The following is a 144,179-nucleotide window of genomic DNA, read 5'->3' as shown; positions in this document are numbered from 1 at the left end:
TGCTTGCTTGAGGACAAGCAAGGTTCAAGTGTGGGGAGATTTGATATTCGCTAATTTACACATATTTTAGTCCCCCGTTTTACCCCCATTTTATGCGTTTTCGGCCGTAAAACCGTCATTCGGATACTTAATTATCTACATTTTGGTTTACAGGCCTAAAACAGCATACCAGACGAGATGATACCAAAAACGAGGACTTTCCGGACAAAACGATGAAGCTGCGAAGATTCTGTGGAAAAAGACTGACCTGGGCGTTTGGCACGGTCATGCGGCCATATGCACGACCGTGCATATCCGACAAACAAGAAAGTCCCGGCGATGAACCAGGCGTGCAACTCACCGTGCAAGGCAATGAAGGCAAACCCGAAAATGCACGGTCGTTCCTCATGGAGAACGGTCGTGCGGATCCGAGATCAAACAACATCTCGGAGTGGAACGACCACAAGTCAAGGCGTGCAAGCCAAATGCCGGAAAAGAACGGTCGTGCCAAGCCAAGAACGACCGTGCGTGACCGAAGACCAGTCAACGATCTGTGACGTCACGCAGTATGGTGGCCCACCACCAATAATGCTTAAAGTGCACGGTCGTGTGATCGGAAGAACGGCCGTGCGACTTCGGAAAAGCATTTAAACAGAACAGCACCATTTTAGACGGAACTCTGGACATTTTGGGAGCTCTGCAGGCGATTTTGAGGCTCCGAAGGCTGCTGCTTTCACTCGGATTCAAGCCACATTGCCCGGTTTTGCTCATTTACTATCCAGATTCTCATTCTTATGCTTGTTTATGGTTTGGTTTCTCAAATCTTTCCATACTTTTGTTACATTTCAAGCATTTAGACTGATTATTATTGTATTAATGTAAGCCTTTGGGCAAAAACACAACAATCCCTTGCTTGATTAGTATGTTAATCTATGTTTGTAATGACATTTTGAAGTATTTTCTATGATTATCTTTGATGATTAGTTTGCAACCTTGTTATTGATATTGATTTCTTGATTATAAGTAATTGTGTTGGATGATTGGTGCTTGGTTAGGTAAGATAGTTGCAAAATGAAGCTTATTTAATCATGTATTAGTAAACTTTTAATTTGGTTAACTAGTTTAACTTGGTTAAAATGTAGGCACCATGATACTCTAACGGGTTAGTGGTTTAATAAAATGCAATTATTATTAATCAAGAGAGCTTGCCCTCACGGAAGGACTCTAACGGGTTAGATGGTGTTGTTACGAATTCTTGCCATGATTTGTTAGCTTAGTTAGTAGTTTCGGCCAAAATTGCTATCTTGGTGAATTTATGTGCAAGATTTGTAAAATGAACTCGGTTGTGATTTAATCTAGTTTATGCTTGTCTCGGTGGTTGCATTGTGTTTATCGGTGTTGCTTTCCTTGATTAAGTGAGGTTAGAAAACTCCTAACGGATGACTAACTTATTTTTAGGAGATTTTCATAGACATTTATCAATTGCACGTTAAAGAACAATTTTAGGTGGTTAAAGTGTGTCTATCGTTTTAACTTTCCGAATGATTGTCATGTTAGGATTCCCGAAAGGGATACTAATTGTCTCAAAATGGAAAATTGACCGAATGCTTCTAGTGCCAAAACTGACTTAGTTGACATGCTGTGGTTGTGTATTAAGCAAGGCTATTAATATATAATTTACTATGTTTTATAAGTATTTATTTATGCTTACTTTAGTTTAATTAAAAACCAAAACAAAGTATGTTTTTACCGGTAATTTAGTGACAAAGGTCTAGTATTATTTCTCCGCCCATTTCCGTGGATCGATACTTGGTTCTTACCGATACTTTACTACATATATGACGGGGTACACTTGCCTCTTTCGTGTGTGTTTTGATGTAAAAGTAATAATCACTTTTATAAATTTAAAACCAATTCGTGTGTAATTTCATTGTAAAAATATGTATAGTCACGCACGTACCATCCGCTTACTGTACTTACGAGCTTGCAAAAATTACGATCTTTTTACGTAACGTTCCCCTCAGAGGGATTATCCTTGTGTTATATTTTTAGAGTCTAACTCTCTATGAAAAATTTATAAAAAATCATTTACTAAGCAGCAATCAGATTCATCACTTTCTGACTACAGCCCACAGAAAAATTCATTTAAAAATCCTCGATTATCCGATTGACATAATTCTAGTTAGAGATTTTCATAACCTCCTGAAGCTACCTACAATAAAATTTTGAGATCATGACTCAATCCTTAAATTGAGTTATGACATTCGTAATGGGCTGCAAATTCTGCCAGAAAACGCTGACTGAACCTTTGATACGGAAAAATTCATAAAACGTTCATTTTTCGTCGAAAAAATGAAATTCCAGTTGGGTTTGAAAGGTTTTTCCTGGAAATTCATCACACACTCAATAAACATCAGTTTCTTACATGACCTTGCCCGGTTACAACTGATTAAATTCAACTGTAACTTTCTAGACATATTTAGTTTTATCAAATCTTTTCAAATAATCTCATATTCTAACTTCACCTAGACATTTCATCAAACACTTGGAGTGCATACAACATATTTTTTTTTATCTTGAATATGAAAAAAAAGGTAAAAGGAATAAATAAACGATAAGTAGCATTCCATTGATAAAGATAACGAACTACATGGATAATAATAAGTTAGTGGGACCTTAACAATCACATAAGAGACCAAGCAAAAGATAGACTTGTACATATCTTTATTTAGATAGCAAAAGAGGGTGGGTTTCTAAAATTCCTTCTCCATGAGCCTGACTCGAAGTACAAAGTCCTCGAAATTCTTAAATGTGATGACATCAACAACCAGGTCGCTCTGACTCTTCATAACCTGGATCATATCCCAACTAGAGTAGTCGGCCTTTGCTTTCATGACCATATGAGCCTCTCCATATTCTCGGTGGATCATGCTAGTGGAAGATAGCACAAACTCTTTTGCGTTTTGAAAAGAGGGAGGGTAATAATAAATCACCCTATCAAAGACCCTTGGACGCTTCTTATCGTCACCTCTTATACGCTTGTCATCATGCATCTTTTCAGGCTTCACTTCGGCCAGTACTTGAACGTTCAGACTTTTGAGATTCTTCAGGTGAGTTATAATGTTGGTACTCTTAATGCTCTTGTCTCCTGCATTGCATGTAAGTTTAAGTTTTGATTAATGTACGTGTGTGTAATATAAATTATAATTATAAACCACAACAAAAGATATATATGAATAATACCTATCTTTTCAGGCCTGCTGCAGATCATCATTCCCTCGTCGGGCTTCAACACCTCGCCGAGCCCATTAGAGAACTCAAAGTTAGAATCACCGACCAACTGCAGAAACGGTTTGTTGGGGTTAACCGGCCCGGCGTAAGCGGCGGATCCTGGCCCGACTGGTCGGACCGGCCGGTCCGGTCCAGGTCTGAGAACATTGTCTGTGCCTATATAAGAAGCACCAATGAATCTGAGAATCAATAACAACAAACATGAATTCCAAAGTAATGAAAACCTTGGTTAGGTCTTTCGGAACCATGCCTATGCCTCGGAATATCGTGGAGAGGCTATACGCCAGTTGGCACAAGGTGTTGGTGGTCGGTGATTCTAACTTTGAGTTCTCTAATGGGCTCGCCGAGGTGTTGAAGCCCGAAGAGGGAATGATGATTTGCAGTAGGCCTGAAAAGATAGGTATTATTCATATATATCTTTTGTTGCTGTTTATAATTATAATTTATATTACACACACATACATTAATCAAAACTTAAACTTACATGCAATGCAGGAGACAAGAGCATTAAGAGTACCAACATTATAACTCACCTGAAGAATCTCAAAAGTCTGAACGTTCAAGTACTGGCCGAAGTGAAGCCCGAAAAGATGCATGATGACAAGCGTATAAGAGGTGACGATAAGAAGTGTCTGAGGGTCTTTGATAGGATGATTTATTATCATCCTCCCTCTTTTCAAAACGCAAAAGAGTTTGTGCTATCTTCCACGAGCATAATCCACCGAGAATATGGAGAGGCTCATATGGTCATGAAAGCAAAGGCCGACTACTCTGGTTGGGATATGATCCAGGTTATGAAGAGTTAGAGCGACCTGGTTGTTGATGCCATCACATTTAAGAATTTCGAGGACTTTGTACTTCAATTCAAGCTCATGGAGAAGGAATTTTAGAAACCCACCCTCTTTTGCTAGCTAAATAAAGATATGTACAAGTCTATCTTTTGCTTGGTCTCTTATGTGATTGTTAAGGTCCCACTAACTTATAATTATCCATGTAGTTTGTTATCTTTATCAATGGAATGCTACTTATCTTTTATTTATTCCTTTTACCTTTTTTTCATATTCAAGATAAAAAAAATTATGCTGTATGCACTCCAAGTGTTTGATGAAATGTCTAGGTGAAGTTAGAATGTGAGATTATTTGAAAAGATTTGATGAAACTAAATCTGTCCAAAAAGTTACAATCGAATTTAATCGGTTGTAACCGGGCTAAGTCTTGTAAAAAACTGATGTTTATTGAGTGTAAGGAACTACATTGTTTATCTTTCTTAAAATGTTTCTTTATACTTGAAAATCATTTAACAACACATGTAAGGAACTACATTGTTTATCTTTCATTAAATTATCGATAATAACATACTAATACAGATTACATGACCACCCATTCCGTACAATCCATGTCTCTATCACTCGATCTTCAATCACTAGCCTTCCATCATGTGATCCATGAATCTGTACCACCTGCACCCACCACATACATTCGTAACATTAGCATACATTATATATATAAACAAGATTCATAATCATGGAGTCTCGTTACGTGCTATCCTCATATACTTTCCATTCTGTTATCTTTCTAATTTAAGCATTTCTTCTGGGTGTCTAATCCTTGGTGAGACTTCAATAATGTACCTGCATTACATTTCACTCTCAAGGCACACTATTAGTAACGTAAATATCCAATGTATTGAAACCATGTATACATACATACATGCACCATTCTATATGGGCGATAATTCCTACTTCGTGCATTCGTACATTCATACGTGTATTCATACATACATACATACATACATACATACATACATACATACATACATACATACATACATACATACATACATACATACATACATACATACATACATACATACATACATACATACATACATACATACATACATACATACATACATACATACATACATACATACATACATACATACATACATACATACATACATACATACATACATACATACATACATACATACATACATACATACATACATACATACATACATACATACATACATACATACATACATACATACATACATACATACATACATACATACATACATACATACATACATACATACATACATACATACATACATACATACATACATACATACATACATACATACATACATACATACATACATACATACATACATACATACATACATACATACATACATACATACATACATACATACATACATACACACACACACACACACACACAGACATACATACATACATACATACATACATACATACATACATACATACATACATACATACATACATACATACATACATACATACATACATACATACATACATACATACATACATACATACATACATACATACATACATACATACATACATACATACATACATACATACATACATACATACATACATACATACATACATACATACATACATACATACATACATACATACATACATACATACATACATACATACATACATACATACATACATACATACATACATACATACATACATACATACATACATACATACATACATACATACATACATACATACATACATACATACATACATACATACATACATACATGCCTACATACAAACTCTTGCATACTATTTACAGTCTCATATGATTATACTAACTTATATCCCAATAAAAAACATTCATATAAATAAGTCTCATACGTATTGACCTACGTACGTATTCATTTCTATACATACTTACCTATGGATTCCATTTCTAACATGGAGGTAAATCCATACCCATACTTGTACGTGTGTTTAGAGTTACTTCATTCCCTCTTAAACTTACGTATGCACTCATCGTATCTCATAAACACTCTACAATGAGTTTGGAATACATTTCGGGACTCTTTAAAGGCCACGAGATAAGTTACGGAAGGCACAGAACTCATGATGGGTCAAAAATTACATTTTCAGCAAATTTGCACACCAAAGGGCGTCCTCAAAAAACCAACATCAGAACTCGGCATCGGCAATGCCCCTCTTGGCGTCGTCGACGCCCCCTCTGTCCCTTGTGTTTCTACGGTTTCGTTTCGTCATTCGTTAACGCTAACACTTGCGTAACTTTAAACCGTTTACCCGTTTAACCGCCCGTTTCTTCCCACATCTTCGTAATTTGATTTTCTATCATGTGAACTTGAAATCCAAAATCCAGATTAAGGAAATTCTTAACTTATGAGTTTCCGGCTTAATATTCATTTACGGATTATTCGACCCGTTCATATTTTCGTCAAACAACACATTTGTTTTAACCCAAGACCTACATGAACATTATAATTATAAAAGTTTTACATTATCCGGAGTTTTGTACTTGGGGTTTATGCACCCGATACCCGGTATGCGTTAAACTCATTCATCCCATTCAATTATACGTAATTGAACTTTGTAGTACAATTTCCATACGTGAAATTGTTTATCCGTTTAATCATAACTCACAACCGAGTCCTCTGACTATTAACCCGCGTCTCCGTTTCTCGATTAGCATGATTATACACAATGCTACCCATTACCCGATTATAATACCATAATCATTACTTATGCAACCATTCCGGTATAGTAATAAGACCTCATTTTGATCCGTTCGGTCTACTAGCGAAAATCATCGATTTCGTACAATCAAACCTTATTTGACTTCTATTATCATGCTTAAATTAAATAACTGGTACATAACTTTATTTAAACAAATTAAGAAGTGATTCCGGAAATCACTTACCTTATGCATCCGTGTTTCTATCTGCTTCCTTGCCTCCTCTCGACCCGTTAGCCTTCATGCTTGAGTCCATCGCGACATGATCCCTATACTTTCATGTCATCAAAATCACATTTTTGTTAGCATACACAATTGTACATGTTAACGATCATATCAAATTCATATTCATATTCCACATTTGACTTTCATTAGTCAATTCATTCACTAACATGCATAGCTCAATTCACTGAAAATAGGTTGTTTTGGGACGTCCGCTTACTGTACTTACGAGCTTGAAAAAATTACGATCTTTTTATGTGACGTACCCCTCGGAGGGATTATCCTTGTGTTATATTTTTAGAGTCTAACTCTCTATGAAAAATTTATAAAAAATCATTTACTAAGCAGCAATCAGATTCATCACTTTCTGACTGCAGCCCACGGAAAAATTCATTTAAAAATCCTCTATTATCCGATTGACATAATTCTAGTTAGAGATTTTCGTAACCTCCTGAAGCTACCTACAATAAAATTTTGAGATCATGACTCAATTCCTAAATTGAGTTATAACATTCGTAATAGGCCGTAAATTCTGCCAGAAAACGCAGCATGAACCTTCGATACGGAAAAATTCATAAAACGTTCATTTTTCGTCGAAAAAATGAAATTCAAGTTGGTTTTGAAAGGTTTTTCCTGGAAGTTCATCACACACTCAATAAACATCAGTTTCTTACATGACTTTGCCCGGTTACAACCGATTAAATTCGACTGTAACTTTCTGGACATATTTAGTTTCATCAAATCTTTTCAAATAATCTCACATTCTAACTTCACCTAGACATTTCATCAAACACTTGGAATGCATACAACATATTTTTTTTATCTTGAATATGAAAAAAAAAGGTAAAAGGAATAAATAAAAGATAAGTAGCATTCCATTGATAAAGATAACGAACTACATGGATAGTTATAAGTTAGTGGGACCTTAACAATCACATAAGAGACCAAGCAAAAGATAGACTTGTACATATCTTTATTTAGCTAGCAAAAGAGGGTGGGTTTCTAAAATTCCTTCTCCATGAGCCTGACTCGAAGTACAAAGTCCTCGAAATTCTTAAATGTGATGACATCAACAACTAGGTCGCTCTGACTCTTCATAACCTGAATCATATCCCAACCAGAGTAGTCGGCCTTTGCTTTCATGACCATATGAGCCTGTCCATATTCTCTGTGGATCATGCTAGTGGAAGATAGCACAAACTCTTTTGCGTTTTGAAAAGAAGGAGGGTGATAATAAATCACCCTATCAAAGACCCTTGGACGCTTCTTATCGTCACCTCTTATACGCTTGTCATCATGCATCTTTTCAGGCTTCACTTCGGCCAGTACTTGAACGTTCAGACTTTTGAGATTCTTCAGGTGAGTTATAATGTTGGTACTCTTAATGCTCTTGTCTCCTGCATTGCATGTAAGTTTAAGTTTGTATTAATGTACGTGTGTGTAATATATATTATAATTAAAAACAACAACAAAAGATATATATGAATAATACCTATCTTTTCAGGCCTGCTGCAGATCATCATTCCCTCGTCGGGCTTCAACACCTCACCGAGCCCATTAGAGAACTCAAAGTTAGAATCACCGACCAACTGCAGAAACGGTTTGTTGGGGTTAACCGGCCCGGCGTAAGCGGCGGATCCCGGCCCGACTGGTCGGACCGGCCGGTCCGGTCCAGGTCTGAGAACATTGTCTGTGCCTATATAAGAAGCACCAATGAATCTGAGAATCAATAACAACAAACATGAATTCCAAAGTAATGAAAACCTTGGTTAGGTCTTTCGGAACCATGCCTATGCCTCGGAATATCGTGGAGAGGCTATACGCCAGTTGGCACAAGGTGTTGGTGGTCGGTGATTCTAACTTTGTGTTCTCTAATGGGCTCGCCGAGGTGTTGAAGCCCGAAGAGGGAATGATGATCTGCAGTAGGCCTGAAAATATAGGTATTATTCATATATATCTTTTGTTGCTGTTTATAATTATAATTTATATTACACACACATACATTAATCAAAACTTAAACTTACATGCAATGCAGGAGACAAGAGCATTAAGAGTACCAACATTATAACTCACCTGAAGAATCTCAAATGTCTGAACGTTCAAGTACTGGCCGAAGTAAAGCCCGAAAAGATGCATGATGACAAGCGTATAAGAGGTGACGATAAGAAGTGTCTGAGGGTCTTTGATAGGGTGATTTATTATCACCCTCCCTCTTTTCAAAACGCAAAAGAGTTTGTGCTATCTTCCACGAGCATGATCCACCGAGAATATGGAGAGGCTCATATGGTCATGAAAGCAAAGGCCGACTACTCTGGTTGGGATATGATCCAGGTTATGAAGAGTCAGAGCGACCTGGTTGTTGATGCCATCACATTTAAGAATTTCGAGGACTTTGTACTTCAATTCAAGCTCATGGAGAAGGAATTTTAGAAACCCACCCTCTTTTGCTAGCTAAATAAAGATATGTACAAGTCTATCTTTTTCTTGGTCTCTTATGTGATTATTAAGGTCCCACTAACTTATAATTATCCATGTAGTTTGTTATCTTTATCAATGGAATGCTACTTATCTTTTATTTATTCCTTTTACCTTTTTTTCATATTCAAGATAAAAAAAATTATGTTGTATGCACTCCAAGTGTCTGATGAAATGTCTAGGTGAAGTTAGAATGTGAGATTATTTGAAAAGATTTGATGAAACTAAATCTGTCCAGAAAGTTACAATCGAATTTAATCGGTTGTAACCGGGCTAAGTCTTGTAAAAAACTGATGTTTATTGAGTGTAAGGAACTACATTGTTTATCTTTCTTAAAACGTTTCTTTATACTTGAAAATCATTTAACAACACATGTAAGGAACTACATTGTTTATCTTTCATTAAATTATCGATAATAACATACTAATACAGATTACATGACCACCCATTCCGTACAATCCATGTCTCTATCACTCGATCTTCAATCACTAGCCTTCCATCATGTTGATCCATGATTCTATACCACCTGCACCCACCACATACATTCGTAACATTAGCATACATTATATATATAAACAAGATTCATAATCATGGAGTCTCGTTACGTGCTATCCTCATATACTTTCCATTCCGTTATCTTTTTAATTTAAGCATTTCATCTGGGTGTCTAATCCTTGGTGAGACTTCAATAATGTACCTGCATTACATTTCACTCTCAAGGCACACTATTAGTAACGTAAATATCAAATGTATTGAAACCATGTATACATACATACATGCACCATTCTATATGGGCGATAATTCCTACTTCGTGCATTCGTACATTCATACGTATATTCATACCTACATACATATATATATACATACATGCCTACATACAAGCTCTTGCATACTATTTACAATCTCATATGATTATACTAACTTATATCCCAATAAAAAACATTCATATAAATAAGTCTCATACGTATTGACCTACGTACGTATTCATTTCTAAACATGCTTACCTATGGATTCCAATTCTAACATGGAGGTAAATCCATACCCATACTTGTACGTGCCTTTAGAGTTATTTCATTCCCTCTTAAACTTACGTATGCACTCATCGTATCTCATAAACACTCTACAATGAGTTTGGAATACATTTCGGGACTCTTTAAGTCACAGGATAAGTTACGGAAGGCAAAGAACTCATGATGGGTCAAAAATTACATTTTCAGCGAATTTGCACACCAAAGGGCGTCCACGAAAAACCAACATCAGAACACGGCGTCGGCGATGCCCCTCTTGGCGTCGTCGACGCCACCTCTGTCCCTTGTGTTTCTACGGTTTCGTTTCGTCGTCCGTTAACGCTAAAACTTGCATAACTTTAAACCGTTTACCCGTTTAGCCTCCCGTTTCTTCCCACATGTTCGTAATTTGATTTTCTATCATGTGAACTTGAAATCCAAAATCCAGATTAAGGAAATTCTTAACTTATGAGTTTCCGGCTTAATATTCATTTATGGATTATTCGACCCGTTCATATTTTCATCAAACAACACATTTGTTTTAACCCAAGACTTACATGAACATTATAATTATAAAAGTTTTACATTATTCGGAGTTTTGTACTTGGGTTTATGCACCCGATACCCGGTATGCGTTAAACTCATTCATCCCATTCAATTATACGTAATTGAACTTTGTAGTACAATTTCCATACGTGAAATTGTTTATCCATTTAATCATAACTCACAACCGAGTCCTCTGACTATTAACCCGCGTCTCTGTTTCTCGATTAGCACGATTATACACAATGCTACCCATTACCCGATTATAATACCATAATCATTACTTATGCAACCATTCCGGTATAGCAATAAGACCTCATTTTGATCCGTTCGGTCTACTAGCGAAAATCATCGATTTCGTACAACCAAACCTTATTTGACTTCGATTATCATGCTTAAATTAAATAACTGGTACATAACTTTACTTAAACAAATTAAGTAGTGATTCCGGAAATCACTTACCTTATGCATCCGTGTTCCTATCTGCTTCCTTGTCTCCTCTTGACCGGTTGGCCTTTCGTGCTTGAGTCCATCTCGACATGATCCCTATACTTTCATGTCATCAAAATCACATTTTTGTTAGCATACACATTTTTACATGTTAACGATCATATCAAATTCATATTCCACATTTGAATTTGATTAGTCAATTCATTCACTAACATGCATAGCTCAATTCACTGATAAAATAGGCTGTTTTGGGACGTCCGCTTACTGTACTTACGAGCTTGCAAAAATTACGATCTTTTTATGTGACGTACCCCTCGGAGGGATTATCCTTGTGTTATATTTTTAGAGTCTAATTCTCTACCAAAAATTTATAAAAAATCATTTACTAAGCAGCAATCAGATTCGTCACTTTCTGACTGCAGCCCACGGAAAAATTCATTTAAAAATCCTCGATTATCCGATTGACATAATTCCAGTTGGAGATTTTCATAACCTCCTGAAGCTACCTACAATAAAAATTGAGATCATTAATCAATTCCTAAATTGAGTTATGACATTCGTAATAGGCTGCAAATTCTGCCAGAAAACGCAGCCTGAACATTCGATACGGAAAAATTCATAAAATGTTCATTTTTCGTCGAAAAAATGCAATTCCAATAAAAATCAGTTTCTTTCAAGACTTGGGCCGGTTACAACCGATTAAATTCAGCTGTAACTTTCTGGACAGATTTAGTTTCATCAAATCTTTTCAAATAATCTCACATTCTAACTTCACCTAGACATTTCATCAAACACTTGGAGTGCATACAACATAATTTTTTTTTATTTTGAATATGAAAAAAAAGGTAAAAGGAATAAATAAAAGATAAGTAGCATTCCATTGATAAAGATAACGAACTACATGGATAATTATAAGTTAGTGGGACCTTAACAATCACATAAGAGACCATGCAAAAGATAGACTTGTACATATCTTTATTTAGCTAGCAAAAGAGGGTGGGTTTCTAAAATTCCTTCTCCATGAGCCTGAATCGAATACAAGGTCCTCGAAATTCTTAAATATGATGACATCAACAACCAGGTCGCTTTGAATCTTCATAACCTGGATCATATCCCAACCAGAGTAGTCGGCCTTTGCTTTCATGACCATATGAGCCTTTCCATATTCTCGGTGGATCATGCTAGTGGAAGATTGCACAAACTCTTTTGCGTTTTGAAAAGAGGGAGGGTGATAATAAATCACCCTATCAAAGACCCTCGGACACTTCTTATCGTCACCTCTTATACGCTTGTCATCATGATTCTTTTCGGGCTTCACTTAGGCTAGTACTTGAACGTTCAGACTTTTGAGATTCTTCAGGTGAGTTATAATATTGGTACATTTAATGCTCTTGTCGCCTGCATTGCATGTAAGTTTAAGTTTTGATTAATGTACGTGTGTGTAATATAAATTATAATTATAAACAGCAACAAAAGATATATATGAATAATACCTATCTTTTCAGGCCTGCTGCAGATCATCATTCTCTCATTGGGCTTCAACACCTCGGCGAGCCCATTAGAGAACTCAAAGTTAGAATCACCGACCACCAACACCTTGTGCCAACTGGCGTATAGCCTCTCCACGACATTAGAAGGCATATGCATGGTTCCGAAAGACCTAACCAAGGTTTTCATTACTTTGGAATTAATGTTTGCTGTTATTGATTCTCAGATTCATTGGTGCTTCTTATATAGGCACAGGTCTTCCTTCTTTCTTCTTGGTCAAAACAATTAGGTCAATTTTTTTCTCTTTTCTCCCTTAAAAGACTTTCCTCTGCAGTTTTACTTAAACTGGAAAACCTTTGACTTGGACAATGGAAATGTCAATAAAAAAAATTAATACAAAGACAAGACCTAGGTGAGTATCACTCTTTTTCACACACACACACAAGAAACAATTTAATATGAAATATATATGAAGACATTAAAAAGTCAATAGCATTTGCGATTTAAAAACTAGTTCTATAATAATTGAACCAATCATATCAAATTCATATTCCACATTTGATTTTCATTAGTCAATTCATTCACTAACATGCATAGCTCAATTCACTGAAAATAGGCTGTTTTGAGATGTCTGCTTACTGTACCTACGAGCTTGCAAAAATTACGATCTTTTTATGTGACGTACCCCTCGGAGGGATTATCCTTGTGTTATATTTTTAGAGTCTAACTCTCTACGAAAAATTTATAAAAAATCATTTACTAAGCAGCACTCAGATTCGTCACTTTCTGACTGCAGCCCATGGAAAAATTCATTTAAAAATCCTCGATTATCCGATTGACATAATTCCAATTGGAGATTTTCATAACCTCCTGAAGGTACCCATAATAAAAATTTGAGATCATGTCTCAATTCCTAAATTGAGTTATGACATTCGTAATGGGCTGCAAATTCTGCCAGAAAACGCAGCCTGAACCTTCGATACGGAAAAATTCATAAAACGGTAATTTGTCGTCGAAAAAATGCAATTCCAGTTGGGTTTGAAAGGTTTTTTCTGAAAGTTCATCACACACTCAATAAAAATCAGTTTTTTACAAGACTTGGCCCGGTTACAGCCGATTAAATTCAGCTGTTACTTTCTGGACGGATTTAGTTTCATCAAATCTTTTCAAATAATCTCACATTCTAACTTCACCTAGACATTTCATCAAACACTTGGAGTGCATACAACATAAATATTTTTTTGATTTTGAATATGAAAAAAAAAAGGTAAAAGGAAAAAATAAAAGATAAGTAGCATTCCATTGATAAAGATAACGAACTACATGGATAATTATAAGTTAGTGGGACCTTAACAATCACATAAGAAGAGACCAAGCAAAAGATAAACTTGTACATATCTTTATTTAGCTAGCAAAAGAGGGTGGGTTTCTAAAATTCATTCTCTATGAGCCTGAATTGAATAGAAGGTTCTCGAAATTCTTAAATGTGATGACATCAACAACCAGGTCGCTCTGACTCTTCATAATTGGATCATATCCCAACTAGAGTTGTCGGCCTTTGCTTTCATGACCATATGAGCCTCTCCATATTCTCGGTGGATCATGCTAGTGGAAGATAGCACAAACTCTTTTGCGTTTTGAAAAGAGGGAGGGTGATAATAAATCACCCTATCAAAGACCCTCGGACGCTTCTTATCATCACCTCTTATACGCTTGTCATCATGCATCTTTTCGTGCTTCACTTTGGCCAGTACTTGAACGTTCAGACTTTTGAAATTCTTCAGGTGAGTTATAATGTTGGTACTCTTAATGCTCTTGTCTCCTGCATTGCATGTAAGTTTAAGTTTTGATTAATATACCTGTGTGTAATATATATTATAATTATAAACAACAACAAAAGATATATATGAATAATGCCTATCTTTTTAGGCCTGCTGCAGATCATCATTCCCTCATCGGGCTTCAACACCTCGGCGAGCCCTTTTGAGAACTCAAAGTTAGAATCACCGACGACCAACACCTTATGCCAACTGGTGTATAGCCTCTCGACGACATTCCGAGGCATATGCATGGTTCCGAAAGACCTAACCAAGGTTTTCATTACTTTGGAATTCATGTTTGTTGTTACTGATTCTAAGATTCATTGGTGCTTCTTATATAGGCACATGTCTTCCTTCTTCTTTCTTCTTGGTCAAAACAATTAGGTCAATTTTTTTCTCTTTTCTCCCTTAACTGACTTTCCTTTGCAGTTTTAGTTAAACTGGAAAACCTTTGACTTGGACAATGGAAAAGTCAATAAAAAATCAATATAAAGACAAGACCCAGGTGAGTATCACTCTTTTTCACACACACACAAGAAACAACTTAATATGAAATATATATGAAGACTTTAGAAAGTCAATAGCATTTGCGATTTAAAAACTAGTTCTATAATAATTAAACCAATCATATGAAATTCAGATTCCACATTTGAGTTTCATTAGTCAATTCATTCACTAACATGCATAGCTCAATTCACTGAAAATAGGCTGTTTGGGGACGTCCGCTTACTGTACTTACGAGCTTGTAAAAATTACGATCTTTTTATGTGATGTACCCCTCTGAGAGATTATCCTTGTGTTATATTTTTAGAGTCTAACTCTCTACAAAAAAATTAAAAAAATCATTTACTAAGCAGCAATTAGATTCGTCACTTTCTGACTGCTGCCCACGAAAAAATTCATTTAAAAATCCTCGATTATCCGATTGACATAATTCCAGTTGGAGATTTTCATAACCTCCTGAAGCTACCCACAATAAAAATTTGAGATTATAACTCAATTCCTAAATTGAGTTATGACATTCGTAATGGGCTGCAAATTCTGCCAAAAAACGCAGCCTAACCTTCGATACGGAAAAATTCATAAAACGTTCATTTTTGTCGAAAAAATGCAATTCCAGTTGGGTTTGAAAGTTTTTTTCCTGGAAGTTCATTACACACTCAATAAAAAATCAGTTTCTTACAAGACTTGGCCCGGTTACAGCCGATTAAATTCAGCTGTAACTTTCCGGACAAATTTAGTTTCATCAAATCTTTTCAAATAATCTCACATTCTAACTTCACCTAGACATTTCATCAAACACTTGGAGTGCACACAACATAATTTTTTTTTTATTTTGAATATGAAAAAAAGGTAAAAGGAATAAATAAAAGATAAGTAGCATTCCATTGATAAAGATAACGAACTACATGGATAATTATATGTTAGTGGGACCTTAACAATCACATAAGAGACCATGCAAAAGATAGACTTGTACATATCTTTATTTAGCTAGCAAAAGAGGGTGGGTTTCTAAAATTCCTTCTCCATAAGCTTGAATCGAATACAAGGTCCTCGAAATTCTTAAATGTGATGACATCAACAACCAGGTCACTCTGACTCTTAATAACCTGGATCATATCCCAACCAGAGTAGTCGGCCTTTGCTTTCATGACCATATGAGCCTCTCCATATTCTCGGTGGATCATGCTAGTGGAAGATTGCACAAACTCTTTTGCGTTTTGAAAAGAGGAAGGGTGATAATAAATCACCCTATCAAAGACCCTCGGACGCTTCTTATCGTCACCTCTTATACGCTTGTCATCATGATTCTTTTCGGGCTTCACTTCGGCCAGTACTTGAACGTTCAGACTTTTGAGATTCTTCAGGTGAGTTATAATATTGGTACATTTAATGCTCTTGTCTCCTGCATTGCATGTAAGTTTAAGTTTTGATTATTGTACGTGTGTGTAATACAAATTATAATTATAAACAGCAACAAAAGATATATATGAATAATACCTATCTTTTCAGGCCTGCTGCAGATCACCATTCCCTCATCGGGCTTCAACACCTCGGTGAGCCCATTAGAGAACACAAAGTTAGAATCACCGTTGTACCAACTGGCGTATAGCCTCTCCACGACATTAGGAGGCAGAGGCATGGTTCCGAAAGACCTAACCAAGGTTTTCATTACTTTGGAATTAATCTTTGTTGTTATTGATTCTCAGATTCATTGGTGCTTCTTATATAAGCACAGGTCTTCCTTCTTTCTTCTTGGTCAAAATAATTAGGTCAGTTTTTTTCTCTTTTCTCCTTTAACAGACTTTCCTCTGCAGTTTTACTTAAACTGGAAAACCTTTGACTTGGACAATGGAAAAGTCAATAAAAAAAATCACTATAAAGACAACACGCAGGTGAGTATCACTCTTTTTCACACACACACAAGAAACAACTTAATATGAAATATACATGAAGACTTTAAAAAGTCAATAGCATTTGCGATTTAAAAACTAGTTCTATAATAATTGAACCAATCATATCAAATTCATATTCCACATTTGAGTTTCATTAGTCAATTCATTCACTAACATGCATAGCTTAATTCACTGAAAATAGTCTGTTTTGGGACGTCCGCTTACTCTACTTACGAGCTTGAAAAAATTACGATCTTTTTATGTGACGTACCCCTCGGAAAGATTATCCTTGTGTTATATTTTTAGAGTCTAAATCTCTACCAAAAATTTATAAAAAATCATTTACTAAGCAACAATCAGATTCATCACTTTCTGACTGCAGCCCACGGAAAAATTCATTCTAAAAATCCTCGATTATCCGATTGACATAATTCCAGTTGGAAATTTTCATAACCTCCTAAAGCTACCTACAATAAAAATATGAGATCATGACTCAATTCCTAAATTGAGTTATGACATTCGTAATGGGCTGCAAATTCTGCCAGAAAACGCAGCCTGAACCTTCGATACGGAAAAATTCATAAAACGTTCATTTTTCGTCCAAAAAATGTAATCCAGTTGGGTTTGAAAGGTTTTTCCTGGCATCAGACACTCAATAAAAATTAGTTTCTTACAAGACTTGGCCCGGTTACAGCCGATTAAATTCAGCTGTAACTTTCTGGACAGATTTAGTTTCATCAAATATTTTCAAATAATCTCATATTCTAACTTCACCTAGACATTTCATCAAACACTTCGAGTGCATATAACATATATTTTTTTTTTGATTTTGAATATGAAAAAAAAGGTAAAAGGAATAAATAAAAGATAAGTAGCATTCCAATGATAAAGATAACGAACTACATGGATAATTATAAGTTAGTGGGACCTTAACAATCACATAAGAGACCAAGCAAAAGATAGACTTGTACACATCTTTATTTAGCTAGCAAAAGAGGGTGGGTTTCTAAAATTCCTTCTCCATGAGCCTGAATCGAATACAAGGTCCTTGAAATTCTTAAATGTGATGACATCAACAACCTGGTCGCTCTGACTCTTCAAACCTGGATCATATCCCAACCAGAGTAGTCGGCCTTTGCTTTCATGACCATCTGAGTCTCTCCATATTCTCGGTGGATCATGCTAGTGGAAGATAGCACAAACTCTTTTGCATTTTGAAAAGAGGGAGGGTGATAATAAATCACCCTATAAAAGACCCTCGGACGCTTCTTATCGTCACCTCTTATACGTTTGTCATCATGCATCTTTTCGGGCTTCACTTCGGCCAGTACTTGAACGTTCAGACTTTTGAGATTCTTAAGGTGAGTTATAATGTTAGTACTCTTAATGCTCTTGTCTCCTGCATTCATTGTAAGTTTAAGTTTTGATTAATGTACGTGTGTGTAATATAAATTATAATTATAAACAACAACAAAAGATATATATGAATAATACCTATCTTTTCTGGCCTGCTGCAGATCATCATTCCCTCATCGGGCTTCAACACCTCGGCGAGCCCATTAGAGAACTCAAAGTTAGAATCACCGACCACCAACACCTTGTGCCAATTGGCGTATAGCCTCTCCACGACATTCCGAAGCATAGGCATGGTTCCGAAAGACCTAACCAAGGTTTTCATTACTTTGGAATTAATGTTTGTTGTTATTGATTCTCAGATTCATTGTTGCTTCTTATATAGGCACAGGTCTTCCTTCTTCTTTCTTCTTGGTCAAAACAATTAGGTCAATTTTATTCTCTTTTCTCTCTTAACAGACTATCCTCTGAAGTTTTACTTAAACTGAAAACCTTTGACTTGGACAATGGAAAAGTCAATAAAAATCAATACAAAGACAAGACCCGTGTGAGTATCACCTCTTTTTCACACACACACAAAAGAAACAACTTAATATGAAATATATATGAAGACTTTAAAAAGTCAATAGCATTTGCGATTTAAAAACTAATTCTATAACAATTGAACCAATCATATCAAATTCATATTCCACATTTGATTTTCATTAGTCAATTCATTCACTAACATGCATAGCTCAATTCACTGAAAATAGGCTGTTTTGGGATGTCCGCTTACTGTACTTACGAGCTTGCAAAAATTACGATCTTTTTATGTGACGTACCCCTCGGAGGGACTATCCTTGTGTTATTTTTTTAGAGTCTAACTCTCTACGAAAAATTTATAAAAAAACATTTACTAAGCAGCAATCAGATTCGTCACTTTCTTACTGCAGCCCACGGAAAAATTCATTTAAAAACCCTCGATTATCCGATTGACATATTTCTAGTTGGAGATTTTCATAACCTCCTGAAGCTACCTATAATAAAAATTTGAGATCATGACTCAATTCCTAAATTGAGTTATGACATTCGTAATGGGCTGCAAATTCTGCTAGAAAACGCAGCCTAAACCTTTGATACGGAAAAATTCATAAAACGTTCATTTTTCGTCGAAAAAATGCAATTCCAGTTGGGTTTGAAAGGTTTTAACTGGAAGTTCATCACACACTCAATAAAAATCAGTTTCTTACAAGACTTGGGCCGGTTACAGCCGATTAAATTCAGCTGTAACTTTCTGGACAGATTTAGTTTCATTAAATCTGTTCAAATAATCTCACATTCTAACTTCACCTAGACATTTCATCAAACACTTGGAGTGCATACAACATAATTTTTTTTTGATTTTGAATATGAAAAAAAGGTAAAAGGAATAAATAAAAGAAAAGTTGTATTCCATTGATAAAGATAATGAACTACATGGATAATTATAAGTTAGTGGGACCTTAACAATAACATAAGAGACCAAGCATAAGATAGACTTGTAAATACCTTAATTTAGCTAGCAAAAGAGGGTGGGTTTCTAAAATTCCTTCTTCATGAGCCTGAATCGAATACAAGGTCCTCGAAATTCTTAAATGTGATGACATCAACAACCAGGTCGCTCTGACTCTTCATAACCTGGATCATATCCCAACCAGAGTAGTCGGCCTTTGCTTTCATGACTATATGAGCCTCTCCATATTCTCGGTGGATCATGCTAATGGAAGATAGCATAAACTCTTTTGCATTTTGAAAAGATGGAGGGTGATAATAAATCACCCTATCAAAGACCCTCGGACGCTTCTTATCGTCACCTCTTATACGCTTGTCATCATGCATCTTTTCGTGCTTTATTTCGGCCAGTACTTGAACGTTCAGACTTTTGAGATTTTTCAGGTGAGTTATAATGTTAGTACTCTTAATGCTCTTGTCTCCTGCATTGCATGTAAGTTTAAGTTTTGATTAATGTACGTGCGTGTAATATAAATTATAATTATAAACAGCAACAAAAGATATATATGTATAATACCTATCTTTTCAGGCTTGTTGCAGATCATCTTTCCCTCATCGGGCTTCAACACCTCGGCGAGCCCATTAGAGAACTCAAAGTTAGAATCACCGACCACCAACACCTTGTACCAACTGGCGTATAGCCTCTCCACGACATTCCGAGGCATAGGCATGGTTCCGAAAGACCTAACCAAGGTTTTTATTACTTTGAAATTCATGTTTGTTGTTATTGATTCTCAGATTCATTGGTGCTTCTTATATAGGCACATGTCTTCCTTCTTCTTTCTTCTTGGTCAAAACAATTATGTCAATTTTTTTCTCTTTTCTCGCTTAACTGAATTTCCTCTGCAGTTCTAGTTAAACTGGAAAACCTTTGACTTAGACAATGGAAAAGTCATAAAAAAAAAATCAATATAAAGACAAGATACAGATGAGTATCACTCTTTTTCACACACATACAAGAAATAACTTAATATGAAATATATACAAATACTTTAAAAAGTCAATAGCATTTGCGATTTAAAAACTAGTTCTATAATAATTGAATCAATCATATCAAATTCATATTCCACATTTGATTTTCATTAGTCAATTCATTCACTAACATGCATAGTTCAATTAACTGAAAATAGGCTGTTTTGGGACGTCCGCTTACTGTACTTACGAGCTTGCAAAAATTACGATCTTTTTATGTGACGTACCCCACGGAGGGATTATCCTTGTGGTATATTTTTAGAGTCTAACTCTCTACGAAAAATTTATAAAAAATCATTTACTAAGCAGCAATCAGATTCGTCACTTTCTGACTGCAGGCCACGGAAAAATTCATTTAAAAATCCTCAATTATCCAATTAACATAATTCCAGTTGGGGATTTTCATAACCTCTTGAAGCTACCTACAATAAAATTTGAGATCATGACTCAATTCCTAAATTGAGTTATGACATTCATAATAGGCAGCAAATTCTGCCAGAAAACACAGCCTGAACCTTCGATACGGAGAAATTCATAAAACGTTCATTTTTCGTCAAAAAAATGCAATTCCAGTTGGGTTTGAAAGCGTTTTCCTGGAAGTTCATCACATACTCAATAAAAATCAGTTTGTTACAAGACTTGGCCCGGTTACAGCCGATTAAATTCAGTTGTAACTTTCTGGACAGATTTAGTTTCATCAAATCTTTTCAAATAATCTCACATTCTAACTTCACCTAGACATTTCATCAAACACTTGGAGTGCATACAACATAAATTTTTTTTGATTTTGAATATGAAAAAAAGGTAGAAGGAATAAATAAAAGATAAGTAGCATTCAATTGATAAAGATAACGAACTAAATGGATAATTATAAGTTAGTAGGACCTTAACAATCACATAAGAAACCAATCAAAAGATAGACTTGTACATATCTTTATTTAGCTAGCAAAAGAGGGTGGGTTTCTAAAATTCCTTCTCCATGAGCCTGAATCGAATACAAGGTCCTTGAAATTCTTAAATGTGATGACATCAACAACCAGGTCGCTCTGACTCTTCATAACCTGGATCATATCCCAACCAGAGTAGTCGGCCTTTGCTTTCATGACCATATGAGCCTCTCCATATTCTCGGTGGATCATGCTAGTGGAAGATAGCACAAACTCTTTTGCGTTATGAAAAGAGGGAGGGTGATAATAAATCACCCTATAAAAGACCCTCGGACGCTTCTTATCGTCACCTCTTATACGCTTGTCATCATGCGCCTTTTCGGGCTTCACTTCGGCCAGTACTTGAACGTTCAGACTTTTGAGATTCTTCAGGTGAGTTATAATGTTGGTACTCTTAATGCTCTTGTCTCCTGCACTGCATGTAAGCTTAAGTTTTGATTAATGTACGTGTGTGTAATATAAATTATAATTATAAACAGCAACAAAAGATATATATGAATAATACCTATCTTTTCAGGCCTACTACAGATCATCATTCCCTCATCGGGCTTCAACACCTCGGCGAGCCCATTAGAGAACTCAAAGTTAGAATCACCGACCACCAACACCTTGTGCCAACTGGCGTATAGCCTCTCCTAGACATTCCGAGGCATAGGCATGGTTCCGAAAGACCTAACCAAGGTTTTCATTGCTTTGAAATTCATGTTTGTTGTTATTGATTCTCAGATTCATTGGTGCTTCTCATATAGGCACATGCCTTTCTTCTTCTTTCTTCTTGGTCAAAACAATTAGGTCAATTTTTGTTCTCCTTTCTCACTTAACTGACTTTCCTCTGCAGTTTTACTTAAACTAGAAAAACTTTGACTTGGACAATGGAAAAGTCAATAAAAAAAATCAATATAAAGACAAGACCCAGGTGAGTATCACTCTTTTTTCACATACACAAGAAACAACTTAATATGAAATATATATGAAGACTTTAAAAAGTCAATAGCATTTGCGATTTAAAAACTAGTTCTATAATAATTGAACCAATCATATCAAATTCATATTCCACATTTGAGTTTCATTAGTCAATTCATTCACTAATATGCATAGCTCAATTCACTGAAAATAAGCTGTTTTGGGACGTCCGCTTAATGTACATACGAGCTTACAAAAATTACGATCTTTTTATGTGACGTACCCCTCGGAGGGATTATCCTTGTATTATATTTTTAGAGTCTAAATCTATACGAAAAATTTTTAAAAAATCATTTACTAAGCAGCAATCAGATTCGTCACTTTCTGACTACAGCCCACGGAAAAATTCATTTAAAAATCCTCGATTATCCGATTGACATAATTCCAGTTGGGGATTTTCATAACCTCCTGAAGCTACCTACAAAAAAAATTTGAGATCATGACTCAATTCCTAAATTGAGTTATGACATTCGTAATGGGCTGCAAATTCTGTCAGAAAACGCAGCCTGAACCTTCGATAAAGAAAAATTCATAAAACGTTTATTTTTCGTCGAAAAAATGCAATTCCAGTTGGGTTTGAAAGGTTTTTCTGGAAGTTCATCACACACTCAATAAAAATCAGTTTCTTACAAGACTTGGCCCGGTTACAGCCGATTAAATTCAGCTGTAACTTTCTGGACAGATTTAGTATCATCAAATCTTTTCAAATAATCTCACATTCTAACTTCACCTAGACATTTCATCAAACATTTGGAGTGCATACAACATAATTTTTTTTTTTGATTATGAATATGAAAAAAAAAGGTAAAAGGAATAAATAAAAGATAAGAAGCATTCCATTGATAAAGATAACGAACTACATGGATAATTAAAAGTTAGTGGGACCTTAACAATCACATAAGAGACCAAGCAAAAGGTAGACTTGTACATATCTTTATTTAGCTAGCAAAAGAGGGTGGATTTCTAAAATTCCATCTCCATGAGCCTGAATCGAATACAAGGTCCTCGAAATTCTTAAATGTGATGACATCAACAACCAGGTCGCTCTGACTCTTCATAACCTGGATCATATCCCAACCAGAGTAGTCGGCCTTTGCTTTCATGACCATATGAGCCTCTGCACATTCTCGGTGGATCATGCTAGTGGAAGATAGCACAAACTCTTTTGCGTTTTGAAAAGAGGGAGGGTGATAATAAATCACCCTTAATCACCCTATCAAAGACCCTCGGACGCTTCTTATTGTCACCTCTTATACGCTTGTCATCATGCATCTTTTCGGGCTTCACTTCGGCCAGTACTTGAACGTTCAGACTTTTGAGATTCTTCAGGTGAGTTATAATGTTGGTACTCTTAATGCTCTTGTCTCCTGCATTGCATGTAAGTTTAAGTTTTGATTAATGTACGTGTGTGTAATATAAATTATAATTATAAACAGCAACAAAAGATATATATGAATAATACCTATCTTTTTTGGCCTGCTGCAGATCATCATTCCCTCATCGGGCTTCAACACCTCGGCGAGCCCATTAGAGAACTCAAAGTTAGAATCACCGACCACCAACACCTTGTGCCAACTAGCGTATAGCCTCTCCACGACATTCCGAGGTATATGCATGGTTCCAAAAGACCTAACCAAGGTTTTCATTATTTTGGAATTCATGTTTGTTGTTATTGATTCTCAGATTCATTGGTACTTCTTATATAGCCACAGGTCTTCCTTCTTCTTTCTTCTTGGTCAAAACAATTAGGTCAATTTTTTTTCTCTTTTCTCCCTTAACTGACTTTCCTTTGCAGTTTTACTTAAACTGGAAAACCTTTGACTTGGACAATGAAAAAGTCAATAAAAAAATCAATATAAAGACAAGACCCAGGTGAGTATCACTCTTTTTCACACACACAAAAGAAACAACTTAATATGAAATATATATGAAGACTTTAAATAGTCAATAGCATTTGCGATTTAAAAACTAGTTCGATAATAATTGAACCAATCACATCAAATTCATATTCCACATTTGAGTTTCATTAGTCAATTCATTCACTAACATGCATAGCTCAATTCACTGAAAATAGACTGTTTTGGGACGTCCGCTTACTGTACTTACGAGCTTGCAAAAATTACGATCTTTTTATGTGATGTACCCCTTGGAGGGATTATCCTTGTGTTATATTTTTAGAGTCCTCTCTACGAAAAAATTTATAAAAATCATTTACTAAGCAACAATCAGATTCGTCACTTTCTGACTGCAGCCCACGAAAAAATTTATTTAAAAATCCTCGATTATCCGATTGACATAATTCCAGTTGGAGATTTTCATAACCTCCTGAAGCTACCTACAATAAAAATTTGAGATCATGACTCACTCCTAAATTGAGTTATGACATTCGTAATGGGCTGCAAATTCTGCCAGAAAACGCAGCCTGAACCTTCGATACGGAAAAATTCATAAAACGTTCATTTTTCGTCGAAAAAATGCAATTCCAGTTGGGTTTGAAAGGTTTTTCCTGGAAGTTCATGACACACTCAATAAAAATCAGTTTCTTACAAGACTTGGCCCAGTTACAGCCGATTAAATTCAGCTGTAACTTTCTGGACAGATTTAGTTCCATCAAATCTTTTCAAATAATCTCACATTCTAACTTCACCTAGACATTTCATCAAACACTTGGAGTGCAAACAACATAATTTTTTTTTGATTTTGAATACGAAAAAAAGGTAAAAGGAATAAATAAAAGATAAGTAGCATTCCATTGATAAAGATAACGAACTACATGGATAATTATAAGTTAGTGGGACCTTAACAATCACATAAGAGACCAAGCAAGAGATAGACTTGTACATATCTTTATTTAGCTAGCAAAAGAGGGTGGGTTTCTAAAATTCCTTCCCCATTAGAGAACTCAAAGTTAGAATCACCGACCTCCAACACCTTGTGCCAACTGGCGTATAGCCTCTCCACGACATTCCGAGGCATAGGCATGGTTCCGAAAGACCTAACCAAGGTTTTCATTACTTTGGAATTAATGTCTGTTGTTATTGATTCTCAGATTCATTGGTGCTTCTTATATAGGCACAGGTATTCCTTCTTCTTTCCTCAGGGTCAAAACAATTAGGTCAATTTTTTTCTCTTTTCTCCCTAACTGACTTTCCTCTGCAGTTTTACTTAAACTGGAAAACCTTTGACTTGGACAATGGAAAAGTCAATAAAAAAATCAATATAAAGACAAGACCCAAGTGAGTATCACTCTTTTTCACACACACACAAGAAACAACTTAATATGAAATATATATGAAGACTTTAAAAAGTCAATAGCATTTGCGATTTAAAAACTAGTTCTTTAATAATTGAACCAATCATCAGATTTAAAAACCCTTGGAGTACATTTCATTCCTTAAAGTCCCACTTCTTGCATTCATCTTATCAACACAACTATAATCAAATAAATTTCATATTATACTTTAAACTAACTAACATATATGCATCACACACCACATAATACGTCACACTTGCACTAGGATTAGGCATGGGTTACACATTCATGTCACCATCTTCATCATCTCAAATGGGTTTCACTTCAAAACATGAAATTACTCAAAATCATACACAACACAAGTTCTATTTGGTGATTCTAATACACAATCATGCTTAATTTCATATCAATTCACAAATTGATCATAACCCACTTTGTATAAAATCACCAAATTGAATTCTAAGACATACCTCATAATCCCCTTATGTAGGTGATCATTAATTCATGTTCCTTAATTGGTTTGAGCTTCGATTCACCCTTCAGTTTGATGGTTCTTGGATGAACTAGGGTTTGGCTCCATGTGTTTCTCCTGAACGTTCCACGCACACACACACTATGTGTGTGTTGTGTGTTAATCTTTTATTTATAAACATGAGTTTCCCTTTTCTACAACTTTGGTCCCTCAAGTTTGTTACTTGCTCACAATAGTCACCCAATTCATTCCCTTGCTTGTTTTACTAAGCATTTAACTAGGTTTAATAACCTAGTTATTACATTTCATTTTATTAAACATGGAGACATACTGGCAAATTTAATAATTCGAGTGTTGGGGCGTTACATATATATTATCTCACATGCATGATTTCACATAATTTTATTTACACTCCTTGTAACCACAAATGGAGACATGTCATCAAGATAGGAGTGATTTCCTTACCTTGATGACTAACTCCGTTTTCTTTCTCACCTTACGACGACCTCAACAATGAGTTAGGGGTGATTCCCTTACCTAGGTGATCGTTACCAAGACTTCCTTTTAATAAACTCTATTATGTAAACACTATCATGTTTATATCTAATCGTTTATCATTAGTCAAATTCCTAATTATTTCAAAATGCATTGTTTATATAAACGAATTTCTTATCCTACAACCTATTTTCACATAACTCACATACACGAAATCTTTATCATACCATAAACACTTGTTCCCCGATTCTTTAAAATTTTAGGAAATGCTACTCATCAACTTAGGCGGTCTAATAAAATCCATTGCCCACGAAAATCTCGTATTCAACGTAATTACTAAAACACACTCGTCTCATATCATTATACTAAAGACTTTTATTTTCAATGGGGAATCAAACCAACTTCTCGTACACACCTATAAAATATTACAAATATTTTTCAATCGTTTACTAAACTTCTTCCAAGATCAATAAAGCACTTTACTAAAGACGTTTTTTCAACAATCACCAAGTTCACATGCCAAGGTTCTTTTAAGAATCAACGTTTTCACAAGGAACCTCTAAACTTCGAAATCTGTCATTAATGCAAAGTTATCTAAGACAAAGCAATCTTATAAACTTCTAGAACCTTTTTAAACATTACTCAATACGTCAATTGAATTTAAAACATGTGGGCAAGGAAACTTCATAAGAACCAACAATTTTCAACTTATGAAAATTCTTCTTAAAACAAAAGTAGTATTTCCGTTCTTTTACAAAGTACCCTTTAGCATAATCCAAAGATGTTTTATATTCTCTTTACATTCACAAACTAGATTCTACGTACCACGCCAACTCAATCTATTTTGATTCAATAAACTTAACGTTTTTCTCAAACCATTATACATACATAACATTTTACACGTTTTAGTCAATATCTCACAACATTTTATTCATACTTAACCATTCATGTTTTACACTTATATTCACATTTATATCCATGCTCATGCATCTTATGTTTATACTCATACTTATACTCGTATTCATACTCGCAACAATACGTTTTATACTTATACTCATAGTTACGCTCATACTCGTACGTTTCATGGCTAAACTTATATTCATACTCGTACTCATCACAATACATTTTGTACTCGTATTTGTACACATGTTTATACTCACATTCATATGATTTATGTTATACTCGTACTCATATATATACTCTCATTTATACGATTTATGTTTATACTCACGTTCATTCGTTTATGCTCAAATTTGTACTCACATTTATACTCATTTTTCATACACGTTATGCTTATACTTGTAATCATACTCTTATTCATGCGTTTGTGTTATGCTCACATGCGTATTCATATTTAAACTTATACTATGCTCATGCTTTTATTCATACTCAAAATTTATACATTCACACCTGTACGCGAGCGAGACCCGATGGATTCGCTTACATTGGTCTTATACTATTTGGAACACAAACATGCTTATATGCTACATTCCTATACACACGCAATCTTATTTTCAAAACTTATGTATACCTTAATTCATATACAACTAGTACAAGCTATGCGGGTCATGCGACGATCGGTATAATCGCGGGTGCACACAGGATTATAGTGATAAGCGCATGAGAACCATAGAGTGTACTACTATGTATGGTAAGACACGGAACGTAACATTGCACCGAATGACGAAACGAACGTAACATGGTTAAAACATGGTGGATACGCCGCTGGTACGTCCTATATATAAGTGTTTTCGTCATATTACTAAACTTTCGTAAATCGTGCCATGAGAAATTCAGTGTTTTGCAAACCTTTTAGACTTACTGTTGGTGCAGTTGTCTGTCGACTACATCTTCGTTCGAGTCTTAGGGTAGGGAAGATTGTATAGTGATCGGAAAACGAGAAATCTTGTATTGAATAGGATCACTTATAGGGTATATAGTGTGGACCGCTTATTAGTCACTATATATATTGGATCGCTCATATGTCACATAGTTGGGTCGCTTTTATGACATGATGAGTGGATCGCTCATATGAACATGTCCATATAAGCGATCCAGAAGATCTATATATATGGGGTCATTTGAGCGGTTCAAGTAGCGTATGTGTGTGTTTTTCAAGGTGTAACGGCGAAGCTCTGCCCGTTTGTCTCCAAGAGCTTGTAATTTGACATTTAATCAATACAGGAGACGTTAAGTAGTGAAATCAAGCTTTACGAAGACTAATTCAATGAATTCCGCCTCTGAATTAGTCTAAGCACTCTTCTGAACGACTCGTCAGGTCAACAAACGATCCTACAAGTGGTATCAGAGCTCAGGAGGAAGAGTTCTTACTGTATAGCTCGATTTTCGCTCGAAATTCTCACTTCTACACCTTCTTTTACTGATTCAGGAAGTTTTCACGGTCGAAATTCACTCAAATTTTCACAGATTGTGCGTAATAGTACCAAGACAAATCCTGGAAAGTTTCGAGTCTAAATTCAAAGTTTAAGTGGGTCAAAATTGGAATTGAATGTGGTCCGCTCGATCGAACAGCTCTTGAACCGCTCATTCGGACATTGCTGGACCGCTTATTTGGACAATTCTTGGTTCGCTCATTCGAACATCCTCTGGTCCGCTCAAAAGATTCTCATTGGATCGCTTTTAGGACAGTTGTTAGTTCGCTCTTGTGGTTATTTGTCTGGGCCGCTTATCTGACCAATAGTTGGTTCGCTCATTTGGTCAGATTGTATTTGGATCGCTTATTTGATCAATCTAATCCGCTCATTTGGTCACCCAGTAGTCCGCCTTTTAGTCAACAAACACGTACTGTGGATTTGTGAAAAATGACGATGGTATTTGATGAACAATAAAACAATATGCTAGAGGATTTCAATAATTGGTATATGAGAAATTTGGATACCGATTATAGAAATGTGAGTACGGATACTTGGGTTAAAAGCTTTGAATTTTTCATATGTCAAAAGGATGAGACTTTGAATGAGTTGGAAGCACGGTTTAAAATTCTAACGGACAATATGAGGAGAATGGGTATTAAGATGTCGAATGATGAATATCTATCAAAATTGACAACTGCATTACCTGCTAAATGGGATGAGTTTATGGTTGAACTGAAACAGAAAGATTTCTTTCCAGAGCTTTTTCCATATCAGTTCTTTAATGAAGTTAGAGGAGAGTTTTATAAGGAAGAAAGGAAACGGAAAGAGTTTTTAGCCAAGATGGAAAAGAATTTACATAGACTGGAGCTGGATGTACTCATTGAAGTTGATAGAAGAGTTTGTGTATTTCTTGCAACAAAGAGTACTCTGAAATATGATATCAAAAGGAAATATTATATTGATGATAATATGAATCCTTTTGATTTTGTTAAACTCTTTCGTGCAGGAATCGACAAGATGGAAACAAAGGATACTCCAAAGATTGAAGAATCTGTAGAGTTTGGATCTTCAAGTTCTGCATCAGCATGCTCAAAATGTGACCGCTTCAAGACTGAAAATGACAAACTCTTAAAGGATGCGGAAAGTTTGACATCGGAAGTCAAGAAGTTAGAAGATGTGAAGCAAGCTGATGATAATCAGATTCTTTTTTTGAAGGAAAATTGTGAGAAGTTGAAAGCTGAAAATGACAAACTGTTAAGTAATTTGAATAGTTTGACATTTGAAAACAAAAAGTTGAAGGAAAAAGAAAAAGTTTTTGAAGAGAAAATTAAGGATTTTGAAATTGAAAAAACAAAAAGTGAAAAAGAATTTCAAAATCAACTGAAAATTCTTGAAGATGGGAGAAATGTTTTTAGCCAAAACAACATTGAGAAGCAAAAATTGATCAATTCACATCTTCAGAAAATTATAAATTTGGAGAAGGAATGTGAAAGTGCTCGAAAGAAAATCAAAGAGCTGGAAAAAGAGTTTGAAAGCAAAAAGAAATCTTCAGAAGATGAGGATTTCTGGATTAAGCTGGAAAACAAAAACCTGAAAGCAAATGAATCAAAATTTCAGGAACAGATAAAAGTTTTGATGAATGAAAAATCTGTTCTTGAAAATTTGAAGAATGATAATGAAAAAACAATCAAGTCTCATCTTGAAAGAATATCTCAGTTTGAAAAAGAAGCTGAGAATTCCAGAAGCAAGATTGATGAACTTGAGAAAAAATTGATAGGTTTTGTGACTTCATCAGACAATTTGAAGTTTCCCTGTCCAAAACCAATCAATTCTGTTCCAATGAGTGACAATGTCACAAACTTTGACAATGTCAAAGTTAAAGATTGTGGTGAAGAATCTGATGATAAAAAAGGAAAAATTTCAGAAAACTGTTCTGCAATCAACTGAAAAGGGTGAATGCTCGAAGCACCTTTGAAGAAGAAAGCAGAACAGAAACAAAAAATTAAAAATGAGAAAATTGTTCAAAAAGATTATAAAAGCTCATCAGATCGATCATCCAATCAAAAAGAAAAATTACAAAAAGTAAAAAATGAAAACTCAAAAATTGTTGGTAATAAGTGGTGCAGGTCGGATCACAGTGCTTCAAAGCAAAATCCAGCAAACTTGAGGAAAAAATATCACCAAGCCAAACAATGCTTTGATCTGAGCGTTTGGACTCAAAATGGTGATTGGTACGATAACAGAGTGTGTTACAGCTGCGGATATCATGGACACATTGCTGTTAACTGCCAGTATTGGAGTTATGAGACCAGGAGATGCTTTAATTGCAACATCAAAGGTCACATTGCCAGAGATTGCCCAAGGAGATCGAATGAAAGATTGAGGGCTAATTCTCAGAAATCGGCAAAGATTTCAGTCAAAGTCAAGCCCCAGGAACAGAAGGTTCTGAAACCTAAAGTTCAAGAACAGTCAATTCAGGAAAAGAAAGTTAAACTTTCACAGGGGCAGAAAGACAGACTGAGGAAAAAGAGAAAGAAGGCAAGAGAATATCTCGAGAAGATATTGTCCTCAGGTTCACGGGACAAACAGAATAACAGTTCTGATGAATCTACTCCCTCAGCTGCAAAGACAATCAAAAAGAATTCATCAGATACAAATCTGGGGACAAAAGAGGAGAAGAAGAAGGAAAAGGTTGGCGATGAATCTGACGTGCCAAAGTCAGACAAGCCACCTTCAGGCGATGAATCTGACTCATCAAAGTCAGATAAGCCATCTGCAGGCAGTGATTCGGGTTCGTCAAAGCCAGAGGAGCCATTGGTTGAGGTAAAATTGTCGAAAACACCCAAGGCTGGTCGGGCTTGGGTGGATCTTTTTAAATGAAAAACCTGACTTGCCGGAGATCCCAAGATGGTATTGTGGATCATGTATCGGCATCTTTCTAAATCTGTTTGAGAAGTTGCAGGACTTGCTGGAACTCCCAGGTTTGTAAGCGAGGAGTAGGAATCGGCACCTTGAGAATTCAATCAAAAGATGGTAATTGGTTGAAAAACAGGTTTGAAGAGCTTGAATTGCTAAACTTACAAGTGGTTATATGTTTGTGATTGTTATAATTGGTTCAGAATGAGAACCAGTTGATCTTACAAGTGATTAAATCAAGGTCATTGAGTTGGACTTGATTTAATTATCATTCAAAAAATTTGGTAAACAATGTGATGATTTGATCCCCAAAATTTTACAAGTGGTTAAATCAACAAACCTTATTTTCCGGAAAAACCATTCTGATTAAAACAAACTTAAGTGTTTTGAAATCATTATGGGAAAATAGTTTGTTGTGAGGGGGAGTTCTGATTGTTTAAGCCAAACGGATGGAGAATTGAGGTGTTTCGATATCAGTTGTCATGTTTTGTACAGTTTGTTTTCAATTTTCTTTAGATGTATTTGAATTTTAGGGGGAGTAAGAATTTTTAGAAAATTTAAAAAAAAAACAGAAAATTTGAAAATGTCAAAAACATGATAAAATTGAAAAATGAGTTTTGTTGCGTAAAAGAGGAAATGATAGTACATCAGTGGACTATCACAGCACGCTATAGAATTGTAAAGTCAAAATGTGATAAACAATCTTACTGCGGATGTGTCAGTAGATTTTCGCACATTTAGTAAATTGAAACGAGATATAAACCTAAATCAAACTTACTTGATTCGTGGATAACTATTCTTGGATATATGGGTAACCCCCGAAATCTTGTTTGAAAGGTCCCGTATTCTGAGATACTAGGTCTTTATACTCAGTGATATCCGGGGTATTATCCCGGGACTTCTGCTGTATGGAAATACTGACCTAGTCCCCGAATAATACTTTCTGCAAAAAGCTTTGAAACATAAGCGCCGCCCTCAGCAAACTGATTAAACAATAAAATTGGTAATCTTTGCTGTTGAAAAAAAAAAAGATCCTCTAAAGGGGACCCACCAAAAGTCGAGCCGTCATCTCTCTGCTGAACGGAAGTTCTGACCTGAGCTCTCACGGTTTCGCATCTACCCCTTTACAGATATCATCTGTGGTATACTCACCTGTAAGACTGAATATTTGGGATCTGGATACGGGAGTATATTCAAGTGGAGTGATACACAATTAAGTTTAAGTCTTTAAAACATTAATATCGTATCTCGAATCAATTGAAATTTGTGTGAAAATTTAAGTGGACAAACATACTGACAATCTAGGTAAATTGTTTATAACTTAAAACGATTAGAAGCTTAACGGTGTTCGTGATATGGTTCATAACTGATATGATCGTCTTGCACAAACTCACAAAAATATGTTTGTATATATTTCATTTCTGCATTTAATTTCTGTCTTTGCATTTACGTTTCATATTTTAAAAATCTAAAAAGATTTTCGACAACTGATGTTGGAGAGCTGATTTTCAAAATCTCAAAGGCTAAACTTGATGAACAGACAGGTTGGTTAAGTCATTTGAAATGTTTAAAATGATTCATTAGGGTGAATCAGAAATTGGAATGTTTCAAATTTGTAATCAGTGTTTAATTGTAAAAAGTATCAGATGATTAGTTGATTCATTAAGTTGAATCATAATTGTTTTTGTATTGTGATAGTGTGTCTGAGTCTTGCAGGTTTCTGATCCTGTTGCTACAGATAGCCAGGAGACACATCAGAACCAGAGAAGAGCTTAAACAGAGAAAGCCAGGAGTTGATTTCAATGGTAATAACGATTTCCAGACAGAGATCCTAGCATGATGATAGGGGGAGTCTGACGAAAGTTAAAACCAGAGAAAGATCCAGGCATATGGTTTCAGGAAGGAATTTCTGAAGAAGATTTGATTCCAGGCAGAGTTCCTGAAGAAGACCGAACAAGATTGAAGAGCTATGAATGATTGAAGACTCTCACTAAAGATTCCGTCAACATTCAAGGGGGAGTCTGTTGGTGCAGTTGTCTGTCGACTACATCTTCGTTCGAGTCTTAGGGTAGGGCAGATTGTATAGTGATCGGAAAACGAGAAATCTTGTATTGAATAGGATCGCTTATAGGGTATATAGTGTGGACCGCTTATTAGTCACTATATATATTGGATCGCTCATATGTCACATAGTTGGGTCGCTTTTATGACATGATGAGTGGATCACTCATATGGACATGTCCGTATAAGCGATCCAGAAGATCTATATATATGGGGTCATTTGAAACATAAGCTTTGAAACATAAGCGCCGCCCTCAGCAAACTGATTAAACAATAAAATTGGTAATCTTTGCTGTTGAAAAAAAAAAGATCCTTTAAAGGGGACCCACCAAAAGTCGAGCCGTCATCTCTCTGCTGAACGGAAGTTCTGACCTGAGCTCTCACGGTTTCGCATCTACCCCTTTACAGATTTCATCTGTGGTATACTCACCTGTAAGACTGAATATTTGGGATCTGGATACGGGAGTATATTCAAGTGGAGTGATACACAATTAAGTTTAAGTCTTTAAAACATTAATATCGTATCTCGAATCAATTGAAATTTGTGTGAAAATTTAAGTGGACAAACATACTGACAATCTAGGTAAATTGTTTAGAACTTAAAACGATTAGAAGCTTAACGGTGTTCGTGATATGGTTCATAACTGATATGATCCTCTTGCACAAACTCACAAAAATATTGTCTGTAAATATTTCATTTCTGCATTTACTTTTATTCGAAAATCCAAAAAGATTTTTAGTGTGTTTTAGCATAAATTTTGAAAAATCAAAAAGATTTTCGACAACTGGTGTTGAGATGCTGATTTTCGAAATTCAAAGTGCTAAACTTGAAGAACTGGTTTGGAAAGAGTTTGTGTAAGTAAAATTGTTTTGATAAGAACCAGTAATATTCTTGAATGCAAAATCATTATTGTTTTGTTTCAATATAGTTTCTAAATTGTTGAAAAGTTTTTATCTTTGTAGAAACTTATGGTTGGGTAGAGATTGTGCAGATGGAAAAGAGCCAGGTTTTGATCTAGAACCTGATGGGAGCCTGTTTGCGATCTCAGAACCAGTGAAAGTTTGAATTCCAGACTACGATCCCAGCTGTGTGAGAGGGGGAGTCTGAAGACACCGAGTCAACATTCAAGAGAGAAGAGTTTGATGATGATGAAGATAGAGAACGAGGATTCTTGGAATGACAGATATTTCAGAGGCAGATTGACGACTGACGAAGACAGTAGATTGACATGTGCAAAGTCAGTTTGGAAAGATCTATGAAGACTCCGTCAACATCCGAGGGGGAGTTTGTTAGTGCACCTACGTCTGCTGACTACGTCTTCCATCAAGTCTTGAAGATTGAACAGATCGGAAATGACACGGAATCCTAGATTAGATTGTTTGAACAGGGATCGCTTATATGTACATATCTAGGGTCGCGTTTGTGTCATAGTAGTGTATGGATCGCTTATTAGGACATGTTCTGGGTCGCTTATGTGTCACTGTGTAGGGTCGCTCATACGGACATGTCGTATGAGCGGTCCAGATTCTCTATATATAGGGGAGCGATCCACAACACATAGTTAAGGGTGTATTCTTCCGGTTGAGCCACAAAGTGCTGCCGAAGTGCTGTCAAACCTTGTAATAGTGTTCAAAATCAATACAACAGCAATATTAAAGTGAAAACAGCTTCAATAGCACCGAATTATTAGTTTCCGCCTCTTAATTCGGATACGAACTTCTCTGAACGACTCAAACAGGTCGACGAACGATCCTACACTTACTACAAACTTTAGACAACTCACAAACACATTATATCCGATTATCCACGACGAGACTTCATTCTTAACACACTACTTTCGTCTATCCAATACTTATGCCATTCTTATACTCACATCCGTTTATTAAAATCAAACGTTCACTTTTATACCCCATTATTCTTTATCTTTTGTACGAACCCCGTTCGCAATCAAGTCTGTTTAAACGTTCGAATCCTAATCTACCTCCTTACTTTTAAAACTACCTTTCTATCCTCTATTCATGTGCAAACACTCGTAGTTGATCGTTACCTCCAAAACCGTTTTATGTAAAACGTCAAACCTTCTCGTTCCTCTAAATAAAACAATTTTCTACAAATATGCGATTTGGTGCTATCCTTTAAACTTTCATGCAAACTACCTCACTTTTCGTCAAATACAAACCGTTTTATACCAAATTTTCCCTCTTAAATGCGACACATTTCTAATACATCTCCGATTTGAGTCATTCAAATCTGTTTAAGTCATTTTGCCTATGCCCGCACGTACACATTTTCACTGATGTTGATGCCTCAAATCATTTTTTTAGACAAACAAACTCTTTTACAAACCTATTATAACAACCCTCCTTAAAATATTTTGGACACCCCTAAATATCCTAAAAGATACCCCGTATACGAAAACCGGCCCCGAAATACCTTTATTTCATTAAATAACAAATAAAAACAAAAATAATAGTCTGTCGCGGGGCGCGACAGACTCTTCTTCATCTATCGTGGGGCGTGACCGAGCGATAAAAGGCGTAACGCATGTCAAGGCTCTGCCTGACTTAGTCGTTGGAGTTCTGTCTCGGGGAGAGTATATCTAATGTAAATTTGGGTTATTATACTAACGCGTGTGCATTATTTAATATAATAGATTATAACCAGGAAGTCATAAGGAAATACCTAAATTAGCAATATGAGTTAATCCTTCTTTTTGTAAACCTTTTGGTGAGTAATCTTCTTTTTGTGAAACCTTTTATAAACTGTTTTTACAAAACCTCAAATGTTTGAATTATATTTCACAGTGATTGAGTATTTGTGATTCTACAATTATCGTCGGTATGTTGGGGTTTTTTATACAAAATTTGTTATTACACTGTGAGTAGTAACATGACCACCAGTCAGGATTGACAGTACCGTGGGTGGTAATTAAAGTAGAGATATAAGCAAATGTAATTGCGAGATCGCCCTCAATACTGTAAAATGATAAAACTTGTTTTAATTAAACTGGGATTCACTCACCAGTATTTCTTGCTGATAAAATCTTTTAAACACGTGTTTCAGGTAACTTAGTGTGAAGCCAATAAAAGTCAGCTGGAGAGCACTGAAGGCTTAGAAAAGTGGCCATAAAAGTTACCTAATTAAAAAGGAGAATTGTTTTCAATAATTAGGGTTATTCCCTATAAATGTATTACCAATGAAAAATCGGGTTTTGTACCAGTTGTTTATTATAAATGTATTATCAGCAAAACTTGGGTTTTATCCCATTTATCTATTTTAAACGTTTTGGTGTTTAACTCTGATAAAAAATATTTCCTAACTACGGTCCTGATGAAAATTTCCGCTGCCAAATTAATAAACACTAATACCATCTGAATGGTTCGTGGCTCCCGCTCCTAGGGTGGGGTCGGGGGCTGTGACACCTATCCCTTCGTTCTTCAAAATTTCATACTTTTCAAAACGTCTCAAACTTTAAAGTCTCAATTTTAAACAATACTCTTCTGTTTGCCGAAACCCTTTCAAGTCTTCCTTTTGAATAAATTTCGGGACGAATTTTCCTAAAGGAAGGGAGACTGTAATGCTTTGCTTTTTCGTAACTTTCCTAATTTAGAAGATGCGTCTTGTAAATCTATTTTTGGAAACTCATCTCTTTCAAAAAAAATCATATTTCGTTTCATCATCATAAATCCAAGACTTTAATCGCACAAAAATCTATCTTTTATTTCGAAATTTTGCTTTCACTTATCCATCATACTTGTACGTTTATAATCCCTTAATCGATGTTTCCTCCATCGGTTGGGATGTGACACTTCCTTCTTGAGCCCAACCTCTTCTTTAATCAACAAGCCCAAGATTCCTTTCAAGACCAATGCAGCTCCAAGTCCAGTTAAGTCCAGTTATATGTAACACAACACACAAAAATAACTAATATCATATTGAACTGAAATATAAATATATATATATATATATATGTAGTTTTAACACCCGCTCAGTATAATATGCAAAAGGATCAAACATATTGATACCTGCACATAATCATTATGTGCCTGAATTAGTAACCCTTTAGTTAGAATATCTGCCAATTGTTTTTCCGAATCTATTCCTAGAGATATTATTACTCCTCTTGAAATTAGATCTCTTAAGAAAAATAAGTCGATTTCAAAATTTTTTGTCCTGTCATGAAAGATAGGATTTGCCGCAATTGACAACGCAACTGTACTATCACAGTACAAAGATATTGGCAGATTAACTTTTACTCCCAATTCTAACAGCATATTTTTAACCAAACCAATTCACAAGCAGCAGCACACATCGACCGATACTCAAATTTTGCTGAGGACCTGGAAACCGTGGCTTGCGTTTTACTTTTCCAGGAAACCAAACAGTTTCCTAAAATAAGCCAGTAATAGATTCTTGACTCTAAGCACTTTGCCCAATTTGAGTATGCAAATGCACTCAATTCTAGACCAGCCCCTTTACTAAATATAACACCTTTTCCATGTGCAAGTTTCAAATATCTCGGTAGTCTAAATGCAATCTTTAAGTGACCCTGAGTTGGAGAATGCATATATTGGCTTAAAAAATGAACAGTGTATGATATGTCAGGCTTGGTGTGAGCAAGACATATTAACTTGCCCACCAACTTCTAATATCCTGTGATATTGTTAAGCACATCACAATTTGATTTACACAAACGTTATTAATACATGGTTTTGCTCAATTGGATTACTAACTGGTTTGCATGCAGTCATGCCATACTCAGATAGTAGTTCTAAGCAATACTTCCTTTGTGTAAGACAAATTCCTTCTTTTACTTTTACAACTTCTATTCCTAGGAAGTATTTCAACTCTCCTAGGTCCTTTATTAAAAATTTAGACCTAAGATTACTTTTAACAACATTGATCTCAATTAAGTCATTACCAGTAATCACAATATCATCAATATACACAAGTAAATAGACTGTAACACCTTTATTCACCTTATAAAACAAAGAATAATCACATTTACTTTGACTAAATCCAAAGTCAAAAAACACATTCACCAATTTAGCATTCCACATTCTCGGGGCCTATTTTAGACCATACAACGACTTTTTTTAATTTACGAACTCTTGTTTCAGTTTTAGGGAAATATCCATCAGGAAAAGACATGTAAACATCTTCATTCAAATTACCATAAAGAAACGCATTATCACATCGAGTTGGTATAGATTCCAACCATACTCTATAGCAATAGCAATAATACATCTCACAGTAACTAACTTAACCACTGGTGAAAAAGTTTCATCATAATCCACACCATGTTTTTTACTGTAGCCTTTGGTAACAAGCCTGGCCTTAAACCGTTTGATCTCACCAGTGGACTTGTACTTTATCTTATAGACCCACTTACAGCCTACAACACTTCTACCAGAGGAAACTCAACAAGATCCCCAGGTATCATTTCTATGAAGAGCTTCAATTTCCTCATTCATCGCTGATATCCAATTTGGATCATCACATGCCTCACTAAATTGTTTTGGTTCATAACTTTTATTTAACCTAGTAGTAAAGCAAATATGTTCCATAGATAGATTTGAATAATTCACTATTCTTTCTATTTCATACTTTACTTTTCCCTCAACTATAAAATCACTAAGATTCCTAGGCAGTGTAGAATTCCTAGATGATCTCCTGAGTTGGCTTTCTTCACCTATTTCCTCACTTAAGTTTCCATCAGAATTTGGTTGTTCTTCATGATCAGGTATCGCATGTTCACTATTGTCAGTAATATTTTCACTAACGCTGGGTTGCTTATCACAATCCTTGCCTACAGAATTAGTGCAACTATCATCTGACATTTGTGACTCATGTGTCCCTGATCTTTCTTTTTCCTTTCCTTCATCATTGGGACCTTCAAACAGGTGTGGTTCAGTGTTTTCGTACATGTCAAAGAAATTTAAAGTAGTTACTTCACTAACTAAATTTCCATCAAACTGTTTTAAAATGTTTTTATTTTTTAAAGGAAACACAGCCTCGCAAAATTTTTACATCCCTTGAAAGAAACACAATTTCATTATCCAAATTGTACACCTTATAACCTTTTTTCTCATTAGAATATCCAATGAAAATACATTCTCAGCTCTACTGTTAAATTTATCAGTTTCGTTTAACACTGTACAAAAACACAAACACTCAAACATTTTCAAGTGATCTAGGAAAGGTTCAAATCCATACACCAACTCATAAGGAGTCCTACCACCAAGCACCAAAGAGGGAATCCTATTAATCAAGTAACCAGCAGTTAGAACACACTCAGACCAGAATCTAACAGGTAAACAACTCTGAAACAACAAGGCCCTAGCAACATTCAACAAATGCCTATGCTTCCTTTCTACTATTCCATTTTGCTGGGGTGTATTTGTACAAGAAGTTTGGTTAACTATACCTGTATCTTTACAAAACAAGTTCATTTGGTTATTAACAAACTCTGACCCATTATCACTTATAAAACACTTTACTTGTTAAATTATGTGTTGATTACATTTACAAACTCAACAACATTTTCAAAAACTTCATGTTTAGTTTTCATTAAACACACCCAAACAGCCCTTGAGTAATCATCTACAATACTTAAGAAAAACTTATGTCCTTCTCTACTTGGTACCTTATAAGGACCCCATACATCTAAATGTACAAGTTCCCCTAAGCTAGGAGATTTATGATTACTCAAGGGAAAAGGTTCCCTATGTTGTTTTGCTCTTTGACAAACCTCACAAGGAACATTAGGATCAGAAAACCCTAAATTCAATTTATTCTTAAAACCTTTAATAGCATGATTAGATGGGTGACCTAGCCTAGCATGCCAAAGATTAGTCATACTACTTGAACTAAAACAAACCTTATCAATCATGCAAGCACTGCCACAATAATACAACCCATCTACATGTCTACCAGTCACCAGGACTCTCCTGGTTGACAAGTCCTGAACATAACATTTACTCTCATCAAAACCAATAAACAAATTGTTATCTTTAGCTAACTTGTGAACAAAAATAAGGTTGATGTTGTAATCAGGAACTACAAAAACATTTTTAAGAATCACATTATTAACAAGCTTTACATTCCCAATCTTAGTTACCAATGCATTAGTTCCATTAGGATGTTTAACAGTTATTTTAAACTCAGAAACATCTAAAAACTCAGTTAAACAGTTTTCATCTTTTATCATATGTTGATTTGCCCCTGAATCAACAATCCATCCAATGTTCCGTTCACACTTAAAGTCACTATTAAAACAGAAAACAAGTTTACAGAAAACATTTGCACAAAACAAATCACTATCTGAAACATTACAACTTTGTAGACTTCCACTAGGTTTATCCCCTATAAGACTAAGCAACTTAGTTAATTGTTCACTAGTCAAAGAATTAACAGAAACATCAGATGACTCACTAGTAGAATTATTATTACTTGCAATTGTTTTCCTCCTTTGGTTATCTATTGGTGGTTTCATCCAAATAGGATACCCAATTATTTCAAAACGTTTTTCAATTGAGTGTCCAGTTTTATTACAATGAGAACACTTCAAATTTTGATTAGAAACTTTATTACTTTTTTTAAACTCAACAGATAGATTAACTTTTGAAACATAGTTTGATTCTTCTTTGAATGAATGCTAGAGTTTCTTTGAGATTCTTCCCTAGAAACCACAGCAAAGGCTACCTTAACAGTTGGCAAAGTTTCTTTCATTAAAAGATTTGTCCTAACACCCTGATAGATACCATCGAGACCCATTAAAAACTACTTAAGCTTAATCATATGATTAACGCTATTGAAGTCTTTAGTAGCCTTACAAGAACAGGAAGGCAGTTGCAAGATCTGGTCTAACTGTCTCCACACTACATTAAGCTTATGATAATATTCAGAGACAGTTAAACCACTTTGACTGAAACTGTTAATCTTCTGATACAAATCAAACACTACAGACCCATCTATTTTATTGTAAGTTTCCTTTAAGTCTGTCCAAACATCACAAGCAAGTTTAGAAAACACTTGTCCCATATATAATTCTTCACTAATAAAATTAAGAATCCAAGTAAGAACAATGGAATTACATCTATCCCATTGTCTGGACAACACAACATTACTTTCAAACTTAACACATGTTTTATCTATAAAACCCCATTTATTTTTAACTTGTAAAGCCAATTGCATTGCATTAAACCAAACAGTGTAGGTCTCTGCCCCTTTCAACTTAATAGAAACAATAGTCAGATTACTTGAATCAGAAGGATGCAAGTATAATGGATCACTTGCATCCAACTTACTCACAAGGGTCTCAGGTGGTGGATTTACTAGGACCAGTATCACCACCACTTGTGACCATAAGACCATCTACCATATTAGAACAATCCTAAATCAAACACTAAGAATCACAAAAGGAAAGAAAGAGAAACCACACAAGGCGAAGCCAAGACAGAGGGTCAGATCGGTGGTTCGTCACTCAAGGTGCCATCGCAAACCTTGTCAATGGAGCCAACCCTAGATTAACATATGAACAGAACAAACAAGACCTAACACAAATCAACAAACAAGGAATTACATAAACACAATAGTAGTAACCAGATCACACTTAATGCACAAATTCAACACAGAGAGTCGATCAAGATCGTCCCGACTAGTTCGGCAACAAGAATGCCTAGACTCAACAATGCAGTGTGACAAAAATAACAACAAGAAAGGAACAGTCTCACCCAGGCGTTTAACTCCTTCCAAACAGATCAGGTTTACAACCTTCACTTAGGGTTATAAACAGAAATCAGAAGTTCAGCAACAATAATCAAGTCGGTTTGGCTTGTAGCCTTCACTTAGGGCTACAGAGACCAACTAATATTATTCTTCTTCCACTAAGACAACAAACCCTAGAAAGAGCCTTCCACAGATTTGACGGCACAAACTCCAAGAAGTACCAAACACTTAGACCCAATGATCGACAACAACTATACTACCCAGATCTATCTGAATATACCAAGAACCAATAAATCTGATCACAAACTCGCAACGGATAACACCCTAGATCAGATCTATAACCCAAGAGCATCAATAGCTCTGATACCATGCGAACAACATGATACCAAGTTTATAATCAACAAGAATACTAAATCGAAGATTATTATTAACAATGAACTGAATATTTCAAACTCACAACGATTCAGACAACACAAAATCACCAAACTCTCAACTCTCACAACCAACAGATTATCAACACGATAATCTATAACAGATTCACAAGATCTTACAACTAAATCACTGATTCAAGGTGAATCAATGAAGACACCTGGAAAACCCTGATGAACTTTTAGAGAAAGAAACAAGAGAAACAAGTGAAGTAAAATATCTGAATAATGAGTCTAGTAGGTGGGGATTATGTATTTATGCTAGATCCATACCCGGGTTGTTAAACGGATATAACAACCCGGTCTTCTAGGCATCAACTAATAACAACTCAGTCTTGAGCCCAGCCTCTTCTTTAATCAACAAGCCCAAGATTCCTTTCAAGCTCAATGCAGCTCCAAGTCCAATTATGTGTAACACAACACATAAAAAATAATTAATATCATATTGAACTTAATTATAAACATATATATATATGTAATTTTAACACTAGTGATCTCCTCTGACCATAAAATGTCACCGTATTTGTCATGACTAAATATGTTAAACAATTTTGATTAATTATTCATATGTTAAGGGGTGTTAAAACTTCCTTTGGTTAAGATGTTAACTTAGAAAAAAATAAAACAATAATGTTATTTATTAATTATTATCAACGTATTTTTTAGCTAAGAAGTTAATGAAATGGTACTATTATTTGTTTTGTATAATATAAATATTTAATATCAAAATAATTAAAAGATGGTGGGTATGGTAGAATTAACAAGGTTAAATAACTTCCGTAGAATGATGTGAGTAAAAATAGAGAAAAAAAAACGGGTGATGTGACACTTATATGGAGTTAAGCAATGTTAAGGTATACCACATTGCCTAAGTGGTAACTTTAGTATCATTAAATTAAATACTAATTAATGACTTCTATAAAGCAAATTAACTTTAGTAAAAGTATAAATTTGGTTTACTAATACACAATATCAAAGAATTTGTCCGAGTCCTCACACTTCTAATTCTATTTAAACCTCTTTCTCTCTCTCTCACTCTCTCTCTCTCTCTCACTCTCTATCTCTCTCTCTCTCTCAAATAAACAAGCACGATGATTTATTGATTTGCTTCTGAGTTTTTCAAAGGTTTTATGGCGGAAATAAGTGGTGGTGAATGCGGTTCCGCTTTTCCGGCAGCCGTATCTCGGAAACTGGCTTACTTCTCCGGCATGCTTATGAAGAACCCCGGTGTACCAGCATTCCTTTCTGTGTTTTTAGTCACCCTTTTCATCACTGCAGACATATTCACTCGTTGGGTTGATGTTGTAAGTATTTATTTTATCATACTTTTGTTTTATAGATATTTATATACACATAAGCAATTCTAACAAATATAGGTTTAAGTTTATGCATTAGTTTGACTAAATTTTACGGGATCGATATTTTTTCAATATGTTTTAGGTGATGATACATGTTAATTTTAGTGCAAAAATGTATTCATATAATCATGAGAAGTCATTTTGATTTTTTTTAGTAACACCATGCTTGATACGTGCTTTAAATAAATCAAATCAAATCAAATAGAATCATAATATAAGGAAAATTGCAAGAAAAAAACCTTAATGATAATCAATTTCTATTAATTATAAGGAAAATTGCAAGAAAATACCTTAATGGTAATCTATTTCTATTAATAAAAACGAATGTGTCGTTGATTCCTTGGTTGGAAATTATAACGTAAAGTATATAATTACTTTAAATTGTGTAGAGAATTAATTTTTTTTTTTTTTTTATGAACGGTGGAATTTTATTAAAAAAAAAACAACATTAAAAATAAAGGTCGGTGGCTACGGTACCACCAACCCTAATCTCATATTCTTTTCTTTTACTTTTGAAGCCCAACTGAGCTTTTAACTACTTTTTTGTTTTTGTTTTTTTCCTAGAGATATGTGTGTTTGTGGTGATGGCATGTTTTTCTTTATTTATCTTTTTTTTGTTTTCATTCTTATTCAACATTATTTTATAATCTGATATATTCGAAAAGGTTTTTGTTAAATACGCTTTAATGTAATTTTTGTTTCAAAACAAGGTGAGTCAACGATATAAAGTTTTATTTTTATGTATGTTTTGAGTTGCACTTCGTTTTGTCATAAATTTTGTTTGGAAACAAATCAGATGAAATATAATACGATTTCATTCGACCATATAAATTTGAGTTACTATACCTTTCGACGTAAGTTTAGTTCAGAAACGAGCAGGGTCGATCAAAAATTTTGTTTATCACGCTGCGTACAACGCCGACACATGTGTATATTTTATGTGCTTTTTGAGTTGGTCTACGTTTCAACGTAAATTTTGTTTGGAAACAACTCGGGTCAAATACAATTCATTTTCATTCAACGGTATGAATTTGGATTACTCTACGCTTTAACATAAATTTAGTTCGAAAACGAGTCGCGTTGATTGTAATCTATAATTTATCGTGTCACGTATGGCGTCGCCGCCGCAACGCGCGGCGGATAAAAAACCTAGTTTTATTAAAAAACAACTAACAAGGAGCTAGCAACTATAAAAGCAAGCACAAAACGAAACAGCAGTACATCTAACAAAAAAAATGACTCCAATTATATTTGTCATGATTAACCGTCCTTGCTCGGTGCTTGATCCATAAAAAGCCTAACACTTTATATGAAAAAAAAAAACTGTATGACACTTCCATCTTTTTACTAAAATTTCTTGGTTTATATATTTTGTGAGTAAAAACCATTAATTATCTTTATTTAATTTTTTGATGCCAACCTTGCTAGTTTGAATGTAAAAGTATTTATGTTAGCCGTTAAACAAAAACCATTAAATATTAAATATTAATTAGATATTAAGAATCATATATATCATCTTTTATGCTTAAATCACACTAGAGACTAGTAAGGAAGAGAACTTAAAATCCGTGTTTTGGATTTTATAAATGATAGGTGTAACGGTTCAATTGTTGGAAAAGTTAGTTTGGGTGCAATATACTAATTAATAATATTAACAATATTATTAAAAGAATACCACGACCCATGTTTTATATGAGATTTAATAATAGAAACAATATAATTATATAATCTATAAAAACTTCACATAATTAACGTATTTTTATTATCATGTGACAGTTAATACAACTAACTTAAATTTATCATAAAAGCCGACCTAGGTAACACTGAAATATTATGATAGTCCGTGTATTACACATGTTTAGTACTGAAAAATAAGTAAATACGTAAATATATATATATAGAAACGGGATTGGGAGAAAACGATCAAAAGTGTGAGAACGGTGAGAACGCTTCCTGGCCCAACACGTGTCGCTTCCTGGCCCAACACGTGTCACGCCGCTTAGAAAAGGGCGAAGGGGCTTTTTTGTCCTTTCATCTTCTGCTTTTCTTGTTCCGCTTTTTCCCAATGTTGTTTTAATTTTTGGTTTTTGAGATTTTTGGCGTTAACGAAATTCAATAATTAATGGCGTTTTAATGGTTTCATTGTATCAACATTTTGGCGTTTATGGCGTTATTCACATCGTATGCCAATGGAACCCAAGGGGCAGGAAATCTATTTGAATGGCGTTTTCCAAGGCGTTTAAACAAGTTGGCCTATTGATCTGTTATTTTTAATAAACATTTTGGCATTTGTGGTATCTTGGCGTTTTACTATTGTTAAATTATATTTCAACCACAGGAAAAAAAATACAAGGGAAGGAAATAAATTAAAAATCCTAATCGGATCTCTTTTCCCAATCTTCAGTGTCATCAGTCTCTCTCTTCTTTAATAGTACAAGAACTGTCATCAAATATATGGCGTTTTATGTAAAACTTAACAAACCCATGGGTTTGATTTTTTTGCCTGCTCGTCTGTTGAACTGTCTTTTTGTGTGGATGTTTGGGGACATAGATCTATGGGTTGTAAGTGGGTTTTTCGCTTTTTTTATCTGGATCTTCATCTTTATAGTGAACCCACTCTTCAGTGTCATTGACCTCTTCTCCTCATCCAAACATTCTTCAAGAACAAAAAATACAAAATGTCATATGACTGGCATCAGTATCCTTTTTCTGAAATTTTGGCCATCTCATGCAGCAAAATCTTTTCTGAGGTACTTCCCTCTGATAACAATTCATTCAGTTTATTTGTTGGCGTTTTACAGTGGGCGGTATTTAGTAGTATTTGGCGTTTGTTTTTTTTTGTTTGATCAAATGGAAGTTGCTGAGATGTATCATTTTATAGGATGTCTTTTTGGCGCCTAAATTAGGCGGTGCATTATTATAATAAAGTATTTTGTCTTTTCAGTTACTGTTTTGTAATTAATGTTTTTGATAAGCTTTTATCTCTGAAGTCTGTAACACGTCCCATCTTTCAAGTTTGGCGTTTTAGATTCTTCAGTATTTAATGATTTTGTATTTACTGTTTCTAGTTACATTTTCAAGTTTGCTTTTTATTTTTTTTCTTATTTTTATTTTTTTTATTTGGGTTTTTTATAATAATTTTTCAAAGTAATTTTATTATAGTTTGACAGTTTTTTGGTGGCGTTTAACTGGATGATATCATTTTAAACAAGCATTTTGGTTGTTTTGGCGTTTTTATTATATATGACGTTTTTATTATATAACAATTAACTGAAAAGGAAAATAAAAAAAGAATACATAAACAATTGATCTTCCAAATCTTCTCTGTCTCCAGTCTCTTTCTTTCTCTTTTTTAAATCATGTTAACTGGCTGGTTCGACTTTCGTATGATTCATTTTGTTTTTTTGTTTTTCAAGTAGTTTTTTGTGTTGCTGTTTGGAAGCACACAGTCTGACATCAGCATCTTTTTCTTGAATATTTGTCCATCTCATGCAACAAAATGTTATTGAGTTTATATCCTTCAGCCAACAATCTTGAATTTTTACAATCAACGATGTTTGATTTTTTAACTTTTTTGGCGTTTTACCGATAAAAAGAACGCCACGAAATAAGATCACCTTAAACCTCAAATTTTGATCATGCTAAAATCAATAATGTTTTGTTGTATGAGATGGACAACATTGTTAATCCTCAGTTAAGAAAGATAACTGACAATGTTGTCCACCCCATACAGCTAAACTTTATTGACAACAAACCTCAATAATGTTTTTGTATGTTTTGACGTTATAAATTTGATGGAAGTTTAGGATAAGTCAATGAGATTTTACTAAATGAAATGGACTATATCCTCACTTTAGGATTTTGTCTATTTCATTGAGCGAAATCTTACTGACAGCCAAACTGAATTTCAAAAAAAAAAAAAAACCGTTTTTGGGGTTGAAGATATTTGATGTTTGGGTTTTTTGGCGTTTCTAAGGCGAATGGGTTATATGAAATATGGCGTTTGGGTTTTTGTGTGTGTTTTTAACTGAAGGTCTGCGATGTTATATATATAGGATTTTTTTGGCGGTTTTTTAAGGCGGGATTTTACTATAATTAAGTTTGGCGTTTTATATTTAATGGTGTTTTACTTAGAATAGTCTTTGATTTTTGTTTTTGGCGTTTTATGTGGAGTAGTCAAAAGACTCTTTTACCCTTAATGAAGCGCGTCCACGTAATAAAATTGATGTTATTTACGAAAACGCCACCGCGCCAATCTAGTCCATAGATTGTTTTGATCAGACGATCAATAAGCGTTCTCACCGTTCTCACACTTTTGAGCGTTTTCTCTAAATCCTGACCCTATATATATATATACATGATTGAAATTACATGTTACATATAATAATGTATCTAAATAATATTATTTTACAATTGTGTATCTTTTAAATATAACTTTTATTTAAAGTAAGTGAAAGTAATCTTAGTGGTATGTCATAGATTAGATTTGTTTTTTTTATTAATACAGATTTAATTAATGATTAGTTATTATAAAATTATTATCTAAGTTAACGATTTATATTTGACGAATAAAATATTTTCATAATTAATGGTGAATTTATTAAGTCACCAATAGGTAAAAAAATAACTTAATAATATTAAAATATGATTAAATAAATATTTCAATTTTATAAAACATTTCTTTATTTAGGGTTATGGAGGGATTTGAGTGGAAAAAAATAGGTAATGTGAAATACGGTGGTAACACGTATCCAACTTTGTATTTATTTATTAGGTAGAGTAGAAAGAAAAACAAAAGAATGGAGATAGAGATGGACAAGAGATAGGGATAGAAATAGAGATTATATATGGATTTAACAAATCCTGACCCTTAATTTTTTTTTTTTGAATGATGAATTTCTTTTAATCTCTGTTGTCTATGCGACTTGAACTCAAGACCTCTCTCTTCAAAACTCATGTGCTTAAAGACTTTGCCTTTAACTAAATAAGTTATGTTATTCATTTAGAAGATACATAACTAAAATAAAAATACAACAATACGAAAAACTTAGTATTATTATATTCGCATAAATATTTGAAGAAAGAAAAACTATATAACTAATATTTATAATGTTTAAATATATTATTATTTGCAATTGCAATAATATAATGAGAAAAGTGACACGTAAACTTAGATGTGAAATCTTCAAAACTACGTCGTTTGGATCGGAAACACCTAAAATATTTAACTAAAACTATCATTACTTCTTCCTTTTTCCATGTGATCATGAAATAATAATAATAATAATAATAATAATAATGATAATAATGATGATGATAATAATAATAATAATAATAATAATAATAATAATAATAATAATAATAATAATAATAATAATAATAATAATGTGATAACGATTAATCTCAGTTTTATTATATGACGTTAGAAAAATGAGGATAAAGATTGGGCCTGTGACCCTGTCGGCCCAAATGTTCACATAGTATCACTTGTGGGTTAATAAGTTAATCATTGCCTTTTCCCTTTTAAATTAAGAATAACATTATTTGTTTACACCTAAATTTCACATTTTATAGATAGATTTTCACTTGAGTATGTCAAATTTCACATGATTCTAATTCTTATACCTACAGGAGTTTAAACTCATATTATATTTCATTTAATCTTATTCTTATACTTACAAGAGTTTAAACTTAGTATTTTTGTAAACATATGTACCATACCACTAGATCACAAAGTCATAGTTCATAAGTTTTTTATTTAAAATACAATTTGATATTTTACTTAAATTATTGTCAGGATGTGCCTTTATTTATCTTATTCGATGCAATAAAAAAAACTTATGCGTATGATTGATACTGAACATGACTGGGTTTTTTTTTCTAAAAACTTACATCAAAATACAGATAAAATATACAAATCTTATAAAACAAAAAAATAAAAAAAAAGGTAAAAATTTTAATAATCACATCAGAAATATAACTTTAAGGTTACCAATTATTTTATGTTTATCATTGATTATAAATTTAAAAATAACGCTTTAGAAATTTACTAATACGTCCCTTATTGTTTCAAAGTCTTCAATGACCGCTCAATTTCGTCCTAAAGACATTCTCCTAGTCGGAGATGCTAAAGCCACCAACAACTCGACACCTCAATCATGTCCTGAATACTTCAGATGGATTCACGAAGATCTAAAGCCATGGAAACATACTGGAATCACTAACGAAATGGTGGAAAAAGCTAGAGAAAAGGCACATTTCAGGTTAATCATCGTTGATGGAAGACTTTACATGGAGAAATACAAATATGTGTTCCAAACTCGAGATGTATTCACCATTTGGGGAATCTTGCAACTTCTCAAACTCTATCCCGGAAAAGTGCCGGATCTTGACTTGATGTTCATGTGTCACGATCCGCCATTGGTTCAAAAATCTGATTATCCAGACAACACGAGTGTTATACCTCCGTTATTCCATTATTGTGGGGATGATTTGACTTACGATATCGTCTTCCCGGATTGGTCATTTTGGGGATGGTAATATACCACCTTTATTGTCATCATGCATTATAGAAACGTCAAACGTGTGGAAACTTTAATATAGCAAACTTGCACTGATGTGTGTGTATGTTTTTTTTTTTGTGTGTGTGTGTGTGTGTTTTATTGTTATTTGCAAGGACTTTTAAGTACCAAAATTAGGTTGAGTGACTTTTTCGTGAAAAATAAGAAAATATGTTGTTTTTTTTTAATATCAACCCACATATTTATGGGATGGAATTTGATTTTGTAGGCCGGAAGTGAATGTATCGCCATGGGTGAAATTGAGCAAGGAACTGGAACAAGGGAATCAGAAACAAAAATGGATGGAAAGGGAACCCTTTGCATATTGGAAAGGGAATACATACACAGGATGGGCCCGGAGAGACCTTGCAATGTGCAACTCTGATGACAAACAAGAATGGAATGCTAGAATCCACCATTTGGTAAATATTTAAGTACCATTTTCTTTTGTTTCATATCTCATTGGTTTAAACTTTAAACTCTCGTATAAAGCTTAAATTGTAAACCATGCTGGTCAGTGGCGGATCTAGGATTCGCGCCAAGCGGTAACATTTTATAAATAAGCGGTAACGAAATAGAAAAAACGTCAAATTTTTCCAAAATTTACACTAATTTTACACTACCGCCAGAGCGCCAAGGGGTAGCGGGCATTCCCCCTTGTTATATACTAGATCCGCCCCTACTGGTGACTTATTTGAGAATGTACTTTTACAGGCTCAAATTGAGCCGAGTTTGAATAAATTTGTGCACGTCTAATTGTCTAAGTCGAATCTCATTCAATAAACAAAACAAAGCTCGAGCTTGAACCCGAGCTTCATACTTCAAGCTTAAGCTTGATTGCATATATAATAAATTATGGAAACTTAAAGTACGAAAAAAGTTTAAATAGTTAATTAATTTCATTTTATTTTGTCAAAAAATACAGGATTGGAGAAAAGGGTTTAATGATACAGATTTAGCAAGCCAATGTACCTATAGGTCAGTCAACAACAAATTACTGTAGTTATCATTAAATTTTGTTTTTGCTACAAATTAAAAAATTAATGAATTTATTTTTTTGACTAGACATTTAATTTTATGCATACAGGTACAAGATATACATTGAAGGAAACGCATGGTCGGTTAGCGAGAAGTATATTTTGGCTTGTGACTCAATGAGTCTGGTCGTAACTCCACACTACTATGATTTTTTCTCCAGAGGTTTAATCCCCACCGTTCATTATTGGCCCATAAACGAGCATAATATGTGTAGTTCAATCAAGTTTGCTGTTGATTGGGGAAACAATAACACAAATAAGGTAATCATTTCCACAATTTGTTAGCTAATAACGTTGGTCAAAGTCATATTAGAGTATTAGCTAGACTTGTTGAGTTGAAGTCTTAATCCCGACACGGACACGAATTTATGATTAGAACCCAGTTAAAAGAAAATCATGTCAGACATATGAATCCAAACACAATCACAACTTATCTAACTTGATATTTTCAGTTTAAAATATATTTTCACAACTCATCAAACATGAGATTTTTAGTTTAATATATATTTTTGCGTATCAATAGTTCAATACTCTAAAACTTAAATTTACAAATTTTGTTTTAACTATAAAACGTGATTTTCATTTTCTCTTTTAAATCTTTTAAGGTTTGACATAAAATACCCAATACAACCCAAACACGGCCCATTTAGCTAAACGTGTTCAACATAAAACTAACAAAAACCTATTTAGACCAACTCAAACCTGCTAATTTACCCCTTCTTAACTACATTATTAAAAAACAGATGTTATAAATTTGCTTTTCCATGAACTGAAAACCTACTAGAGCTATCATTAATAAAAAAAAGTGTTTTATAATATTAAATTTTGATTTTGATCTGTACAGGCACAGGAAATTGGAAGAAGAGGAAGTGAATTTGTAAAAAAGGAATTACAAATGAATTTGGTGTATGATTACATGCTCCATCTTTTAACAGAATACTCGAAGCTTTTCAAATACAGACCAGTCATCACAGAAAATGCAGTTGAAGTTTGTTCCTGTTTGGGGAAAGATACGGTCAAAGAGTATAAAGAGTTATCAATGGTGAAGGGTCCATCAGAGGTGAGCCCGTGCATCATGGACCCGCCTTATGATGATCATCAACTTCAGGCTCTACAAAACAAGAAACGAAACTTGACCAAGCAAGTCGAATTTTGGGAAGCAGACGAACATCTTTCATAATGTACAAGAAGATGTTTATAAGGATTTTTGTTTATAGATTTGTTGTCACATGTTGTTTACTTGTTTGATTTGGTCGATGTCGTCGTTATGCTATGGGTTTGTCAAACAGGAGGCAAGAATTGAGTAACGGAAATGGTTCAAATTTCAGTCTAATCAATTCGACACTTTGTTATGTTTGATAGTATGCATGTAAAGTTCTGACCTGGTTCAATCGACGGTTCGCAGGAACCAGGGTCAATACCTAACTGCACAAACAGCACCAGATTTCACCCAGCTACCTCTAACCATATTTGGTTGCCCCACGGCTGATATGATGATATCGGCTTGTCTAGTGATCTCCTCTGGATTCTTCGTTCTTGAGTGGACAATACTCACTGTAAATGGTATTATTATAATATATTTTTACAGTTTAAATGGAATGTATGGTCTTACTTGAAGTAAGAGAGCCGCAGGCATTCCAACAATGTTGCTTCTGCCGATCACCACAACCGTTTTCCCTTTGATAGTTGACGACGGGCCAGTGGGATGGCCCACTTTACCCGCTCTGGGTTATCCTTACGAGGGCCCAATTACACGAAAGCCCAAGTAATAGAGTTATCTTGCCCATTAAGGCTTCTTTCCCTTTGTTAAAGGCGGGAAAACCATGAGCAAGGAGGACAGGCCTCATTTAATGTTTGACAAGAATGGGATCTTGGCTGAAAGGATGTACTTCTCCGGCTGGAGCATTAAATAAGATGGCCATCTTGCCGTTGGGGGTCAGACACGTGTCTGCACCCCCCGAGACCCCATGAAATCCGTTAGATCACATGTGTGAAATATCTAGTGCATAAGATAAGGACCGGCTGTTATATATAAGGGCAAGAGGGAGAAGGCAAAGAGGTATGTTCTCTAAAACAACCGTCTCATTTACTTCACCCTCATTTACTACTCCTACATTTATTCCGACCAACATTCTTATTTATTGCACACATGCATTCCGTTCATTTGATTCACACCTACGAGGAAATATTCCGGTGACATACTCATCGGAATAAGCTCCTTTATCTTTCCGGCAAATTTACTTACTCTCACGCCGGAGCTTGGTCACGGATCCCCCTTCCGGGGTCTCCCGTGGCGAGGCTAACGGTTTGTTCTTTTGTAGTAACGGAGATAAAGGCTCTTGACGTCAACGAAGATCCATCTAACGTCATCCGGGAGTTGGGTATTCGACATTGGCGCCATCCGTGGGACATCAGCCTGTCCGGTGTTCCCACATCAAGGTTATAGCCTACGCATCTCGTCAGCTCAAGATCCACGAGAAGAACTATACAACCCATGACCTCGAGCTAGGCGCGGTTGTCTTTGCATTGAAGATTTGGCGACACTACCTGTATGGCACTAGGTGTACAATCTACACTGATCACAGGAGTTTACAACACATCTTTGATCAGAGAGAGCTTAATATGTGTCAACGCCGATGGGTAGAACTTCTCAACGATTACGACTGTGAGATTCGTTATCACCCAGGCAAGGCGAATGTGGTTGCCGACGCGCTCAGCAGAAAGAGTTACGTGCTCAGTACCCGAAACATCCAAGCCCAGCACAACCTCGAAACCCTTATTCGTGAAGCTCAACATGCTTGCTTTAACGAGCGTACATTGAAGAAAGAGAGAATCTATCACGATGGAGCTCAGTTGGTAAGCAAATCCGATGGGATATTCTATTATCTGGATCGAATTTGGATCCCTAAGCGGACCGAATTGCGAAAGATTATCATGAATGAAGCCCACAAGTCCCGGTATTCTATTCATCCCGGCGCAGATAAGATGTACCAGGACCTACGCTACAAGTACCGGTGGCCGGGCATGAAACGGGATATCGCCCTATACGTTGGAAGTTGCCTAACTTGTGCAAGAGTCAAGGCTGAACATCAAAGACCTTCTGGCTTACTCGAACAACCGCCGATACCTATATGGAAGTGGGAGAGTATAGCTATGGATTTCATAACAAAACTCCCGCCCACGCTATCAGGTCACGACAGTATTTGGGTCATAGTCGATCGTCTAACGAAATCAGCCCACTTTTTGCCGATACGAGAAGACTACAAGGTGGAGCGACTAGCCCAAATCTACACCGACGAGATCATTTGTAATCATGGTATGCCTCGTGACATCATTTCAGATCGTGACGCTCGGTTCACTTCGCGATTGTGGGAAACGTTTCAAGCGGCCCTTGGTACGTCGCTTAATCTGAGTACTGCATTCCATCCTCAAACCAACGGAAAGACTGAAAGAACGATCCGTACTCTTGAAGACATGCTCCGAGCGTATGTCATAGATTTTGGTAGTAGTTGGAACAAACACCTGCCATTGGTGGAATTCTCGTACAATAACAGCTACCATGCCAACATTCAAATGGCACCTTTCGAGGCTTTGTATGGTAGAAGATGTCGATCGCCTATTGTATGGCACGAGATCGGTCACTCGCAACTAACCGGTCCCGAGATTCTACAAGAAACGACTGACAAAATCCACCAGATTCGAGACAACTTGGTGAAAGCTCGGAACAGACAGAAAAGTTACGCCGATAAAAGACGCAAGCCCCTTGAATTTGAAGTTGGTGACTATGTACTCCTAAAGGTATCACCTTGGAAGGGTGTAGTCCGATTCAGCAAGAAAGGGAAACTCGCGCCTCGATACGTTGGACCTTTTAGGATTCTGGAAAGGATCGGAAAAGTCGCCTACAGACTCGAACTACCGGAGGAACTCAGTAACGTCCACCCGACTTTCCACGTCTCTAACCTCCGAAAATGCCTTGCTGATCATGATCTAATCGTACCGCTCGACGATCTTCAGGTCAACGAAACGTTACACTTCGTGGAAAAGCCTGTAGAAATCATGGATCGCCAAACCAAGCAACTCAGGCGCTCTCGCATCCCGATCGTGAAAGTCCGATGGGAAGGCAAACGAGGCGCGGTGTTCACTTGGGAACTCGAAAGCGACATGAAGGCCAAGTACCCGCAATTGTTTAAATAAATAGATCTGAAGCATCAAATTGGTAAATCACGGCGTTGTGTAGCCTTCGACCTAATTTCAGGACGAAATTCCCTAAACAAGGGGAGGCTGTAACACCCCGTGTTTTCGAATGTCAAAGTCAAAGTCAAAGTCCAAGTCAACTTTGACTTCTTTGACTGTTAATGTTTCTCTTTACTTTTTGTATTATTTGGAGTAAGTGTTGTCTAAATGAAATGATCGAATGTTTAATCAATGCGACCGATTTACGACTGTGCATAGTAGGAAGTAACAATGCGATAAAGCTAATCGATCAATAATCAAGCTAATCGATTCATCAATCAAACTCGAGACTCGAATTATGTGAACTCTGGTAGTGTATTACGTGTGTGTGTGTGCCTTATGTGCTACTTAAGCGTGTTTATTTATATGTTTGGCATGGTATTCAAGCGAATCAATCGAAAATCGAATCGAAACTCGAAAGACAATCAAACTCAATTGAAACCGACATCGAAACGTGAAATGTAGATGCTTGTATGTAGATATAGTGATTGGGATTGAAAGTAATTTGACTAGGAACTCTATCGTATTCGAAACATCGAAAATCGTCGCGAAATACTCAAGGTGGGTCGCGGATCGAACAGGAGGCATCCTGATCGAACAGGCCAGCTGATCGGCTAGCATCTTCCTAGCCGATCGAGCAGCCCATTCGATTGGAGCTCCTGGCCGATCGGCTGCCACTTTCCTCTTTTGGAGCCTATAAATAGGGCTGTCATTGTCATACTTTCCATTTTTGGAAAGCTCTGACCGAACCAGCCTTCTTCCTCACTTTTCCTCAGATTTCTCTCAACTCCGGTAAGTTTTCACTCTAATTCTTGTACGATTTTGATCATTGCATGATTCTACACCTTTCTATCTTTCAAAACTTGATTTCTAACCCTGAAATCACCAAGATCTAAGTGTTCTTGGGTGATGTCATCATGGTGTTCTTGAAGAACACCAAACTTTGGCCTCATTCAACCATGAATAGCTTAGATCCGACCGGTTTCCACATAAACAAACTAAGATTTGTGAGAATCTTAACATTTTTATGAATCATTTCCAACTTTCTTCAACCTTTTACACTCGAAACCTTAAAATCAGTAGAAACGAAGCTTGAACCGGCTAGCTAATCATGCTAACAATTAAGAGGTTCAAGATTCGGATTCTATGTACAAGGTTCACCGACGATGGGTTAAACTCTAAACCGACATTCCGAACTGTTCACCGGCCGAACTTGGGTGATTCCTGTCCGAGCCGAAGAAACGAGTAGGGACGGAGGATATCATAGTTCAACTCGTTATCAAACTACCTCGATATGGCAACAAGTAATTAAACAGCCAAGAGTTAGACGAAAGGCCGACCAGGTCAGACTTGCTGGCCGAACGGCTAGGCTGTTCGGACAGCCCAGCCGATCGGACATACCAGCCGATCGACCGGGCCAGCCGATCGGCTAGCACATGGTCCCACTTTTCAAACTTCCTGAGGTATGGTATTGACGAAGTGATGTTCGATCGAGTAGGCTACTCGATTAGTAAACATTACTCTTCGGATCATGAGATACTATGCTTCAACACTTGATTGATTTTACAATTCGTTCGTAGTAGGGAATGCCAGCCGATCGAACAGTCCGTTCGATCGAGCGACATCCTGTTGAGAAGCCACTTCAAAAGTTCCCAACCGATCGGTTAAGCCGGCCGATCGAACGGACCGTTCGATCGATCGACCCGAAAGGTAAGAACATTTTAGTGTTCTCATATACTACAACGAAAACTTCAAAAGTTCAAATCCTCAAACACAAACACACCAGAGGAAGAAACAATCCACTAGAATGGCCCAGCCGATCGAGCCTACCGGCCGATCGAACAGGACTGTCCAAACGGACATACCAGCCGACCGAACAGCCCGTTCGATTGAACCTGCCATTCGATCGACCAGCCTATTCGATCCATTCACACTTGTCTATCTTTCCACGATTACTCATTGTTGTGCTATCAAACTATTCAGGCTAACCCTACTCTCAGCGCTCCCTTCAATCCATAATCAATCACTGTGAGTATACTCGATCCCTTTCTGCTTTTAGCACTTTTGGGTGTTACATACGTTACTTATATCAAAACACAAACGATCACACTACTCAACTATTTGAACGCTAACCAATATGCATGTATTACGTGACTTAATGAATGCTTGTTGATTGTGTTTACACGTGGAATGCTGTCTACCTGCCTTAACGACGTAGTACTATAGTTTGGACTCGGCACCCGTTCACACGGGGGTTGTTAAGGACAATTACTTGCATGGATTACGGTGGTAATCATGTATTGCGAACCGTCTCGGATGGTCAACCCGCAGTCATTGGTATCGATAGGTCCATGTCGATAATTAACATGCTTCGTTTTCCTCTGTGTACGTGCTGGTTATGCGTAAACTATTCGAACTCTATATGCTATTATCAAACTTGTATGCTCACCTTTACATTTTATGTATTGACTTTATTTTAACGTATGTGACAGGTAATTAGGATGCTTATTTGCTAGGAAAGCGAGGCTAGAATAAGTTTCTAGAAGCCCCCAACAAATAGTTGTCTGCCAAGAACAAGCGTCTGAGGCATAGTTGTCTGTAGATCTTGTCCTCTGGCATTACAGCCAGAATGTAATATTCGAAAATTAATAATAATAATTTAGTTACAAGTCCTGGTTTATTTTTTTCTTTTCCATGTTAAATAGATTACAAAATTTTGTATATATAAAAAAAATCTTACAACTTCTAAAGAGATAAACAATAAAGCTATTATATGAATGATGACTTCAACTGGATTTCGTACCTCCACATCTTCAGTGAAGAATTATCTCAAAAGTTTAAAATCAAAGTTTCAAAATCCATTCAAACGATTGTGCCGCACATTGGGAACTATCGCGGATTCTCGTTTAAAATTGAACCATCATTCGAACTCCTCTTATACGAGTCCGATCCTCTTTGTTGTGGTTGTATTGTCACCACACCTCCGTTCTACGCCACCGGTTCAATCGTTCCAGATCTCTATCTCTGGTTCGTTCCGGCCACAGATACACCGCCGCCTCCAGTGACCACCGCGATCGCCACCACCATTGGTTCGGGACCTAAATCGGGTTGCAGTCACGCTACTCCCTTCCGGTTGTAGCTTTAACTCGGTTCGTTTGATCACCTGAAGCTCTTGTCTTTCGTCTCCGGTTAGCGATTAAGGTACCAAGTTGAACCTTTGTCAGATTCGTATATAGAAGTTAAATAGATTCTGATTTGTTGTATTGATTAGTTCCGGCGATTAAAATATAATTTGATCCAAAAGTTATTTATGATGAAGTCGAACACATTGGTAATTTTGATATAATACTAAACGTGCGTTCAACTCCTCGCTGCTGTTCTAGGTTCCGGCCAGTTTAGATATCAAATTGTTTGAACCTTTTAATATATTAAATGGGATACATAAACTCGTTTGAATTGATTAGTTAATGATCCGTATATGAATGGATAAAGTTTACTCTGTCTCAAATTAGAGTTTTGTAATCTTAGTTTATTAGTACATATGAATTAACTATGTTGATTTCCCAAGTCAAAGTCATCTCTTATCATTAACACCTAAATTGTTGTAGGTGTTGTTAATTATAAAGTCAAATTTACAGTAGGGTGTCGAAGAGTTGAATGGTATTTCAAGGGCAAGGGTTTCAAAATTTGATAGAAATACGTTTTTTTTATTATAACAGTAGGGCCCATATTCTAGGTTGGTAGTAAACTATAAAGTACATTAATGTTCTTTTAAGCAAAAATTACTCATTGATCTTAAATTACTAAAATAGTTATTGTATGGGTTTAATAGTAAACTAGAGACTTTTATTATATATTTTTAGAACGTTAAGAATAGATATATGAATTTAGAAAAAGAAAAGGTCTAATTAATTGGGTTCAAGTTCTTGTCGCCGGAAACTATAACGAATCAAGTAATGTTCATAAAAATGATTTGGGTTATAATTGGACTATAGGTTTTCTTATTATCGTGGACGACTTGATTAATTGGTTTTGCTTTGCTTGCTAATAAGGTACGGATTCTGTTTTATTTTCATCGTAGTATACTTTTATATTTTCGTTACTCGTTGGTACGGATTCTTGTCCTTATCAGCATAGTATTTTATTCATATCCGTTACCTTGTGGTACAGGTGTTTTCGTTAGATGGTTCGGTTCGTATTGTTATATGATTGGTATTTGTTGTAGCATGCAATAGACCTTAGATTTTGTGCTCATTATTGCATGTTCCCTTTAGACTTATGTCAAGGTAATTTTATTTCTGATACGCTTTGTACTCTGTCACCCGAGCAATTATAAGTTACTTGTCGTTGGGGCGTCAACGGCATGGCACTCATCGTGACGGTGCGTAACTAAAGTTCACGGCGTTTCTAGTTTGTGCTTGTGTAGCACATGGCCCCTAGAGGCGAATAAATCGATCTTAGCTCTGACTCCTGACTCCTGACTCCTGTTGAGATGGAATAATGTGTGTGCGCCTACATGCACCATCTCGGCGCATGGACTATAACCATGCATGCCTCTGTTTAGGCTCGTGGGTGCTTCTATATTACGTGACTTGTTTTATTGTTATATGTTGTCACGTATGTCTTGTCTCTGTTATGATATGTTTGATATGATTATATGCATCTGATTATGTTCAGTATCTGTTATCTGTTCAGTATAAGTTTTGGGATTCAAGTTATAAAAGTATTTGTTCAGTGTCATCTTTTGTATTTGTTAGTGTCAGTACTGATCCGTTTTGCTTCTGTATGCTTGTCTTGCTTTTACTGTTGATTTCTCCGTTACTGAGCAACTTTTTGGCTCAGCCGTAGTTTCTTTCTTGTGTTTGTCTTATGTGTTTGACAGGTAATTGGGGAAACGTGGGGAATAAGTGAAGAGTGTATTGAAGATAAAGATTTATTTTTATTTCGGTAATGTAATGAAAATGTAATTACGATCTTTTGTTTTAAACTTTATGGATTGGTTTTAGTTTTGATATCTGTATGAGTGACACGTCAGCCTGTCTAGGTTGGGGTGTTACAATTATGGTATCAGAGCCAAGGCTCTTTCCTGTAGAAAATTTAAACCTTAAAAACTAAACCTGTGAGGTTGTGGGTAGACGTTGGGTTAGGATTTCAACTTCTGATCAATTTTCGTACTCGTTTGTTTGTTGTCTTTCAGCATTTGTTCTGGTGTTCGCTTTAGTATTTGTTTTTAGAACTATTGCTAAATTTGTTTATCGCCATACTAGCTTTCTTTACAATTTTAATAGGTAATTGAGATGCGTGATAAGAGGACCGTTAGGACACTTATGTAAGGTAATTGACAATTATGGTCGCGAACATAATCGTGAATTACAGGTACATATGTGTGCTTTTGGACTCCTATTGTGTAGATTAGTATGTACCCGAAATTGTTGTGTCTCAACATTCTAAATCTCACTCTACTTGTTTTGTTATTTTTTTGAATTTGAATTTATTTAGTATGCGTTTGACCGTCTCAGAACTCCACACTTTAGCATGTTTCATATAAAAGTATACGATGTTTAAAATTCATTTCGAAACTGTTATATCTAAATTTGCTCATCATCCATACTTTAACAATTTGAGGACAATTTTTTTTTGTAGTGGGTAAAATTGTAATATTCGAAAATCAAAGATATATATATTTTTATAATAAAACGAATAAAAAATTCTACATAGAATTTGATGATCAGTTCTTAGATTATTTGTCTAAACTTTTGATAATTAAGTGTGTATGTATGTTTTATCACTTTTATCTGCTAAGTATTTGAAGTCCTTGTCTACTGCTTTAGAGTATCCTCTAGTTATATATGCTCCTGTTAGAGATACTTATTTTGATTTGACTTAGTATCCGTTTATTTGTTGTCTCAGAAACTCAGTACCTTAGTATGTATGACGTCTAATGTTTGTTATGTGTAAAGTCCATTCCGTGTTCGTGATGATTGAGATTATTCGTACCCGTACTTAGCAATTTTGAGGACAAAATTTTTTTTAGAGGGGTAGAATTGTAATATTCGAAAATTAATAATAATAATTTAGTTACAAGTCCTGGTTTATTTTTTTCTTTTCCATGTTAAATAGATTACAAAATTTTGTATATATAAAAAAAATCTTACAACTTCTAAAGAGATAAACAATAAAGCTATTATATGAATGATGACTTCAACTGGATTTCGTACCTCCACATCTTCAGTGAAGAATTATCTCAAAAGTTTAAAATCAAAGTTTCAAAATCCATTCAAACGATTGTGCCGCACATTGGGAACTATCGCGGATTCTCGTTTAAAATTGAACCATCATTCGAACTCCTCTTATACGAGTCCGATCCTCTTTGTTGTGGTTGTATTGTCACCACACCTCCGTTCTACGCCACCGGTTCAATCGTTCCAGATCTCTATCTCTGGTTCGTTCCGGCCACAGATACACCGCCGCCTCCAGTGACCACCGCGATCGCCACCACCATTGGTTCGGGACCTAAATCGGGTTGCAGTCACGCTACTCCCTTCCGGTTGTAGCTTTAACTCGGTTCGTTTGATCACCTGAAGCTCTTGTCTTTCGTCTCCGGTTAGCGATTAAGGTACCAAGTTGAACCTTTGTCAGATTCGTATATAGAAGTTAAATAGATTCTGATTTGTTGTATTGATTAGTTCCGGCGATTAAAATATAATTTGATCCAAAAGTTATTTATGATGAAGTCGAACACATTGGTAATTTTGATATAATACTAAACGTGCGTTCAACTCCTCGCTGCTGTTCTAGGTTCCGGCCAGTTTAGATATCAAATTGTTTGAACCTTTTAATATATTAAATGGGATACATAAACTCGTTTGAATTGATTAGTTAATGATCCGTATATGAATGGATAAAGTTTACTCTGTCTCAAATTAGAGTTTTGTAATCTTAGTTTATTAGTACATATGAATTAACTATGTTGATTTCCCAAGTCAAAGTCATCTCTTATCATTAACACCTAAATTGTTGTAGGTGTTGTTAATTATAAAGTCAAATTTACAGTAGGGTGTCGAAGAGTTGAATGGTATTTCAAGGGCAAGGGTTTCAAAATTTGATAGAAATACGTTTTTTTTACTATAACAGTAGGGCCCATATTCTAGGTTGGTAGTAAACTATAAAGTACATTAATGTTCTTTTAAGCAAAAATTACTCATTGATCTTAAATTACTAAAATAGTTATTGTATGGGTTTAATAGTAAACTAGAGACTTTTATTATATATTTTTAGAACGTTAAGAATAGATATATGAATTTAGAAAAAGAAAAGGTCTAATTAATTGGGTTCAAGTTCTTGTCGCCGGAAACTATAACGAATCAAGTAATGTTCATAAAAATGATTTGGGTTATAATTGGACTATAGGTTTTCTTATTATCGTGGACGACTTGATTAATTGGTTTTGCTTTGCTTGCTAATAAGGTACGGATTCTGTTTTATTTTCATCGTAGTATACTTTTATATTTTCGTTACTCGTTGGTACGGATTCTTGTCCTTATCAGCATAGTATTTTATTCATATCCGTTACCTTGTGGTACAGGTGTTTTCGTTAGATGGTTCGGTTCGTATTGTTATATGATTGGTATTTGTTGTAGCATGCAATAGACCTTAGATTTTGTGCTCATTATTGCATGTTCCCTTTAGACTTATGTCAAGGTAATTTTATTTCTGATACGCTTTGTACTCTGTCACCCGAGCAATTATAAGTTACTTGTCGTTGGGGCGTCAACGGCATGGCACTCATCGTGACGGTGCGTAACTAAAGTTCACGGCGTTTCTAGTTTGTGCTTGTGTAGCACATGGCCCCTAGAGGCGAATAAATCGATCTTAGCTCTGACTCCTGACTCCTGACTCCTGACTCCTGTTGAGATGGAATAATGTGTGTGCGCCTACATGCACCATCTCGGCGCATGGACTATAACCATGCATGCCTCTGTTTAGGCTCGTGGGTGCTTCTATATTACGTGACTTGTTTTATTGTTATATGTTGTCACGTATGTCTTGTCTCTGTTATGATATGTTTGATATGATTATATGCATCTGATTATGTTCAGTATCTGTTATCTGTTCAGTATAAGTTTTGGGATTCAAGTTATAAAAGTATTTGTTCAGTGTCATCTTTTGTATTTGTTAGTGTCAGTACTGATCCGTTTTGCTTCTGTATGCTTGTCTTGCTTTTACTGTTGATTTCTCCGTTACTGAGCAACTTTTTGGCTCAGCCGTAGTTTCTTTCTTGTGTTTGTCTTATGTGTTTGACAGGTAATTGGGGAAACGTGGGGAATAAGTGAAGAGTGTATTGAAGATAAAGATTTATTTTTATTTCGGTAATGTAATGAAAATGTAATTACGATCTTTTGTTTTAAACTTTATGGATTGGTTTTAGTTTTGATATCTGTATGAGTGACACGTCAGCCTGTCTAGGTTGGGGTGTTACACAGAAAGTCAACAGAATAGGGGTCTAGAAGCAGATAAACAACTGCTGTAATAATATTTGAATCTGAGTTGTCGGAACGAAATTTCTTGTTTGGATAATTATCTGTAATGACATGTTTGTTTATTCGGGATACGGTATGGGACGTATCTTTAACTGGATTATATAAATAGTTGTTATGGAAACTTCTGAACAATCTGTTTCGCTCAGTGCCGCGCCCCGATGATTCCGCCATCGGTTGGGGTGTGACGGAAGCTCCCATCCTTATGCCACACCTGGAAGAAAATGAAGTGCAACGACTACCCCTAAACATCTCAGCCATAATAGCTGCCCACAAGGTATCTCTAATACATGTGGATGGAGGGTCCGGTGTCGAAGTAATATACGAACATTGTTTCCTTAGATTCGACAGAGATGTAAGGGATCGGCTTGAAGAAGACTCCATCCCCTTAGTGGGATTCAACAACAGTGTATCACACCCCCTGGGAAAAATCAGGCTCCCATTTACAGTTGGGGTAGGGGATCGGGTCCGAACGATAAACCCGATCTTCACAGTGGTCCGGGCACCCTCGAAGTACAACGCGATCTTAGGAAGACCTGGAATTGGGGACTTACAAGCACAGGCATCCACCCCCCACGGAGCTTTAGTGTTTCAAACACCGAAGGGTTTAGCCTGGGTAAAATCCGCTTATGAGGTAATTTCTTCCGTATCCAAAGAAGAAGCACCTGAGAAGCCACGGAAAGAGGGAGTAGAAGAGTGGGTCCTTTGCGATAGGTTCCCAGAACAAACGATCAAAGTGGGAAGTCACCTAAGTGACAAATGTAAGAGTGCACTGAAAGAGCTGCTTCTCCACAACATAGGCGTTTTTACATTTCAACATGGAGACATGACAGGAATCCCCAGGAGCTTAACTGAACACCGGCTCAACACTTACACATGGGCGAAGCCGGTAAGACAGAAAAAGCGAAGCATGGGACCCAACAAAAGAAGGGCTGCTTGTGAAGAAACCAGAAAACTGCTCAGGGCAGGAATAGTCAGAGAAGTGAAGTATCCGTCCTGGATCGCCAATCCGGTCATGGTTCAAAAGAAAGACGGGGGATGGAGGATGTGCATCGACTTCCAAGATCTGAACAAAGCGTGTCCTAAGGACTGTTATCCCCTCCCGGAAATAGACGTCCAGGTAGACTCTTTGTCTCAGTACCCCCTGAAGTGCTTCCTGGATGCCTACAAGGGATACCATCAAATCCAGATGTCAATAGAGGACGAAGAAAAAACTGCCTTCATCACAAACGAAGGGACATTCTGCTACACCAAGATGCCCTTCGGTCTCAAAAATATTGGGGCCACATATCAGAGATTGTTGAACGATCTGTTCAGGGAACAACGGGGAAGGAACCTAAAAGTGTACGTCGATGACATTGTTATCAAAAGCTTGACGGAGATGGCCATGATAGATGATATAGCTGAAACTCTCAGCACTATGCAAGATGTGAACATAAAGTTAAACCCTGGGAAGTGCTGTTTTGGAGTAGAGGAGAGGAGTTTCCTGGGAATAGTAGTCACTAAAGGAGGAATCAAAGCAAACCCGGAGAAAACCCAAGTTGTGGCTGAGATGCGATCTCCCAGGTCCTTGAAGGACATTCAACAACTAAACGGGAGGTTAATAGCATTAAACCGTTTCTTATCAAAGGTAGCCGACAGGACCCTCCCTTTCATGAAAGTGTTAAATGACTGCCTCCAAACGAACAAGTTCAAATGGACCCCAGAAGCTGAGGCTGTCTTCCGAGACATGAAAACTTACATCTGCAAGCTCCCAATGTTGGCCACCCTAGTGCCCGGGGAACTCCTACTCCTATACTTTTCAGCCTCGAAAACGACCTTAAGTGCAGTAATGATGGTAGAACGTGAAGGGAAGCAAATCCCCATTTATTTCATCAGCAGGACACTTAAAGGTCCCGAGGAACGTTACATGCCCCTGGAGAAGCTGGCATTAGCCCTTGTTTTCGCGTCCCGGAGACTCACGAGGTACTTCCAAGGACACAAGATTATCCTGATGACTGATCAACCTCTCCAAAAGGTACTCAGGAGGCCGGGGCTGTCAGGGCGGTTGGCTAAATGGGCTGTGGAGCTAGGAGAACACTCTTTGGAATTCAGGCCTCGGACAGCCATGAAGGGGCAGATACTTGCCGACTTTTTAGCAGAAATCCCTGAGGATGAAGAGAGGGAACTCTTAAAATGGGAAGCTTTGGAGAAAGAAGAAAAAGAAAAGGAAGACGAATCTGTGTGGAAGTTACTCACCGACGGGGCCTCTAGTGAAGAGGGGAGCGGGGCAGGCATCACACTGATAAGCCCCGAGGAGATTGAGCTGACATACGCCATAAGACTGGACTTCGAAAACACCAACAACACTGTAGAGTATGAGGCCCTCTTGGCAGGGATGAGGCTGGCACAAAAAATGAAAGCGAGGCATGTGGAAGCCAACACTGATTCACAACTGGTAGTAAAGCAGTACCAAGGAGAATATGAAGCCAAAGACAACATCATGGCTCAGTACGTAGCGAAAGTAAAGGAAACAGCCAAGACATTCAAGACTTTCAAATTATAATACATCCCCCGAGGAAGGAACAAAAAATCTGATGCCCTCAGTAAATTGGCCTCGGTGGCATTCGACCACCTGGCAAGAGAAGTCAAAGTAGAAGTCCTGACCGCCCCCTCCCTCAACATGAAGGAGGTAACCGCAATCGAGAACGTGCAGGAAACGTGGATGACACCGATCCTGAAGTTCCCCAGGGACGGGACGTTACCTGAGGGAGACTGGGCAGCCAGAAAGGTGAGGGTCAAGGCCCTGCAGTATGAGCTGATTGACGGAGAGTTGTATCGAAGGTCATATCTGGGCCCATCCCTGAAGTGTGTTGATATGGAAGAAGCTGAGTATGTGATAAAGGAGATGCATGAAGGGATTTGTGGAATGCATTCGGGGCCAAGAACGATAATAACAAGGGCAATGAATGCAGGATTTTATTGGCCACGAATGTATGAAACAACATCCGAGGAGATCAAGAAGTGTGATAACTGCCAGGTACATGCACCAACGACCCACCGACACAAACACCCCATGATACCAGTTTTGACATCCTGACCATTCCAAAAATGGGCTATCGACATAATTGGGCTATTCCCGGAAGGCCCAAGAGGGGTCAAGTATGTAGTAGTGGCCACCGATTATTTCACCAAGTGGATCGAAGCAAAGCCCTTAGCAAAAATCACTGGGGAACAGATGAGGCGGTTTGTATTAGACAACGTCATCTGCAGATATGGGGTCCCGAAAGAGCTGGTGAGCAACAATGGCGTCCAGTTTGCTGGAAGACCTTTCAAGCCATGGTGCGAGCAGATGCACATCCAACAAGTGTTCACCTCCGTCACCCACGCCCAAAGTAATGGATTGGTAGAAAGAGCTAACCAAAGCGTTATCAAAGGAATGAAGGGAAGACTAGGGAGAAAACAAAAAGGCTGGCTAGAGGAGCTACCATTCGTATTATGGGCATACAGGACCACTCCTAAAGGTTGCAATGGGGAGACTCCTTTCAGTCTAACCTACGGAACAGAAGCTGTCATCCCGGCTGAGATAGGATCCCCAACCGCCCGAATGAAGCTCCGGGAGGAGGAAAACGAGCAAGATCTCAGAGTGAACTTGAACCTCTTGGAAGAAAGAAGAGAGATAGCAGCAGTCAGGGAGGCCAGGTACAAGAGGCAGCTGGAAAGTTATTACAACGCCAGGATGAAGAAGCTCAACCTTGTCCCCGGGGACCTAGTCCTAAGGGCAAATGAAGCCAGCCTGCAGGAGAGCACCGAAAAGCTAGGTCCCAACTGGGAGGGACCATACCAAGTCATATGGGCAAACGGTAAAGGGAGTTGCAAATTGGAAACACTCGAAGGCAAGGAGGTCCCCAGGACCTGGAACCTCATGCAGCTTAGGAAATACTACGTGTGAGGGGCCTGCCCCCAAAGAAAATGGCCAAGAGCCGCTTTTGTAGCATTTAACTATTAATCTGGGGTTCCCCCAAAAACAGATCTTTTGTAACAATTTATGCTGGGAAGTACGAATCCCCAAGAAGTGAATGAAAAACGGACAGTCAACATGTCCTCTTTTGAGAAAATAATGGGCATTACACCTAGGCAGACGTGCCCAGGGACACCATAGAACCTAACTAACAGGCAAACACACGTGTATAGGGCATCCCAAACATGCCAAAAGCCCGGCCGTGGGGCTAATAAGGGTCTAGCTAACCCAAAGAAAACGAACAAAATAGCAGATAATAAACATAATCTTACATTATAAACTTGTCCAGTGATTGGCCTCGAACAGACAATCCATGTTTATTAAACAAACCACAAACACAATATATCTTTGTAAACTAAGCTACAAATAGAAACCGTGTTTCATTCATTTACAGAACAAATGTACAAAGAAAAGCCTCAATAAATCTGGCCAAAATACAAAACAACAAAACACAACAAGTTCAGCCAAAAGAACTAAAGCTCAGCCCCTGGGAAAATAGCCCAAAGGTCCTCAGGAAAGGCACCGTCTTGATCCCAAGCAAAAGCCCCTGCAAAGCAACAAACATGGCAAACAGCATACAAATAACAGGGCAACAACAACAAAAAGCATAAACTACATAATCAGCAACCGAAAGGGGGGGGGGCACACAAAGGCCCCGAACACCAAAAGTTTAAAAGTATCCTAGAACGAGTAGTTAAGTTACAACCATATCAAAAAGAAGTAATTGTTCAGAAATTACTGGGGTGCACCCCCAGACAAAGAGGGCGGAGAGGAAGGACCAGCAGAGGAAAACAGGGCTTTCAACTCATCAATCGATATTAAGGGATGCTCCAGGATCTTCTTCAGGATGGTGGGGGTCTTGCTGCCAAACTCCTCATCTAACTTAGACAATTTCTTCTTGGCCTTGGAGTTGTACAGCGGGGTCTCCTTCCTGCCTAGGCCCTGAGCGGAGTAGGCATAACCATCCTTCAAGCCGGCCTGGTAGCCAACATTCCGGTAAGCCCTATAGATCTCCTCTAAACCTCCCTTAAAATCCTCCGACTGAGCAACGGCGGCAAGGAAGGCCCCAAAACCCTCAGTAATTAGCCAATGCTTCTCCTTTGCCAATCGCTGGTTGTCATCAGAGGTTATCCCATAGTCCGCATACATGTTGTTGAGCTGCTCCTGAGAAACGGAGCCAACTTCCTTTAAATGCTTCAGCTCAGCAGCCAACTCTTCTTTCTCTCCAACCAGCACCGCCATCTCCTGCTTCCAAGCCCGCTCTTTTCTCTCCAGCATAGCTCCAGCCCCCTGGACAAAATATCAGTATATAAAAAAACAAGGGGGGGGGGTGATGTGCGTGAAGTGTGTTATATATTAGATATATATTTAAGCCCTTTTTACACTTTTAGCCAAGTTTTAAATTTATAAAACACGATATTTACTAACACTAAACACACATATGGGCAAGTGCACCCATCGTGGACGTAGTATAGTGTTGGTAAGATACCGAGGTCGTCCAAGGACACAAGAGCTTTTAGTACCGGTTTATCCTCAACGTCTAATCAAATCAAAATGTTAGAAAAGGTTTTTTTTAAACTAAGAAAATAAAAACTAACTAAATGCTGAAAAATAAATAAAAATAAAAACAGATAGACAAGATGAATCACTTGGATCCGACTCGTGTATTAGTATAACCTTTGATTATTTTTGCACTTTTGCACTTGTTTAAGAGATTATCTTAGTTATTGTAGTAGGCCCCTCTTTTGAAGGCGACGTTACCCTCAACCCAGTAGTTTGAGTCAGCAAGGATACAATCCTAAAGGGTTGGATTATTGGAAGATAATGAATTAAGTTATTAATGCAAATTATGGTAGGCCCCGCTTTTGGCGGTGACGTTACCCTCGGCTAAGTAGTCTAAGTCAGCAGGGATACAGTCCTAAATAGCCGGGTTATAGTATTAATAGTAGTTACCTTATGAGGGGGTCAAAGAGTTTGGATCCCCGCCATCCAATACCTATGGGCATTGAAGGAGATCCTACTAAATTTGACCCAGGTCCCTTGCAGGACCTCTAAACGCTGAACAAGGGCAAGACCCTTACCAAACCGTTCCCTTAACCCCCGACCAGGTAGCCAACATACCTCCATATAGACCGTAGAGATATCAATGGTGAAAGTCTTTTATTTTATATAGACAGTAAAATAATGCCAAGACACCACGGACAAACGATAAGGAAAGATCACCTTCAACATAAGCAACTAGTTATTAAAGTCATTAATACAAAACCAAATAAAAAGTGCAAAAGATTAAAAATAAAAAGTATTATACTAAACACTTGTCTTCACCAAGTGATGTAAGAGACTTAGGCAAACATGGCCTTGATTGTCAAGAACTCTTACGATCAATCTTGGATCCCGAGACGACTCACACACTCTATGATGGACAATGGATGATGGTGGTGGATGATGGTGTTGTGATGGTGGTGGGTGGTGGATGAAGTGTGAGAGAGGTGGTGTGCCAAGGGATGAGTTGCAATGAAGCCAAGCACTCCTATTTATAGGCTGAACAGAAGGCTGGGCATGGCCCCGTGTCCGCTGGACACGGCCCCGTGCCTGTCTGACACTCTCTCTCTTCATTAATTGTAATTCGCAATTACAATTAATGCGCCTGCTGTACTTTCGCCACGCCCCCGTGTCCGCTGGACACGGCCCCGTGGTGGGCAATAGAAGCTTCTACTGGTTTGTCTTTTCTGCTGCTTCTTGGGCACGGCCCCGTGTTGGCTGAGCACGGGGCGTGTTCAGTCTTCTGCCTTCTCTATTTTGTTTGGGAGGATGCTGTTGAGGGGTCGGGCAATCCACTTATGTTCCTTTTCTTGTATTTATGTTAGATTTAGCTGTCTTTTTGCTTCTTTTGTGAATTTGAGCTCATTTAATCCTGAAAATACAAAAGGAAGACAAAAACACTCTTTCTCCAACATTAGTACTAAAAAGGGCTAGTTTTATGCCTCATTTGATGTAATTTATATGTTGCATTTTACACACATCAGGGGGGGAGGAAGGACTGTGTACCTTCTCCTCCTGCAACTTCCTCTCAGCGTCAACCACTTGGCACCTAAGTCCAGCAGCAACAGACTGGGAAGCCTTAAGCTCAGCCTTAAGCCCTTCATTTGCCCTCCTCAGATCGTCAATCCTCTGCAACATACCGGCACCCCTAAAAAAGCTCTCACAAAGGGACATGCTGTATTGATCCTCGAAAAGGTCGTCCCTCAGAGCAAAATTCACGAATTTATGTGAGGGAGGAACAGCATGGTTCAAGAAGTCCCTAGCAGCTTCAGGAGTCCCTATCACCGAGGAGCTAGTCACCTTCCATTTGGGGACGTAGGTGAGGGGGATAGCATCAACAAACAGAGGAGCAAGAGGGGATCGATGAGTGGGACCCTCAAGGAGAGTAGGTTTACTAGTCCCAGTAGCATGAGAGGGCGAGAGCTCAAAAGCTGAGGAAAAACGGGCTATGCCCACCTCAGAGGCCTTATCCCGAACATGGGAAGAAGAGGGACCAGTAGGAATCTCTATGGGGTCTCGAGAACTCCCCTACAAAATAAGAAAGAGGATATCAGAGACAAGACAAGAATAGGAAGAATGGAACGAAAGAGAGACAAGACTCACCAGCAAAGGAGCACTCACTAGGCTCGAAGACCTCAGATGCTTGGATAGAGAACCTTTGATCCCAGCGGGGGGAAGATCGTAGATGGCTTTCGATGAAGGAGGAGGTTTTTGACCACTGGCACTCCGAAGTCTTTGACGGATATTGCGGGGAGCAGGGGCTGGCTGAGGACTGGCAGATCTCCTCTTACGAACTAACTGAATTTCCACATCTTCATCGTCACTCTGGCCAGAATGATGAACAGGAGGAAAGTCAGGGGAACTTTCCTCCTCATCAGCGGGGTTCTCCTCATCACCACCCACGGCAGTGGAACCCCCAGCCTGGGCGGATCCCCCAGCAACCTGCACCTCCGCATTCAATCCGGGATCGATCTCGTTGTCAACCACAAACTTGACATCTTTGGAATCACCCTGAAGTAGCCTCCACAAAGTTATCTCTGCATAAGGAAGAAACACTAAAGATGACTGCACAATCTTCAAAACATAAAAAAGGGCAACCACAAGTAACAGATCAAGAGTAAAGAAGTACCCTTTTTGCCAAAAAAGGCCCTGGGGCGGACCGGATAGGAGGGGCTCAATCCTCCCATGGCAAGCATCCCTTCAGAAAAAGTGAACGCCCTCATCAGATTCTCGCACATCCGCTTCCACTGAACGGTTTTGGTACTAGACAAGGTAGGAACAACATCTTCGATCGCAGCATCAAGATCCTTTGGCAATGAGGATTCCGGCAACATAGCAGCAGAGACAAAGATGAATCTGCTTTTCCAATCCTTCGGATAAGTAGAGGTGGGCATGAAACTGTAACAAGGCCTCGAAACACTGTTCTGCCGTTTTGCAAAGGTAAACCAATCTCCATCAGAGACTAGCTTGTAAAACATGCAGAACAGAGGAAAAGAAGGCTCCCCTGAAACGGCTGCACAGGATAACTTGAAGTGGACCACCCTCATAAATCCTAAAGGGTGAACCTGAGAAAAGTGAACACCAAAGTGACGAAGTAAAGCAACTTTGAAAGGAGAAAGAGGGTACCGAACCCCACAGGAGGAAAAAGCTAATGTGTAAATGGGGATCCTGTCGGGTGTGCACTCCGCCGGTTCATTAGGACCCGGTAAGGAGGGAGAAAACTGTTCAGGAATCTTATACGTTTCAACAAAGGACTTCAAATCCTTTGGCGTCAGAACTGATCTTATCGATGAACGGCCGGAATGGCTCATGACAGACGCAAGATGACTGCACAATCTTCAAAACATAAAAAAGGGCAACCACAAGTAACAGATCAAGAGTAAAGAAGTACCCTTTTTGCCAAAAAAGGCCCTGCGGCGGACCGGATAGGAGGGGCTCAATCCTCCCATGGCAAGCATCCCTTCAGAAAAAGTGAACGCCCTCATCAGATTCTCGCACATCCGCTTCCACTGAACGGTTTCGGTAGCAGACAAGGTAGGAACAACATCTTCGATCGCAGCATCAAGATCCTTTGGCAATGAGGATTCCGGCAACATAGCAGCAGAGACAGATGAATCTGCTTTTCCAATCCTTCGGATAAGTAGAGGTGGGCATGAAACTGTAACAAGGCCTCGAAACACTGTTCTGCCGTTTTGCAAAGATAAACCAATCTCCATCAGAGACTAGCTTGTAAAACATGCAGAACAGAGGAAAAGAAGGCTCCCCTGAAATGGCTGCACAGGATAACTCGAAGTGGACCAGCCTCATAAATCCTAAAGGGTGAACCTGAGAAAAGTGAACACCAAAATGACGAAGTAAAGCAACTTTGAAAGGAGAAAGAGGGTACCGAACCCCACAGGAGGAAAAAGCTAATGTGTAAATGGGGATCCTGTCGGGTGTGCACTCCGCCGGTTCATTAGGACCCGGTAAGGAGGGAGAAAACTGTTCAGGAATCTTATACGTTTCAACAAAGGACTTCAAATCCTTTGCCGTCAGAACTGATCTTATCGATGAACGGCCGGAACGGCTCATGACAGACGCAAGAGTGGCAATCGGAGAAATGGTAAGGAAAATAAGAAAGGGAAGACGATGATGAAAACAAAGTAAGAAATTAAAGAGGCGAAGGAGTGTATTTAAAGAGGTGACTAGAGGTGATAACCGTCACATCAGGGTCTTTTCGAAATTCAAATAAGGGAACACGTGTATCAAGGGGATTACACCCCGCCATTAATACTCGGCAGGTTAATAGGGGACTCATGATAACAACGTGGGGCCCGCATCCACATTTTCTAGGAAGAAAAACTACCCTTTAAAGAATACGGATATGGCTCAGCCCCGGATCATGAGCCTCGGGTCTCAGAACCAGGGACTAAAGATGACTTGACGACGGGCCAGTGGGAAGGCCCACTTTACCCGCTCTGGGTTATCCTTACGAGGGCCCAATTACACGAAAGCCCAAGTAATAGAGTTATCTTGCCTATTAAGGCTTCTTTCCATTTGTTAAAGGCGGGAAAACCATGAGCAAGGAGGACAGGCCTCATTTAATGTTTGACAAGAATGGGATCTCGGCTGAAAGGATGTACTTCTCCGGCTGGAGCATTAAATAAGATGGCCATCTTACCGTTGGGGGTCAGACACGTGTCTACACCCCCCGAGAACCCATGAAATCCATTAGATCACATGTGTGAAATATCTAGTGCATAAGATAAGGACCGGCTGTTATATATAAGGGCAAGAGGGAGAAGGCAAAGAGGTATGTTCTCTAAAACAACCGTCTCATTTACGTCACCCTCATTTACTACTCCTACATTTATTCCGACCAACATTCTTATTTATTGCACACATGCATTCCGTTCATTTGATTCACACCTACGAGGAAATATTCCGGTGACACACTCATCGGAATAAGCTCCTTTATCTTTCCGGCAAATTTACTTACTCTCACGCCGGAGCTTGGTCACGGATCCCCCCTCCGGGGTCCCCCGTGGCGAGGCTAACGGTTTGTTCTTTTGTAGTAACGGAGATAAAGGCTCTTGACGTCAACGAAGATCCATCTAACATCATCCGGGAGTTGGGTATTCGACAATAGTGATGTTGTATCTATGTAACAGCTCTATGCATCCTTTTGGCGTGCAGGGAAGGGAACAAACAACGGTTCTCTTCCTCGCATGGCTAAACGACCTATATTCAGAGGGTGGAACCCATCGACGTCTTTCTCAATGCAAACAGCGATTAAAATTTTCTGCTCATTCATATGCTTATCCATAATGTGTTGCAATAATTATGGTACAGTCCGAGTAATAGATTTTGAGAATATGCACTTTATTGTTCATTTAAATAATGTCACTTCATGTGATTCTAATAAAAATACACGTCTCAAGATGTTATTGGTCTAACTAATACATTCTTGATCCATAACAGCTTCTTGTAATGACGGTTGTGACTCCACTTTCGTGTGCATTTGGTTCATTTTGAACCCACAAAGACGAATGTTTTATAAACAACATATCATGGATCATCCGTGTTACCACGATCGCATTTGTTATATACTCAGTCATCTGAGATAATAATAATAATAATCTTAGGCTTTAAAACCACCCCGCATTGGCATCGAAAAGAATTAAACAAGCCAAGTATCTGCACTTATAATAGAAACTTGCTGGAAAAAAATATCCGATAATTGACTCATTTAAAGTTTGGGTTAGTAAGGTTTGAGTTAGTTCAGGTCGGATTGTATGATTTTGGGTTTAGATGTAAAATGGGGAAAAATGCTGCTTCATAAAATATCATCAAATTTCATGATTCTAGCGAAAAAGTACCATCAAAATCCAAATATTATTTGATCATATGATACGATAACGTTCAAAAGTCTAAAACTTAATGTTCCAAACACGGAAGACTCCAAAACACACCTCTATTTTCAATTTTCCTTACTACCAAACACCTCTATTTGCTTCACCTTCAACACCCTCATCTCATCAATCCTCACACACCATGGTCAACAACACACCCACTTGGCTTTCTCTCTCTACCATCATATTCTCAGTCTAAAATCAATCAAATCCAATTCTAACACTTAACCCATCTCTTTTTAAAGCGTGTGGGTCAAACTCAAACCCCATTTGGGTCAAACATACATGCTCATGTGTTCAAGCTTCTTGATCCCAGTGACTGTGGTCAGTTTGTTCAAGCTTCATTGATTAGTTTTTATTCAAAATATGGGCTCGAACCAAAGGTTGAGCATTACGGGTGTTTGGTTGACCTTCTGGGTCGAGCTGGGCGGATCAGTGAGGCTATGGAAGTACTTCACACAATGCCCATGAAGCCTAACGCGGTTATATGGAGGCCATTACTTGGCGCGACAAGAATCCATGGAAATTTGGATACTGCCGAGTTAGCACTTGACCATTTGGTCGAGTTAGAGCCCGAAACTAGTGACTAATGAAAAATCACTGCATTGATAAAGTACCAGGAACAAGCATTCTTGAGATCAATGGTGCGTTTCATGAGTTTCTAACAGCAGATAAAACACACCTGCTATCTCAAGAAGTTTATCTCAAGATTGATGAGATGAAAAGAAAGTTACACGAGTATGGGCATAAGCCAAGGACTATGGAGGTGTTGTTTGATTTAGAAGATGAAGATGGAGAAGATGCTTTTGCTCTTATAGCATCAGAATTGGGCTCACCGATTCGTATAGTTAAGAACCACAGGGTTTGTGTTGACTGTCATGGTTATACAAAGCTTGTTTCAATTATATATGTAAAAGAGAGATAATTGTTAGAGATCGGAATCGATTTCATTGTTTTCGAGATGGGAGTTGTTCTTGTTTGGATTATTGGTAGCAAATTGCAATGCTATTAGATGGTTAAAAAATGTTGATTGTGCAACAAGGCGCATCTGCACATTGTGCCCAATCCGTTTTATACATGTGGTCCTCTTTTTTTCTATTTGGTTTTTTATGGCTATGGTTTATATCGCGAGTGTCCCTTCACTGATTTGGTTATCTTCAGACGAAGAATCTGAAGAAGATTTAGGTTTTGACATAATCCGTGAGAAGCCGTAACCAAGAGAACTCCCGCTTATTTCCGACAACTGCATTATGCATCATCAAAGACATATGGTCAATTTTTGCTGTGGTAATTTCAACCCATTTACTTATGAATGGGTTGATTAGGGCTATGTTTTCTCGCTTAACGGGTCTACGGTTACAATATAAAAATACATATATCAAATGTGGTGTTGAACCTGTCAAAATGTATTATTAACGCATAAAACCTATTGTATTAATTTATTTAAAAAGGATTAATAGTGGACACACAAATTACTTTTTTTTAAGTTGAAAACTGTGAGAAAAAGCGTTTCTCGCCAACCCATGTACCCAATAAGTATTTATTCTGACCCGTTACCGCATCTCATCCACCCATTTTGCCAAATTAGAGGTACTAGATTCAAGACCTAACATAGTAAGATTCGATACCTCAGTAAGCTCTGACAGGTGGCGGGATCTGAACTCGTTGATAGCGGCTGCAATCTCTGACATCGGCAATTTAGCCTGTAAACAAATAAAAAATCAAAATATTCATCAATCAACCTGTACAAGCCAATAACGAATCATACTTCAAAATAACAACATTATATGGCAAAAACTAACAACATTAACAAATATGATCCAAATCTACTGCTAGATCCAACTAAATTTGCATGCAAACCGGTCATATTTAGCCAATCAACTAATAACTCACTTGTGCAAGAACGGCAGATGCTAACTGTAGACTTGGTTCTAAGGTCTCTGGCACAACCTGCAACGTTTTTTTACTCGACATTATATATAGTCGATGAAATATATACCATACACAGTGAAGATATCCTCATATACCAAAAGAGGTGATAGAAACCTTGCAACTTTTAACATTTTTTTTAAAATTTTTATATATAAAGTTAAGGTGGTAAAAGTAAAAGTACCGCCGTAGCCCCAGCCTTCTCCAAGTTAAGTCCATGATCAACATCATGAGCGCGCACGAACGTCTTGACATTAGGGAAATACTTACTGAGAGCCCAAACGGTTCTATAATTTGCACCAGGTGAATCTAAAGTTATTGCTGCAGCACAGGCTCTATGAGCACCAATTTTATGCAACACCTATAAGTTCAGATAAACAGAGAAACAGTTCAGAATTTGAGTTTTCAGGTTGAATGTTTTACTTAAAATTGAATATAACTTCACCTCTCGACTGCCAGCATCTCCAAAATATACAGGAAGGTCAAGCGCGCGTCCCATTGATACTCGATCACTTGCAGCATTAGAATATTCACATGTCAGCAGGCTTTTATACACCTAACTCATGTTAAAAAAATAATAAATAAAAAATAAAAAAAATAACTTTATACCTCCTCACATCAAGAGCAACGAATGGAATCAGTCTTTCAGAAAGAAGCTGCGCGATGATCTGAAAGAACAAAAAAATTAAACAAATTTAAATACCAAAGAACAAAAAAAAAAAAAAAAAAAAAAGCCTCGTTTGTGTTCATTTTCATAAGTTATTATAAAATGAATTTGATAACGGTGCTACACCTGTCCAACACGTCCGAACCCGCATATAATGATATGACCTTGTAAATCATCTGTCTGAAAGAAGTTCAATGATATATGAGAATTAAGAAAATGTTAAAGTTTCATTGTTATGAATTCCAAATAAATTACTGCTTAAGCGAATAAGAGCAGAATTTAGTGGTGCAACGACTTTTACCTCATTCTCATCAGGTAATAAACTACGAACATCTTGCAGCTCAAAACGAGATGCGATTAACTGGCCACCAGCAGCTAACCATGGTGTAAGGGCCATTGAAATCCCCACCACAAGAAACAACAAAGAAGATAACTGAGGAGTCATTATGCCCTAAACAAACACAAATTTAAAGTACCGATAAATGACAGTTACTATTAATGAATACATATGTTTACATGTATATATACATACAGCTTAGACTGATGAAGCTCACCTGATTGACCGCTTCACCAAATGCAACAAAGGCGAATTCTCCACCAGGTGCAAGTAAAAGACCAACTCTAATAGCGGATATTAACGAAACACCAAAAAGTCTGCCAACTACAGCTACCATTACGGTTTTCCCAGCAATTAGAAGCCCTAATGATCCCATAACAACAGGAAAGTTCGAGACAAAAAGTTTTGGATCGATTGACATTCCAACCTGAGAAACAGAATGTTGATATTGCTAAAAGTTTCAACATTTACAGATTACTAAGGAAACAAAGATATGAGGAATACCGTCATGAAGAAGAGCCCTAATAGAAGGCCACGATACGGAGCGATATCTGATTCGACTTGCAAAGAGAATTCAGTTTCTGCAAGTAGCAAACCAGCAAGAAAAGCTCCAAGAGCCATTGAAAGGCCAGCCTGTAGCATTTATCATTAAATAAAGGAATATTAACTTTAACGTTGTAGAGAACAGAAATGTAATGATCAAAACTGTAAGTCCACTTACACGGGCAGTAAGTAGACTAGTACCCAGAATAACCAGAAGCGTGTTTGCGGAAAATATTTCTGCATTTTGCATCTCGGCAATTTGCTTGTAAATTGGGCGAAGAAGCTGCAAACAGTACGGGAAAGAGCTGAGTGATTGACACCAATTGCACCGAAACCTCTATTCAAATACTTTATAAACCTTTCTAACATTAGTATCCTTATAGGGAACTTACCAACCGTCCCCCAGCAATAATGGCACTGATAGCAACAAGTGCCTTTACAGCAGCCAATCCAAGAGCTTCAGCAATTGCATAGAAACCAATCTGAACATGTAAAAAAAGGCACATTGAAAAATGGACGAATTTGGTGTGTATTAATGTACATATATACTTACCCCTCCTTTGGATGAATTTGGTGAAATAAGAGGTATGAGAATCAGCAAAACAACAACGGCTAAATCCTGACAGAAAACAATAACCGTGTTAAACGCAATGTTTTCTTGGAACGTTTTAAAAATTGCATATATCCACACTAACGCCCATAAAGTTGTTATATTACATACCTGGAAGAGTAAAACGGAAAATGTGGCTCGTCCATGACGTGATGTGCTCTCACCTCGCTCCTGCAATACCTGCAATACAGGTTCATCTTGTAAAGCTATATGATAAGATGGTAATATATAATATAAAATATAAAATATAAAATATAACAGCAGTACTCATTTTTGGATCGATGATTACCTGCAGGACAACTGCTGTAGAAGATAATGCCAAACCATTACCGATGACAATTGCAGCAGGTCCTGGCAGTCCGCATACAATATGAGCAACTAATCCCACCACAACAGCTGTCGCCAACACCTTATCAGTGTATCACCAACAAAAATTAAAATAAACAGTAGCACAACACAAAATGTATAGGCCAGATTATTTGTAGTTACCTGAGCAGAACCCAATCCAAAAACGTATTTCTTCATGGAACTCAGCCTTTCAACAGAAAGCTGTGAACAATAAACAATACACAGTTTCAAGTTTCAACTCATGTAATACAAAAGAAATATGAAATTAGACTTATTTTCAAACCTCAAGGCCGATATTAAAAAGCAGGAAAACAACCCCGAATTCTGCTATTGCTTTTGTCGCATGAACGTTACGTATAATTGAGAGACCATAAGGCCCAATCAAGATGCCAGCTGTCAGATACCCAAGAACAGGGCTTCCTAAAAATGCAACCAAAAAGGAAGACGATCATTAGTGATATGATACAGACTATATAATGTAATATTAATTGAAAACTCCAGTACCTCCAGGAAGTTTCTGAAATATCGGCACAAATATTACACTGCCAAGTAACAACCACAACACATCAAAAAGAGAAGCTTCTTCCTCATTAATCTGCAGAGATAAAATATTAAAATACACAATAAAATATAGTAGAAATATTAATCTAGAGACAAAAGCAGACAAATCATAAGGTTTTGGGGCTAGAAAACAATACCTCTTGGTGTGGAAGCATCTCAATTATCTTTTTAATTTTTTTAGGTAATTTTTTTATCTGTTTGACCAAAGGCCTAGCATTTGAAGAAACTTCATCGACATCGGTGGTGATAACATTTGGAGGCTGAAGTATTTTACCGATCCGTTCTTGTTTAGCATAGAAAGCAAAGCTGTAAATATACCACCAATATTCTACAAATTATTAGCCAATAATGTTTGATAAGTGAACGAGAAAAAGAATGTATACCTTGCACCAACAAGCAAAGACCCAACTAACAATTTGGGTAAATGCTGTCTTATAGATTCGCGAAGCTCCTGAAAAATTGCTGCTGGTGTAAACTCAGTACCGTCTCCCTCCAAGGAGAAAAACGATGCAGGAAAAAAACGAGACGATTTTTTCAATAATGCTTTTGGTGGCGGTGAGCTGTCCTTTGTGAAATCCTTCTGTGTTTCTTGTTTTTTTGTTTGAACCACGTTCTTTGTCTTTTCGGCATCATTTTCTGTGTCTTTGGTTATTTGTTCATTCTCTTTGTCACTATCGTCAGAAAATCTATAATCTTCCGACATTTGGTCTACGAAAGTTAACTCCGTATCTTGTATGGGGACACTCGTAGCATCTTCAACTGTTGCATCACTGTCATTGCTAGCAACGATTTCAACTGAATTCCCTGCAAGGGCGTTTTCGTCATCATGTGTCTCCGCATCTGAAATTGTACCTTCAGATGTATCCGCGAGAGAAACGGCAAGAACCTTTTCAGCTTTCTTTAATGCAACTTCAGCATCGTTAACACGTTTCGTAGCCTCAAGTTCCAGAGCAACGGCTTCTTCTGCTAAAAGCATTATATTAGCCACATCTTCTTCCGCTTTTAATGCATCTGTTTGTGCTTTCTCTGCAAGTTCATTCAGTATAACAACTTCTCGTTGTAACTCGTCTTTTCTTGTTTGTAACCGAATCAACGCTTTCTCACAATTTTCCAAATTCTCCCTGCACTCCTTCATATCCTTCTGAGCAGCTAAAAGCGTTTCCTCTTCTTTCATCAAATTCAAATTTTCATTTTCATTTTCATTTTCGTTTTTCTCTTTTGCAACTTCTAACGATTCAAGAGCCACCTGATGCGTAGCTTCAGCTAACGAAAGTGCCATTTTGGCTCTCTGAATAGCTTCTTTCGTGGGGTCTTCTTCTTTCACGATATCTTCAATAGCAATTAACGCCAAGTTGACATCATCCCATGCGTTCAACGCTTCGTCTTTTAGTGCTATTGCTGCTTCTGATATCTTCTGAGCTTTATCCTCAAACATTGTACTATTAAGTTGCGCTATCTCCAACTCTTTACGCGCTTTTCGTAACAACTCCTTTAATTCATCCAAAGTGGGACCCATCACTTCTGCTTCTTCTCCCTTATCTCTTGAATCACTCTTACTTTCTTCTTTTGAATCGTCGACATTTATACTCTCAATAGATTCTACATCCTTTCCGTTCTCATTTATTAAAGTGATTGACTCATTTCCCTGACAATTTGTTTTAAGATTCCCCCTTGATGTCTTAAGTGTATGAATTCTAGTAAAAATTTTATTGGTTCTACTTGAATTATAACCATGATTACTAGAAGCAATTAATTTCTTTTTCGAGCCAACATTTGACACAAACCTTTGATTGCCCGCGAAATTATAACCAAAAGTTGACTGCAAGTTCTGCTGGTCAAATATTCCGCAACTAGTACCTGGAAAACCACGAATCTGGAAACTACATGAAAACTTCATATTTCCTCTCGCTTTCTCGGTTTTGTTTGCTAAGTGATCGTAAAATTAAATCTCAATAGGCTGTAATATCAAACACCTGCAAGATAAGTCCAAAGCTAAATTTAAATCAAATTACATCAACTTAGTCTTAAACCTCCCTTGCGCTACTGCGTTATGGCTCCAAATGAAAAAGTAAAACAAAGAGATGCATATGAACATATTATACCCTCAATGTCTCTGGTTCTTGTGAGTAATTAGTTTCTGAAACCTATGTAATCCTACATGCATATCATTACACATTATTCTGCCAGTATTGGTGTTTCTTTTTGGGTGGCTGTAAATTACACTGTAAACAAACTCTTTAATTAGAAGATGCCAAACAGGGTCTAAGACATCTTAAACTAGCTGAAAGTCCTAATGGTAAAAGTTCAATCATCCAAAGTATGACTTCAGCATTGACTAAATCTAATCGCAACTTAAATTTAACACGCTAACTAAATCCTAAAAGTTGAGTATCCATCATACATGCTAATTCAAATTAGCCAGAAAGACATGAATAGCTTTGATATTTGTTAGGTTCTACAATCAAATTCCAAACATCTAAAATCACTTTTCGGATCACTGGACTTAAGTGTCGATCAGCGTTCTCCCTCAGTCCCTCTAAAACATTACAACAGTCAATTAGACTAACTTAAGTGTGCGGATGCCCTTAACATACTTTCAATCATCTAAAAGTTGGTGCTAAATTTACAAATCAAATTCACTCAATTAAAGTTTACCATCTAACAACAATTACTAAAATGTAAAAAAGTATCCAGCATCCATTATGCTGTTAAATTAAACACACATGAATCTGCAGATCTAAAATCAAATTTCAATTAACAAAAATCATGTTTCTGATCAGCGACTTTGATGTCGTGCCAAATGCATCGGAGATACATCACAACAACTAATTAACGAAACTTGACCTTTTTTCTCATAGTTAGGCTTCAGCATCTACTAAATGCAGCCCTGAATAAAATAGAGTTTACTATAAGAAACCAATTTTCAAAACCTGCAAAATAGCAATCACAGATACAGACATACTATTCCCGAAAGCCCATATACTTTTCCAAGTTTCGCTCCAGCAATCTGAATTTCTATTTCTAATTAGTCTACTTCAATGTTGGTCAAAATACCTACAACATCACCACAATCAATTACACAAGTTCAACCATACCTATACCTATACATATACATATCCATATCCTAACAATATAATAAGGCCATGTGTAGTCATAAAGCCCCTTGTGGGGCGTTATGCGACAAGTGGCGGATTGTGTAAGAGAGGGGCTTTATATAACTTGAGTGTGTAGTGGGGTTATATATGTATGGGCTTTATATATATATCAGGGGCGGACCCAAGCCCAGCCCAAGGTGGGCGGGCGCACCCCCGGGGAAAAAAACATTTAGTGCTAAGTTCCGTCGAAAATCCCGTCCGCACCCCTTGGAATTTTTCGTCCGCACCCCGTGAAATTTTTCGACCGCACCCTTGAAATTTTTCGTCTGCACCCCTTAGGTAAAAAGTGTTATCAATTTATATTTTAATTTTTTTTAGTAAACTTTTATTTTTTTTTAAAAATACTACCTAAATTATATAACTTCTAATACCTAACTAACTAAACCCAAATACCCACTTATAATTCCTAACTAGCTAGCCCACTAAGTCTTAGCCCATTAACCAAACCCAACAATATTTCAAACTATAATAAAATAATTAGAGCCCAAAATCTTTAGAAATTCTCTCCCGCTCTCTCTCTCTCTCCCCCTCCCCCTCTCCCTCTCCCTCTCCCTCTTCCTCTCTCTCTCCGGCCAACGAACAACATCACCCAGCGACAACAGTCCAGCAGCCGGCGACCACCGTAATCAGCCACCATACCACCGTCGTTTGACACCAAATCTCTCTCTCTCTCTCTCTCTCTCTCTCTCTCTCTCTTGCGGACAGGCCAACGAACAACATCACCCAGCGACAACAGTCCAGCAGCCGGCGACCACCGTAATCAGCCACCATACCACCATCATTTGACACCAAATCTAACCAGAGTCCGAACACGGGTAAGTTTCTTTGTTATTTTGATGATTTTGGTTGATATTATAGGAGAAAAAAGGGTAATAAAGTTGTTAAATAGGTTTGACATTTTGTGTGTTTTGACGTTGTTTATGGTTCTTTAGATGATTTTTAGGGTGATTATGTTGTTTATATATTTTTAGGGTGATTACAACTTACGTTATGATTTTTAGGGCTTGAATAGTTGAAAATTAAAATTAAAATTGAAACATTACGTTGTGGAGCGATGAACTTATGTTAAATAGAGAAAGAATTGCTTAAGAAATTAGTTTTAGATGATGTTTTGGATAGATTTCAAAAAATGAAACCCGTAGCACGTCGACGTTTTAATTATGTTTGTAACAAGGTTTGACATGTTTTTGATGATTATATAAATTTAGTTTGATGTTCGGTTGTTTACCATGACCTGACCCGATACGAACCGATTTTTTTACTTATATACCTAGGGGCCTAAAATTTTTTAAAATGTTCCGCACCCCTATGGAAAAATGTAAGTTTTCTAATAATTTGATAATCATCATTGATCACAAAAGGGGTATAAATACAAAGATACAATCGGAAAAATAGGAAACAATATCTCCTATAACTGGATAGATATTTACAGAATATACAAAATAATGCACATAAATTATTGCTTAATTTATTCCGCTAATAGACCCCCGCAGTCGAAGCAGTAGCCGGCCGAATGCAGAGACTGGACTTGAAGCGGTTAAATAGAATACGCGGTAAGCCTTTAGTGAATATGTCTGCATACTGGTACTCTGTAGGAACGTGTAGAACACGAACTGCACCAAGAAGAACTTTTTCGCGCACAAAATGAATGTCAATTTCCACATGCTTGGTGCGTTGGTGCTGAACCGGATTGTGAGACAAGTAAATAGCAGAAATGTTGTCACAATAAATGATGGAGGCCTGTCTGACCGGTAAATGCAGTTCGAGGAGAAGATTACGAATCCAGGAGAGCTCAGCTGTGGTGTTGGCGGCGCCGCGATATTCCGCTTCAGCACTAGAGCGTGAAATAGTAGATTGACGCTTGGAAGACTAAGAGATTAAGTTGTCCCCAAGAAACACGCAATAACCAGATGTTGATCGTCTCGTATCTGGACAACCCCCCCAATCAGCATCAGAGTACGCGGTCATTTGAACTGACTTGGAGGGGAGTAAATGTAACCCGTGATCAGCTGTGCCTTTAAGGTAGCGTAGAATACGTTTAAGGAATGCGAAGTGAGGCTCCCTTGGGGCATGCATAAACAAGCAAATTTGCTGAACTGCATACGAAATGTCCGGGCGGGTGAAAGTAAGGTATTGCAAAGCACCCGCAAGACTACGGTACAAGGTGCCATCAGGAAGGAGGTTGCCAGCTGAAGCACTAAGTTTTGAATTAATGTCAGTTGGCGTATGACAAGGTTTGCAGTTTTCCATCTTTGCCCTACTTAAGATGTCCTGTATATAAGAGCGCTGGGAAAGGAAGAGACCTCCATTCTGGTGTTGAACTTCAATACCCAAGAAGTGGTGTAACCTGCCAAGATCAGTCATGGAAAATTCTTGTGACATAGCCTTGATAAAATGGTGTAAGAGACGATCACTAGAGGCAGTGAGGATGATATCATCCACATATAACAAGAGGTAGGCCATGTCGTTTCCCTGTTTATAAATAAATAGTGAACTGTCGGATGTAGATGTGCGAAACCCACAACGGAGAATATAAGTGGCAAACCGATGGTACCACGCCCTGGGCGCCTGTTTGAGCCCATATAAGGACTTCTTCAGCCTACACACATGCTTAGGGTTACGTGCATCAACAAACCCGGGTGGTTGAAACATATATACTGTCTCGTTTAGATCCCCATGCAAAAAAGCATTTTTGACATCCAACTGATGAATTGGCCAAGACCGAGAGACAGCCAGACTTAGAACGGTGCGGATGGTAGTAGGCTTGACAACGGGACTGAAAGTTTCGTCACAGTCTACACCAACCTGCTGTGACTTACCGTTAACCACGAGCCGAGCCTTGTAGCGTTCCAAGGTACCGTTAGCATGAAACTTATGGCGAAATAACCACATGCATCTAATAATGTGGGCGTCGGGAGGCCGAGGCACAAGATCCCACGTGTGATTTTCTATTAAAGCAGTGAATTCAGTTTTCATGGCATCGGACCAGTGTGGTTCGGACTGGGCATCAATGTGGGACTTAGGTAAAGGTGATATGGTTTCAACATTTAAATTAAAGGGTGCCTTTGGTTTAGAGGTACCGTCACGAGACCTGGTAATCATGGGGTGTGATGAGTGGGTGGCTCCGGATGTGGCCGAAGTAGCCGGAGGTGTAGGTGTGGGTATGGTAGGTGGGGGTTGAGTCGTGTTTGTGGCTTGGGTGTTGGGTCGTGGTGGGCGTCTAGAGTATGTGAGGGTTCTTAGCAGATATTCTTAGCAGATATATTATTGTGTATAATTATCTAGTTTCCATATTTATAGGATAGGCTGTCATATTTCTGTCATGTAATTTACCCTATATAATGGGTCCCTATTCTTGAATGTACGACAGAGAAATACACAAACCTTTATGGTATCAGAGCTACGGTTCTGCAAACCCTAGCTCTCTTCGATTTTCTTCTTTTCTTCTTCTCAACCCTAGCTCAGTCGCCGACCACCATGACTAAGACAACAGAATCATCTTCTGAACCACCCAAACCAACTTCCCTACACCCAGCCTACTCTGTTACAAATATTCATACCAAAATCAGAACCCTAGATGGCACAACCGTAACCTATTCATCCTGGACCAAACTGTTCAATCTTCACGTCGTAGCCTATAAAGTTGCGAACCACATTGATGAGACACCAGCCCCCGATAAAACCAATCCTGATTACCCGCTGTGGAAAGAGTTGGATGCTCTCGTGCTCCAATGGATATACAGTACTGTTTCAGATGATCTCTTGGACCGGATCTTGGAGACTAATTCAACGGCTCGTGATGCATGGGTCAAGTTAGAAAAAATATTTTTAAGCAACAAGAAGGCGAGGGCTGCAGCCCTCGAAACCCGTTTCTGCAACCTAACCCTTACAGCATGTTCTTCACTGGATGACTATTGTAAACAGTTGAAAAGCCTGGCCAATCAGCTTGCTGATGTAGATCATTCAGTCTCCGATTCCAGACTTGTTCTCCAACTAGTTCGCGGGTTACCCGCTGAATACAGTACCACGGCCTCCTTCATCAACAACCGTGATGCTGACTGGGATCTGGCCATCAGCCTGTTACACGATGAAGCTATTCGGATTGACGCTCAGAAGGGGTCATCAACCTCTGTCCTTCTCGCACCAGCTACCGCAGCCCCAGCCCAACATTCTGCTCAACCTTCGGGTCATTCAGCCGTCGCCGACCAGTCCCAAGACCCGGGCCAGTCTTCATACCGAGGTCGGGGCCGGGGTCGTGGAAGAAACAACAGAGGTGGTCGATCGCGTGGTGGCCGGTCCTACTACTCTGGGAACGGGTATTCTCCTGCACCACCATCTTACCCAAATTGGGCCTGGTGGACTCCACCGCCCTGTCCTTACCCGACCCAGAATACATGGAGGCCCCATACTACTTTCTCACCACAGCAGCCTGCTACTCAGCAACCACAGGCTCACTTTACAGGGTCTCCACAACAGTATCAGTCACCGGGTCTCACTTATGATGCCCTCAGTCCATCAGACCTAAGTGCAGCCTTTGCTCAGATGCAGCTTCAGCAACAAAATACTTCTTGGAACCAAGATATCATGGACACTGGGGCTGGATCACACGTCACCCGTGATCAAGGTAAAATCATTCTCCCTGATTCATCTACTGTACGCAGTTCAATTTTAGTAGGCAATGGCAATTGTGTACCAATCCAAGGATCCGGTACGGGCTTTCATACACTACCTAACCGTACCTATATCTTACCCAACGTCCTTTACAGCCCTCATATCATTAGAAACCTTATTTCTGTTCGTCGTTTTACAAGAGACAATAATGTTTCCATTGAATTTGACCCGTTTGGTTTTTCTTTGAAGGACCTCATCACTAAACGGACTCTCTCTCGCCATAACAGCACCGGGGATCTCTACCCATTCACACCACCTCAACTGCCTCCTCAAGCTTGTTTTATTGCATCACCTGCTCTTCCTTGGCACGATAGGCTTGGTCATCCAGGGGCTCAAGTCTTAGACATTTTAAGTCGTACTTTTCATTTTTCTTGTAATAAAGACAATATGTCTAATCTTTGCAATTCTTGTCAATTGGCGAATAGTAAACGTTTACCTTTTCATGCATCTAATTCATTTACTTTTGCTCCTTTTGACATCATACACTGTGATTTATGGACCTCACCTATCCCAAGCAAATCCGGTTATAAGTATTACATGGTGCTTATTGATAATTTTTCACATTTTGTGTGGGTGTACCCGTTGAAATTTAAATCTGAAGCTTTTCCAACCTTTACTAAATTTCACCGACTAATTCTTACCCAATTTAATCGACACATTAAAACTTTTCAGTGTGACCTTGGGGGTGAATTTGACAATCACGCCTTCAAGAGTTTTGCATCTCATCATGGCCTTTTGTTTCGTTTCTCTTGCCCACAAACATCCTCCCAAAACGGACGTGCCGAGCGGATGATTCGTCGCCTAAACGACATCGTCCGAGCCTTGTTAATACATGCCAATCTCCCACCAAGCTTTTGGGTCGAAGCCTTACACACCGCCACATACCTTCACAATATTCTCCCGACCAAACGATTAAACTTTTATACGCCCACCTTTGCTCTTTACCTCCGCCATCCAGACTACGAGCACTTACGTGTGTTCGGGTGTGCGTGCTACCCTAACACCTCCGCCACTCAGCCTCATAAACTTCACTCACGGGCTATTCGGTGCATCTTCCTCGGTTATCCTCCCGATTTTCGAGGCTACCGGTGCTTTGATCCCACAACCGGTAAAGTCCACATTTCTAGACATGTCACCTTTGATGAACATGTCTTCCCCTACTCCATGCCTCACACCCCTGCTACCTATAAGTTCCTTGATGACCAACTACCCCTCGGTTTCACTTTCCAACAACCCATCAAACCACCATCACTGGTTACCCCATTCCCATTCCACTACTCCCGTAGACCCAGGCCCAACCCACCACCTCAGCCCGCTTCTACCCAGCCCAATCCACTATCTCAGCCTAACCAACCTATGGCCAGCCCCGCCTCCGGCCCTCAGCCATCACAACCCGCTGCACCGGGTAACCCACCACCTCATCCAAATCAACACCCAATGACTACACGTTCCAAATCCCGTTATCCTTATCCACCACCTCACCACATCCTTACAACCGATACCATCTCACCCGTGCCAAAGACCTATACCAAAGCCCTTGCCGATCCTAACTGGTTACATGCCATGCAGACTGAATTTTCTGCATTACAGGAAAATGAAACATGGGAGCTTGTTCTCCGACCCACAGATCGACCCATTATCCGTTGTATGTGGTTGTTCAGACATAAGTTTCGCTCTGATGGGTCGTTAGAACGATATAAGGCCCGATTGGTAGTTAATGGCAACTCTCAGACAGTTGGTGTTGATTGTGAGGAGACGTTTAGCCCGGTTGTTAAACCGGCAACTATCAGGACAGTGTTATCATTGGCAGTTTCTAAGTCGTGGCCTATTCATCAGTTAGACGTCAAAAACGCTTTTTTACATGGGACTTTGAATGAGACTGTCTTTATGCATCAGCCTCCGGGGTTTGTTGATCGTCGGTGCCCCGATTTTGTTTGTCGGCTTAAGAAATCTTTATACGGCCTCAAACAAGCTCCTAGAGCGTGGTATACACGGTTTGCTACATTTATTACCTCTCATGGCTTCAAAAGTAGTGCTTGTGATCACTCTCTTTTTATTTATCAGCAGGATCCCTCTAATATCGCTTACCTGTTACTATATGTTGATGATATTGTGTTAACCGCATCTAATGAGAAATTGTTGCAGTCTATCATTGGCACCCTCTCACGAGAGTTTGCCATGACTGACCTTGGGCGCCTCCATCACTTTCTAGGCATCAAGGTTGATCAGCTGAAGAACGGAATCTTCTTGTCTCAGCAACAATATGCAAAGGATATTATCTCCCGTGCTTCTATGACTGCTTGCAAACCGTGTACTACTCCTGTTGATCTATCCTCCAAGTTGAGTGCTTCGGATGGTCCTCGATTCTCTGATCCGACTTTATACAGGAGCCTTGCAGGTGCTTTACAGTACCTTACGTTTACTCGCCCGGATATTTCTTATACTGTGCAACAGATTTGTTTGTTCATGCATGACCCTCGGGATGCTCATTATTCGTTTATGAAGCGCATCATCCGGTACATTCAGGGTACCATTGACTATGGTATTCGCATGGTTAAGTCAAGAACCAATGAGTTGGTTGGATACTCTGATGCGGATTGGGCTGGCTGCCCTGATTCAAGAAGGTCAACTAGTGGGTATTGTGTTTTCTTGGGTGACAATCTTATTTCTTGGTCGTCTAAACGGCAGCCTACGGTTTCCCGTTCAAGTGCAGAGGCAGAATATCGGGGGGTTGCTAATGTCGTGGCTGAGGCCACGTGGATACGGAATCTACTGCTAGAATTACATACTCCGCTTCGTCAGGCATCCATTATCTATTGTGATAATGTCTCCGCTGTTTACTTGTCTGATAATCCGGTGCAACATCAGCGCACGAAGCATATAGAGATCGACATTCATTTTGTTCGTGATAAGGTCCGCGTGGGTGACATTCGAGTTCTTCATGTTCCTTCTTCATTGCAATATGCGGACATATTTACGAAGGGTCTCTCTAAACAGCTATTCCAATCATTCCGGACCAGTTTGAGCGTTTGTCCTCCTCCCGTTCAAACTGCGGGGGAGTCTTAGCAGATATTCTTAGCAGATATATTATTGTGTATAATTATCTAGTTTCCATATTTATAGGATAGGCTGTCATATTTCTGTCATGTAATTTACCCTATATAATGGGTCCCTATTCTTGAATGTACGACAGAGAAATACACAAACCTTTAAGGGTGGGTTGGGACCGGTTGGTAATGGTGGGTTGTTGGGCTGGAGAGGGGTGTGACATCGGTTGGGGAGTCGGGGCCGCAGGTGGTATAGGGCTGTTTGGTTCAGTAGAAAGGGGTGTAGCTAGTGGTATAGGGCTGGAGAGTGGTGCGGAAGTAGGTGGGTTTTGAGTTGAGGCCATAGGTTGGTCAAATAGAATGGGAGACGGGTCCGACTCCAAGAAAATATATGAGGTGGGTTGTGGTTTGAAGGTTTGGGAAAAAGGGAATGCAAGTTCATTGAAGGTAACGTGACGGGAAAGAATGATTTTACCAGTGTACATGTCAAGGCACCGGTGCCCTCGGTGATCAACGGGGTACCCGAGGAAGACACAAGGTGAGGATCTGGGAGCAAGCTTGTGAGGGCGTGTGTCGGATTGGTTAGGGTAACAAGCACAACCAAACACGCGAAGGTGTGCATAATCTGGATTTTTGAGGTAAAGGGCGGCGGTCGGGGTTCGAAAACCAATAGGTTTGCATGGGAGGATATTGTGGAGGTAAACAGAGGTGTGAAGAGCTTCCACCCAATAGTGAGGTGGTAAGGAGGCATGTGTGAGAAGGGATAGCATGATTTCGTTTAGACGACGAATCATGCGTTCGGCTGTCCCATTTTGTTGGGATGTGTGTGGGCAGGAGAAACGAAATTGTAGCCCATGGTTATTAGCAAAGGTTTTGAATTGTGTGTTGTCAAACTCCCCACCCATGTCACACTGAAAAGTTTTAATTTGGTGATGAAACTGGGTGGAGATGAATTTATAAAATTGAGTGAATTTAGAATATGTCTCGGATTTAAATTTCAATGGGAATACCCACGTGAAGTGAGTAAAGTCGTCTATTATAATTAAATAATATGTGTAACCATGTTTGCTAAGTATAGGAGAAGTCCACAGATCACAGTGAACAATATCAAAAGGACGCACGGTGCAAGAAGTAGATAAATTAAAAGGTAAACGCTTGTGTTTAGCAATCTGACAGGAATCACAAAAAACAGAACGACTTTGTTTATTACATGAAATAAACTTATTGGAATTTAAAAAATCTAGAACATGTAAACCAGGATGTCCTAGACGGTCGTGCCAAGAGCCTTGAGAACTGGTGGAAACAAAAGCGGTTGCATCAGGTGGTTGAACGCCGGTAAGTGGATAAAGATTACTGGTACTGTTGTGTCGACTCAAAATCGTCCCACTCGGATAATCCTTTACAGAAAAACCAAAAGGATCAAAATCAACCGATACCCAATTATCACGGGTAAATTTTCTAACAGAAATTAGGTTCTTAATGATATTAGGGGTATGTAGGATGTGTTTAAGTTGGAGTGGTTTTGAGGTGGAGGGTAGGGTAGTATGTCCCGATCCAACAACTGGTAAATGGTGTCCATTTCCAACCAACACATTTTTAATAGAATTATCACAAGAGTGAGAAATCATACCTGAGTCCCGAGTGAGGTGATCAGAGGCACCAGTATCCATGAACCAACCATGGCTGTCGGATCCTACCGCCATGGTGTTGAAGGCTTCAGCTAGTTCAGTGGGTTCGAGTGGGTTGACATCAGTGATGTGAGCCTGTGAAGTGGACTGATCAGACGTGGGAGGTTGTTGCTGCTGCTGTGCGGGGTTCCAGGGGGAAACCCAACCAGGTTGAGTGGGATACGGGCATGGTGGCGGTAGGGTGGGCCAGTATGAGTTTGGCCAGAAGGATGGCGGCATAGGAGGGTAGGAGGTAGGGTTCCAGGATGGACGCTGCTGGTTACGGTTACGGGTGCCAGACCCTGACGGTTCTGATTTGGGTTTCTGGGCTGGTGGTTGTCACGGCGAGGCCCTCTCCGAGGCTGACCATTCCAGTTGGAATTGGAAGTGTCACGGCGAGGGTTAGGGTTATCACGGTTAGGGTGAGGGTTGTCACGGGTTAAGTGAGGGTTGTCACGGTGAGGATTTGGGTTCACAGCAGCATGTGCCTCTGAGTCAGCAGCAAGAGGTGGTCCGTCACGCGCGGCTTGACGTTCCATGTCTCCACGGAGCATCTCACAGGCTTCGTTCCATGACGGGAGTTCCCGGTTAATGATGGTAGCAATGGTGTCATATTCACGAGGCAAACCACGAACAAGTTGTAAAACTAATGCTTGCTCGTTCACGGGGTTGTAAACATCGGCAAGTTGGGCTGCCAAATCCCGAAGGGCTTGACAGTAGGCTTCCAAGGAAGGCATGGAACTGAGTTTTAGGTTGACGAACCGGGTTTGTAAGGCTGCACAACGTGGTCCTTTGTTGTTGTGAAAAATTGCTTTGACCCGGTTCCAGGCTTGGAGTGCGGTTGAGGGTTCTTCAAGAACCCGAAGTAAGTATTCTTCAGACAACGTGCTGTAAATCCACTGTAGGACAATAGCATCAATCTTCATCCATTGTGCGTAAGACGGGTCATCTTTAGTCGGTGGTTCAGATGTGATGTGATCAAGGACCTCGTACCCGCGTGCATGAAGGTTAAAAAGCTTCACCCACGCAGAATACGTGACCTTAATACCATCCAGAATGCGTACTTTCTTCTGGATGTCAGTGACCGTGTATACCGGGTGAAGAGTGACCGGTGGTTTGGCAGTGTTGGATGTTTCAGTTTCAGTGTCTTTGTCAGGCATGGCTGCAGAAAGACAGAAAAAAAAACAAGGGTTGCCGGCGGCTGAAAGTGTAGGGTCGAAACCCGAACAGAAAAGAAAAAAGGAGCGGCTGCGTTAGGGTTCAGAGCGGAGGCGCTCTGATACCATGTAAGTTTTCTAATAATTTGATAATCATCATTGATCACAAAAGAGGTATAAATACAAAGATACAATCGGAAAAATAGGAAACAATATCTCCTATAACTAGAGAGATATTTACAGAATATACAAAATAATGCACATAAATTATTGCTTAATTTATTCCGCTAATAAAAAATTCTTGGGTCCGCCACTGATATGTATGTATATGTGTGAGAGGGGAAAGTTTCATCACGCCGCTATGTGTATTACGCTGCATCCATTTTTTTGCCCCATAGCGCCGCCCGTCGTGGTGTGGCGGGCGCTATGGCCCAAAAAACACCCCTCTTCGCTCCCCACTACACTGGACCTAAGAATAATCTAACTTCAAATCTACATAGTTAGACTCAGTTATCTAATATATGTACATGTCAAATAATTTGACTGCTACACCTCAATCATGAAACATTTGCGATATCTATTACTAGAATCAAACTTCAATAACCTAAAGTTCAAATTCTAATCAATCGAGTTTCAATTATCCTTCAAAGTGAAACCTAGAAACATTACAGCAACAAATTACTCAAATTCAAACTAATTACACATTCTACATAAATATAAACATCATGTATTGATATAAATACACACATGTGAGTAGATGAGGTAACGAAGAGCAAAATTCACCTGATTAATCGTGAGAGATGTGAGTGCAATTTAGAGCTTGAAACAGCAGTCAATGGCGGATAATTACATAAAGAATTAGGTTATAAATGGAAAAAGACGTACGGTTGATGACGTAAGAGCGAGAGAGAGTGTTAGTTGGCGAGAGTTTGTTATTTAGACTACATGGTATACCATCCTTGGAGGATGATCCGTCATGTAGGCGACACATCATAGTCCTCCCAAGGATGGATCATCCTCCAAAACTAGGGGGCATGGGAGGATGGTCCTAGTCATCATCCTCCACCACTTTTATATTTTTTTTTTATTTTTTTTAATCTACAACCTTTTTTAAACATTTAACAAATAAACTAACAAAATATTTTCATTAATATTAAAAAACATTACATAAACTTAAAAAAAAAATTAAACTTAAAAAAAATAAACTAAAAAAAACATAAACTTAAAAACCTAAAGTTAAAAAAAAACCCTAGTATATAAACCATACTAAAATCCCTCAAACCCTCATTTCACATTTCATCTCAGCCGACACCACACTTTGTCTCTGCCTCCTCCCTTTACTCCGGCGACCGGAGCCGGGTTTCGGCCGGCCATACCTTCGCCGATTCACCGGAGGCAACAGGTTCATGATCTTCTCTTTGGTAAGTTCAGATACAACACCAGCAGCAGCACCCACTTCCTCTTTTTATCTAACGGTTACTTTTTTGGAGGGGGCCCACAATTTCGCTTCGTCGCCAACGTCCAGGGAACGACGATTAGGACGGGGACGGATGGGGGCGGCACGGTGTTTGGACCGTCGCCGACCCGCGACGGGCCGGGGCCGACCCCCATACCGTGTAGCCTTATTTGTCTGAACAAAGAAAAACGAAGGGTCCTTCGGATTGATATTTTTGACCGGGGAAATCTCGAAACTAGCCAAGAATTGGTTAATATTTCGAAACTAGCCAAAGGAAACGTCTTGTAGAGATGTTACCACATTGCTGAAACGTTTTGAAAATGGACCAATCACTGGCTGCCATGTGTCCGACAATGCTGAAACGTCTCAGAAGTCTTAGCTGAGACGTCTTAACATGGCTTGAGACGTTTCCATACGGCTTCATATGGCTTGAGACGTTTCCACATGCCTTGAGACTTTTCCCCATGGCTTGAGACTTTTTCACATGGCTTGAGACTTTTCCAAATGGCTTGAGACCTTTCCACATGGCTTGAGCCCTAAAATGACAATTAACTCTTTATAAAATTAACCTTAAATTATGTTAAATATATATAAAATTAAATAAAATAGTTGGTTGTTAGGATTTTTCATATTTTTAAAAGTTTTTTACTTTTCTTAAGTTTTAAAGTCTTTTAGAGTTCTTATACACATATACATACACACCATTTTGCAATACATATGAGAATTTCAAAAGAATAATTTTTCATAATCTTAAAAGTTTTAGTAATTAAAAGTTTTGTAACATAATACGATTACTTAAAACATATTTTCAATTTTTAAACTAATTTTTCTCATGATTTTTAAACATCTTTTTTCTATGTTTACGTTTCTTTTTTTCTTCAAAATTACACCATAAAATATGTTTTTACCAAACACTTCAAGATGACATCTATAGTAAACCATGTTTGGTAATAAGACCATCACATGTGATTCTTCTTGTCACACTATTTTACGTATCTTTAAGATTGTATTACTTGTGAGTTTAAAAAATTAAAATGGATAAACAAGTTATACTATACCCATTCTCATATAGGAGACGTGTAGGGCTTTAATAAAATTCATTTGAGGCGGCGTACATCAAGGCTATTTGCGTCATAACATAATCCGGATTTTTTATAATTTTTTTAATAAAACAGAAATTGTTTGGCTTTATACAAAATTACTTAAACATCGCGTATAATGCGTCTTGGTGTCATAAATTTACGATGTATTCACATATTAATAATTATAATTATAATTTTGAAGTGTTTCAAATTTAGTTATTGGATCTAGGAATTTCATTTAATCAATTTACCAAGGACTAACATGTAACTTTTAAAAACTAGAGTTAACTCTCACTTTGTCCTTATGATTTGGTAGAAAATGACACTTCAGTCCAAAAAAAAATTTGCGTCAATGCCGTTCTCAACATTTTTGAAACGTGCCACTTCAGTCCAAAAAGTTAACGTCTTGCACCAGTTCCGTTAGGGGTGTTCAAGATCGGATTATCCGGTTTTCGGATATCCGAAAACTGGATATCCGAAAATTTCGGATAGTGAATATTGATATCCGAATCTGTATCCGAAATTTCGGATATCCGATTTTCGGATATCCGAAATTTCGGATACGGATACGGATTCGGATATCCAAACGGATATCCGAATTTATAAAAAAAAAAATCAAAAAATCCATTTCGTGTATAGATTAAAACTAAACTTATATTCGATTTTATAAATTTCCAACATTTAAAACTAAAAACAATCATAAATTCACACGAATACAATTATTTACTATTTTTTACTAACTTTTACAATACTTTAAACAAAATATAATGCTCATATACTATATATATTTATAAAAAAAATAATTAGTTTTCGGATATCGGATAATCGGATTATCCGAAATTTTTGAAATTCATATCCGAATCCGAAAATTCGGATTATCCGATTTTCGGATATCCGAATTTTCGGATATCCGAATTTTCGGATATCCGAAATTTCGGATATTTCGGATACGGATTTTCGGATATTTCAGATTCGGTTTCGGATCCGGATTTTTTTGAACACCCCTTCCGTCCTCAACGTTTTTAACGGGCGTTATCTTTTTGGACTGAAGTGGCACGTTTCAAAAATGTTGAGGACGGATTTGACGCAATTTTTTTTTTTTTTGAACTGAAATAACATTTTTCACCAAACCACAGGGTCGAAAATGACAGTTAACTCTAAAAAAAATATGTTAGCTCTTTTTAAACATACAAGTGCATTTAGCCCCAATTCATGCATCCCAATTCCCAAACGACCCTAAACTCTCCCTTCAAGTGTTTAAATAGCCACAAATTCTGAAATAAAGTTAATTAAATGTTAACGATATTTTAATGTTTAAAATTCAATTAATGTTCTTTATATTTATTGAGCTTTATTTTTTAATATTCTAATCGATTAACTATTATATTACTATTATACATTATACATATGATTATAAAGTCTTGATGAAGAGTATTCTAAATACTTTTTTTATTTAAAAGTAGAAAAGGAAACAATATATTAATAATTGATCCCATGGTTACAAGTGTTGATGAACGGTTAATATATATTTAAATTCTACTATTAGTCTATCAGTGTTAAATTATAATTATTTTTTATCCTATACAATACATACTTCAAACTGCAGCTAATTTTTTTTCTATTAATCTACATTTCTTGTCTTAAAAAAAAAAAATTAAATACGTAGTTATGTTTGATTTAGTTTCTTGAGGTTCATATATAAAATTTATTGAAAACAAAGTTGTGTTCGAAATAGTCTTTTTTTATTTAGTAGGCTAGATCAAAGTGCCGACGTCATAGTAGTGTCGTGACGAACAAAACGAATACCGACCGAACAACGTTGATACTGGTATCGGTATATGCATAAAAATATATACGCTTTTAATTCATTTAGCTTATATATTATTTGATTTTCCTTCGATAACTCAAGTTCATTAGCTTTTTTTATAAAATTGAATACGCGAGTTCATTTAATATTTTTTCTCAGCTTCCTTTATTAACTTTGTTGAAAAAGACTTTTTTCTTATTAGTACCGAGAGAAAGCAAACCAATACCGACATCGGTATCAGTATAGTTATTATTAGAATTGGCGTTGGTATTCGTTTTGATGGTTTTCAATGTAAAACACATTCTTTTGGACATATCATGACTTTAAATTTAGTGTCAATACCATAACAATACCGTAATGAATCAAATCCTTTCCCCATCGAATTCCCTTATATAACGATCTGAACCGATACCGACTGAGTTCCCGCCGCATTGCGCGGGCAAGTCCACCTAGTTATTATTATATCTTACTAATGTAAAAAAAACCGTGGTCAAATCACCATCTCACGTTTAGGATGAAACAGCTAATTTGTAACTTACAACTTGCTTGTATATTAGCTTTTGTTAAAAGGTCAACTAAATTGAGCTCGAGTTGATATGATTTAAGCTTGATAAATCTTATAAATTTTATCGTTTGTTATCTTAACATATGGTAACTTACTCATTGGAAATAATATTTCAACTTGTATGAAGGCCCTTGCGTTGCGGCGGGGGCGTAAAACCATGCAAAGTAGCACCAATGTCACACCACTACCACGACCAACACCGAAAAACTCGTAAAAACAAAATAAATAGAAAAGGAGAAAAATAAAACCGAATGAAAAGCAAATGTAAAATCGTTGAATCAGGCACACCCATTGCGGCGTGTTAATGTGAAAAATTTAGGCTGAAACGTAAAACATAGAAAAATACCTAAGTCGATCTAAGACCCGCATGTTGCGACGAACTTCTCAAACGGAAAAAATAGACGAAAAAAACTCTGAACCCCACACGCACGTTGCGGCGTGTTAACTCGCAAAATTTTGAACAAAACGTAAAACAAAAAACTTGCGAAAGATGAAAACTATGGGGGGCAAAGTTGAAAGTAAAAAGGTGTTGGGGTTAAATTGAAAAAAATGAAAAGTTTTGTATTAAAAGTAGAAAACTAAAGGGCTTAAATTGCAAATATTAGATATTTTGGGAAAAAATATTGCGAAAGATGAAAACTATGGGGGGCAAAGTTGAAAGTAAAAAGGTGTTGGGGTTAAATTGAAAAAAATGAAAAGTTTTGTATTAAAAGTAGAAAACTAAAGGGGTTAAATTGCAAATATTAGATATTTTGGGTTAGAAGTAAAAAATATTGAAAACTTTTTTGAAGTACTCCCTAAACATAGGGTACAACAACATGAAGCATACAAATGTTGTTAATTTATAGTTTAGAAATATAGAAGCAATGAAAGTATATGAATGTAATATAATATAACCAACAAAACCAAGTGAATCAATCAATCCATGCAAATATGAAGCAAAAAAGAACTTTTCTTTCCAAACCAAATTCAGTCCTTTTAAATGGAAACTAAAAGAAATACAAGTCGGGTGCCTCAAACTTAGTTGTCGAGAAATAGACGAGTACACTGGTCCAAAGTATCATCAGGGCTCGTAACTGAAAAAACAAAAAACAACCCATTGACAAACTTAGGGAATCGTGGTTCTTTGTGAGTCTCGGAGAATACGAATCATAAATGTGATTAACAAACTAACCTGTGTGACCAACAGTTCGTTCGGATTCATATATCTCATGATCATTTCCCCCCTGTGAAAAAGTTAACAAACGTCGTTATAAAAAAATTTCAGCTGACACAAATATTAGCAGTCTATCAGAAATGTAAACGAAGATGAAGAGCTACCTTGTAAGTCTTGTCTCCAAAGAAGTGAATCTCTTGAAATTCTTCCAAGTATTTCAAACAATAAGTTTTGTCCCATCCTTGTGGGAAGGCCTATTAAAAGCATATTTCAAAAAAGAGTTAACTGACATTTTCGTCCTTGTGGTTTGGTGGAAAATATCACTTCAGTAAAAAAAAAAATTGCGCCAGTTCCGTCCTCAACATTTTTGAAACGTGCCACTTCAGTCCAAAAAGATAGTGCGCCATTAACTCTTTTTTGAATTGAAGTGGCACGTTTCAAAAATGTTGAGGACGGAACTGGCGCAAATTTGTTTTTTGGACTGCAGTGGCATTTTCCACCAAACCACAAGGACGAAAATGGCAGTTAACTCTTCAAAAAATATTACACAAAATTAACCCATAAAAGAATTAATAATTAAGAAGTTACTCACATCGAAGCTAATTTGGCCACCAATGGAAAAGGTAAGGTTCAGATGAGCAAATTTCTGTCTAAGGACTTCCACCATTTTCGGGCGTATATTATGAACCTGAGTTGCAATTTATCATCAAATCAAATTGCTAATATAAACTTTTGTTCCGAATGAACTAAAGTATTGTACCTTGTCATATTTCTCAAACTCGTCTCTTTCTTCTTGACTACAGTTGCGCCCAATTGGCGAAACATTGATCATCCCACTTCGAAACTCGATGAAAGTTCCCCTGTAGTTTTAAGATTTAAGAGTCTATTAAGATGCTAAAATGTTGATTGATTGTTTCAAGATTATAAGTTTTCACTCACCTTTTTATCGGGATATCTAAGTCCGCAATGTAACGAAGGGTAAAATTCACAAACTCCTGCATCATGTTTGTTGTGTATGTTTGATTATCACAAATTAAAAACATATTGTGGGCCTCTAATAACAAAAAAAAAAAAAAGAATAAGAACTATTTTACCTTGATCTTATCCTCCCCTAGAAACGTCTTCAGGCTCTGCACAGTGGTAATTGATCGATTAATATAAGAAAGATACATAAAGAAAATTAGTTTCAAAGATCTGTAACGAGTGTAGTTAGCATAGTATGTAAGTTTTTGTCGAAAAGCTTGAAAATGATGTTTTAAATGTTTTAGACAGTACCTGCGTCCCAACTAGCTTCCCATCCTTGTAGGCCACAAGGCCGTTCTCAGCAAACACATAATCATAGTCGTTTATAACTGCATAGACATAAGAGCTATATTGTTAATTTATATATAACTAGTATTAACCATCCCCGCGTTGCGGCGGGGACGAACACCAATGCCACACTACTATCAGCGACCACCAACAACGAAGTTGCAGCGTGTTAATACCAAGAAATTAAACCTAGACATAAAACATATAAAAAAATAACTAAGTCGATCTAGGACCCGAGCGTTATGATTAACCTGTCAAACGGAAAAAAATAGACGACGTAAAACCGTTTAACCACACACGCACGTTGCGACGTGTTAACTCACAAAATTATTTATAGTATTTAAATGAAATACAAAATTATTTATAGTATTTAAATGAAATACAAATTTGCCTTTAGTGGATACAACCCACTAAGCATTATGTGACAAATCATAATGCATACATATGTTGCAAATTATATACCCCCATGTTATGGTGGGGGCGTAAAACCGTGCTAAGTAGCTCCAATATTATATCACCGTGAACGACCATCAACACCAAAAAGGTTCGTGTAAAAAAATAAATATAAAACCGAACGAAAAGTAGACGATGAAACAATGTTGAACCACACACTCTAAATGTAAAACATAGACGGTTGACCTGTTGACCCTAGCTGTTCTGATATCTTAACAAGGTCAGATCCTCCAACAACACCAACAGTAACAACCTGCACGCAAAAAAAAAAAATGAGATACTGAAAAATGTGACATATCATAAATAAATTGGGAATATAACTACCCCCCCCCCCCCCACACACACACACACGCAAAATGCTCAATAGTACAGGACATAATGAATCACGTACCTTCCGCAAATCCTGCATGAACTTTAACATCTTTGGAGTAACCCCCTGCAACAACAAAGTGCTTTAGAAGAAAGTTAAATTATTCAGACATTTACAGTATTACCAATCAAACAAACCACTTCTAGTTCTTACATATTTTTTTTTTTCAAAATCAGAAGTTAATTATATTAACAAGATGACATCTATAGTAAACCATGTTCGGTAAAAAGATCTTGATGTTCTAGTTCTACCATACCTTCATAAACAAAATCAAACTTGAAGAAAGTTTATTTGATGCTTCAAATGCACTTAAGAGCTAAGATAGCGATAAATATAAAGGTGTACCTTCCTTGGAGCAGTAAGAGTACCATCCACATCAAACAAAGCAATTAAACCAGGTTTTCTCAGAGCCATCCTCGATCTAAGTCTTACTGCCACCAAACATCACAAAAGCGCAACAAAAGGAATGAATAATTAAGTAATCACATTATCAAGATCTTCAAAATCAGTAAAATCAAAGAAAATGAAGAAAATTAGATTTGGGTCAAACCAACAAAATTCTGCCTATGTGCTATACTGCTATGCTCATCGCTTGAGGTACCATGTTTATAGATCTACAAAATTTCTCAATTCAATCGGTACAAGCGACCGATACATAATGACACGACACAGTTGAATACAAACCCACCGCTACCCATACGTCAGCATTAATGCTTATCTAAAAAAAGGTAACTTATCTAGATGTTCTATGATTATCATTAAATCAGAAAACCGTCCAAATTTCCCATCATTTGTGTAATAAAAATTTGTAAATTTCTCCATGAGAATCAAATCTATGGGAGCGAAATCCCCGCAATCAAACTTGTACTTCAACTTCCAAGTTCACTACTAATGCTAGACATCTATTCAATGCTACCATTTCAATCATCTAAGGTGGTGTTTCTTTTTCTAAAAAAGATCTGCGCAGGCTCTTCTGTCTGCGCCGCACAGACCACGCGCAGACATTGCTATCTGCAGACTGTTTGTTTTTCCGAAGATGTTTCATCAAAAACGTCTGCGCGAGCTCTTCTTAGTGCAGACTTGGCCCAACCACTTTTAAGATCTTCTAAGGTCTTCAGAGGGTTAAACACCACCACCCACCACCACCATCCACCACCACGAAGTCTACATACGTTAAAAAACAAACAGTCTTCTTCTTGCAGAATGCAACTCTTCTTCTGTAGATGTGGTCTGCAGACTGCAGACATTTTACCTCTTAAAAAACAAACTGCACCTACGTTTTCCAACAGCGCATAGGCAGCAATTCAAACTTACGACTTAATTTCTAATCATAATCCGAAACAACAACCAGCTGTGGTCCACCGCTTTAGTATACTACATCAATCTACATCAAAACCGAATCGATTGCAAAGACAAATAAAAGCCCTAAATATCAAAATTTCAATTGAAATTACCAAATTCCTATCCTAATGCTAGAAATATCTCTCTCCTTTACTCAGATCAGCCAATTTTCCCCATGAAACATAGATATTATTCATATTAATTCAAAATTCCAGCCTCACATTACAATTCATAAGCTCAAATGACCGTTTACCTATCTAGTGTAGTAAATCACAATCCAATTGAACTCAGATGCTCAAAAAGCTACAAATTTGTTCCACTTTTCACAAACCTAAACATATACATCAATCAGGTTACAAATTTGTGGTTTAACTGATTACTTAAATTCAAAATCCATAAGCTACTGTATCATCAGATAGTAGATCAATGAAAGAAATTTAGAAACAAGAGTTGAAAACGAAATGTTACCGCACAAATTGAAGACGAATGTGAAGGTTGTTGTGGTGATTCAGTTCTGGAAATCCGAATAAATGCAGAATGTTAATAAGATCTGTTTGTTAGTGAGAGATAGAAAGAGGAAAAGATTGGTGCAGTGAGGGAGACTCAAAGGTGTAGAGTGATTTAGTTTTGGGATCTCAACAGATATATTCGAGGAATCAAATGTGGGGCCCATTGCTTATGTGTATGTATGTATGTACCCAATTTTTTCAAATCAAAATCTATCTAGTCTTAACTCTTAACCAACAATTTTTTTTCTACATGGTTGTTTAGAAAAAGGTGAAACTTGAAATAATTCAGAAAAAGTGGCGTGTATTTAGGGTTTTGAAATAAGGGAATATGGAGTGTGATCATCATACTCACTAAATCCCGTCAATAACCAATGTAATGTAGGGTCCAAGTAGGATAAGATGTAGACAATCTTACCTCTACTTTGTAGGAATAAATAGACTGCTTCCAGTAAGACCCCCGGCTCGATATATATGGACTGTTTGATTGCTAGATCAATAGATCATGTATAAACTTTTTAAACAATTTGTCACTGGTTTTGTTTTGTTATTAAAAACCAGGTTGGTTTATTTATGTCTGTTCTATTAGCTTGTAACTGATAAAGAGTGTGATTGGACTATTAGTACATTTTTCGCAAGAATAATTAAAATTTATACTTGAGAACGGATTATTTTGATCTTTCATAATCAGTTTATTGTAATCAATATCAAATTTAACTATTTGGGATTTTAGATAATGCGATTATCAAAATCATGATTAATAAGATTTATGGTCGCTTGCTTGATCTAAAAGCATGAAGAATGTTTAATTCAATATGTGGCTTTGTAAAAGTTTCTACAAGTCAACGGGGAAGGGGCGCTGGGGGGCAAAAGTGAAAGTACACTTATTTTAACTTTTTTTACTAATTTCGTGAAAATAACATTAAAAGAGGGGATGGTTAGTCATGCATCATGTGGTGACGTTGATACCCGAAAAACAAGGGGGTACATGCATTAATCGGCATTTGTCTCAATTTTTGAGTGTTATGTGCCTTATGTCCAAGGCTTGATGCAAAACTACTATCGAGCCGGGGTCTCAGAGGAAGCAACCTCTCTATTCCTACGGGGTAGAGGTAAGGTTGTCTACATGTTACCCTCCTCACATCCTACCTTAGCTTTGCTATTGGTGGGATTTACTGAGTATGATGAACAAAATTTTGTAAAAAATGGTAGGATTTACCGAGTATGATAATGATAAACAAAATTTTGTAAAAACTATAAAGAAATATATTGTTTTTATATTTTGTTATTATGCCTTTATATTTTGGCTCAAAATCACGCTTAATTGTAATCCACAACCAATGTGTCCAAAAGATGATGGTAATATTTAAGGTACGGTATTTCTTATGAACCCGACATCTTTTCTGTCCACGACTGATGTGGGATTTGTCTAGGTGTCACAACAATACTACAAACTATATTATACAATACAAGTAGAACAAGTGGGTGTCATAGAAAGCTGGGAAATTGAATTGGATCTGAGAAAGTGGCCAATGAAAACACAACATTCACATGTTTTCAAAGCAGATTAAAGATGTGTAAATGACAAGCAACACACCCATTTCCATTCCTAGTAACCATAAAATCTTTTACACAAATGTAGTTCTCATAAATATTTCATACACGAAAAACCGAAACTAAAATAAAAATGCAACACTAATTCTACAGCGACGACCACAAATGCTTGTAAAAAATCAAAACTGCTTCCGGTTACTTAATCTATATAACCTCAACAAACAAGTTGAGTTGTCCCTAGTCGCGTGTGTTAACTACTAGTGTGACCCTCTTATCATGTAATCGATTTTAACAATGTAATAACTTATTTCTCATGAACAAGGGGACTATAAACGGGATACCACATGTTGCGCGTTACATATTCCACAGCTTCCTCCTGCATCCAACGTTGGAATCAATCTTGATTAAGATGGTTATATTGAAAAAAATAAAATTTATAGTTTTGTAAGTGTGGAGATTTGATATGTACTTTTGACATGTGTGCGAGCTCTTTGGGTCCCACTTCACCTCGTCCTTCTGCTACTTGTTCAATTACTGCTGCCCGAAGGACAGCAGCTCCTACTTCAGCGGTAATACTTCGAATGCTGCAATCATAAGAGAGTAGATGATATTACAAACGGTCTACTTAAAATTGGTTAATTTGAATCATGGTTTATCTCTACTAGTATACGGGCCAAGTAAAAAAATAGTTGAAAGGGGAACAGGTAAAATATGTTGAAAGTTGCCGAAAGTGTGAATTACTGCCTACAAAATCCTAAATAAATTTATTTATTAAAAAACCTAGATTATTATTGTAATAACATCATTTTTTTAATCATATGCCGCGCATTAGCTATTTATAAAAATTAAAATGTGTGCAATAATTATGCGGGGTTGATACGTACTAATAATCATATTTAGTCTATAACTGACCGTCCTTGGTAACCAAATGATCGACTTAATTTTAATTGTGACATCTTAAAAATCTTGAAATTTGAAGTGAGATTATGTGATACCTGCCAATAGATGGATAGAATTTACCCTTCTGGATCTCTTTAATTGTCATATATGAGGCAAGACTGAATAGATGAAAAATAATTAGTTAGCATGCATCTTAATTTTATTTTATTTTATTTTTTTTCTTAATTAATTTTAATTTTATTCGATATGATTTTGTTTAGTTCATACCATTCAGCTGCTGCTTGCAACATTCCATCGGATACTATACGCGCACCAGAAAGCAGAGCTCCCAGACCGATCCTGGTTAAGAAAATAATATTAAATAAAATATAACAAATTAATAACAAAAGGTAGCACAAAATAAACACACACCCTGGGAAAAGATACATGTTGTTTGCTTGATTTACATAACCAACTTTCCCGTTTCCTGTCGATGTGTCAATATAATTGATAAGAAACAACAAACAAAAAAAGCTGAACCGAAGCGACAAATGGATGGGTTGGTAATGGATCAATACAGGTTCGGGTGGTTGGGTTGACCCAAAAATCTTTTTTTGTCCAAAATTTATATAAGTTTATAAACGATTAGCTTGCCAAATATGATTACAAAATTATTTGATAATAATCTAGTTGTTTAGTAAAACAATTTAGGAGGTTTTATACATTAAAAATAAATCTCTCGAGACTTAACTTTTGACCCGTTTGACTTTTGTTTTTCCTATTTCCTTTCTAACCAAACTTTTTATCTATCCGTTTAGTCCGCTAGAGATTAAAAAAAAACTCACCCGAATTGACCCACTCATAAGTAAATGAGTCGAAATTTTCACCTCTAGTGTCAGATATAGCAAAACTATATACAGAAAAACTATATATATATATGAATTAGCTGAAAATTTATACCAAGATCAACATTCGGGAAAGGACTTCCGCTTCCAAAAAACAATGTTTCTCCAGCGTGCATAAAAGCATCAGCAGCAGTGCACTCAGCTGTATCGAAAGTTATGTATAAATCAATAATATTTAGTGGCTTCATAACTGAAGATATAATACATGAGAATGATCATTTTACAAAAGCGAACCGTTATCTGTGGGATTTGACATGGCAAAAATAGCAGGTTTAGGGGAATCCGAGTCTCGCATGGCTTTAAGCACCTGATATAATAAATAAAAGTTAGGAGACAAAAACGTCATCTACGCGATAATTTGTACAAAGTGTGTTCATGATAGGTGGGTCGGGTTGGATAACTGGTAATATTATACTTCTTTAAACTAAGACACTAGTTTTAGGACCAAATAACAGTGAAAATAATAAGCACCTGCTCAGTGAAAATACCTCCGACTCCGGATAAACCAACAAGGACATGAGGTTTGACCTTTTTTACCTGCAAAACATCAAAATCTGATGTTCATGACTAGGGTCAACATTTAGAGAGCAAGATAAACCCTTTTGAAAACACGAAAACTTTGACTAATAAAAAACAAAGAAAGATCTACCACTTCAAGAAGATCGGATCCCTCCCGTAGTCCAATACTTTGAACCTCACCAACAGGTTTTGCAAATGGTGCAGCTGCCGGATCAACACGACTTCTCTCTTTTGTTATCAAACCCTACAACCAAAAATCGATAGTGGCATTCCATATCGTTACTAAACCGTTATAAGAGTACATTTTTTTAAATTTCACACCGTGTTTGTTTACTTTTGACGTAAGTGTAGAGTAGCAAGAACAACATGATTGAACAGACTAGATACGGGTCAAAACAGTAAAAACAACAGCCCGACATATCTAGTTTGTTTAATCCTGTTCTTGAAACACATGTTTGCATGCATTTACATCACAACTAAACAACCATTAATGACGCTACTAAAGGATCAATGACTCATGTACAAATTAAACGCTTTTAACTAAAATGCGGCTATGGTGATAGATATGTAGAACCGTACATCTTTATCAATTAAGTAAAACTGAGGGCTTGCTGTTGATCCCGTCATTCTTGAAACAGCCTGATAGGCCATGTTAAGAACACCAAGCCCTGCACTGAAAAAAAAAACAATACAATGTATAAGAGATTATGCGACACCTATATATCATAAATATTCTATATTAATATAAAAAAATATAATTCAGAAATTCAGTTTTGCACTACCTTCCGGCTCCGACAACAACAATCTTCTGGTTCACAAAATCTGACAACGGTCGACCCTGTGCTCTAACGACTCCAAGGAGACCAGCTAATGCAACACCAGCAGTTCCCTAAAAACCATGTATATGGAATAACTTAAATAGAAATATAAGCATAGATATTAAATATTTAGATGTCATTTCAGGAAGACTAAAATGCCATTTTCGTCCCTGAAGTTTGACCAGTTTTGCGACTTTTGTCCAAAGGTTTGTTTTACCACATCTTTATGACTGTATCCAACGGTTTGAAATCTTGCCATTTTCACCCGGCTCGTTAATTCCATCCATTTTGCTTCCTTAAGTCAGTGGTGTTTCCGTCTTTTTTGTTAACTTAAAGGGCAATTCAGGCTTTTTTCAAGGGTATTCGATCTTTTTACATATGTGAAAAAGACCGAATTGCCCTTTGAGTTAGCAAAAAGACAGAAATACTGAGAAAAATGGATGGAGTTAACGAGCCGGATGAAAATGACAAGATTTCAAACCTTTTGGATCCAGATGCGGAAAAACAAACCTTTAGACGAAAGTCACAAAACTGGTCAAACCTCAAGGGACGAAAATGGCATTTTATTCTTTCAGGAATAAAAACAGAACATGATAGATAGTTGCTAACCTGTATGTCATCATTGAACATGCAGTACTTCTTTCTATATCTTTGAAGAGTTTCGAAAGCCCACTTGAATTGAAAATCTTCAAACTGGATAATAGCTTTTGGCCAGCGTGCATGAAGAGCTTCCATCAGTTCATCCACTATTGATATATATTCTTCTCCTTCCAACCTTCGTTCTCGTAATCCCAAATCTGTTGAAGTAAATAACATGACATGATAATATTGTGCAGCCTAAATATTATTTATTTCATTTCTTACACTTTTGAATATTACTTTTGGTCATATACATTTGTGGTTTAGTTGGGTTACTCTTAACTAATGTGTGGAATCTTTTGATTTTGTATGTGTAGCTACTTACATAGACGATCTTCTAGAAGTTTTTTCGTTGTTGGTTCCAACATCAAGCATAATAGGAAGGACCTGTAGTGGCAACCATCATAAAATTGTGTGTCAATTAAGGTGGTTTAACATAGAGGTGGCAAGGTGGGCGGGTCAGACGGTCAAACAGGATCGGGTTTCAATGGATTATCTTTTGCGGGTCGCATTTAGCTGACCCACAAAATACTTTTTTGTCAAATCTTTTATATATAATTTAGTTTATTATTTGTGATCATAAAAACAACTTAGAAGGTTGAACACATTATAAATAGACTTCAGGCGTTTTTCATCTCATAACTGTATGCAAGTAGTAAAGCACATAATTAAGTTCAAGGTTTTTATATGAAAACATACCCTTTGTGGATTGATACCAGCAGCAGCAACATACATATCGAGTTTCCCAATAGGAATGCCGATTCCCTGAACTCCAAGATCACCTAAGCCTAGAATACGACTACCATCCGTAAGCACTATCATGTCTACCTGTATAATTTGTTTACAACTATACTTAGTCAATTGAAATCAAAAATAGCTTATTCTACCAGCTTTTTACATTTTAACATAACCAGAATCAACCTATTTATAAAAAAATACATCAAAACCGGCACCTCTAGTATAAATAGAGAGGAAAACATCATAATAAAACTTTTCTCAACCAAACTACTAAAATTTCAATAATATAGACCGTATGATACATATAGTTACGTGTGGAACTCATGCTATACCTCAGGAGCTGGCCAGTTATAGATCATTGACTTCATCTCTCCTTTATCTTTCGCACTGAAGTACATTCCACGTGGGCGTCTAAACAATCCTGAATAGTTTTGGCACACCAAACCTACTGTAGGAGTGTAGATTATTGGAGCAAAATCTTTAATGTTATCAATCAGTACCTAAATAAGAAAATTTGCAACATTATACATCATTACATTTTGTTTAATCATTCATATACACATATCGTATGGAGTTTCTCAATGAACATACCTTGTAGTATAATGTCTCATTCCTGTCATGTAGTCTATTCAAGATTCTCCATTTCGCCAGGGATACGATATTATCTGGTTGACCGGCTGTATTCTTTTCGAGCGATCGATATGAATCCACTAATAATTAATAAAAAAGTATTAGTGTTGTAGTGTTGATGCTAATATGGTAAATAAACAAAATTGATACAAAAACTCAAGAGGAAAAAAAATTAAAAAGTGCAAAAACAAAAACAGAATTCTTAGGAACATAGAACTCACTAAACCGCTCATATTGTTGTTCAAATGATATGACACGATGTGGAAGGAGACCACGAAGCCCGAGTCGGTCTCTTTCTGTCAAAGGAAACCCGGTATCCTGCTCTTGAACATTTCACAAACATTGATTAGTTATAGGTTACATTAAGTACAACTTTAAGAAGCAGCATAAGTAGTGCATATATAGCAGACTAGTGCATATAAGTAGTGTAAAAAAACTATAACATATATAAATTCTCAATCAAATTCCTCAATTCAATAACATAAGTAGTGCATATATAGCAGACTAGTTATATAATCAATATCAACACTTTATTACACTAGCTATATAATTATCATATCTACAAGGTATTCAAACAATATACATGCAAACAATTCAGCAAAAATTCTAAGCATCATTAACATGCAGCAGATCGCTCGAAATGTAAGCATGGTGCTACATTTACCACAAGTACGTCATGTTTAATATCAACAAACAAACCTTGTTAAACCAAGGATCATGAAGAATATCAGCTCCACGCTTGTGAACAATACAAGGCCTTGGAATCGAACACGTCGACGACGCAGCCATACAAAACCTTCTCACGTTTATCGCCACTGCTGCAGATCGCGCCACCGTCCTCCACATGTCTCCTTCAAATCAAAACAAAATATAATCTCCCAAAAAAAGAAGAAAAACTTGTTGTGAATATGTCACTTTTCACAAATAGAGTGTATGATCGCGACTTTATGTTCGTATATATGGATAATGAAACATACAATATAACATACATCTGGCGTGTGTGTGTGTATATATATAGACGTGATAATGTGCATGTATGGATAGGTTGATATATCTTATTACTCTTCCCAGTTGAAGGATAGACGACTGCCCATGATCTACGGGCAGGAGAATGGGGACAAATGTTCTAAGAATCACATTCCGGGCAGGGGAGTGTACGGTTGATTTGAGCTGCCCGGATATGGTACCATAATTGTTGTCAAGGGCTTTTTGGGAATTTAACACGTGGAAATGGTCGTTTGAAAGGAGGTTCACACATTTTGGACGAATGTTTTGGACAAACTTTCTTATCCATATTTGACTGCCTATTATTAGATTGTTAACCTATTTTTAAGGGGAAAAAAATGATAAATAAGAGTGATTTTCATGCTAAATTATAATATTTACTTCAATTAAAAAAATATACAATTACATATCAGTGAAGTTTCATTTACGTTATAACGTCCTTGGAATGAGATACTTTAATACATATTAAAGACGTAACTGAGACTTGTAAAATATGATCAAATTATTTACGTGTTATCTTTATTATTTTTCATGAAAATCTCGCACTTTTTAACATGTTCAGACTACACATAGGGAGATTTGAGATATCTAGTTATATACTCATCTTAACAATATTTATTTGTATTGAATATATCATCTACTATTCAAAATCGATTATAGATAAACGTAGAAACAACTTTATAAAACATGAGATGTCAAACTACAAGAAAAGAACAATCTAGATATTCTAATGATATCAATGAATATAATTTCTTGTTTGTCATATGGTCAATGATCGGACCTTTAATCTCTCTCTACTACACGTAATCAATTGCGTAGTTAATAACTTTATCTCGGCTGAATAGCCTATCTTTAGTACAAAACCATTTTTTTGTTGGTGTCAAATTCAATTTTTGGTGGTGTACCAAATAATGAGATTATCACACTAATAAATAAACATCACCAAAAAATAGATTACAAAGCATCATTAATGCTTAGAAGTTATATACCACTATTAAATTGATTTTTTGAGGGTGAAGTTGTTAATAACACCATTAACTTGATTTTTTGAAGGTGAAGTTGTTAATAGCACCAACAAAGTGAACCAATCAAAATATTTTGTTAGGCATCACATGGATCATAATCCTATGGTTTTCAATTGCTCTCATCCTATTCAATCAATGATCAAATCAAGCCTCCAAAAACACAACCTTTATACCCACATATATACAGACACAATGTTAAAATCAAAATCTTTTTTAGAGAGAGAAAATTGTTAAGGAGGAGCAAAGCATCACCGGAAAGTTTTCCGGAACGACTTCCACAATATCAAGAAACCGGCGATGTGGCGTAAAGCGTATCAATGGCCTTATCTACGAAGAGACACGATATTTTTGAAGATCTTTCTTGATGATTTTATGCGTGATGCCATAAAATACACCGAAGATACTCGCCGGAAAACTATTACGACGATGGACGTCATTTATGCTTTGAAGTGCCAAGGATGTACAATTATATACTATGTTGATTTGGTTTGATTGCATGTGTTTAAATTGTTATTTTAGGAAATGGCTTTATAGAAATCATGTTTGTATCTCATTCTTTGTAGCTTCCCATGAACATGTAATTTTATTTCATTATGCTTGTAGATTTTATACATTTTTTGTTTGTATAGTTTTTTGTTTTATTTGCCTTTGTATTAGATCTTGGATGTTTTATAAAAAAAAAAAAAAAACTAAAAAACATTTGCTCAGAAAATCCACGTCAATAACCTTTTTATATTTTATTTTTTAAAAATATAAAGATAACTCAAGTGAACCAATCAAAGCAGTGTCAAACATTTTTTATAATAGTAGTGGATTAAATGGTGGTAAATGCATATTGACACGTGGTGTTAGAGACTTATGGTTTCTATCATTGATTTTTTGGTGGTGTGTTTAGAGATTTAATGGTGGACTAATTTGGTTTCTGTCATTGATTTTTTGGTGGTGTTTAGAGATTTAATGGTGGACTGATTTGTTTTCTATTATTGATTTTTTGGTGGTGTGTTTAGAGATTTAATGGTGCTCTTATTGAGCAGCACCAATAAATCTCATTATTTGGTGGTATATTTGTCGGTGTTCTCTCAAAAAGCTTTTTAAATGCTAGCACCAAAAAACTGTTTTTTTCCTAGTGCTTATGCGCTATGTCCCTATGTTGTTTATAACTTCGTAAATGCATTGAGCTAAAATATGATAGACAACGGATTTTTGATACATTTCAATTATTACCGACAATATATGTTTTCATTGTTTTAGATTTGGGAAAAGTAGACATATGATTCGATATAATGCAGTACCTATTTTATAGGAAAAAGATCAAATACAAATAATCTTAACATACTAAACATACAAATTGAAGGAAAACCCAAAAAGACAAGGTGGCATTTTTGTAATTACCACCAACTATCAAAGTTACAACCAAAAATACCTAAAAAAACACAAATTTTTTTTTAACATTTTTTATTAAAAAATCGCTACATTTCGTTAGCAAAAAAAAAAAAAAAAATTTTTTTTTTTTGCTGCTACTAAAAGTAGCGATTTTTAATAAAAAATGTTAAAAAAATAAAATAAAATAATTTGTGTGTTTTTTTTTATTTTTTTAGATTTTTTAGGTTTTTTGGGGGGGTTTAGTTTTTAGCATTTTAGCTTGGGTGGGGGGGTGGGGGGGGGGGTTAGGTTTTTTTTAGGTTTTTGGGGGTGGGTGGGGGGGGGGGGTTAGGTTTTTTTAGGTTTTTGGGGGTGTGTGTGTGTGTGGGGGGGGGGGGGGGTTAGGTTTTTTTTTAGGTTTTTAGGGGGTGGGGGGTAGGTTTTTTTAGGTTTTGGTTTTTGGGGGTGGGGGAAGTGGTTAGGTTTTTTTTAGGTTTTTGGGGGTGGGGGGGGGGTTAGGTTTTTTTAGGTTTTTGGGGGTGTTGGGGGGGGGTAGGTTTTTTTTTAGGTTTTTTTTTTGGGGGGGGGGGGTGGGGGGTTTAGGTTTTTTTTGGGGTGGGGGAAGTGGTTAGGTTTTTTTAGGTATATTTGTAGAGTAACTTTAATAGTTATTGATAATTACAAAAATGCCACCTTGTCTTTTTGAGTTTTCCTTCAATTTGTATGTTTAGTATGTTAAGATTATTTGTACAAGAACTTTACCCCTATTTTATATTATCTGGAGGTTTATCAAGATCACGTACTATTCAAAATCAGGTTCGATCTTAGAAGTAAAACCTAAAGAATAAACATCTTTAAAGCATAAAATCATCATCCAAGTCTTGTGATCAATGTTGCTTTTGATACTTTTGGTTTCCTGGTGACAGAGGCTGTGGACCTATTTAGTCGAGTTCAAAGGGTTATGTATACTGCTATTCAAAAAGGGGTAGCGGCACAGCTTGTTGCCCGTTTATCATCTATCTCAATGTAAATTCATAACACGTTTTAACTAATAGCAAAATAAGTTTATCGAAAAAATATTGCGTACTAGTCACTTGCGCATGTATGAGGAAGCTAATTCCATGTCTATGTGATTGTGATTAACTAGCATGAAATTATTCTATATTCCACACATTATACGCACATGGTTACTGATTGTAGATAAAAGAACAATACCCTTTGTTACAAAATGATATTCTTATTTCGTTTTTTTTTTAATCATTTATGTTTTCTAACTCGTAAAAAAATTAAGATATTATTTTTTTTAAATCATTTATGTTTTCTAACTCGTAAAAAAATAAGATATTTAAAACCGGTTGAACAGTATAATTTAGTCAAGCTTTTTAACATGGCTTTAATACCATTTTATAATTTCTAACATGGCTTTAATACCATTTTATAATTTCTACAATTGTGTTTAATAAATTGTTTATTTACAAATTTCATTATAAATACATAAAACTAACAGAGTTGATGTGTTGGTGATTTTAGGGCCCTCAAGTTATTTTGATTAATTGAGATTTACTTCAAAATCATATGCTAAATTATAGTATACATTGATGCAAGTAAGGAGGTGTAAATCACCCCCTTGGCAAGTGTCCAAATGGGTGGCGTCTCTAGGAAGGCCTCATTGCGTAGGCAACTAATGGTGCCCATAATGATTTTTTTAATGTAACCTTAGAGGTGTTTCACTAGAAACACATCAAAATTGCATGGATGATGAAAAGTTGTATTGAAAAATGATCTTCAAAGTTACTAGAAATAAGTAGCAAGTTGCTGTTGGATAGTCAAATGTGCCTAAGTAGCAATTGAGGTGTGGTAGCGTTTTGTACTTCAATAGCAACTTTAAACTTCGGTAGGAACAAAGTTGCTAACGATAGTGTTTCTGACGAAACTACTTTAAGTGACGATAGTTATACTCATGATTGTCTAACTACCGGTTGAAACTTTACGATGGCTCAATCACATATAGATAGAACTCACTTAGTTTGATTTCATTATCGAAATGAATCAAAGTAACACTTCAATTTCAAATAAAAGATTTTTTGGTTCTTTGCAATAATTTTTTGTCTTATCCGATTATTGATTTCAGTGATACTTTAATCTGATAGTGATCCATACACAATTTAGAAAGTATCCAAGTGATTGAAACGGAATCTCAAAATCCACATTATGTGTGTGATCGTCTCGAAGGTGAAGGCCTTTGGTTATGGAGGCATGATCCGGATTCCGGTGTGGAAGGGGCAGGTTGGCTTGCTTTAAGGGCGGTCCTGGGTTCGGTAAGCCTGTCTGACGCCCCGGACAAGTGGATATGGTTGGGCTTCGGATCGGAGGGCTTTTCGGTGGCTGCCGTGAAAAAGCACCTCGTCTCAAAGAAAGACTTTAGCGGTCGATTTATTATGGATTGGTGCAAGTGGGTTTCGCAAAAATGTAATATTTTTGCTTGGCGTGCTGAAATGAATAGAATTCCGACGGTTGAAGCGCTTGCCAAGAGGGGTGTGGTGGTGATCGATGACTTGTGCAACTTCTGTATGGCGGGTACTGATTCGGTGAATCATCTTTTCACAGCATGTCCTTTCGCTATGGGTTTATGGGAAAAAAATCAGTTTTTGGTGCCGGATTCCGAATTTTTTCATTTTCTCTTTTAGAGATTTGCTTGAGATTCACAAATTGGGAACCAGAACATCGTCGGATCGTTTGGTCCTTCACTGCATTATTATCTCGGCCTGCTGGGTTTTGTGGAAAGCTAGAAATGTTCTAAGATTCAACGGAAAGAGACGTAATGTGGAAGATCTTTTTAGCGAGGTTAGGGTGATTAGTTTCTTTTTTGGTTTAAACACAGGGCTAAGAAAGGTTTGTTAGACTGTGGGGATTGATGTAAATTTGTGAATATGTAGTTTTGTCTGTGTAGTCCGTCCCGGTTTTCGAGTTCGGTTTGTTTTTAATGAAGTTCACGTTTAAAAAAAAAGTTGAATACCAAAGGATTCATGGTCTAACGGACCAAGGAGTGTTTAAAGCAATATTAACTATAAATAGAGTCAATTACACATATAGTACATGTCACATGTATAAGCTTTAAAAGTTGTAATATTTTTTAGGTCTAAAATTAACTTTTATTCAAATACCACAAATATCACGCAAGAATACTTTTTAGAAATCAATAACTATCACATGCACGAAATAACTAAACATTAGAAATTCAAAGCATACAAGAAGTTACATTAAGTGAAGATCTCAACGTTGTAAAAATTCATATAGCTGACACTTTCCACTTACATTAATAATTCCGTCCCACCATCCGATGAGGATGACAAAGCAAATTTCTCATACGAATCGCTTAAAGTTGAAGAAGTCATTTTATATATTTTTTTGGAGTTTGATAGTGGTTTTTCAATTTTTGGATGGTAAAAATTCGTAAGAAATGAAAGGTTTATATAGGAAAAAACTGAAATAATTTTTTGTTTTTTTTAAATAGTCGTTGGCCAACGGCTAGCAAAACGGTCATCAACACCCAACCAACCATTACCAGCCATATCATCCCACGCTAAGCAATATTGCCACGCCGAATGAGCAACGCCTACCGGGTGGAGACGTTAAAGCCCAAAAGCCCATATTGTCATCATCCAAAGTTTCAAGCAGGCCATATCTTATGAGCCCAAAGCCCAATTTCACCATCAATTAGGGCATCGTTTACAATGTATACGCTCTCTCTATAAATTATGTTACCAGCAGCTTTCAACATCTCACATCAATCAACGATTAGTGGTTACGAAACCTCAATCGCAGCGCAGGTGACCTATCGAATCGTGGTAAGTTTTTGTTATATGTTATTGTAATAACTGGATCTTGTTTGTTCATCAAGTGATGAAAAAAAATAACTGCAACAAAATGATATTTGTTTGTGATTATTATTCGTATTTAAGTCTCTGATGATGGACAAATATTTGTTTAAACTTACTTATATTGTTTTATTAATTTGGAGAAATGATGAATAATTAATTGGTCCGTGTTTCTGAATTAACCGTGACCGACAACCTTTAACCACTTCTGATCTCCAATTTTGTTTTCAATACCTTTTTAGTTTTTGATTTGAGGAATTAAGCTTTGTTTTCATTGATTTGAATTTGTTGTTTGCTTTTTCTTTTTAAAAAAAATGATGCGTTGATGAATTATGAATCTAATCACATGTCAGACTTCAGAGGTTCTTCGAATCAATGAGATTACAATTCATAAATCTGAGCATATTAATTTTTTTTAATAATTTCCCAAGTCATTTAACAGGGGAGGGGAGGGGAGGGGAGGTGAGGTGAAGGAAAATTTTCTCTCCTAATCTCTCCAATTTAGGAGGATGAATATATGCTCATATTTGGTCATATTTTCTTCCCTTTTCCCTCCCTTTCCCCTGTTAAATGAAAATGAAACTCGGGAACATGGTTTTTCATATTTTCATCTCTTTTCCCTCCTCTACCCCTGTTAAATGAGTCCCGAGAACAGAACATTAAATAAAAATAAACCTACAAACTTAAAACATTACATTACATATTATTAAAACTTAATACATAAAACAGTACATAACTTAAAACCTAAAAGCTTAAACGTTGATTCAAATAACGTGTTACACTGATATGTGTGGTTAAAGTCCTTGTTGTAGTCGTGTTTGTAGTCTATAAGTGCCAAAGCCATGTCTTTCTCTTCGGTCCATGGGAGTGACATATTTAAGATAGTGTTTTGTGAACGACAAAGATAGAAAAGATTTGTGTAAAAATTGAAAAAGTTTTGTGATTGGAGTAGATAGGTTGGTTAAATAGATAAACAGAATAAAATATTTGAATTTGATTTTCTTAATAGTAAATGATCGAGATGGTTTTGACTCTGGTGAATATTTTGATCGTTTTTATTAAAAAAATAAAATTCAAATATTTGATTCTTTTCTGTTTAACCAATCCATACTATTTACCAAAACCACCAAACTCTCTCTTTATCTACCCAAACTTTTTTATTCTTCTATGCATTAAACTCTCATCTTTAAATATACGTCTATCTCGTGGATCGAAGAGGAAGACATTGCGTTGACGCTTATCAACTACAAAAGAAATTAGTATGACGGCGTGGTGCATTATTTTGGCGTAATTTTAAGTTTTTCAGATTTTAAGTTATGTAATGTTTTATGTATTTTGTTTTATATAAGTTTTAATGATATGTAAAGTTTTAAGTTTGTAGGTTTATTTTTATTGAATTAATCTCACATATATGAAATTAATCCATTAAATTATCAAGATTTAAGAAAATTATTATATTATAAAGATTTAAAAAGATTTTAAAATCCCTCTATCATACGAATACGTTGGGCATTAAGGCCCATAATAAATCCTTTTGTGTAACAATCATTCATTAAATGAACGCCTCTAAAGAGTGGCCTTGTGAAAGGCTTTATAGCACGTTTCATATGCGCTTAGTTAGGAGGCTGAAACCAAACCTGTTTTTTTAACAATTAGAAAGCGGATCTTCATCGGTCTGTGTTCTAATCTGGATTCAAACTACCGATGCATTTTGAGGAGATCAACTGTTGTTCCATCAGTTTTTCTCTCAAGCAGTATCGGACATGTTTTTTTTTAATTATTTGCTCTCGAATAACTGAATGAGTTATTGATCTCTGTTCGGTTCAGACAGGAGCATATAGTGACGGTATCGAACTTGTTGCTCGGATGGTTTTTAAATCTTCTGAATTAGTTTGCAGTTTTGGAACTTTTTGTTCCATTACGGATTTACCTACATTATATTCTTATGTAATTGTTTTCAATTGTTTTTTTGTTTGTTATAAACTAGTGATTGGGGTGTCCACTGAATGAGTTAGATCTCTGTTATACTTTTTTTTCAAGTTTTTGTTATATGTTATTGTAATAACTGGATGTTGTTTGTTTGTTTGTTTGTTGATCAAGTGATGAGAAAAATAACTGCAACAAAATGATATTTGTTTGTGATTATTATTCGTATTTAAGTCTCTGATGATGAACAAATATTTGTTTAAATTTACTGCTTTTTTTGTTTGTTAATTTGGAGAAATGATGAGGAATTAATTGGTTCGTGTTTCTGAATTAACCGTTACCGACAACCTTTAACCACTTCTGATCCCCATATGTGCTTTTATTTATTTATTTGATTTGATTATGTTTGTACAAATTTTTGTTTAGTTTTGGAAGTGCTTGCCTTGATGAATTATGAATTTAATCACATGTCAGACTTCAGAGGCTCTTTAAACTAACGTATTATGTAATGTGGCGGTATATCACGGTAGTTGTTGCTATAGCTCCCCATAGCATTGCCCAACATCATTACAGGTTTGCTATGGGGGGGGGGGTTTAAGTCTTCTCTCCCTGCCTTTTTGGATTTTCAAATATGTCTGTTTCGAATAATCGTATATTTAAAGAAAAAACTTTAATTCAAATTAAAATAATCTCTCTCCTATACATAAATCCCCATCTCTCATATTTTTATAAAATCCAACACACTCTCAAACCCTTTATCTCTACCTTTTTTATAAAAACCTAGAATTTATATACAATGCATCTCTTCAACCGCAGTTTTATTCCTCCGCTTTCGAGTTCTGACACGAACCAAATTAGCAATCCTAGTGTCCCATTTATCCGGTTCCCACTTGACCCACCCCATACGAATCCGGTTTTGTTGATTTTAATCAACATCAAACCAGGTTTATAAATCAATTGAACCAACCACTCTCATGGGACACAAATCTATACGGTTGTGTATCTAGAACGACCCCGGGCTCGCATAGTGGCGAGTCGAATGCTTGAGATTCCGTCCTTATTTTGATTCGGGTTCCAACCGTAAAGATTTGGGTCCCATTAGACTGGTTGGTTCAAGAGGTTCATGAACCTGGTTTTGATGTTGATTAAAATCGACAAAACCGGATGCGTATGGGGTGGGTCGAGTGGGAACCAAAGAAACAAGGATGCTAGGATTGCTAGTTTGGTTTGTGTCAACACTCGAACTCGGAGTAATAAAACCGCGGTTGAAGGGATGCATTGTAAAAATTTTGAATTCTAGATTTTTATAAAAAAAGGTAGAGATAAGTTGGTTTGAGAGCGTGTTGGACTTTATAAAAATGAGAGAGATGGTATTTTAAATTGAATTAAAGTTTTTTTTTTAATATATAATCGTTTGAAATGGTCAAATTTTGAAAATTCTAAAAGTTCACGCCGCGAAGAGCCACCATTGACGTAATATACCGCCCTATTACACAAGACCTAAAGAGTCAATGAGATCACACTTCATAGTGCTATTAGGCTATGCGGTAAAATATCGGTGATGAACTGATATTTGAGATATATGTTATCCCAACGTGAGAAATCGTTGGGATATTGTTAATTTTAAGAGTTAATTGCAAGCTTTGTCCTTTATGTTTGAAAATCAAGCACGTTTTACCCTTTGGGGCAAAACATGCTTGATTTTTAAGGACAAAACGTGCTTGATTTTTAAAAAAATAAAGGACAAAACTCGTCAAATTTAAACATAAAGGACAAAACTTGCAAAATGACCGATAAAGGACAAAACTTGCAATTCACTCTAATTTTAATATAATGCAGAATTTATATGTTGCAATTTAACACTAGATAATTCAGTAATATATTGGTTATCAGGGCCGTTTCAACGTTTTTAGAGGCCCTAAGCGAACTAAAAAGTCGGGGCCCTATTAAATTGGTATAAAGAAAATCACCAACTCAGATTGAGATTTGAGACATTTAATAACCATGGCGTTGATTTTTCCTAATTTCGCGCAATCCGCAATCAGTTTCACCTTGACTATTTAAAAGGCGTCGCAAGTAAGAGGTTTGGTGTGTTGTGCCGCTACTTTTGGATTCTAGAATTAAGCATGTGAGAACAGCGTGGATAAATTAAAATATATGTAAATAAAATTTGGAGGCTCTTGTTTTGGGTGGCCATAGGCCTTTAGCGATACCACTTTGCTCATGTCGGTTTATTACATTGAGAAAAGTAGGTAAAAGGTTAACTTTGGTTACAATTTTGGATCACTCATGAACATTACTATCCAATTTAGGGGAACCCAATAGATATGAGAAAAACCTTCTTAAGAAAAACCTTAATGAACAGTACTAGTTAAAACAATTTTAACTAGTTTAATACCTGTCCGGTGGACGGGTTACGCTAACAACATAACAATTAAAGATAATGTATATTAAAGGTGTTTGGGATTGCTTCTTTTTTTTCTTCCTTCTTTTCCATCTCTTTTTTGAAAAAGTTACAACAATCTAACTTTTCCCTTTTCTTCCATTCAAACCAAAAGAACTCATTCTCAACACATTATCCAAACACTACAAAAATGACCTATTAACTTTAAGAAGTCTAAAACTTAAAATGAGCTCAAAATAAGCAATCCCAAATGCCCACATTAGGTAAGCACAAGTCTAAACAACATTATAAACAAAAGCACCATTTTTATTTGTAAAAGGAAAACCAACGTGAACAGTGTAAACAAAACAATATAAGATAAAAGTGACAGAGTGATAAAACATGAAATGGTGTCATTTTAATACAAGTAAACGGTAGGCAACACTGGGGGAAAGTGTTATAACAATCAAACATGGTTTACTGCCTCAATTTTTTTGGCCGTTGGATCGTCCTCTTTAACCTCAAAGGTGGCCTCTTTTTGACTTGTTGACTTGATGCATGGTGCCCATTTGTCAAACTTGGTGTATTTTTGGCATCGTCAGTTGAGGCAACCTCATGGTTCACATCAACAACCATCTAAAAGTTGTTACACAAGTATGAGAGTAAGAAATACAAAGTATAGATATAAAGCCTCTTTACATGTAAAAACAATTATCGATCCTTGCTGATTGTTGCATTGTGGACATCTAATGAATTTAGTGTACATCTAGCATCATCTACTAATGTCACTATCGACCTCATGTTCCACATTATCAAACACCCATTCGTCATCATTGATCCGAGCTAAATACTCGGTAGTTTCGTCAAAAAGAAGATCAACAGAAGGACATGTTGAAGGAAGTGTACTGGTAGCAAGATTATTGATTTCGTCATCCAAGTATTTTGATACGGTGAAGCGTGGACTATAAAAACACTCACACTAAGTTGTATTCGTCAACTTTTATCCTAAAGATTACATGCCTAGCACATTAAGTATCCGTCATAAATTCATATATCCAACACGGATCATCAGGGCCCTATAAAAACACCAAGAAACAACATTATACATTAACAAAAAAAGAAAACATAAGCATGAAAAAAAGGGAAAAAAAAACAAACATGAATGAGTATATAGACATGGGCATATTTAGGTATAGAGATCCGAGAAGGACATATATGACGTGATTAGTACATGATAATATATAAAAGTATACCTCTCATAAGCTCTTTATAATCAATTGTTCAGCCGTAAGTCCGAGAAGAAGATTTGCAGCATCGTCGAAGAGAACACATGTAATCTCTTTTCCTTCGTCCCATAATTGGACAACCAGTTTATAACTGAATAAACCAAAGCGATAAGAATATATAATATATGTGTTTTAATCAGGGATGAGCAAATGATTCCGGGTACCGACCGGAACCGGTACCGAATCTACCGAACTGGGTACTTTGTCGGTACCGAATCGATACCAACATATGACACTTTTTGATGCCGGTTAGGTTACAGTTTGGTACCGGTAGTTACCCATTTTTTACCCACAGATATTGGTACCATACGGGTATCGAAGCGTTCCGTACCGGGTACATTAGGTATCAGTACCGCTACCCAATTTTGGGGATTTTCGGTACCGGTTGGTACCGAGCTGATCCCTAGTTATAATATCTTATAGAAACTTACGCATGACGTGGGTTGACGACATATCTGTTGCATGACGAACAAAGTTAGGGTGCATCAGAAAAAGTCTTCTTCTTACGACATATGGTACACCGTACGTACTTCCAATCATCCTTCAAATCAACACCAATTATTGTGCCTTCGACATTGTACATTTTCCCATTTAATAAGATAACTGAAAATTTTAGCCATGGCAAACAAAAGGCTGCTGGTTGTAGACTAAAAAAAGACACGATCCCTTAGGAAGACCTTCATTAATATAATTATAGATGTCAAGGAGACTAACAACGCACATGTCCTCGTTGCTTTGTTCATCCACTGTGAAAGTAACAGGCGGCACCACACTGTTAACATAAATAAAGTCATTATATACAAGTAGATTGATTGTTTGTTATAATGGAAGCAAAATAATGGAAGTATTGCAATACATGTTTTTGAAGGCCTCAGTGACAGTAGGGAAAGGCAGATCTAGATAAAGTTCAGTCGCAACCGTTGACACTAAACACGGACCCCCTGGTATAATGTGATGTAACAACTCGCGTTTCCAAAGTCAAAGTACAAATACAAGTCAAAGTCAAAGGAATAAAAGATTGCTAATTGCGATTTGTCACTCCTTGCTTAATTATTGATTGTACTTCTTGACTTGCAATCGAATCTTTGAATTTGCTTACTTTAGTTGTATTATGTGGAGTATCTATAACAAATCGAGGTTTAATCGCGTGTCTAATCGCTAATCTATTTATCTATTTATCGCTAATCGCACTCGTTATCGCGTCGCAAATCGAATAATGTATCCTGGATATTGTTTTACGTGTGCGTGCTATTTATGTGTTACTTGTGCATGTTTACTTTATGTTTGTGGTAGTTAATCGAAACGCAATCGCAACTCAGTCGCAACGCAATACGATCGCAAACGCTAAACACAAGTTATTTATGATGATTGTATGTTAGATATAGTATTTGTATGACTATTAATTTAATCTATCGCATCGCTTAATCGACACTCGCTCAAACGCATCGCAACGCTCAACACGCGAAACGAAACATCGAAACCTAACTCGCCGAATCACTTTGATCGAATGACCATTCGATCGAATGGATGACCATCCAATCGGTTTGCCATCCGATCCGTCACTTGTGCACACCTTTCCTCTTTTGGCAACCTATAAATACCCCCTGTCACATCACCAACAGTGATGTGACAACCCTCTCATTCGACCAGCACAATTCCAGCCCTCTCTCTCTCGGTTTCTCGCGATTCTTGTAAGTTTCTACCTCAAATCTTGTACTTCTATGATCTATACACACTTCTTCATCACTTTCACCTTTGAATTTTCACTTTTAACCATGAAGTCTACCCAATTTGAGGTGTTCTAGGGTGATGTCATCATGGGGTTCTTATGAACTTCAAGATTTGGCTTCATTCCACCAAGAACAACCCATATCTAAAGGATTTCAACATGTTTAAACAATAATTTCGCATAAATCTAAACATTTTCAGAATTGAAAGGATTGAAAGATGGTTTCATAACTTTCTTTCAACTCTTTTACACTCAATGCACCCAAAACCGATAGAATCGGAGCTCGTTCAGGCCTTCTACTCGTTTCATAGTGAAGTGTCGGTCCAAGATCTGATTCCATATAAAGGAGACAACAGATTTCGGGTTAAACACGAACAACCGTCACGAACAGTTAACTGACCGGATCAGGGTGATTCCTGTTCGATCAGACGACTTGGGCCTGATGGGATTCTTGTTGTTTAACACGATGTCATACCATTTCGATAAAACCGCAAAACCTTTCAAACTTAACGAATTTCAAAACGAACCAGTCACCTAAACGGACTGTCGTCCGATCGGATTGCCATCCAATCGAACGACACTCCGAACGGATTGACTTATGGTTTCAACACTTAAACATTTTCATAAATTTCAAGGATCATTAGTTCTAACGGATTGCCATCTGATCGGTAGACCATCCGATCGAATGACAATCCTGCTGTGAACTTGTTCTCTGAGAAATGTCTCGCCGAACGGATCGCCATCCGTTTGACCGGACGACCTGAAAGGTAGAGATACTTCTCTGTTTTCTACATGCTACAACGATCTAAAAGTATAAGAAAATATAAATGGTTCGGTTTGGTTAATTTCGGTTAACCGATGGTAAATAAACTTATCGATGGTTGACTTTTGGTTAATTTAGTTTCAGTTAATTTGGTTTGGTTTTGTTGGTTTTAATTTCAGTTTTGGTTAATGGTTTGGTTATTGCACGCTCTACCAGTGAAGGATATTCCAGTGGGCATAAAGCATAAAAATTTGTAATGCTTGGTTTTGATGATTACTTTTAAATGTTTAATTTTGAGATTACACACTCAAAATCAACATCAATATCAATATACTAGTTTTGCTTATTAAACAAAATTTGAAGCAATTAACTTTGCAGCCTCACACTTGATCCATGATCAATGCACATCAACCTCACATAATGACACGTAGTCAGGGGTGGACCTATCCACACTTGTGGGTGGGCGGTCGCACCCTTTGAAAAAATATTTTTTAGTGTTAATTTTTCGATAAAATCTCGACCGCACCGCTTGGAAATTTTAATCGCCCCCACCTTACATGTGTTAGTCAATCCCTTTAACACGAACATTTATTTTATTTCACTTCCCATATCATGCAATTTATCTTTTTGGTTTTTTTTTTCATTTTTCAAATGTTTTTGTATTTTTTTCATTTTCTCCCTAAAACAATGCATATATATATATATATATATATATATATATATATATACACACAACAATCTCTTTTTGTATTTTCTCGGTTTTCTCCCCCTAAAGTATATATCTGTCTCTCTTGACAAAAAAACATATTTTTAATTTAAAAAAATGTAATAAACACTGTTTTTTTTATAAAAATATTACCTAAACACTGATTTTTATAACCCACTTATTAAACAATTTAGCCCAACCCAAGCCCACTTAACCCAACCCAACAAAATTTGAACTATAATAAAATACCCCAACCCAAACCGCCCTTCCTATTCTTTTCTTCTGCTCTCTCTCATGATCTCGTTTGTCTCTACGATCCTCTTCCCCAACGACACAATAGCCAACAACAGCCATCGAACTCTGATTTTTTGCCGGAAATCGCAAACAATACAAGGTACCGACGTTTTTTAATGTTATTATTGTTTTATGTTGTTTTTTAGAAGAAATAGAGTTATAGAGATGGTAAAAAAGTGTTTGAAATTTTATGTATTTTGATGTTTTTTGGTTGTTCTAGACTTTAATGGGGTGATTTTGTTGTTTAGATGAGTTTTTGGTAGTTACAACTTAAAAGACATAAGTAATCGACAATTAGTAGGTCTTGAAAAGAAAATTGAAATTATGGAGCGATAACTTATGGAGCGATTCATATGTTTACTACTTTAGTGTTGTTTTATGAACTTATGGATTGATTTATAAATTGAAAAGTAGCTCTAGAAGATGTTTTGGAAAGATTTCAAATAATGAAAACCCGTATGACGACATTTTAAATATGTTTGTAACGACGTTTGGCGTGTTTTTGATGATTATATAAATTTTAACTTGATGTACTTTTGTTTTTTACATGACACGACCCGAACCAACCGGATCCGACCCGACTGCACATAGTTCATCAAGCATTTATCAGGAGTGGAATTCCTTTGATCCCAAATCAATAACTACAATCATGAGTGGAACAGAAGTTGGATGCGATTAATGAGAAATCGAGGTTCGGCTTTTGTTTTATTCGTTTTTGTCAATTTAATGTATCTATGGAAACGCGTCGGTTTTCACTTTTATCTTTTCGACAAACAAAACCGATAATGGCCAACCTCATCACATTGCGCGAGGAAAAATAATCACACTCCTGCGGCGAAACACGACAGGAAAAAACTAATTTAAAAAAAAAGTTACTATAGCATGACGTGATAGACATCAGAGTAACTCAACTTGTGTTTTAATAATATTTAATTAATAATTATTATATTTATAAATTATAAATTGCAAAAGCCCATATCTTCGCCATGCCATCAAAACGTTGAAGCAGGCCATATTGTATAAGCCCAAAGCCCGGTATCACCATCAATTAGGGCATCGTTTACGCTCTATATATTCTGTCACCGACTATAGAGTTTAAGCAGCTCACACCAACGATTAGAGGTTAAGAATATCGAATTGAGATACAAAGCCTTTGTTTTGGTTTATTGTATTGTGGATTTTGCAATAACTGGATGTTGTTTGTTTGTTTGTTTGTTGATCAAGTGATGAGAAAAATAACTGCAACAAAATGATATTTGTTTGTGATTATTATCTGTATTTAAGTCTCTGATGATGAACAAATATTTGTTTAAATTTACTACTTTTATTGTTTGTTAATTTGGAGAAATGATGAGGAATTAATTGGTCCGTGTTTCTGAATTATCCGTGACCGACAACCTTTAACCACTTCTGATCTCCATATTTGCTTTTTTTTGTTATTAATTTGATTATGTTTGGTACAAGTTTTTGTTTAGTTTTGGAAGTGCTTGCTGATAGGGACCGATTCGAGATGGTCAATCTCCCAAGATAAATAACCCTTAGAGGGGGTCAAGCTCCAAGAACACAAGATAAAGAAGAAACTTCAATCTTTGCTTAATTCATTTCTACTAAAATAAACTTTGAATGGCTTTAAATAGCCTTACAAATATAACTACCCACTAAAGATGTTGAAGTCATGACCCACTAATTAATTAACTAATTAGTAACCAATCAGAAAAAACCTTAAATGAACTACAAAACTAAGAATCAAAAGACAAGCTTGAACGTGGACTTCATGACTAAAAGGTGGGTTGCATGGATGGGAGTTGTGGTATGGTTGTGGCCTGCAGGTACGTATCACTTGCCTTGATGAATTATGAATCTAATCACATGTCAGACTTCAGAGGCTCTTTAAAGTAAAGAGTCAATGAGATTACACTTCATATATCTGAGCAAATAGCAAGTATTTAATAGGAAGTGCTAATAGGCCATGCGGTAAATTATCGGATATCCGTGAAGAACTGATATTTGAGATGTATGTCATCTCTGTTAGATATCGTTGGGATATTGGTAATTTTAATATAATAGCAATTTAACACTAAATAATTTTGGTTATATCGGTCAAATGTTGGTATCTATTCTGACCGATAATTGACACATATATTTTACTAGAGGACTCATATCACGTATTCATCAATGTTGCTCAAAAGTCTGATGAGTATATTGCATAGAAAATTACTCGGATTGTTTGTGTAGCATGTTGAAATTTTACATTGCTTTGCGATTAAAAAGGGGCTAATAGTGCAGCTTGTTGCCCAATTTTAATGTAATTTCCCGAGACCACAAACATTGCTTAATTGTATAAAGCAGTTAGTAGCATCAGGGACTTTTTTAAGTTTGTCTCAATTGCTATATGGGTGAATGTATGGGAAAATTACCAAAGTGGCCGTTTGACCAAGCCATTTTCCAAAATAGCCATTTGACCGGGCATAATGCACCCTCCCATCAAAGTGAACTCCCATATTTATGCACCTTCAATCCAACCACCAGCTAGCCGACACGTGTCACTGAAGCCTGAACCGGCTTTATGCCGCGTCGCCTGGCAGCCGAGTCGCTTCCCCCCAAGCCAAGCCGCTTCACCGCCTGCCCACAAGTACAAGCCATGCCGCCTAATTTACAAGCCAAGCCGCGTAAAGTACAAGCCGAGCCGCGACAGTTGCATTTTTAAAAAAATATCAAAATATATAAAAAAACATCAAAAAAACATCAAAAAACATCAAAAAATATAAAAAAAAATCCAAAAATATCAAAATACTCTTTCTCTCCATATATTTAATAACTCGGTTGAATATTGTGAATAATGGAATTCATTTTTTATCTCTTTTCTCTTTATTTTTTATCAATTATTAATTTAATAATTTAATATTTTATTAAATTAAATAAACTAATATTTTAATAAATTATTTTCCGCCGCTATGTTAGATCCTTTGATTTGAAACTTTTATTATTATTAATTTGCGTGTATCATTATGTTTTTTTAATTAATTTTTTTTAACAATTACTTAAAAAAATGCACAAGAAACTAAGAAATATCGTTTATATAATTTTTTAAATAACTAATCATGATTTATATCGGAAATTTGTATATATTTTTATCGATAAGAGTTGAATTAGAAATAATAAACATTATACTTAAATCAATATTATACAAAACGGGCTTATAAATTCTAAAAATATTACAATATTAAATCCTAAAAATATTACAATATTACACAACCTACTTATTAAATCCTAACAATATTACACAATCTACTTATTAAATCCTAAAAATATAAAACTACATAGCATTAAAAAAAAAAACTACAAAGTAAGATAAATATTAAAGTGGTCAACCAACTTAAAATCCGTATTCTCTTCGTGCCTAAACTCGACCCTCGCGATATATACCCGATCATCGTGGCTCAACCCAGCCGCCGGGACATGGTTGTAGTAACGTTTAAACCGATCCAACTTCGGTTTAAGATCACGCCATTTGTGTTGACACGCGTTTAAGTTGTGTCGCGCGTTGCCGACGTGCTGTTGATAGTGTTGAAACGCTTGCCCCCAGTACGCGGTTTGCCTGACGAAAATGTGGGTGTGTGAGCGTCTTTGAACAAGTGTGTTTATCGTTAAAATATTTAACGTAAAATGCGCTATCACCAGCAAAGCTGTATGCCCTAAAACGCCACTCACAACCATCAACACAACATGACACTTCGTACCGTGATTTAGACGATCTATCAACTTTAAACTCAAATCGTTCTATCAAACATTTTTTACCCAATTCAAGTTTCATTTCCTCTTTGCTATTAAATATAATTGGGTACAGTTTTCATTAATTTTTTTATCACTATCATCAAAAGATAAATTCAAATCAGGAACTTTGAAATTGTTTAAAAATGCGCAATCAGAAGACTCAACACCGGGTTCTTGAATGACATATAACTGAAATAATTCAAATGGTTTACTATTAGCCAAATTAAAGAAAAAAACAACATCATTATCATTCATTATATCTATCGGATCTGTAAACGAAGACATCCGGTAGGATATCCGAGTAATATTTTGAATATCACACATCTTTCGAATATAACTTAAAAAAGTGATGTAGGAAAAAGTAGTTTCAACTTCTAAACCACGTCTAGTAATACAATCGTGACCGGCAACATACTCGATGTTCCCGTTAACAACCTCCCACTTACCCCCGGTGTATATCACACACTTAACACCCATGAGTTATACTAAACGTGACCAAACAATGTATTACTACAAAGATAACGAGAAGACAAAACACAGATGTGTGTAAAAGACAAAAAACAGATGTATATTTATACATACGAAATTATAAATAAAAAAACATGTCTAGCGGCTTGGAATTGGAATGAAACGGCTTGACCAAGGTGAAACGGCTTGGCGGGAAGCTGAAGCGGCTCGTTTGCAGGGTGTAGCGGCTTGGAAGTTTGATGAAGCGGCTTGGAACAGGTTATAGCGGCTTGGAGGTGTAGCGGCTTGGAAGTCTGATGAAGCGGCTTGGAATGGGGTAAAGCGGCTCGGCTTTAACATGAAGCGGCTCGGCGAGGCAGTCCTCATAGCGGCATAAATCAAGTGTTCTGCGAAGCGGCTTGGCTTGGGGGGGAAGCGGCTCGGCTGCCAGGCGACGCGGCATAAAGCCGGTTCAGGCTTCAGGGACACGTGTCGGCTAGCTGGTGGTTGGATTGAAGGTGCATAAATATGGGAGTTCACTTTGATGGGAGGGTGCATTATGCCCGGTCAAATGGCTATTTTGGAAAATGGCTTGGTCAAACGGCCACTTTGGTAATTTTCCCTGAATGTATTGTTGGATACTTGCTTTACCGATATAATGACCTCACCGTTTAAGTAGTTGGTTTTTACTGGCTCTGTTTCTATATTCTTTTTTTGCTTGTGTGGTTTGGTTAGTTCCAAAAAAGACTACCTGTTACGTAGGCGTCACCTCATCAAGGGTTGAGGATCATCTCCTTGGAGACTACCAAGAGTGTTGAAGACTACCCAATCTATTATAAAAACCAATATAATATAATAATAAAGGGGGAGAGAGAGAAGTTAGAAGGGGGCCCCAATTGTTTGCCTTGTCTCCAACAGTTGGAGAAGACGCCGGTGCCGCGACGAGCCCAGGGGGCGGTGTGCGACGTGGGAGACGAATCGGGACAGGGAGGGGACGACCCCAATACCCCATGGTCTAAGGCTACATGGTATGGTGACTATCCTCCCTTGGAGGATGATCCATCACTTAGACGCCACATCATAGTCCTTTTGAGGATGGTCCATCCCACAAAAACAATGAAAATGAGAGGATGATCCTACCACACTAGTTTATAATTATTTTTTAAAGCATCCATTTTTTTAACATTTAACAAATAAAATAGCAAAATACTTTCATTAATATTAAAAAAACAATACATAAACTTGAAAAAAAATCATAATAACTTAAAAAAACATTAACTTAAAAAATTCATCTACTTTGATCCTTCTTGGTTATGTTTTCTTGCCCTTTTCGTTTGTTTGTTTGCGGTTGGGTCTCGGGAACAACTTCAACAACATCTTCGTCGGGTTCGGATCGAATGGGCTGCGATGGTTGTTTGGGTTGAACGGGTTGCATATTAAAAGGGTTACGCATCATCAAGTGTTTTATGACTTAACTTGGTTGCGTACTCGCAAAAACATTCGGTGAGTTTTGGAAAGCGGCAAAAGCGTTTGTGGAAAATTGATCGAATGGATTCAGTTCCATCGTGAGATAGTACCCCGGCACCGAAAATACATTCGGGTTGTTTGGGTTGAAGGGATCCATGGTAGAATAATGTTTTATAAAAATGGAAGAAGGTTTAAAAAAATTAGAGAGAGAGATGAGGTTGTAGTGGGTGAAAAGTGGTGAATATATATAAATTTTGGTTGGATTTTGGGGTATTTTATAAATATAGTCGTTTCTTTTTAAATTTGGAAATTAATATTTTTTTTAAACGGTCAAATGGCATGGGGAAGGCAAACTTTTTTGTCATTTAGTGGAGCGTCCCCAACGTCTCTTAGTAGACGGAGACGACGAAGACGGGGGACGGGATGATGTTTGGATTGGCGCAGGGTGGGACGGAGGGAGGACGTTCCACATACCGCCTGGCCTAATGAACATAATCGACAAATTTGACTTGAAACAAATTTAATATTGCAACTTAAGAGAACATGCGTGGGTCGAACCACATGATTTTATTTATAGATTTAACACAGGCTAACGAATCTAAAAACAATGAATATGAGCTGTTTTATATATTCCCTTTGTTTTTAAACAAAGAAAACAAATGAAATATAATAACTCATAAATTCTCCAAAAAGAAAAAACCATATGGAAGAGTTAGGAATCAAATGAGTTGTTGATCATAGACCTGTATGTCATTTTTAAGAACTCATCTTCCAAATACAACTTCATTTTTCATAGAATGAAGAATATTTCAAGTGTTGACCATAGACTTGTATATAATCTTTGGTAAATCATTTTATCCAGGTTACATGTGTAATAATAGGTAGATAAATTTCTGTTGTAATTTGAGTGTCTATGTTAAGTTGTTAACTATTAGGATTTACAGGAGAATTTATTTTCCTGTGTTCATATCGATCGAGTAATCAAATTGTGTGTGTGAAGTTTTTATAATGTAAAGAGTATAAAAAGTGGTTGTGAGTGGAGGAGAGAGAAAATGTTACTGTTCATCTGTATATTTAGGGGGACACTGTTCACCCCCTATAATTTTTTAATATATTTTGGAAGTGATTGTGAGTGAAGGAGAGAGAAAAGATAATGATAAAGGTATAAAAAATATTATTTAATTGAAAATGAGAGAGAAAATGTAGTGTGTTTTAGTGTAATTTAGGGTGAAAATATGGTGGAATGGATGTGAATGCTCTTATACTATGTTTTCTACTTGCAAAAGAATTTGTTTTCCAAGAATATTATTATCCACAACTCTAAGATCATTCAATATGGACTCATCATTATGAATCACCTAATTTGTGGAGAGCTTTAGTTTATAAAACATATCATTTACGAAAAGAGGCAATTTTAACCAACAAATACAACTAGAATTCATTTTATCTAAAAGAGAAACTTTGTGGGTTGAAGTATAACTTTCTTTTATTTTTTAAGTAGGTTATAACCCCGTGTATTACACGGGTTAAATATATAAATTTTATATATTAAACAATAAAGCAATATATCTTTAAAACCATCATTTATTGCATGGGTTGAATAAATATTATTTTTAAATATTAAGGTAATAAAAAGTTATATTTATAACAACCATATTATACGGGTTGAATAAATGTAATTTTATATACCAAATAATAAAAAAGTTATATCTTTAAAACCACGTGTATTACACAGGTTTAATAAATGTAATATTGTTTACAAATAATAAAAAAGTTAAATGTTTAAGATCCCTCGTGTATTACACGGCTTGAATAAATATGATTTTATATACCAAATAAAGAAATTTATATTTAAAAAAACTAATGGATATACTCGGCACGCGATAGATATGGTCAAAACCCGTAATAAATCTAATTTTATATATAAAGTAATATTGAAAGTTACATACAATTTGTTAAAAATTATGTAATAAAAACGATATAATAATTTTTTTAATAATGAAAATAAAAATAAATAATATACTAATACAAATTTGTTAAAAATTACGTAATAAAATCAATATAATAATTTTTTAATAATGAAAATAAAAATAAATAATATATACAAATTTTGATTTTGGTGATAAATGATTTGGTTATTTAAAAATATCTTAAATTAATAATATTTAGTATGAGAGTTATCTAAAATTAATTAAAAGAAATTAAACTAAATAATAATTATCCATAACATATTAAACTAAATAATATTTAGTATGATGGTTATCTATAATTAATTAATAAATTAAACTAAAATAATAATTATCCATAAAACATGGCCTAATATGTTGACAAGTGTCCATTAAATGTTTTCTTTTATTATATAGTAAAATTCTGAATCAGTGGTACTGGTATCATTTTATTAAAAGTGTTTTTGGATTAAGAATAATTTGTGTCCTCCATTGAATAATAACATCCCTTTAAATAGGGTGAGATACAATACAAGAAATATGGAAACTTATCAAATACATAATTATCTCATAATATATTGGTGAATATTATTTACACATAATATTTACATATTCTAATAGTCCTCTGCAGTTGAAGCGTGATATGGATGAACGCGCAAACTGGACCGAAATTTTCTTCAAAAAGCGTGGGAGGAATACCCTTAGTGAAAATATTCGCATACTGCAATGAGGAGGGCACGTGTAGATCTTTAACATGGCCAAACTGAACCTTTTCCCGAACGAAGTGGATGTCCATTTCAACATACTTTGTACGCTGATGTTGCACAGGGTTTGCCGAAAGATAAACCGCTGATACATTATCACAGTAGATGATGGTTGCCTTCAAGATTGGGACATGAAGTTCGAGAAGAAGGTTTCGAAGCCAGGTGGTCTCAGCAACTGCGTTAGCAACGCCACGGTATTCAGCCTCGGCACTAGACCAAGAAATGGTGGGCTGGCGTTTAGACGACCACGAGATCAGATTATCACCCATGAAAATGCAGTACCCAGATGTGGAGCGCCTAGAATCAGGAAGGCAAAGTGTGGCTCTCGTGGGGCATGCATGAATAAACAAACCTGCTGTACCGCGTAAGTGATGTCAGGTCTTGTAAATGTTAGATACTGAATAATGCCCGCTAAACTGCGGTAGAGAGTGCCATCGTCAAGAAGAGCCCCATCATTAGCACCTAATTTTGAACCTGTGTCGCATGGAGTGGCACAAGATTTACACCCGGTCATGTTTGCTCGGTGTAGGATGTCCCGAGCATATTGCGATTGGGACAAGAACAACCCGGTAGAGTCCCTTGTAACAGTGATCCCCAAAAAGTGGTGCAAGGGACCTAAGTCCGTCATAGCAAACTCCCGAGATAGCATAGTAATAATCGACGTTAGAAGAGTCGAATCAGAGGCAGTCATTACAATGTCGTCGACATACAATAATAAGTACGCCATAGAAGTACCGCGTTGGTAGATAAATAGTGACGAATCACATATACTACTACGGAAGCCACGAGATAGCAAATGAGTCGAAAACCGAGTATACCATGTGCGTGGGGCTTGCTTGAGACCGTATAGAGATTTCTTTAGCCGACAAACATGATTAGGACGTTGACTGTCAATAAAGCCCGGTGGCTGGTACATAAACACTGTTTCTTCCAAATTACCATGCAAGAAAGCATTCTTGACGTTGAGTTGGTGAATGGGCCACTTTCGAGAAACCGCCAAACTTAAAACTGTGCGAATAGTGGCAGGTTTTACTACTGGACTGAACGTATCATGACAGTCTATTCCAACCGTTTGAGATTTGCCGTTTACCACTAACCGAGCTTTATAGCGCTCGAGAGCGCCGTCCGATTTAAATTTATGTCTAAAGAGCCACATGCAACGTGTAATAGGCACCCCCTCCGGTCGTGGTACCAATTCCCATGTCTGATTTTCCTGCAAAGCATTAAACTCATTTTTCATAGCCATAAGCCAATTAGGATCTAGAAGGGCTTTGAGGTGGGATGCGGGAACGGGTGAGATGATATGGTTGAAGGAAGGAGCAATAAGATTAAACTTTGGGTTAGGCTTGGAAATGCCAGCCTTGGAGCGTGTATACATGTGGTGATGGCTGGATTGGCCGGTGGGGAATGTGGTGGTGATGAGATATGTGAATGCGGCTGAGGTGGGGTGGGTTAATTGCGGGCTGGTTGGGGACGGGAAGGGTTGGGCTGATAGGGAGTTGGGCCAGGATTGTTTGTGTTGGGCCGATGGGAAGGCTGATCTAGGACGGGACGGGTTGGGCCGGTGGTGAGTTTGGTGCGGCGGTGGGTATCGAGGTGAAGAATGGGTAGGCCTCGTCATCAAGGAATTGGTAAGCATTGGGCGGAATGGTGGTGATGAAGGGGAAGTCGTGTTCGTCGAAGACGACATGCCGTGAAATATGGACCCGACCCGTGAGGGGATCCATGCAGCGATACCCTCGAAAATTAGGCGGATAGCCCAGAAAGATGCATCGGGTAGAACGGGGCGACACTTTGTGGGGTTGATTGGCCGAAGCGTTCGGGTAACACGCGCACCCAAAAACACGAAGGTGATCGTAGCTTGGGTGAAGGGCGCAATCCGGGGTGTGATTATTGAGCTTAGGGGGTAGGAAGAATATTGTGAAGATAAGTTGCGGTATGGAGAGCTTCGACCCAAAAAGTGGGTGGGAGACGGGCATGGGTAAGTATGGCACGGATAATATTGTTAAGGCGTCGAAGCATTCGTTCGGCCTTGCCGTTTTGTGGTGAGGTCTGGGGGCATGAGAAACGAAGAACCATGCCTTGCTGAGCGGCAAATTGCTTGAAGTGCTGATTGTCGAACTCACCACCCAAGTCGCATTGAAAAGTTTTAATGAGACGGTTAAATTGAGTGAGAATTAATTTATGAAATTTAGCAAAGGTAGGAAACGTTTCAGATTTAAATTTGAGTGGGTAAACCCAAACATGTGTAACATTATCAATAAGTACCATGTAATATTTGTAACCACTTTTGCTTAAAATCGGGGATGTCCACAAATCACAATGTACGATGTCAAAGGGAGCAAAAGTAATAGATTTTGAATCATTAAAAGGTAACCGTTGACTATTAGCAATTTGACAAGACGAACAAATGGAACGACTTGTAGTCTTTTTACAATGAATGAAATTATGATTAGAGAAAAAAATTAAAATGGTTGCGCCAGGATGACCGAGACGGTTGTGCCACGGGGGTGGGTTGAGAAGCGGAGGCCAAAGCATAGGAAGGTGGTGTAAGAGGATAGAGGTCCCTCGTGCTATCATGGCGCGAAAGGAATGTGCCCGTCTTGAGGTCCTTCAAAGAAAAATCAAAAGGGTCAAATTCAATACTAACTTGGTTATCACGAGTGAATTTACGAACAGAAAGTAAATCTTTTATAACAGTGGGTGAATGAAGGACATTATTAAGTTGGTAGGTATTGGTTGAGACAGTGTGTAAGGAATTTCCAGATCCTTTAATTGGTAGTTTATGGCCATTTCCAACGAGAATAGTACTTGAAGAAAAAGACAAGGGAGTAGAAATTTTACCGATATTAGAGGTGATGTGAGATGATGCTCCTGTGTCCATGTTCCACGAGGTGTCCGGGTTATTGATTTGCATCATGGAGAGAGTCGTGCCTATGTCCGTCGGGCTTAATGCATTAAAGACATTCGGGTCGTTGAATTGGGTAGGGGTGGGAAGCTGCTGGGCTAGTTGTTGCATTTGGGCCCATTGATAAACAAGATGGGCCTGATTGTATTGGGCTTGGGGGTAAGTAGGAGGGGGTTGATTAGGGGCCCAAGCTTGGGATGGGTATGGGGTGGGCAGTGTGTTCCAGGAGGGGAAAGGGGCCGGCGGTTGCTGTGGGCCGTAAGTGGGAAGATAGTTGGGTGAGGGTTGGTTCCAGTGAGAATTAGGATAGTTGTCGCGTCCCCGATAACCCCAACCACGACCACCGCGGTAGCCGCGACCATGGCCTCGAGGACGGTTCGGGTCATAAAAGTTTGGTGGGTACCGGTTAGGATCGGTAGGGGCGGTATTTGGTGTGGGTGGGTTGGTAGGTTGGGTAGGTGGTTCAGTGGTGGTAGCAGCGGGAACCGGAGTGGTAACGAGCACCGACTGATTGTTGTTTTGGCGAGCGGCTTGGCATTGTTGTTCTTTTTGTAGACTGGTGCGAGCTTCATCCCATGTGGGGGAGGTTTGATTGATGAAGGCGGCGTTAACATCGTATTCGGACGGTAGGCCTCGAACAAGTTGCATAATGAGCCGTGGCTCGCTGACCGAAAATCTGACATCGCCTAGTTGCTCGGCGATGTCTTTAAGTTTTTGGCAGTACTCATCGAGAGATGCACAGGCTCCAAGTGTAAGGTTTGTGAAGTCACGCTCAAGAGTTGTAGCTCGAGAGCCTTTGTTGTTGAGGAGAATACCTTCGAGTTTGACCCATGTGGCTCGCGCCGTAGCGTCGGTTTCAAGAACTCGAACCAAATATTCGTCGGACAGTGTGGCGTAGATCCATTGTAGAATGAGGGCGTCGATCTCTTGCCAGGAATCATACTCATCGTCGCCTTCCTTTGGTGCAGTCGTGCCGTCGATGTGATCAAGAACCTTGTAAGCTTTTACATGTAATTTGAAAAGCTTTACCCATGAGGAATACGTAACCTTGGTGCCGTCGAGAGTGCGGACCTTGTTTTGAATGTTGGTCACGGTATAAGCAGGATGCAGGGAGGGGGATTTTGGTTCGTTGTTGGACGTATGCGCTTTGCCCCATGGTGGCTGTCGAAACAGGGGAAGACCGGAAAAAAAGGAAGCTTGCGACGGCTAGGGTTTATAGAGCGTGAGCTCTGATACCATAAAAGTGTTTATGGATCAAGAATAATTCATGTCCTTCATTGAATAATAACATCCCTTTAAATAGGGTGAGATACAATACAAGAAATATGGAAACTTATCAAATACATAATTATCTCCTAAGATATTGGTGAATATTATTTACATATAATATTTACATATTCTAATATTTATTAGTATGTAAACTTAATTATATATGTTATGCATTAATAGGATAATTAAACTTAGGATTATATTTGTATGTGACAATATCTGCGAAGAGGTGTGTCGGTTGGTTAGACACCGTTTAAATGACGGTTGTTCCCGCCCAAAATTAACCACCACATAACCATCGTTTATGATGTATATAAGTCTCTTGCCGGCAATCTTTTCCGGGCACCAAGACATTCTGAATATCATTCGAATTGTCCATTTACTCTTACACGTCTGCACATACTTGTTCTTGTGATAATGAACATGAATCCAAATACCCCTCTCAATTCCGCTGCAAACCAGAATGATTCCCTACAAAGTGGTATCAGAGCCACGGTTGAACAAGAAGATGTTCTCTATCCGACATCATCAGTGATGCCATGCAAACATTGTTCAGATGAAAAGAAGGAACGACGGAAGACTAATCCAATTCACAAGCGATGTTATTATTGTAACGAGCCCGGCCATCAAATCATTTCATGTAAGAAAAAGGAGAATGATGAAGCGACCCAATTAACTCGTCAAGCCATCAATAGCGGTATACAACAACAAGAAGCCGACGAAGATCATAGACTGGAATTCATAGTCACCGGAACAGAAGGATGCTTGTGGTCCGAAATCTGGTATGTTAGCACTAATTTTAAACATCATTACGCGGGAAATTTAGATGTCTTTAAACGAATCAAAAACATGTTCGGAGTAGAAACCAAAACCGGTGAAAACAATTTCTTATTCATAAGAGGGATTGGGGCGGTTGATGTCATGTCTGGAAGTGATAAGTTTCGAATTCAGAGCGTGTTCTACACCCCTGAATTGGATCGGAATGTTCTAAGTCTGGATCAATTAGTGATACAAGGTTATACAGTTAAGATTATTGGAGAAACCCACATTCAGTGTTCCCGTCTTGAATAAAAGAAACGAAATTTCTGATTTAACGAAAGAAGACGAGATCGGTATGAAAGAAAGACAATCAATAATTAACTGTGATTTGGAACATGATGAATACAAAACAGATTATCTGAACACCTACTTCAAAAATCTGAATTTGTCTTCTAATGAACCCGATTGGAACATCATGATCCTTCAAGCAATGAAGTTTAATGAATTTCAAGATTGCAAAGCATTGCTTGAAATGTTAGAAGATGTTGATTATGTTCGTAAATACAAGTTCAACCTGGAAATCAAATTTGATGAAATGGTAGACTGGTTTATAAAGAAGAAGTTAGAAATCTCAACTAGACCAATTCCGGCATATGCATCCGATAAGCGATAGATCAATCTGCTTGAATTATACATGGTAGTGAAGAGAGAAGGAAGGCACAAGAATGTTACTTCAAATAATTTATGGGCTGTGGTTGCAAAGGACATGGGGTTTGATTATCAAGATGGTGAATTTATGAGGTTAATGTATGAGATGTACCTTAATGTTCTTGTTTATTATTACAAGTTTAAATCGACACAGCAGAATGTATATGAGAAAGAGACGGTGAAGAACGTAGAAGTTACGAGACAAAGCCGAAGTAAAGATGATAAACAAGAAACTGTTGCAGGTCGAATGGAGAGAAACTCAAGTGGTGGCTGCATTACTGAACATGAAGGAGAACACTATACCTTCTTTGCAGGTAACGACTGGCTTGGGATGAAAAAGCTGCAGAAAAGAAGAAGGTTTGATTTCAAGCAAGTGGAAAAAGCAGTGGATGAAGCAAACCGGAGTGTCCTGATGCATTCTCGAAAGTATAATCAAGTTTAGGGGAGTGTATTAGTATGTAAACTTAATTATATATGTTATGTATCAATTGGATAATTAAACTTAGGATTATATTTGTATGTGACAATATCTGCGAAGAGGTATGTCCGTTGGTTAGACACCGTTTAAATGACGGTTGTTCCTGCCCAAAATTAAGCACCACATAACCGTCGTTTATGATGTATATAAGTCTCTTGCCGGCAATCTTTGCCGGGCACCAAGACATTCTGAATATCATTCGAATTGTCCATTTACTCTTACAAGTCTGCACATACTTGTTCTTGTGAATCTGAACATGAATCCAAATACCCCTCTCAATTCCGCTGCAAACCAGAATGATTCCTTACACATTTTATAATGATAATAATCTTCTATCTTCTACTATCAAATAAATAAATACAAAGTTGAACACGTGTCACCGTCATACACCTCACTAGGGATGAGCGTGGTACCGGTACCGAAATCATCAAAATTGGGTACCGGTACCGAAAATGTTCGGTACGGTACCAGTATTTGAAGGTAAAAAGCAGTATTTTACCGGTACCGCTACCGAAATGCCAAAAAGTGAATACCGAATTGATACTGAAAAAAATTGTTACTGATACCTAACACTAAATGCTCATCCCTACACCTTACTACTTTTCAACCAAAATCTCTCAATGACCTAAAATAAGTAAATATTCATAACTTAGGAAAGAGCAACTTAATCCTATGTAATAATATTATTAGTTTCTATTTTAACTCTTTTTATGTCATAATAAATTCACCATTAATTAAATATGATTATAGTTTACTTGTAATATATAAACCGTTAACTTAGATCATAACTTTATAATAACTAATCGCTAATTGAATCCACATAACAATTATTAATAAGAATGACAAATCTAATTAATGACATATCAATAAATAATTTTCATTTACTTTAAAAGAAATGATTTATCTAAAAGATAGACAATAATAAACATAATTTATTTATATGCATTATTATTATTATTATTATTATTATTATTATT

The 144,179-nt window shown here is 37.0% G+C and overlaps 5 protein-coding genes, 1 long non-coding RNA gene, 8 other non-coding genes and 1 pseudogene across 15 annotated transcripts; 12 read left to right on the top strand and 3 right to left on the bottom strand.

Moving 5' to 3' along the window:
• The first annotated feature begins 3,516 nt into the window (after nucleotides 1–3,516).
• LOC118479497 (uncharacterized protein At4g26485-like) lies at nucleotides 3,517–4,076 on the top strand. The gene is made up of 2 exons (XM_035974045.1): nucleotides 3,517–3,670; nucleotides 3,766–4,076. Exons 1-2 carry the CDS (start codon nucleotides 3,517–3,519, stop codon nucleotides 4,074–4,076), a joined length of 465 nt encoding a protein of 154 aa, XP_035829938.1.
• A 4,781-nt stretch (nucleotides 4,077–8,857) lies between these two features.
• LOC110944414 (uncharacterized protein At4g26485-like) lies at nucleotides 8,858–9,501 on the top strand. Its single transcript, XM_022186079.1, has 2 exons — nucleotides 8,858–9,011; nucleotides 9,107–9,501. The coding sequence occupies exons 1-2, from the start codon at nucleotides 8,858–8,860 to the stop codon at nucleotides 9,499–9,501; spliced, it is 549 nt and encodes a 182-aa protein (XP_022041771.1).
• Nucleotides 9,502–51,177: 41,676 nt separating this feature from the next.
• Nucleotides 51,178–54,028, top strand: LOC110944415 (protein O-glucosyltransferase 1). Its single transcript, XM_022186080.2, has 5 exons — nucleotides 51,178–51,640; nucleotides 51,894–52,086; nucleotides 52,590–52,642; nucleotides 52,752–52,962; nucleotides 53,546–54,028. Exons 1-5 carry the CDS (start codon nucleotides 51,186–51,188, stop codon nucleotides 53,879–53,881), a joined length of 1,248 nt encoding a protein of 415 aa, XP_022041772.2. The 5' UTR covers nucleotides 51,178–51,185; the 3' UTR covers nucleotides 53,882–54,028.
• Nucleotides 54,029–77,881: 23,853 nt separating this feature from the next.
• On the bottom strand, nucleotides 77,882–96,532 carry LOC110864767 (K(+) efflux antiporter 2, chloroplastic). Its single transcript, XM_022113899.2, has 21 exons — nucleotides 96,380–96,532; nucleotides 82,283–83,872; nucleotides 82,037–82,205; nucleotides 81,843–81,933; nucleotides 81,622–81,758; nucleotides 81,480–81,539; nucleotides 81,280–81,399; nucleotides 81,102–81,170; nucleotides 80,934–80,999; nucleotides 80,773–80,862; nucleotides 80,559–80,663; nucleotides 80,342–80,470; nucleotides 80,055–80,264; nucleotides 79,802–79,951; nucleotides 79,627–79,680; nucleotides 79,443–79,501; nucleotides 79,279–79,345; nucleotides 79,018–79,194; nucleotides 78,798–78,854; nucleotides 78,533–78,607; nucleotides 77,882–78,147 (listed from the first exon to the last, which is right to left on the bottom strand). The coding sequence occupies exons 2-21, from the start codon at nucleotides 83,794–83,796 to the stop codon at nucleotides 78,025–78,027; spliced, it is 3,522 nt and encodes a 1,173-aa protein (XP_021969591.1). The 5' UTR covers nucleotides 83,797–83,872; nucleotides 96,380–96,532; the 3' UTR covers nucleotides 77,882–78,024.
• Nucleotides 96,533–101,368: 4,836 nt separating this feature from the next.
• Nucleotides 101,369–105,769, bottom strand: LOC110864768 (phosphomannomutase). Of its 2 annotated transcripts, XM_022113901.2 has the most exons (13): nucleotides 105,606–105,769; nucleotides 105,391–105,468; nucleotides 104,142–104,227; nucleotides 103,818–103,862; nucleotides 103,613–103,679; nucleotides 102,938–103,014; nucleotides 102,757–102,792; nucleotides 102,602–102,657; nucleotides 102,423–102,522; nucleotides 102,255–102,350; nucleotides 101,827–101,916; nucleotides 101,681–101,732; nucleotides 101,369–101,582 (listed from the first exon to the last, which is right to left on the bottom strand). In XM_022113901.2, exons 3-13 carry the CDS (start codon nucleotides 104,208–104,210, stop codon nucleotides 101,527–101,529), a joined length of 744 nt encoding a protein of 247 aa, XP_021969593.1. In that variant the 5' UTR covers nucleotides 104,211–104,227; nucleotides 105,391–105,468; nucleotides 105,606–105,769; the 3' UTR covers nucleotides 101,369–101,526. The 2 variants fall into 2 exon arrangements, with proteins under 2 accessions (XP_021969593.1, XP_021969592.1); XM_022113900.2 differs by lacking the exon at nucleotides 105,391–105,468.
• Nucleotides 105,770–107,392: 1,623 nt separating this feature from the next.
• On the bottom strand, nucleotides 107,393–113,171 carry LOC110863767 (annotated as a pseudogene).
• Nucleotides 113,172–119,465: 6,294 nt separating this feature from the next.
• LOC110864769 lies at nucleotides 119,466–121,845 on the top strand. The gene is made up of 2 exons (XR_002550085.2): nucleotides 119,466–119,565; nucleotides 121,423–121,845. It is a non-coding gene; the product is annotated as an uncharacterized LOC110864769 (long non-coding RNA).
• On the top strand, nucleotides 119,612–119,691 carry LOC118480079. The gene has a single exon (XR_004861717.1). It is a non-coding gene; the product is annotated as a small nucleolar RNA Z199 (small nucleolar RNA).
• On the top strand, nucleotides 119,736–119,811 carry LOC118480043. Its single transcript, XR_004861683.1, has one exon. It is a non-coding gene; the product is annotated as a small nucleolar RNA SNORD18 (small nucleolar RNA).
• On the top strand, nucleotides 119,910–120,001 carry LOC118480080. The gene has a single exon (XR_004861718.1). It is a non-coding gene; the product is annotated as a small nucleolar RNA R64/Z200 family (small nucleolar RNA).
• LOC118480098 lies at nucleotides 121,376–121,525 on the top strand. The gene has a single exon (XR_004861734.1). It is a non-coding gene; the product is annotated as a small nucleolar RNA snoR138 (small nucleolar RNA).
• Nucleotides 121,688–121,767, top strand: LOC118480078. The gene has a single exon (XR_004861716.1). It is a non-coding gene; the product is annotated as a small nucleolar RNA Z199 (small nucleolar RNA).
• Nucleotides 121,846–129,898: 8,053 nt separating the features above from the next.
• On the top strand, nucleotides 129,899–129,978 carry LOC118480076. The gene has a single exon (XR_004861714.1). It is a non-coding gene; the product is annotated as a small nucleolar RNA Z199 (small nucleolar RNA).
• Nucleotides 129,979–130,024: 46 nt separating this feature from the next.
• Nucleotides 130,025–130,100, top strand: LOC118480054. Its single transcript, XR_004861694.1, has one exon. It is a non-coding gene; the product is annotated as a small nucleolar RNA SNORD18 (small nucleolar RNA).
• A 419-nt stretch (nucleotides 130,101–130,519) lies between these two features.
• On the top strand, nucleotides 130,520–130,620 carry LOC118480081. The gene has a single exon (XR_004861719.1). It is a non-coding gene; the product is annotated as a small nucleolar RNA R64/Z200 family (small nucleolar RNA).
• Nucleotides 130,621–144,179: the final 13,559 nt, after the last annotated feature.

This window comes from Helianthus annuus, chromosome 6, assembly GCF_002127325.2.
Source record: "Helianthus annuus cultivar XRQ/B chromosome 6, HanXRQr2.0-SUNRISE, whole genome shotgun sequence".
Taxonomy (NCBI): Eukaryota; Viridiplantae; Streptophyta; class Magnoliopsida; order Asterales; family Asteraceae; genus Helianthus; species Helianthus annuus.
Note: the sequence above shows the minus strand (reverse complement) of the source record. Positions and strands in the feature narration are given on the sequence as shown.

Bases quoted from the DNA above. Each gene is read 5' to 3' on its own strand.
- LOC118479497 (XM_035974045.1), top strand. From the start codon at position 3,517: ATGCCTATGCCTCGGAATATCGTGGAGAGGCTATACGCCAGTTGGCAC. The intron at 3,671-3,765 runs GTATTATTCATA...CATGCAATGCAG, and splicing joins CAGTAGGCCTGAAAAGATAG to GAGACAAGAGCATTAAGAGT.
- LOC110944414 (XM_022186079.1), top strand. From the start codon at position 8,858: ATGCCTATGCCTCGGAATATCGTGGAGAGGCTATACGCCAGTTGGCAC. The intron at 9,012-9,106 runs GTATTATTCATA...CATGCAATGCAG, and splicing joins CAGTAGGCCTGAAAATATAG to GAGACAAGAGCATTAAGAGT.
- LOC110944415 (XM_022186080.2), top strand. From the start codon at position 51,186: ATGACCGCTCAATTTCGTCCTAAAGACATTCTCCTAGTCGGAGATGCT. The intron at 51,641-51,893 runs GTAATATACCAC...TTGATTTTGTAG, and splicing joins GATTGGTCATTTTGGGGATG to GCCGGAAGTGAATGTATCGC. The intron at 52,643-52,751 runs GTCAGTCAACAA...TTATGCATACAG, and splicing joins GCAAGCCAATGTACCTATAG to GTACAAGATATACATTGAAG.
- LOC110864767 (XM_022113899.2), bottom strand. From the start codon at position 83,796: ATGAAGTTTTCATGTAGTTTCCAGATTCGTGGTTTTCCAGGTACTAGT. The intron at 79,346-79,442 runs GTATAAAGTTAT...TAATGCTGCAAG, and splicing joins GTTGCTCTTGATGTGAGGAG to TGATCGAGTATCAATGGGAC. The intron at 79,195-79,278 runs GTGAAGTTATAT...CTGAACTTATAG, and splicing joins GAGATGCTGGCAGTCGAGAG to GTGTTGCATAAAATTGGTGC.
- LOC110864768 (XM_022113901.2), bottom strand. From the start codon at position 104,210: ATGGCTCTGAGAAAACCTGGTTTAATTGCTTTGTTTGATGTGGATGGT. The intron at 102,658-102,756 runs GTAAAATAGTTC...AACATGATGCAG, and splicing joins TAGGGGAGGATAAGATCAAG to GAGTTTGTGAATTTTACCCT. The intron at 102,523-102,601 runs GTGAGTGAAAAC...TTAAAACTACAG, and splicing joins TTAGATATCCCGATAAAAAG to GGGAACTTTCATCGAGTTTC.